Source organism: Odocoileus virginianus, chromosome 3, assembly GCF_023699985.2.
Source record: "Odocoileus virginianus isolate 20LAN1187 ecotype Illinois chromosome 3, Ovbor_1.2, whole genome shotgun sequence".
Taxonomy (NCBI): Eukaryota; Metazoa; Chordata; class Mammalia; order Artiodactyla; family Cervidae; genus Odocoileus; species Odocoileus virginianus.
In genome coordinates, this window is record NC_069676.1 from 20,082,549 (window position 1) to 20,204,915 (window position 122,367).

The 122,367-nt window shown below is 46.2% G+C and overlaps 2 protein-coding genes and 1 non-coding gene across 8 annotated transcripts; 2 read left to right on the forward strand and 1 right to left on the reverse strand.

Moving 5' to 3' along the window:
• Positions 1 to 3,095: 3,095 nt before the first annotated feature.
• Positions 3,096 to 4,878, reverse strand: LOC110146217 (interleukin-3). Its single transcript, XM_020906941.2, has 5 exons — positions 4,723 to 4,878; positions 4,589 to 4,624; positions 3,489 to 3,581; positions 3,326 to 3,361; positions 3,096 to 3,209 (listed from the first exon to the last, which is right to left on the reverse strand). The coding sequence occupies exons 1-5, from the start codon at positions 4,876 to 4,878 to the stop codon at positions 3,096 to 3,098; spliced, it is 435 nt and encodes a 144-aa protein (XP_020762600.1).
• Positions 4,879 to 55,470: 50,592 nt separating this feature from the next.
• Positions 55,471 to 55,577, forward strand: LOC139034599 (U6 spliceosomal RNA). The gene has a single exon (XR_011487122.1). It is a non-coding gene; the product is annotated as a U6 spliceosomal RNA (small nuclear RNA).
• A 1,717-nt stretch (positions 55,578 to 57,294) lies between these two features.
• ACSL6 (acyl-CoA synthetase long chain family member 6) lies at positions 57,295 to 121,562 on the forward strand. 6 transcript variants are annotated; one of them, XM_020906947.2, is made up of 22 exons: positions 57,296 to 57,684; positions 60,242 to 60,326; positions 75,306 to 75,526; positions 78,307 to 78,421; positions 79,097 to 79,161; positions 79,435 to 79,536; positions 80,054 to 80,153; positions 80,749 to 80,927; positions 81,881 to 81,913; positions 83,162 to 83,213; positions 92,920 to 92,993; positions 94,540 to 94,617; positions 98,799 to 98,933; positions 99,519 to 99,653; positions 100,720 to 100,815; positions 101,952 to 102,024; positions 105,334 to 105,422; positions 106,126 to 106,242; positions 109,163 to 109,306; positions 110,344 to 110,445; positions 111,358 to 111,429; positions 119,265 to 121,562. In XM_020906947.2, exons 3-22 carry the CDS (start codon positions 75,332 to 75,334, stop codon positions 119,400 to 119,402), a joined length of 2,094 nt encoding a protein of 697 aa, XP_020762606.1. In that variant the 5' UTR covers positions 57,296 to 57,684; positions 60,242 to 60,326; positions 75,306 to 75,331; the 3' UTR covers positions 119,403 to 121,562. The 6 variants fall into 6 exon arrangements, with proteins under 6 accessions (XP_020762605.1, XP_020762603.1, XP_020762606.1 ...); XM_020906946.2 differs by lacking the exon at positions 60,242 to 60,326 and having other exon boundaries at positions 57,295 to 57,684; positions 94,561 to 94,617; XM_020906944.2 differs by lacking the exons at positions 60,242 to 60,326; positions 94,540 to 94,617 and adding an exon at positions 94,675 to 94,752 and having other exon boundaries at positions 57,295 to 57,684.
• Positions 121,563 to 122,367: the final 805 nt, after the last annotated feature.

Below are 122,367 nucleotides of genomic sequence, written 5' to 3' on the forward strand. Positions count from 1 at the left end.
GCAACAACTGTTGTACTTTCTGTCCAGAGCTCTTCTCCCTGGTTGCTGTGTGGCTGGCAGTTTCTTGTCATTCATATGTCACCTCCTTGGAAAGACCTTCCAAGGCCGTTCAATCTAAAGCACGCTCCCTGAACGCCTTCCATCCGTCTAGTCACTGCCATATCCCCCGCGTCCAGTAGAGGGCCAGACTCTTAGGTATTCAGCACCCAAAGCTTTTATGGGACTTATGAGGAGTCAGAAAGGATGACATTGCTCCTTAGCATAGCGACAGGAGGAAGTTTGCTCTGCCTCGCCTCCCCTGAACCCTCAGGCTGGAGAAAGTACACTGGGCAGGATGCAGGGGAGCCCAAGAGGGAGGCACTCAGAGCTAAAGGGTCAGTGGGACCCCAAGGGTCAGGTGGCAGACTGAAGCCACATTCAGTGATGTCCCAGCCTCTGTCATGCACATCAGTCTGTTCCACCCCAGGGCCACAGTGGCAGTCCTCCCAGTGGGTCCCTGCCCACCCATCTCTTTCAGGGCTCTGTCCTTGAGTAGTGTGAATAACCCAGAGGTATGCAACATTTCAGCTAGTTTTTTGTTCTTCCATGTATTCATTTTTTCTTTTTCAATAAGATTCCAAATCCCCTAAACACAGGCACTTTATAGTAAGTTTTTTAAAAAGAATTATTGCACGCATTTACACATCCTTTGTAAGATACAGGAGACTGTTTCTGACTTTTAAAAAATACATATTTGTTTCTTTTTAATTGATGGTTGCTTTACAATATTGGTTTGATTTCTGTCATACATCAACATGAATGAATTATAGGTGTACATCTGTCCCCCCTCACTCTTGAATGTCCCTCCCACCCCCACCCATTCCTACCCATTTAGGTTATTACAGAGCCCAGTTTGAGTTCCTTGAGTCATGCAGCAAATTCCCATTGGTTGTCTGTTTACATGTGTTAGTGCATATGCTTCCATACTGCTCTCTTCATTCACTTCACCCTCTCCCTCTTCTCCCCCACCCTTGTCGTGAGTCTGTTCTCTATCTCTTCGACTCCATTGCTGCTCTGTGAACAGGTTTATTAGTGCCATCCTTCTAGATTCCCTATATATGCATTAGTATACAATATTTGTTTTTCTTTTTCTGACTCCCTGCACTCTGCATAATAGGCTGTAAGTTCATCCACTTTATTAGAACTGACTGAAATGCAGTCCTTTTTATGGCTGAGTAATATTCCATTGCATTTATGTATCATAGCTTCTTTATCCATTCATCTGTTGATGGATGTCTAGGTTGTTTCCATGTCCTGCTGCTGCTGCTAAGTCACTTCAGTCGTGTCCAACTCTGTGTGACCCCATAGACATCAGCCCACCAGGCTCCCCTGTCTCTGGGATTCTCCAGGCAAGAACACTGGAGTGGGTTGCCATTTCCTTCTCCAATGAGTTAAAGTGAAAAGTGAAAGAAGTCGCTTAGTCATGTCTGACTCTTAGTGACCCCATGGACTTCAGCCTACCAGGCTCCTCCATCCACAGGATTTTCCAGGCAAGAGTACTGGAGTGGGGTGCCATTGGCTTCTCCGTTCCATGTCCAAGCTATCTTAAATAGCCAAAGCAGTCTTGAGAAAGAAAAATGGAGCTGGAAGAATCAACTTACCTGATTTCAAACTATACTACAAAGCTACAGTCATCAGGATAGTATGGTATTGGCTCAGTGACTTGTTTTTATTACGTTATTCCTGGTCTTCTTTAATAAGAAAGATTTCAGTCTGCTCTATTAGTAATTCAAAAGCTAGATTGCATCTTCTCTTTTACTACCTTCACTCATCCTTTTGAAGCATCCTAACGCACTGGAGAAGGAAATGGCAACCCACTCCAGTGTTCTTGCCTAGAGAGTCCCAGGGACGAGGAAGCCTGGTGGGCTGCCATCTATGGGGTCGCACAGAGTCGGGCATGGCTGAAGTGAGTTAGCGGCAGCAGCAGCAGCAGTGCTTCACTAGGCATTAGAAAATATACTGGAAAAGGACTCTTTAAATACTCAGAGTGTTACTTGTTACTTCAAGTAAACAGCTTTTTATAATGAACTTGGGCATGTTGAATCAGGATCAGGGCATGCGAGGCTGCAGTAACAGTGTGGGTAAAAGTTTAGAGGTGTAAAAAAAAGTGTGTGGTTCACCTAGGAAGCCACAGCACTTCTGTTACCTGGAGTATTGAGAAGATAGGTAGCTGTGAGAATAGGAAAATAGAAGCGCTAGATGGAATCAGGCCTACGTCTCTGTATGGGTCTTTCCTGGTGACTCAGTGGTCAAGAATCTGTCTGTCAATGCAGGAGATGCAGGTTTGATCCTTGGGTTAGGAAGAGTCCCTGGAGAAGGAAATGGCAATCCACTCTAATATTTTTTCCTGGGAAATCCCATGGACAGAGGAGCCTGGTGGGCTATGGTCCATGGGATCACAAAAGAGTTGGACACGACTTAGTGACTAAACAACAACAGCAAATCTGGACAAGGTCCAGAAGACCCTCCAGGACTGGAAAATTAAGTATAAACCAACCTGATCACATTTGCCTTTTCTAAAATTCAATCTGGCTCCCCAATGGACTACAGATTGCCAGGGTGTGGGTACAAGGGCCCATTTGGTGCAAGGAGGCATGTTAAATCATCGGGCGAGAGAGTTACTAAGACCTGAGTCAAACAGACACTAGCAACAAAGCATTTGTTCAGAGAGTGTAGTTTATTTTCACAGATGTGTACCTCAGTTTCAAACCTGAGGTACAAATGAACATATTCCCAATTCCCCATCTTAAGTCTTGTCCAGAAGGAGCAGAACATGGCTCCTCTGCTAAAATAAATACCCTTCACATTTGCACAAGGTAATAAATAAATACATACATAAATAAATAAGTCTCAATAGATTAAAAATGAGAACATAATTGCAAAAGGACAAATGGGGGCCACACATTTCAGGAATTAAATAATGATTCATCTGACTCCACAGGAGAAAATTCTTCCAGGCCTGGACCATGTGAAAAACATCGAAGAAATTTAGGACAGTCTGTTGTCGCTGATGCTCTGAGGCTTCAGAGAGGGAACTGGGCTTCAGACTTCAGATGTTAGGGAAACCACAGGTTCTTGGACTTCAGATAGTTTCTAATGATAGCCAAATATTCTTCCAATTTCATCCGAAAATCCCCCAATTTGTTTTTCTCAATAAAAATTGGATTTTCCTGTGTAGAAACAAAGAAGGAGGCATCAGATGAAGCCAGGTTGGAAGGTGGATGACAGGCTGGGGTCAGGATGTGGCTCAGGGCATCACCTCAGGGGCGTTTTTGGGGCAGCTTACCGTGGATGTGGCTGTGGGCAGCACTGGCTGGAATTCCTGTGGGGAGAGACCAAAGCAAACAATCAGAGACTCTCCTCGATGATAAGCAAGACCCGCTACTCTCCTACCAGAGGAAGGGCAGGGTCAAGGTAGGGGTCCCCAAGCCCTTGACAGCTTCACATACCTTAAGATTTTTCATGATTTTTGAATCATTTCCAAAAGTATCTGTGGCAAATGTCATGAATACTTTCAGGTTTTTCTGCAGAAGGCTCTCTTTCTAAGGGGACAAAGAACACATGTAAGGGGGGAAAAGTTGGAGAGTGTCCTCATGGGTGGGCTGAAGTCACCCTCACAGTTTTCCAATCCTGCTTTTGGGGACATCCCCGGACAGCTCCTTCCTAGTCCCCTTCTTGCCCCAGGTAGGTCCCTGAACTGCTCCAAAGGTCACCAGCCAAGAGGTGGATGCACACCCCAGACAAGCTTTACATCACCCACGAACCAAGCCTGTGGCTCTTGTGAGCTGCATGAAGGGCTTGGGTGGATCTTTTTGCACTTGGGGGAAAAAAATACTTCCCCAAACAGACTCTAAAAAGGCAAAAGTCTGCCTAAGGGAAATACTTGCAGCTAAAAGGCCATGACTGAATTAACGGCTCCTTGAAATCAGGAAGACAATCACAGAGACCCCAGCCTGGAAAGGGGTGCAGCATGGGAACTATTAGTGCCTAAGAGAGGGGAAATGCAAATGGCCAATGAACTCAGGATAGATTCTACCTCTTGTTTGACCCAAGAGTTGCCATGAAAGCAAAGGTGAAATAACCACGTTAGGAAAAATAGCTAAAAGTGATGATGACGAGTGCTGGTTGGCATTGGAAAACATGACTCATTTATTTAAGGAAAAGGAAGGTGGCAAGCATGATCCTGTGGGAAATTTTAGTCTGCCAGCCCAGAAACTGCCCCACTGAAAACTGAGCTTAAGGCCTCCAGTATTGTTCATCTAGAGCTGCCTTTTCATTTTGTAATTTAAAAAAAAATCATTTTCATTATTACAGCCATAACTGGGGGAATGTCCCGAGCACCCATTAAGCACCAGACACTGGTCTGGGAACTTGATGCACAGGGCGCATTTAATTTTCACAACACCACCACTGAGATAGGTGCTGTTAACCCTACTTACAGATGAAAACACAGAGGCTAACCAAGGTGGCGTGACATGCCTGAGGTCACCAGGCAGGAAGTAGATGGGAACCCACCCAAGGGCACCCATGTGTGGGGTTGAACTCTTACCGTCAGGAAATTCTTCTCATCTGAGCTCAAGGAGTCCTGTTGAGGCAGAGAGAGAGCGAGCTCCTGAGTCCTATTCGCCCAAGGCACCTGCCAGCCCTTTCCTGCCCCTTGCCAACCTTATCCCCGCTACTCACTGTTGGAGTCGTAGTTATTTTCTCTAGGTCATTCATAATTTCCTTCATCAAGACAGAATATCGAGACCTCGATGTCGTGACAGGCAACCCCTTTGCCTGAGGGGCATGGAGTGCGAGCAGGAGCAGGAGCAGATGCAAGATGGAGAGACTGCTCATGTTTGGGCTGGCAGGATGGACTCTGTCTTGTCCAGGTCCTTCGTGGCGTTCTGAAGTGTCCAAGACAGCCTCCGACTTTTATACAGCGTGCCCATGCCCCGGGGAAGCGAGGGGAGGGCGGGCTTCGGAAGAATCTTTATCTGACATGGAACCTCCATAGCAAACCACAGACTTATTCATCACTTTCTAGTACTCAAGAACAGTGAAACTTGAAAAAAAAAACTTACTCAAAGGGTATCACCTTATCTTGCCAAGGAGGCTGAGACAGGCAGGTCACTGGGCAGGGTAGGGATAGGTGAGAGATCCTCTCTTGACAGGTGAGGGGTTCCCTGGCTCTGAGCTCCTGCCCCGTGGGATGCGGTCTTGCCATGCCCTCAACAGCCCTGACCTTCTGCTGCCCACCCCACCTGGACTGCCTCGTTCTGAATGGGTGGCCAGGTGAAGGCCCAGTGGAGCAGGCAGGAATTTATCTGGAAGCCAGTGAATAAAGGAGAGAGTTGTGTTGCAGGGGTCTGGATCCCAGTCTGTTCTGAAGGTGATTTGGCTGATGCATGTTGGCGGGAAGGGTTTGCTGAACAGGGCAGACCCTGGCGGGGGTTGGTCCTCAAAGGACCAGAGAAGCAGCACCCAGATAGGAAGAAGGCAGACTCGGAGGGTGGGGGGCCCAGAGGGCAGGCCCTGGAAGAAGAGGTGACCCCCTGCCCCATGGGCATGTCAGGACCTAACATAGGCTCAGGGCAGGGGCTTTTGGTAAAGGGGTGTCACAGGGACATGGGAAAGAGTTCTTTGAGATCACTGGACCTGCGGTGGGAGGAAGAAGAGAGTCAGGATGGAAAAGCCAGGGGCTGGGGTGCAGTGTGATGTGATCAGTGTCAGTGTGGGGAGATGAAGGATAGGAGGTTATGCTGAGGCAGGGGAATTTGGGTGTGTCAGGCTTCTAAGCAGGAGCAGATCTGCTGAAGACAAGGACCAGGATGTGGCTGCAGCAGAGGCAGGTGAAGAGCCTGTGATGTAAGGCCGTCATGACAACATGCCTGTGGCCGTAGGCCCCTGGCTCAGCTCTCGGATCTGGGCCCAGAGCATCCTCAAAAAGCAACTGGAGAGTCTAAAAGGCATGAGTGAAATTAGACAACAGAAAGACATAAGGAGGCTGAGGACTGGATATGCATCAAGAACAATTCATTCAACAAACCTATATGAAGCACTTGCTATGTGCAGGCATTGTGAATAAAGCACACATGGTCCCTCTCCTTAAGAGATGCACAATCTTTTGGGTAGAGATAGATGTAAAGCCTTCCTATTCAGCTTGGACCTCAAAACTGCAGCTTCAGCATTGGCTGGGGGCTTGTGTGAAGTGCAGACCCTCAAGTTTCACCCCAGACTTTCTGATTCAGAATTGCCTTTTGACCAGGTCCTCAGGTAATTCACATGACATTTAGTAAGTTCTGATTTAATTACCAGGTTATGGAAGCAGCCTAAATGTCCCTCAGCAGATGAAGGGATAAAGAAAATGTGATATATGTGTGTAATGATATATATATATATACATATATATATACACATACACATATATAAGTTTCCCTGGTGGCTCAGTGGTAAAGAATCTACTGCAGTGCAGGAGCCACAGTAGATGCAAGTTTGATCCTTGGGTTGGGAAGATCCCCTGGAGGAGAATATGGCAACCCACTCCACTAATCTTGCCTAGAGAATCTCATGGACAAAGGAACCTGGTGGGCTACAATCCATAGGGTCACAAAGAGTTGGATGTGACTGAAGTGACTTAGCACGTATGTGTGTGTGCGTGTGTGTGTGTCGGTGATGCCATCCAACCATCTCATCCTCTGTCGTCCCCTTCTCCCCCTGCCCCTAATCCCTCCCAGCATCAGGGTCTTTTCCAATGAGTCAACTCTTCGCATGAGGTGGCCAAAGTATTGGTGATTCAGCTTCAGCATCAGTCCTTCCAATGAACACCCAGGACTGATCTCCTTTAGGATGGACTGGTTGGATCTCCTTGCAGTCCAAGAGACTCTCAAGAGTCTTCTCCAGCACTGCAGTTCAAAAGCATCAATTCTTCAGCACTCAGCTTTCTTCACAGTCCAACTCTCACATCCATACATGACCACTGGAAAAACCATAACCTTGACTAGACAGGCCTTTGTTGGCAAAGTAATGTCTCTTATTTTTAATATGCTATCTAGGTTGGTCATAACTCTCCTTCCAAGGAGTAAGGGTCGTTTAGTTTCATGGCTGCAATCACCATCTGCAGTTATTTTGGAGCCCCCCAAAATAAAGTCTGACACTGTTTCCTCTGTTTCCCCATCTATTTCCCATGAGGTGATGGGACCAGATGCCATGATCTTAGTTTTCTGAATGTTGAGCTTTAAGCCAACTTTTTCACTCTCCTCTATTATTCAGCCATAAAAAAGAATGACATTTTGCCATTTGAAACAACATGAATGGACTTGGAGGGCATTATGTTAAATGAAATAAGTCAGACAGAGAAAGAGAAATACTGTATAATATTACTAATGTGGAATCTAAAAAATAGAACAAACTAGTGAATATAACAGAAAAAGAAGCAGATTCACAAATACAGAAAACATACTAGTGGCTACTGGCAAAGAGAGAAAAGCGGGGAGGGGCAATATAGAAGTAGGGGATTAAGAGGTACAAGCTATTAGGTATAAAATAAGCTACAAGGGTATATTTCATAACAGATATATTTGGATAGGCAATATTTTATAATAACTATAAATGAGTATAACAAAATTAGTGAATTACTGTACATCTGTAATATTTAATATTGTACATTAACTATATTTCAACTTAAAAATGGGGAAGAAAAATAAGAATTTTTTTAAAAGTTCTGATTTAAAATATTCAGCTCAAGCAGAGGTAGGGGTTTGTGTCCAGAGACCCAGGACTTCTTAAATACTCAACTGTGGTTTGGTGCTACATTCTCTGTAAGAGTTTTGGGACCTGTGCATACACACACACAAAAATGTGATTTCTTATAGAGAAAAACTTTCCTTTTTATGTAAATAGGCTTTCTGGGGGAAACTGAAAACTATGGAGGCTGAATATTCCCACAAGGCTTCTCTGAAAGTTCTGGCTTCAGATTGTATTCTAAGCAAAGAAAAATTTTGCGTAGAAAATTTTACAGTTGTTACTGTTATTGTAAATCTTGACCATTGTAGTTTGCCTCTTGTATTAAAAACAGTTATCAAATCTATCAAAGGAGGAGTAGGTTTAGGCTTCATGCTAGGAGCATTGGAAGCATTGTGGGGGGTTTTCAGCCAGGGACAGGTGTGTGTGGTCCCTAGAAGGTTCGAGTCCCAGGAATCCCAGACTAGCTACTGTGGGGAGAATGGTTGGGAAGAATCAGGACAGCAGGTTGGCTGGTGAGGAGTCTGGGGCATTCTCTGAAACGCAGATAGTGGGAAGGCTGGAGTGAGTTGATTCTGGTGGGGAGCAAAAGAACCAGATGCAGTTAGAGACTCTTTTTTTTCAGTTAGAGACTTTTAACAGCTCGCTTTTACTGAGCAGCACTTACTAAAATGCTGGGCACTAAGTTCTTTTTTAATGGTTAATTCATTTCATCCTCACAGTGAACCCCAAGGCAGGGACTTTGATTACCCCATTTTACAGAAAAGGAAACTGAGTCGCAGAGAGGTGGAGTTCCTGCAGCTAAGAAGCAACATCACCAGGACTGAATGCAAGCAAGTCTGTCTGACCCCAGAGGCTGAGGGGTCACAACAGCACTGAAAAGTGGCAAATTAGGAGGTAAGGCCAGGTGGGTGGTGGGGGGAGTAGTAGGGTAAGGATAAGATGTGGCCCCTGGGATTATCGTCCTGGGTAAAGGACAAGGAGGCCACTGGAGCCTCGGGGTGTGGGAGGGTCAGTTTTAGTGTATAGTGGGGGCAGAAGCCAGTGGAAGTGGGCTGAGGAATGAGGGAGGGTGAGACAGAGAGATAGATGGCTCTTCAAAGATTTATTCTGAAGAGAAGGAGAGAGAGAGAGAGAGAGAGACAGAGGCAGTTAGAAGGGTCAAGCAGTCAGAGGGGGATCTTTTCAGGCAGGGAAACTTGAATATCTTTCTGCTAGAGATGAGCTGGAAATGGGTGAGAGAGCTGGACAGCGGGTCATGCAGGGGGTGCCTGAAGGGGATGGTCATGGGGAGGAATCACAACGTCAGGTATCACACCGACCTGAGCAGAGAGCTCAGGGAAGGGCTGCCTGGGTGGGCCCCGTCCAGCTGGGAAGTTGCGGTGGGTTTGGTGGCAAGAGAGGACAACAGCTTCTATATTCCCTAGGAAATAGGAAGCGAAGTCAGCCCTTGAGGGTTTGGGGAGGTGGGGTTAGAGGCATGGAAGGTGGCATGATCAGGGAATGTGAGCTGACTGCTAGGGATGCCCTTGAGGGGCTGGCATCCAGGGGTCAGAGGGTGAGGAGATTAGGAGAATCCAGGGCTTCACTAAGCCAGAGTGTAGAAAGGCAGGCTCCTGAGGCAGGGCAATGGGAGGAGGCCATGAAGGGAAGGGAGGGGAGTAAGGATGGCCCATTGTGTGTGTGAGGAACAGAGTCACATTCCTCTAAGCAAATGTGATTGTGGGGGAGGGGGGCAACAGGAGGGGTGCCCCTGTGGAGGACAGACAAGTTGGTGCTCTCCACAGAGCTCCTACAGCCTCTCAGGGGAACCAGGCAGAGCCCGGGCCTCCTCCAGGAGTCTCCTTTGACGTTTGCCTTGACTCTAAAGAAACTGCTTCAGGTGAAATCACAGGAACCCCCCGCCCTTCCCCTGCAGGCCACAGTCCTGCCCAACCCCTTGGGAGAGGCCCGGCCACCCCCTGTTAGAAAGTGATTCCATGCCAGGTGTTTGCATCAGCCCAGCCAAGGGAAAACCTCCTTGTAGGCTGGCTGATTGCAATCATGAAGGGAAATGAGCTGATGGCTCCGAGCCCTGGGTGAGGCACGGGAAGGCCCTGGTAGGGCTGGGGCAGGATGGGGTCTGTAGGAGAGAGACCCTGTGAGTCTCAGTATGGGTCCTTGGGCCTTGTCCTGTGGATCCCTGCCAGCCTGGCTGGGTCCTGCCTATGGCCTAGATACATTCAGAGTGGGGTGCAGTATCTAAGGTCATGGCCCCTGGGACCCATGCATCCAGAGGTTCACTCCTGCTCCTTCCTGTCCCTTGCCCCCACAGGCCTGCTGGACTTTTCTGGGTGCCCCCCCACTGTCAGGGGCCCAAGCCTGAGTCGTCATGACAGGCCCTTCTGCCACCCTCTCCATGGCATCTTGTGTCAGATTTAGTCTCTCTGTGACCTCAGTTGTGCTTCTGCTGGTGGCCCTGACCGCTCCATCTGGTTTTATCAATACAAAAGGCAGCTCAGGGCTCCTGGCTGGCCATGCGGTACCATTAGGTTTCACATGCCCACCTGAGCAAAGAGCATAGGAAAGAGACACCTGGGTGAGCCCAGATGGTGAGGCCCAGTTTTCCTGTCCCACCCAGCTCTGTACTCCTTCCCTGGGGCCTGTACAGCCTCAGCCTGTGCACCCTCAGCTTTTTATTCCAGTCTGCAGGGACATGGCCTTCTTGGGGGCACTTCTGTACCAAGTGGACATCCTCCCCAAGCCCAGTCCAATAGAGAAGATAGGTGGGGAAGCACAGTTTAGGACGATAAGCCTGATGGGATGGGGAGTGGGGTGGCAAAAGGGAGCCCAGAAATGGGGCAGCCTCTCCTTGCTGGACTGTGGGGCAGCTAAGATCTCAAGGATGGTCTGGAGCCAGGCAAGTCATAGAGGAAGCGTTCCCAAGTAGAACTGTCTGTTGGCCTCAAGCCTACTGGGCGCTGCTTCAATATCTGGGGAACTGGGGGTGGCCATATCATTCTTGTTATTCCTAAATGTATAAGCATTCGGTGCCCCTCTCTCTTGTTTCTCACCTGGAACACAAAGATTTGGGACATGCATGCATTCCTGTTGTGCTCATTATATTTATCTCAGACAAAACCAGGAGCAGAGGAGGGACAGGCGTATAAGGCCCTCAGCCCCACAGTCCTCCTTCTCAAAAAAGCTGCCCCCAAACTGTGAGGTGACAGTGTTGGGACTTAAATGATAATATCAATGTTTCAGGCTCTTAAAAGATACAGTTGACCTTGAACAACATGGATTTGAACTGAGAGGTTCCACTTATGCATAGATTTTTTTTTCAATAAATATATATCGGAGATTGGCAACAGTTTGAAAAAAACAGACAAGATGCGGAGCCTAGAAATATTGAAAAAATTAAGAAAAAGTTCTATCATGAATGCTTAAAATATATGTGGATACTAGTCTGTCCTTATGTAGGTGTAAAGTGAGTGAAATATTTAACACAAAATAATGTGTTAGTTTTCTTACTGTTTCATATCTTTGCTTTCAAAGGATTACATTATGGTACAATATGCCTCTTTTTCTTATACTTGGAGAAATTTCACATCAGCCTATCATCACAGTTAGGTGGTTTTTTTTTTAATGTAACAGTATTTCCAGTACTGTATTATGAATATGACTGCAATACTATATGCCATAAGAGTTGTGTAATGGTTCATTCATTGGTGGATAGGCTAAGCTACCATGAAGTAATCCTGTTTATTACACTGGGCTACAGTAAAGCAATCATTTTGCTCCTTTTTCATTATCAATGCCTGAATTATTATACCTGTAAAAAAATATGAATTTCTTTTCCACATTATCTTCTCATTTTTGATGTCTGCTGTTAGTAATACACACATTACCGATAGTGTTTGGTATTGTATAAGATAGCATTGTTGTAGGTACTGACAGACAATTCATCTTAGAAACAGACTTCATACACTTATGGAACCAATAAATACAGTGCATGCACACTGAGTCACTTCAATCATGTCCCAACTCTTTGCAATCCCATGGACTGTCTCCTGCCATACTGGAGTGAGTTGCCATGGCCTCCTCCAGGGGATCTACCCCATCCAGGGATCAAACTCAACATCTCTTACATCCCCTCCATGGGCAGACCGGTTCTTTACCCCTAGCGCCAACTGGGAAGCCCCAGTAAATACATTAGTATACTGTAAATGTATTTTATTTTCCTTGTGATTTTCTTCTCAAGTGGCACAGTGGTAATGAATCTGGCTGCCAATGCAGGAGACTCAGGTTTTGATCCCTGGCTCAGGAAGATTACCCTGGAATAGAAAATGGCAACCCACTCCAGTATTCTTGCCTGGAAAATTGCATGGACAGAGGAGCCTGGAGGGCCACAGTCCATGGGGTTGCAAAGAGTTGGGACCAACTGAACATGCACGCACATGATTTTTTTAATGACTTTTTATTCTAGGTTATTTCATTTTAAGAATACAGTATATAATACTTGGGCTTCTCAGGTGGCTCAGTAGTAAAGAATCCACCTGCCAATGCAAGAAACTCAGGAGGTGCAGTTTTGATCCTTGGGTCGGGAAGATCCCCTGGAGAAAGGAAATGGCAATCCACTCCAGTATTCTTTCCTGGGAAATCCCATGGACAGAGGAGCTCGGAGGGCTACGGTCCATGGGGTTGCAAAAGAATCGGACATGACTGAACATGAACAGATGATGTTCCCAAGCAAAATCTTGTCTTTCTGTCAAGCAGAAAGCAGGAGATCAGTGAGGGTGATTGGCAGAGAGGCAGAGCTGTCGGAGGACAAAAGGACCACATCCCAGCTGGGCAGAGACACAGACAAGCCTGGGGGAACTCAGAGCCAGGCTGCCCTCTCACCTGCAACCACTCTCTCTGGGGGGACAGTAGCTCTTATCTTCCTTGGTAAGGTTAAAGTGAAACCCTTTGAGGAAATTCCCTGGTGGTCCAGTGGTTAGGACTCTATGCTTTCACTACCAAGGGCACAGGTTTTGGTTGCTGGTAAGGAGACAAAGACCCTACAAACCTTGTGGCCAAAAAGAGAAGAAAGAAAAAAATATCCCTTTGAGAATAATTTTTCAAGTTTTACTGATCTTGAGTTCCAGAAACTTATGAATAGATTGATTTGTTTGTTATGGAGGTTTCTATATCAGAAAAGGATATCAGCCCATCTGGGGCTTTTTCACACACCCCACCATCACCCCATTTCCCAATCTCTCCCTCCTGCCACTCCACAGGGCCGATAAGAGAGGCCAGGCTATTTCAGATTTCCACAGGATCAGGGAAGACCCCAGTTGCTCCCAGCAGCTCAGAGATGTGGCAGTTCCTCTGCCTCCAGCTTCTTCATTTTCCTTCCCTTCAGCTTCCCAAACCCCTGGCCCTTAGAGACCCCTGAAACCAACCTCAGGCCTGATTCTCCTGGTGTGTCCCTTCTGGAATCCAGAATAATCTTACTAACACCTCTTTGAGAAGCTGGGGCCACGCTGGGCATGGGGGAGGGACGGCCCAGCTCAACCTCAGGCTAGTGGTGCTCATGGGTTCTCTCTTTTCCCCTGCAGGAATCCAAACACTTTATCAGTGGCACGTGTTGAAGGTGAGTGCTGAATCTGAGGGCCCACTGTCTCCCTGCTGGTGTTACTGCCATCATGTTGCTGGTCCTTGCTCTGGGCTTGGGTGCATTGGGGTCAGACACACCTGCATGGTTTCATCTTTACTGGCATGTTAATAGATCTCAGTTCAGTTCAGTTCATTTGCTTAGTTGTGTCCGACTGTTTGCAACCTTATGGACTGCAGCATGCCAAGCTTCCCTGTCCATCACCAACTCCCACTCAAACTCATGTCCATCAAGTTGATGATGCCATCCAACCATCTCATCCTCTGTCGTCCCCTTCTCCTCACTGAAGTCTTAACTTTACCTTGTGTCTTAATGGCAGATATGTCCATCAGTCTATTCTTTGCCTCGTGTGGAGTTGTGTAGTGGATGTTTTTCCCCAAGTGTGGGAGTTCTAAAATTTTGTTTTAGCAAAGCTGGCTTTCTTTCCTTTGGGTTCTTCTCTGGCAGCTGGTTAGAAAAGAGTTCTCCATTCACCCAAGCCCCCTCCCCAGCCCACCTGGAGCCAGAGGATGGGATGAGCCCTGCCTTGACTGGGCTTTGCCAGAACAAGTTCTGACCACCTCAAGTGTATGCCCTTAGGGCAGCTGGGTTCTTCCTGGGGTTGGGGTCAGGATAGAGCTGGTAAGGCGGTGGGCTGTGGGAGATGGTACAGGGCTCTTCTGGGGACCTTGCCAGAAAGGAGAGGGGACGAGTGACAGACAAGACCACAGGAAGGACACCCCTCCCTGGCCCTGCCACACACACTCTTGGTCCCTGCAGAGAAAAGCCCATCGGAAGTCTAACCTGGCTGCCTTTTGGAACACCAGAGAGAATTCTGTTGGTATATTTAATGTGTTTCTAACTATCAATAAAAATCTGAAGAAGCTTGAGATATGTAAGGCTGGGGAGGGTCCCTCCAGCTCTGGGGTCTCCACGTCTCCAGCAGAGCCCATTCCAGATCAGAATGAGTAAACTTGTCTTTCTTTTTTCCAAGTCAGAAGCAGCATTGCTGCCCCTGTTTCCCAGTTCCTGCCCCTTCTTGGCAACCAACCCCCCCTGGGCTGCTACCTGATACCCACTTAGTCACAGAGGCCCCACTGCCTTCCCAGCTTCCCCCAAAGGCTGATTGCCTACTCTTGTCTCTGGTCCACAGGAACTCCTGTAAGCCTTGACGGTCCCCATAGCCACATCCCAAGTAAGCTGCCAACTGGGCTGGGGTGCCCACTGCCCAGACTTAGCACAGCACCTGCCTTACCTTCTGCCTTCCCCACACCTGACCCAAATGTCTGATTTCTTCAAAGGGAGTAGAGCGTATCCTAGCAAGAGACTGTGTAACAGGTTTTTGAGGAAGTTGAGTATCTTCCTGAAAACTCAGGATGATGCCCTTGAGTCCTTACTGAGCTTCCCACAAACCCTCACAACCTTGTGTAGAGTCCTTGAGTCCAGGCCTTGGCCCTCCCAGGGCACAAACTGGGCTCAAGTCCTGGGTCTTAGTCCTCCTTATGTTCCAGTTACTGCTCTGCTCCATCATGGATCTTGGCTGTTGAACATCTGGATTCTGAGCCAGGCTGTTCACGTTTGGTCTCAGGGTTACCAACAATTGTGTCATAGGTTTATGTAGCAATTTATTTTTTTTAACCTACCCTATTATGGAGTTATCTATCTTAATAACAGTGGCCTCTAAGGGACTTCTGAATGGGGCTCACAGGGAGTGTGACATCATTTTTATTTGTGTTTCAGATTTCAAGGGGTTCCTTCTCTGGGAAAAACAATCACTTTGTAAAGAGTCACTCTGTGCCCTGTGTTGCATTTTTAGAGGTTTCTCCACCTGACTAAGGTCTGGGTCATGATTCCCACACTCTGTGCTCAATTTCTGTAATGCTGTGGGCTTGATTCCTCTTGAGGTTTTGGCTTCTAGTGTTTCCCTTGTATTTTCCTGTCCTATACCCTGATTGGGCTCACCTAGATCCTGCTTCTGGCTTGGTCACCCCCATGGACCTCACCCCCTGCTCATTGCTCTCTCCCCACCACCTGCATCTGCTTTTTCATACCTCTCATCATTCCCATTGGCACCCACATCCTGACCCAGGCCTGGCTGCCTGAGTCCCCACCACAGCTCCCAGGCCAACCTCCCAGCCTATTTCCCACCGCTGTCAGAGAGGCCTTTCTGGACACCTTTCCACTCATATCGCCCCTTCTTTGTCCCTCCAGTGGTCAGTCTACTTGGCCCAGGCTCCAGGAGGAACATAGCCTAGTTTCCCTCCTAAGGGAATCCTCCCCTGAGGATCCACAGTGCTCCTTCCAGGCCAGGAAACAAGTGATCCTTGTCAGCTTGGGATCCTAGTCCCCTGAAATCCCCTCACCCCTGTTTAAATAGACCTTTAGTTCTCTCTCACACTTCCTTCCCTCCTCTATCTCCTGGGAGCCATACTCAGGGCAGGGGGGTCTACCGCATAAGAAAAGCATAGCCCACAATACACAATATGAAACATGCTCATTTTTATATTCTAAAACCCTCCCATCAGATTCAGTATAAATATCTTTAATGGCCATACACTTAGCAACTATAGTGTTGCCTCCTCCTACCTAACTGGTTGTTGATTAGATGCCATTTGCTTATTCTGAGGGCTTGCCAAGTGGCTCGTTGGTAAAGAATCTGCCTGCCAATGCAGAAGATGTGGGTTTGATCCCTGGATCAGGAAGATCCTCTGGAGAAGGGAATGGCTACCCACTCCAGTATTCCTGCCTTGGAAATCTCATGGACAGAGGAACCTGGTGGGCTATAGTCCATGGGTTTGAAAAATAATCAGACATGACTTAGGGACTAAACACCACACCACAGGCTTGTTCTTAACTACCCCCTCAAGATTAAATGACAATTTAACAGGGTAGGATTTTACTGTATTGCCCTGGAAAAGAGAACCAGCACCCAACCCTGTGTTTCTCTGAGCCAAGAAAACTGTTGGAACAGAGGGTTTAGAACCTTCTGTGCTACCACAGTTTGGTGAAGCAAGAATGTATAGTTTCTTCTGGCCTGAGTGGGCATTTGGAAGTTCAAAGGGCTGCAACCGTAAGTGAAGAAGGCTGCCTGCCAGGCAAGGGGACCCATGAGGAAAGGATCACAGGATGACCACAGTGATGGAGCTGGGGACTCAGTCTTGGTCAGGCAAAAGGCTTTCACTTGATGGGGAGCTGTGAAGTAGGGAGTTCCTCCCTGTCCTGTAGGGAATCCTGAAGGATGCATATGTGTGCCCCACAGGGACCCCCACCCACCACAGAGAGCCTCACAGCCAGATAAGCCCAGGCTGAAAAGCAACATCAGACAAGAGGATGGCAGGAGTACTTGTCATGCAGGAGCCGTGAGTCTCATTCATCCTCCTCATCCAATACACCCAGCCCTGGGCAGGGGAAGAAATGCAGTCAAATTGTCTCTAAGTTGCACTAATTCTCTTTTATATTCCAAGTGGCTCAAAAGTTGAGAGTCTCCCCAAGAAGTTGACCAGTCAGGAGAGGACTGGTCAGGTAGGAAGGGACACACTTGAAGGCAGTGATTAGAAAAAACAAAAGTGATGTTCCTTGTGTGCCCTGCGTCATGGAAGTCTTTCCATAGCCCTTGCAGTTCCCGAGCATCCTAAGCCCAGCTGCTGTGGTCTCTGCTGAGGTCCCTCCCATGCCTGTCACTCGATGCTGGTAATTTTCACACATTTGCTTCCTAATTCAAACACCCTGGCTAACTAACTCCTTCTGTAGGAGATCAATGAGCTATGGATAAAATTCCACTCCTGCAGAAGTGGGGGGCAGTTCCCCAAGACTGAGAGAGGAAGGTGTGGATACATTTTCACCACACATTTTCTGTCTCTGACTCACACACGTCTTCTTCAAGGACACCTCTTTGGGAGCTTAAGCTCTTCAGATCCTGCACAGTTACCCTCTCTGAGCTGTGCCTGCCTCCCGGGTCCTACACCTCCTCCTCCCCTCCTTGCACAGGACCCAACATTTGGTTTCTAACATAACTCATCTTATAATGTATCTACCGGAGTGTAGACTGAAACATTTGCTTGACTCTTGTGTCTTCTACATGTACTAGAATTTCACAGATTTGTGAAAGACTTTTCAATGCTGATAAACTTTTTCAGGCTTAACTTCTGAGTCACATTCCTGTCTTTCCAACAAATGTGCCTAGTACTCAATGAGCCTGGGGTGAGTTTAGAAGGCCTGTAACTAGGAATGCCACACTTTATTTATGCCCAGATAAACATGCCAATAGGGCCATGATGTCAGGGACCAAAGATGGGAAGTGGATTTGGAGCCTGTGGGTCTCTCAGGACTTGGTAGTTGTGATTGTACTGGCCTCTCTGATGGTTGTTTTCTCTCCTTCCTTTCTTTGGCTGTACCACATAGCATGTTGCATCTTAGTTCCCTAATCAGGAATTGAACCTGGACCCCTGGTAGTGAATGCAGGGGGTCATAACCACTGGACTGCCAGGGAATTCTCTAATGGTTGTTTTCTTAACTGAAATTACATTAGTTCCTTGCTTTGAAACGCCTCATCTTTATTAATACACCAGTGTTCGTAGCAGCTATCTTAGTCTGTATGGGCTGCTTTAACTAAATACCATAGACAGGGTACCTAAAAAATAACAGAAATTTATTTCTCACAGTTTTGGAGGCTGAAAAGTCCAAGATTAAGATGCTAGCAGATTTGGTGTCTGATGAAGGGCTGTTTCTTGGTTTATAGATAGTTGTCCTTTCACTATAACACATGGAGTAAGAAGCAAGGGAGCTCTCTTCAGTCTCTTTTATAAGGGCACAAATCCCATTCATTTAGTCTCTGTCCTCATGACTTAATCATCTTCAGAGTCCCCACCTCTGGATACCATGGGGATGAGATTTCAGCATATGAATTCTGGAAGAACAAAAACATTCAATCTACGGTAGCAACAATATTCACAATAGCCAAAAGATGGAAACAACCCAAGGGTTCATCAGTAGATGAATGGACAAACAATAATATGGTAAATACATACAATGGAATGTTATTCAGCCTTCAAAAGGGAGGGAATTGTGACACATGCTACAGCGCAGATGAAACTTGAAGACATTGTGCTAAGTGAAATAAGCCAGACCCAAAAGAACAAGTATTGTAGTCTGTTTATATACTCGAGGTACTTCAAGCAATCAGATTCCCAGAGACAGAATGTAGAATGGAGGTTGCCAGGGGCTGGGAGGATGGGGAATGAGGAATTATCCTTTATTAGGTGCAGAGTTTCTGTTTGGGAAGATGGAAAAGGAGAAGGATGGTGGTGATGGTTTCACAACAATATGAATGCACTTATTGCCACTGAACTGTACACTTAAAAATTATTTAAATGGTAAATTTTACGTTATATATATATTTTATTATGAAAAAAAAAAATCTAGACTGGATGCTTTCTTAACTGACCTGGGACTCTTCTTGAGGTTTATTTACTCAGTGTAGCGACAGGGCCCTTAGAGTATCAGTCACTGCATTCTCTCCACCCCGATCCCTGGCCCTCCTTCAGCTGGGGGTCCTTGGCCCCTCACTGCCTGGTGAATGCCTCCTCATCCTGAGACCCAGGTCATGGTCACCTCTGTGTGGCCCTCCCAGCCTCCTCACCCACCCGGAGAGCAATGCCTTCCCTCCTGTGTGGCTTGGTTACGCCTACCTTTCTCTCTGTTAATGAGAACATGTGTCCCAGGCACAGAAGTTTCCGTGGTGAACCACGTCGGCTTCCTCCCATGCTAAAGTCCTGGATGGGAGTTTGGGGACTAGCCTGGGAGTCCCAGGAGAATAAACATTCTGGGCCCAGACCCCAGGCAGTCAGGTGCAAGCAGTTAGAAGCACCATGTGAAGACGGCTCTAATGGCTGGAAACCTACTGCTCATGGCAGGCTCTGGCCATGATGTTTGGGAATGTCAGCTAAGTAGATTTAGATCTGCCATGGAGTTCGCTCAGGGTAAGAGGGAAAGAGGCTGGTGGAAAAGACAATGAATGGTTTTACCATCTTGCTAAACTCTCTCCATTCTGTAAGTTTTTCTCATTCTCTTTGGTTTTCCAGACTTGAAAATTTTTTACTGATCTAGTAGAAATAAATAATACCTCATTGTGATTTAATCGGCCTTGTGTGCTGGTTACTAATGAGGTTAAGAACTTTGTATATGTTTATCATCCATTTGGATTTCCTCTAATGTGAAGCACCCATCCAACATTTTGCTCTGGGATTGTCTGCAACTTTCTTATTTGTAGGATTTCTTTAAACACTCTGTAGATTGTGTACATTGCATATATCATCTCCCACACCGTTTCTTATCTTGTCAATCCATGGTATCTTTTGAAGGACAAAAGTTCTTCATTTTAATGTAGTCAAATCTTACCTAGTGCTTTTTATATCTTATTTAGTAATTTCTTACTTTCCTACCTCAAGGCCATAGGTTTTCTCATATATAATACTATATAAAAACTTTGTAGTTTTGCTTTTCACACTGATGTGTTTCATTAACCTGGGATGGTATCAGGTAGGGCTCTGGTTTGTTTCCATATTGGTACTCATTTGTGCGTGCATGCGCAGTTGTGTCAGATGTGTCCAACTCTTTGTGACCCTATGGGCTGTATCCCACCAGGCTCCTCTGTCCATGGGATTCTCCAGGCAAGAATACTGGAGTGGGTTGCCATGCCCTCCTCCAGGGGATATTCCCAACCCAAAGGTCAAACCTGTGTCTCCTGTGGCTTCTACATATAGGCAGATTCTTTACTGCTTGAGCCACCGGGGAAGTCCTGATACTCATTTGTACCATACCGTTTTGAGAAGTCTGTCCTGTCTCTATTGAATTGCATTAATATCTAGCTCATATTTCAAGGGTTCATTTACATGTGGGTGTGGATCTCTCTCTGGGTTGTCTATTCTGTTCCATTGGTCTGTTTGTCTCTTTTTGAACCAATATCACACCATCTTAAATTTTGTAATTCATCTTTATGATAATAAATGAAATATCTGGTAGAGCAAATTCTCCCACCTTGTCCTTTTTCCACAAGAGTGTCTTGGCTATTCTTTATCCACATCAGTTTTAAATCAGCTTGTCAATTTCTGCCCTCACCCCACCCCACCCCACCTCCCAAAATGTTGGGAGTTTGAGATTGCGTTTTTTCCTGTAAATCATTTTAAGCATAATGATATCCTTTTAAGAGATAACGCATGAATTTAGTATGTCCTTTTTAATTTCTGTAATGTCTCTCAATAAAGTTTAAAATTTTCTCAGTAGAGAACTTTTACATCTTTTGTTAGATTTATTCTTAGGAAGTTGGTGTTTTGGTGTAATATTAATAATGATACCTCCTTTCAAATTCATATTAATATATTTCTGGTGTAGAGACACATAATTTTTATAGATTGATTTTGTATCCAATGAATTTATAAACTCTCTTATAAATATTTAAATTTTACCTATAGATCTTTCTAAACTTTATACATATACAAGTAAATCATCTGTGAACAATGACATTTCGCTTCTACTTTTCTTATTTTCATATCTTTTTTTTCTCTTTCCTTACTATACAGGCTAGGACGTACTATACAGTATAAACAGAAGTAGTGCTATCATGCATCCTTGTCTTGTTACAGATCTCAAAGAGAAAGATTCAATCATTTTACCGTTAAGTATGATGTTTCCTCTAAGTATATTGCCCATATCCCTTACCAGATTAAGGAAGTTTTCTTCCATTACTAGGTTTGCTGAGAGTTTTTGTTAAGCATGAATGGATATTGATTGTATCAGAAAATTTTCCACCTATATTGAGATGATCATGTGTTTTTTTTCTTTAATCTGTTAATGCGATGAATCAAATTAATTTATTTTCGAGTTAACATAATCTGTATTCCAGATAAACCCAACATGGTTATCATATATTATTATCATTTTTATGTATTGTTAGTTTGTGTGTCCTAGTTTTCATTAGGATTTTTGCATTTGTGTTTATGAGTGAGATTGAGAGGAACACTATATCCTGATTTGCTTGGTACAAGCCCAGTTAATGCTTGTCATCCTGATATCATTATTAATAACATTTTCTTTCACTCTCAAATGTCCCCTTGCTTGGATGATAAAGAATATCATCATTCTAGTAAGACGGCCTTCTCAAAGAGAAAGACTCAATCATCTGTCCGGTTTTGGTATCTTAGCAGTGTTTCTTCATTTTACATTTTCTGGAAGAGATTGTATAAGATTGGAACTATGTCTTCCTTGAATATTTTGGAAGAAATCACTATTTGAACCCATTTGGGGTCAGAGTTTCCTTACTGAATCCATCATTTTGTAGATTATAAGATTATTCATGTTTTCTATTTCTCCTTGAGTCAATTTTGAGGTTATAATTTTACCTTAATTTGTTGTTTTCTTCGCTTCAGTCATGTCCAACTCTGTGCGACCTCATAGATGGCAACCCACCAGGCTCCCCCATCCCTGGGATTCTCCAGGCAAGAACACTGGAGTGGGTTGCCATTTCCTTCTCCAATGCATGAAAGTGGAAAGTGAAAAGTGTAAGTGAAGTCGCTCAGTCGTGTCCGACTCTTAGTGACCCCATGGACTGCAGCCTACCAGGCTTCTACATCCGTGGGATTTTCCAAGCAAGAGTGCTGGAGTGGGGTGCCATTGCTTTCTCCGTTTGTTTGCATATGACTTTCCAAATTGTGCTACTGTCTTTTGAATGTCTGCGGTGTCAGTAGTGATGGTCCTCATGTTGGTTCTTAATTCTTCTCTCTACTTTTTATTATTTCACTAGAGGTTTGTTAATTGTTTAAAATTTTTCAAAAAGCCAGTTTTTGAGCTTTGTTGATCCTTCCTAGCATATGCTCTGTTTATATTTCATTACTGTTTGCTCTCTGTCTATGGCCATACCACCCTGAACGAGCCTGATCTCTTCCATCTATTCTTTATTATTTCCTTTCATTCACTTTCTTTGGATTTATTTTGCTGTTCTTCCTCAGATTTCTTGACATGGATGCCTAACCTTTTATTTTACACTCTTTACTTTTTTCTCATATATGTACTTAAGGCTCTGAACCAAATAATTTTTCCATAAAAGGCCAGATAGTAAATATATTTGACAGATTTTTCCCAAAATGACTCAATTCTGACATAATAGTGTGAACTCAGAAACAGGCAATAAATAAACAAATGGAAGAACTTGCGTTCCTGTAAGTTTTTTTTTTTTTTAACAAAATAATACTGGGCTGGATTTTGGATTTTGGTTGGGTTTTGCCGAGCTCTGCTCTAAAATTTGTTCTATGTACTGCTTTACTAACATCTAACGAATTTTGGTTAAATTGTATTTTGAATTTTGTTATTCAGTTCAAATGTTATCTAATTTCCATTTTGAATTCTTCTTTGACATGTGGGCTATTTTTGAAGTGTATTCCTTAATATCCATGTGTTTGGGAATTTCTAGTTTTCTTTTTTTCCTACTAATTTCTTCTTAATTTTTAAAAATTAATTTCCTTTTTTTTTTTTTTAAACTGAGCTGGGTCTTAGTTGTAGCACATGGGCTTTTAGTTGCAGCATGTAAGATGGAGGTCCCTGACCAAGGATCTTACCCAACCCCCTGCCTTCGAAGTTTGGAGTCTTAACCACTGGACCACCAGGGAAGTCCCTCCTTGATTGTTTTTTGGTAGGATAATATGTTCCTTATCAGTGCTGCTCAATAGAAAGACAATGGAAAGCCACATATATAATTAAAAATTTTCCACATTTAAAAAAGTAAAAAGAAGCAGGTGGAAATTAGTCTTAATAATGTGTTTCATCTAACCTCATATATCCAAAGTAGTATCATTTCAACATGGAATCCATATAAAAATAATTCATATTGTATTTTAGATTCTTTTCCTTTTCTTGTCCTGTCTTCAAAATACAATGTATATTTTACACATACAGCACATCATAATTAGGACTAACCACATTTCAAGTCCTCAACATGTGCCCAGTGGTTACGATATTGGATGGTGTAGCTCCATATTATGTCACTGTTGGAAATCTGTTAAGACTTACTTTGTCCTCTGTCCTTAGTCACTCTGTTGTGTCCAACTCTTTGCGACTTCGTGGACTGTAGCCCGCCAGGATCCTCTGTCTGTGGGAATCTCCAGGTAAGAATACTGGAGTGGGTTGCCATTTCCTCCTCCAGGGGATCTTCCCAACCCAGGGATGGCACCCAGGTCTCTCGCATTGCAGGAGGATTCTTTACAATCTGAGCCACCAAGGAAGCCCAAGAATACTGGAGTGGGAAGCCTATCCCTTCTCCAGGGGATCTTCCTGATCCAGGAATCAAACTGGGGTCTTCTGCATTACAGGTGAATCCTTTACCAACTGAGCTACCAGGTAAGGTAAGACTTACTTTATGGCTTAGTATATAGTCAATTTTTATAAATATTCCATATATACATGAAAAGATTCTGTTTTCTTTAGCTACTGAATAAAGCATTTTTATACAAAATGCATTTATCAAAATTTGGGACATTTTCTCACTATGTTGTTCAAATCTTTATATCCTTACTTAATTTTGGATATATTATTCTGTCAATCACAGATTGGTATGTAAAAATTCTTCACCATGATTGTGAATTTGTCTAATTATCCTTATAGTTCTGTCAGTTACCTTTATATATTTTGAAATTATACGTATATTTAGATCGTACTTTCTTGAACTGTTCATTGTTATAAAGTCACATTGAATTTTAAAATCCTCTCGTTTCTAAAAAGATATTTGTCTTAAAGTCAATTTTGTCTTACTTCACTTTCTTTGCCATTGCTTGTGTGTTATATCCTTCTGTAGTCTTTTGCTTTCAACTTCTTTTACACTTTAGATATGTCTCTTTTTTTGCTTTTTTTTTTTTTTTTTTGGCTGCACCAAGCAGCATGAAGGATCCTAGTTGCCTGACCAGGGATCAAACCTGTGCACCCTGCAGTGGGAACTCAAGAGTCTCAACCACTGGACAGCCAGGGAAGTCCCACCCCTTTTGCTTTTTAATCTAGTCAGACAGTCTATCTTTTACTGGAATGTTTAGCTGCTTTTAATTCGAATCTAATATTGCTGTCATATTCTGGATAAATTTTATCATTTTACATAGTGACTTTCATTTGTCCTGCCTTATTTATTTATTTTTGTTCTTTTGGGTTAGTTCTTTTTAAAAAAAAAAAATCAAGTTTTCTCCTCTACTAGTTTGGAAGGCCTCTAGCCATACCAAAGAGAAGTACCCTTATACACTGAGATCCCTTAAATCCCTCTGGCCAAACTTGAGGAGGGGACAGGACTTTGGCTCCATCTACCCCAAACGCTCCTTCCCACCAGCCCAGGAGACCTTTATCAAGTTGGGCAAGAGACCTGGCCCTAAATCTTCTTGCATTCGTTCCCTGTGTCCTGAATACCTTAAGAGTCTGAGCTTTTGAAAGTCTAGAGCTTTTTCTATGTTTCTGAGGTAACAGCTGTCCTTGAAAGTCCTATGCACTTCATATTCCAGCTGCTGGAATTGGGGAAGCCTTGTGGGGCAGCAGAATTTACTGGGAAAACACAACTAGCTTAGTATTTCCAAATGTTCTCCTTTTATGTAATTGTCATCCGGTCTTCTTTCTTTGGTTTCTTGGGAAATAAAGGAAGTTAATAAGGAAATCCAGGAGCCCAGGGACCTCAAATGACAAAGGAGGGGAGTGAGGTCTGGGTGGCCGTTTTGTTCCCCCCACCCAGCCTCATTTCTCCCTTTTTTTCTGTGCCAGTGTGTGCTGTGAGCCCACTACCCAAGAAAGCTACCCTTAAAGAGGGCACTGCTGGAGGCTTTGCTTCAGCTGAAGCATGTGGGCATTCAAGTCTAGAGATTTCACTCTCCTGCTCCTCAAAATGCTTCAGGGTTTCTCTGTTACTGGTGCTCAAGGCCATGGTTCTTTATTCCTCCACTCTCATCTCCCACCATTCCCTCAGCCCCTGCAGCTCATGCTCCTATCTCTCCTATCCAGGCCTTTCTTCTCTTGTTCTTGCACTCTACAATGAAATGCTGGTGTCTTCCCCTCCCCACACCCCCACCTTCCCGCATCTCCCTCCTCCTGCTCGCTCAGGCTTTAGCTCAGATACTTCTTCCTCCAGGAAACCTCGACAGCTGGGTCAGATACCTGTTCCGGGCTCAGAAAGCCCCTGTGCTTTTCCTCAGTGGACTGAAGACTTTATTCTGCCCTTTTCCCCCACTCCATACAGCTTGTGGGATCTTAGTTCGTCAACCAGGGATCGAACCTTCACCTTCAGTAGTGAAAGCGTGGTGTCCTAACCACTGGACCACTCTTTTAATGGTCATTTGCCCACCTTTATCACTACACTGTTAGGATTGTGTCTTCTTTGCTCATATAATCTCAACTCCATGTCTAGGTGACAACAGTCCCATCATAAATTCTTGTTGATTGATTGAGTGGTTGAATGTCTTCTTTCCTTTCTCTCTGTTCTTTTCTCTCTCTCTCTCCTTCCTTTCTTCCTTCATGACTTGTTCATTCGTATCTTTTGCCCATTTTTTCACTGGCAGGTCAAGTGTTTTCCTTGTAAGAGCTTTCCATATATTAAGGTTAGCAGCACTTTGTAGGTGATATTTGTGCAAAACATTTTATACAGCATGTTAATTACTTATTAATGTAATTCATGGTGATTGATATTTCATACATAGAAGTTTTAAATTTGTATGCCAGAATGTATACTAGCCTTTCTGGGTTACTTTTTATTAGGCAGTGGGGGACATTAGGAAGCCTTCTGGAGTACTGGAAATATCCTAGATGCTTATCTGAGTATTGCTTACAGAAGTGTATACATATATAAAAAAATCATTGAATTGCACACATAATACCTGTACATATTGTTATATATAAGGTATAACTCAAAAAGAAGTTTAAAAATCGGTTTCCCTTTTTACTCGTGAGTTTTGTTCACTGATTTTTTAAAAGCAGTTTTATTTAGATACTACTGACATACATTTTTAAAAAATAATTTTAAAAATTGATAATTTTTGGCTGCACTGACCCTTCATTGCCTTGCGTGGGCTTCATCTAGTTGCAGTAAGTGGGGGCGTCTCCCTGGTTGTGGTGCACAGGCTTCTCATGAGCTGGCTTCTCTTATTGCAGAGCACTGGCTACAGGGAGTGTGGGCTTCAGCAGTCGCATCTCTTGGGCTCTAGAGTGTAGGCTCAGTGGCTGTGGCACAGGAATTTGATTGCCCCAAGGCATGTGGAATCTTCCTGCATTGGCAGGCAGACATGGATTCCATGTCTTTACCTGACTACTGGGGAAGTCCCTAAACTGCACATTTTAAAATTGTACAATTTGATAAATTTTAGCGTATGTATTCAAGTGTAAGGGCTTGATAGTTGGCTCAGTGGTATAGAATCTGCCTGCCAATGTAAGCGAAGTGGGTTTGACCCCTGGGTGGGGAAGATCCCCTGGAAGAGGAAATGGCAACCCACTCCAGTATTCTTGCCTGGAAAAATCCCATGGACAGAGGAGCCCAGAGGGCTACAGTCCACAGGGTCACAAAGAGCTGGACACGACTGAGCGACTGAGCGCAGCACACAACACATTCAAGTGTAAAACCGTAACCGTAATCAAAATTGTGAACATATGCATCACCCCAAGAAGTTTCCTCCTACTCCTTTATAATCTTTTCCTCCTACCCATTCACCACTATTTACATTTTCTAGAATTCTGTGTAAATGGATGCAAATAGTATTTAGTCTTCTTTGTCTGGCTTCTTTTAGTCAGCATAAGTATTTTGAGATTTATCTGTGCTGGTGTATGTATCAATAGTGCCATCCTTTTTTTAATGATTTTTTTAATTGAAGTATAGTTAATTTATAAGATTGTTTTAAAGTACACAGCAAAGTGATTGTGTATATGTATACACACACACACACACACATATATATATATGTTTTGTTATGTTCAGTCACTCAGTTGTGTCTGCCTCTTTGTGACCCCATGGACTATAGTACACTAGGCTTCCCTCTCTCCAGGCTATTCTTCTGGAGTTTGCTCAAACTCATGTCCATTGAATCAGTGATGCCATCCAACCATCTCATCCTCTGTCACCCTCTTCTCCTCCTGCCTTCAATCTTTCCCAGCATCAGGGTTTTTTTCCAGCGAGTTTCAGCTCTTCACATCATGTGGCCAAAGTATTGGAGCTTCAGCTTCAGCATCAGCCCTTCCAATGCACATTCAGGATTGATTTCTTTTAGGATTGACTGATTTGATCTCCTTGCTGTCCTAGAACTCTCAAAAGTCTTCTCTAACACCGCAGTTTGACAGCATCAGTTCTTTAGCGTTCAGACTTCTTTATGGTCCAACTCTCACATCTGTATATGACTACTGGAAAAACCATAGTTTTGACTAGATGGACCTTTGTCAGCAAAGTGATGTCTCTGCTTTTTAATATGCTATCTAGGTTTGTCATAGCTTTTCTTCCAAGGGGCAAGTGTCTTTTAATTTCATGGCTGCAGTCACTGTCTGCAGTGATTTTGGAGCCCAAGAAAATAGTCTGTCACTGTTTACATTTTCCCCCCATCTATTTGCCATGAAGTAATGGGACTGGATGCCATGATCTTAGTTTTCTGAATGTTGAGTTTTAAGCCAACTTTTTCTCTATTTCACCTTTAAGAGGCCCTTTTGTTCCTCTTCTCTTATATATGCTCTTTTTCAGATTCTTTTCCATTATAGATTATTACAAAATATTGAATATAGTTTCCTGTGCTGTAGAGCAGGTCTTTGCTGTTTACTTATTTTATATATAGTAGTGTGTGTATCTTAATCTCAAACTTCTAATTTATCTCTGCCCCTCTACCCCGCTCTCTCCTTTGGTAACCATGTTTGTTTTCTATATCTGTCAGTCTATTTCTGTTTTGTAAATAAGTTCATTTGTATCATTTTTTAAGATTCTACATGTAAGTCATATCATACAATTATGACTTAATTCCCTCAGTATGATGGTCTCTAGGTCCATCCATGTTGCTACGAATGTATAGTACCTTCCTTTATATTGCTGAGTAGTGCTTCATTGTATGGCTTGTCAATAATTTGTTTAACCATTTATCTAGTGATGAAAAATGTGGGTTGTTTCCAGTTTGGGGGCTACTACACATAAAACTGCTACAATTCAAGTGCAAGTCTGTATGTGGACATATACTTTGATTTCTCTTGGATAAATTCTTTCACTGATTTTTATTCTTAGAAAATCCTCTCCCACCAAATGAGAGGATATATGTTTTATTTTCTACTTGGGTTTTTTTTTACATTTCATTTTAATCAGCTGGAGTTAATTTTGTTGGGTAGTGAGAGGTAGGGATTTCAACAGACTTTTCCCCCTAAAATAGCCATTTTCTCTATCACCATTTAATGAAGAATTGGTTCCTTCCTCTTTGATTTATAATATGTAGTTCCCCTCCCTGCTGTTGTTCCAGGAATTGGGACAATTGTAGGAAATTCCCTTCCCACACACATCCAGTCCCCTGTAATATCCCTCAATTAATTCTGAGTATCCCCATGGCATATCCTGTGGTCACACAACTCACACTGATAAAGTTCACACACTTGCTCAGATACTGGAGTCACTCACACCCAAGTTCAACTCTCCACTGATTGGCAGGAGATTTGGGCATCTGTCCCATTTGTGAAGGGATCAGATATTGCCAGAGTGGGCAGACAAGAGTGACTCATGCTGAAGATGGCAAAGCCAACTCATGAGACCACCCTTTTAGCCATAACCACTTCCTTTCTGCTTGATTTTGCAGGATGAGGCTGGCAAGAATCTTGGTTAGAGATGATGAGTCTTGCATGCCAGACTGAAAGTCCTGCTCTGCGCACCATCCTTCACTGGGTACTGAGGATATAGAGATTCCTTATCTTTAAGCCCTGCACTCAAGAAGCTCACCAACAAGTAAACAGACAATTATGGTTCATTCACTCATTCCTTTTATATGTACTCTGTGTGTGTGTGTGTGTGTGTGTGTGTGCGTGCGCTCAGTCGTGTCTGACTCTTTGATACCCGTGAGTATAGCCTGCCAGGCTCCTCTGTCTGTGGAATTTTTCAGACAAGAATCCTAAAGTGGGTTGCTATTTCCTTCTCCAGGGGATCTTCCTGACCCAGGGATAGAACCTGTGTCTCTTGCATCTCGTGCATTGGCAGGCAGATTCTTTACCACTAATACCACCTAGGAAGGCTTAATATTCATTGACCACTAGCTAAATGCCAGATGCTCTTCTGAGGGCTTAGGATACACAAGTGAACAAAATAGCCAAAGATCCCTGCCCTTGTGCTGCTTGACAGGGAGAAAGACAATACAATGATGAGGTCCTAATAAAAAGTATACATATGACACATTAGAAGGTGATAAATGCTTTGGGAAAAGTAGATCAGATAAGGGATCTGGGAATGGTGAGGAGGGAGGGACAGTGAATTAAAATATGGTGGCCAAGGTGGACCCTTGAGGATCTTGGTGGCAGCCTCCTTGAGAACAGACTGTAGTGCCAGGACAGTGGGAGCAAAGAGAAGTGTCCCCATCCAGCTGGTGAGGGGTGATGGAGGGCTTCCAGTGCCTCTTGAAGGATATGATGGGAAGTCAGCTGATAGGAAAGAAGACATCAGGGAAGAGTGTTCTAGGCAGAGAAAGCAGCATGGGCAACCATGACAGAAAGAGTGGCTCTGTAGAGCACCACAGATGGCCCACTCCAGCTGGAGGGCCGGGGCAGGTGAGGGGGCAGTGTCCCCGCTGAAACCAGAGACAGCCTGAGTGAAGCTCACAGCCCAGGAATGTCAGACTGCAGGTGGGCCCTCATCACAGTAGTTGCATCTGTGCTCATTGCTTAGCGGATCAGTGATTTTTTTTTTCCAGAGCCAGGAACTGGAGTAGTGGGGAGCTCTGCCGGCCTGTATTGAGTGCAGGTCTGCCAGAGCTATCTGGTCCCCCAGAGCCAAAGCTTCCCCTCCCCAAGATCCCAAGCTAACTGTCACTAGTCATGCCCTGCTCATAGAGCACACACCTTGGGAAAGGTGGGGGTGGGGACAGTGTGCCTGTCCCTGGGTCTCTGTAGCTAATCTGGCAGGGTAGCCACTGAGACTGTAGCTGTGGCTTCTGATCTCAGAAGGAGGCAGGAAGCTGTGGCCAAGGCCCCAGTAACATTTGCTCCTCTAAAAGGAGAAGAACTGTGTGCCAGGAAATGTGTGCAGCAGCCCCTTCCTGGCCTGGGCCTGAGTGGCCTCAGTCTGGCCAGTTCCTGGATCTGACCTGAGGCCTTGTGATGGCAGCATTGCCCACTCACTTCCCTCCGCAACAGAATGCCCGCTTTTGGGGTGACAGTGGTCAGGGTGGCCAGTGACGCCAAAGCCTCTGGGCCCCAGCAGTAGTGGAATCTGTGACCACAGGCCTCAGGGTGACTGGAGACCTCCCCACACACACCCCGCCCCAAGGCCTCTCTGGGTTGGGGCTTCCCATGACTGTAGCCGCAGAGGTTTCTCAGGCCCCTTTTCTCTGACGCTTTTTCCATAGAACAGCTAGGAATGAATGTGAACCACTATCTGGAGCCCAGGTCTCTGAAAGCCTCACGGATTCTCCCCTGCTCCCCGTCATCTGCCTCCACACCCGCACTCTATCCAGAAGCCTAGTCGAGAACTCAGGTCTTCCGTTGCAGTGGGACTCAGCCATCTTCTGCTTCTATGATGGCCAGAAGCACTGCAGAGATTCACACTCTGTCCAAATGCAATGAATGTTAGGTCTTGGGATATAACAGTTAACAAGACTGGGCCTGCCATCAAGGAGCAACCAGGAGAGGGAGAGAGACAGACAATAAAGAAGTGAACACATGCACAAACAAGACAATTTCATACAGGCATAAGTGCTGTTAATAAAATAAGGCACTATGACAGGGTTTAACTGGGTGAGCACCATGAGACGGGGTCCTCAGATAAGGCCTCCTGAGGAGGGCAACATCTGAGTTCAGACCTGAGTGACAACTAGAAAAGCCACTCCAGGAAGAAGTGAGGGTATAGAAGAGCAGTGCCAAGGCCTTGCGTGGGAGGATGGGGAGACTGAGGAAGATGGAGCTAGTGCAGCTGGGAGGGGCAGTGGAAGGGGATGTGTCAGAAAGGTAGGCTGGGCTAGAGCACGAACAGCCTGTAGACCTGGTAAGGGCTGAATTCTATTCCAAATTGCAGGATTTCAAAGCAGGATAATGATGTTATCTAATTTAGGTTTCTCAAAGATTCATCAGGCTGCTGAGAGACAGTAGACAGTAGTGGGCCAGAAATAGGAGAGGGTGAACTCTCTATATATTTTGAAAACAGAACTGAAAGACCTGCTGACAGACAAAGGGTGTGAGAGTTTGAAAGGAGTCAGGGATGAGTTGGAAGATTTTGACTGAACCATTGAATGGATTGGGGTGCCATGAACAGAAATGGGCAGGACCACAAAAAAGTAGGTTGAAGAGTTGTGGGAACATGAGAGTTCTGTGTTTTCTTTCATATGTTCATGATGCTTCAATTAGCAAATAACAGAAAGTACAAGTAAAACTGGTCTAAACATCAGGTGGAATGTATTGACTCTGATTCCTGAGAAGTCCAGAATTCAGGCATGTTTTGATCCTTGAATCCTCAGTCTGGCTTTGTCCTCAATCTGGCTTCCTGCAGTGGAATAAAATGGCTATACACCCAGCAAAAGAAGGAGCCTATACTACCCAGGCATTAAACAGAGTTTCTGAACTTTTGTTCAATTTGGTTGGATCAATTTAGGACCCCAGTCGCTGTCGCAAGTGGGAATAGGGTTATACTAATTTTCCTCACCAATCAGAGACAGTCTTTGGAGCTGTGGGCAGGAATGTGTGCTTACAAAAGGTAGGGAGGTGGGTAGGGATGGAATGGATGCTGAGAAAGCACCCCTAAGGGCCACAGAACCATGGTTCATTGAGATGTCTCTTAGATGTGCAGTGGGAACTACCAAGGGGAAAGCTGGATGTAGGAGCCGAAGCTCATGAGAGAGGTCAGACTAGGAAATAAGCAGTTGTCATTGGTGTATAGATAGTACTTATGGAGCTTCCCTGGTGGCACAGTGAAAAAGAATCCACCTGCCAGGGCAGAATACCTGGGTTTGATCGCTGAGTCAGGAAGATCCCCTAAAGAAGAAAATGGCAACCCACTCCAGTATTCTTGCTTAGGAAATCTCATGGACAGAGTAGTATGGTGGGCTACAGTCCATGAGGTTGCAAAGAATCAGACATGACCTAGCAACTAAACAACAACATGATGATACTTTAGCATGAACCTAGAAGAGGATACCTGAGGAGTATAAATGGAAATCTGATAATTCATCCCTGGGGTATGCGAACATTCAGAGGAAGGACTGCTTCTGAAGAGAAGCCAGCAAAGGGAGAACAAAGTTGCAGCCAGAGAGGTAGAAGGAAAGCCTGGGGAATCGTAGTCATGGACTTAAGAGAGGGAAGTATACAGGAGAATGTTTTCCTTCAGCTGAGCTGAAAGCTGCTGAGCAAAAAAGCAACATGAGAACAAAGAACTGGATGCTGGATTTGATAACCTTGACAAGTGACTCATGGGAAGACAAACTGTAGGTGAGGAAGTAAAGTATAGATATAGATGACTTTCAAGACATTTTGCTGTCAGTGAGAAAGAAAAAAGGTGTGACATGTGGGAGGGTCATGGAATCAAGTCAAGCTTAGTCCATCGTGGTTGGGTCCAGTGCCCATGTGGTTCACAGCTGCAATCCAAGAGGAGCAGCCAGACCACAGGATGGTCATTTTCTTCTCTCTCTTGGGTTGAATGTGGACTTGGAGCAGCCCTGGGCTAGGAGCCCCTTTGCCCCTCAGATCACTTGGTGTCAGAGCATGCAGCCTACCATGTCGTGACCACCCACATATCCATCTCCTCTCAACACCCCAGGCTGGCACAAGGATAAAGGACTGAACCCCATTCACTGTGGCACCAGCACAGGAGGAAAGTCCTGGGTGTTGACAAGAAAGGCTGATAGGGAGTTGGAAGGGCTGGGGAGTGGAAGGGCTGGGCAGCAGTGCATATGGGGCTGGACAGGAACGTAAGTAAAGGGTGAGGGACAGGAAAGGTCCAGTGGCCACCATGGTGGCCAAGAACAGCATGAGTTCTGAAAAGTCATGAGACCCTGTTTGTGTGGGATGTATATGGTTAAGGGTGGTGAAAAGGGAGAGCTTGGATCACTGAAGAGATTGACCAGAAGGGGAAGGTAAGAACAGGATCCTAAAGGTCCAGGTCATACTGGAGTCTGTGCTAAGATGATGGTGGTACTTCCCTGGAAGAAGTCCTATAAGTAGTCCAAGCTGTCGCATGTGTCACGATCACAATTGAAGTATTGCTCTTCTGAGCGCTGTTGTCTTTTAGCTCATGCCATAAAGAGGAAATGTGTGCGCATGCATGCTCAGTCACTTCATTCATCTCCGACTCTTTGAGACCCCATGGACTGTGGCCCACCAGGCTCCTCCATCCAATAGGTTCTCCAGGCAAGAATACTGGCGTGGGTTGCTATGCCTTCCTCCTGGGGATCTTCCTGACCCAGGAATCAAACCTGCGTCTCCTGCATTGCAGGCAGATTCTTTACCCACTGAACCACCTGGGAAGCCCCATAAAGAGGAAATACCAAACTCTGATACAGAACTTCATTCAGTGAAAGAAGCCACATGGGAGATGGTCAGCCTGCAAAGACCATCACTCTAATTCCCAGGGGTAAGATATATCCATGACTGACTCTGGGACCTCAGGTCTCTTGGGAAGAGATATTTGGCTGGATTGATTGTCTTGAGGGTGAAAGGGGGATATCTATAACAGCTCAGCATGTGGGAAAGAATCTTGGCCACCCATTGCCTGGACACTAGAAGGAGTCTAAAAGTGACAACATTTGATAAATGAAAGTGAACAAGTGATCAGATAATGAGTGATCAATTCTGAAACCTAGTTTTCAAAAAGGCAGCACAGGTTCAAAGGAAAAAAGAAAAAAGCCAGGTTAGGAAAGGTTGAGTCAAATAGTGAGCAACCTCTGTCCTCAGTGGAGGCTAGGGCCTCAGCTATGCCTGGGGATGAGAGGACATCCCCTGACCTCATGGGAAAGACACTGTAATCAGGATCAATATGATTTTGTGGGGGAGGATATTAAGAGAAAGAACCTATAAGATGTTCCTTTGCCTGGACTTTTCTTTCCTCCCACTATCTGGATTCTACACCCACTTCTGCTCATGTGGCCCTTCCCCAGCATCTCCTCACTCCAGCCCCAGAGCAGCCAGCCCACCCCTACCCACCCTGTCTTCTCTTCACCACCTCCTCCTACACAGGTCCCATTCACCTTCTTTGAAAAAAGATGACATTCTTTGGTTTTCATTCTGGGCTACAAATATGATACACATTCATTAGAAGCAACTTGGAAAACTCAGAAAAGTACCAAAAGTAGTACAAAAACCACCTTCAGTGCCAAACTTGGAGGCAGTTACTTTCTCCTGACACATCATTTTGTATCTTTTTTGACACCCTTACAACCACATATTATTTTATTTATTTTTTTAGCTGGAACCATGCTTACAGTCCAGTTTATAAATTTTATGAAACAGATTTCATGAGAGTAGGAATGTTATCTATTTTGTTCACTGCTGTTCAGTAGCACGTGGTGGTCACTCAATAAATATTTGTTAGAAGAGTGGGTTTTATAATTTGTTTTCACTTAATGCAATAACTGTTTTCTGGCATTTTTTTGTGTATTCTCTTATGCTGGGTTTTTTTTTTTTTTGTATGCAGTATATTTTACTCACATGAAATAAAACACATTTTTTTTCGTATTTGCTGAAAAGCAAAACAATAATATTGCGTGAAATGTTATACACAGGGTAGGTTGTACATAGCAGTTTCAGAAACATCATTGCATCCACCAAAGAAACTATTCTAAAACTGATATTCACACATTTTTTATAATAATAATATGTTAGAAACATACAGTGTGGCATTTAGTATATACATTCCTTTGCTTGCAAGGGAAAAATCCTAATTGCTTCTGTATAACATGCTTTATTTTAAAGCCTAACCTTTAAGAACACTGTTGTGATATTACTAACAACTGCTTTTTATAAAATTAATTTGACATTTTTATATATCTACATCCTTTCAGTCATTTTAATGTTAACAATGCTAAACTTAAAAAATAGCAAGCTTATAGTAATGTTAAAATGTCTTTCCAGTCAAACATTTGTGTGTCCTTGCAACTGTTGAAAATACTTTTAGTGAAAGATGTCAGACGTTGAGAAAATTCCTTTGAAATCAAAGGATCTCTCTTTAATTCAGTGGTTTCCTTTTCTCCCTATATCTTCTCTCTCTCTCTCCCTTTCTTTCTTTAGTGCCCACGACCTTCTAGCATAATTCCCAGTCTCTCAAGGGCAGAGCTGCCCCGTCCATGGTTCTAGGATCCCCGGGCAGTGGGGCGCGGCTCACACGGGCCGGTCCACGGCGTTCTGGCAAGCACTCGGGTTGGATGCCGGGTTCTGCACGCTGGCGTAGCGGAAGCTGGAGTGCTGCTTTGCTTTCAGTCTCAGGCTGGCCAGGCTCGAGTTTCACGTGTCCCTATAAACGTACGGAGGAGTCGGCAGCGTGTATGGGCAGGCGGGCATTGGCACCGCGGAGTTCATATGCTGTTATTTTTAACAGCTGCATGGTATTTTATCCTATGTGTATACAATATTTTTTAATCTAACCCACTGTTAGTAGATATTGAAGTTGCCTTGAATTTTTTTATACTACAGGTAATACCTGGCTGAACATCTTTGAGTATTCATATATAGCTATTTCTACACATTACTTTCAGAAGATAGATTTCTAGAAGTGAAATTGCTGGATTGAATGTGCTTCTATATGTTTGTCTAATTGCTCTCCCACCCCAAAAGGCTAATTTGCATACATGTCCTTAACCCTTTTCAGTGGAATCTGTTATCATGTTTTAAACTTTGATAATTGATAGTAAAGATGTACCTTAATTTTTACTGAATTTTTTGATTACTTGTGAAATTGGCTAATTTTTATGTTTACAAGCTATATATATTTTTTTTCTTTTCCATATTACTTAGTTTTCTTCTTGCACCTTATTTTTTTCAGACTCTCTTCTTTTTCTAATTGATTCTAAGAGCTCCTCATATAATAAATATTTCTGAGTGGCAAAATTTTAAAATTTCATGTTGTATCTTTGTTTAGTCTTTGAGCTTTCTGATAATTGATCTATTTCTGTACCATAGACTTGATTTTTGTGTTACTCATTATATTATCTATTGTAGTACTTTAGTTTTTAGTATTATTCTACTTTCAAAAATGTCTCTTGGTCAGTATTGTGGATTAACATTCTTCAAATTAAATTTAAACCCATTTTGTTAAGTTTTAAAATGAGAGTGCATTAAATATAAATATAAACTTTGGAGAGAATTGGTGTCTTTGTAGTATTTAGTGTTGTAATCTAAGAATATCATTCATCTCTTAATTCATTGGAGCCTTCTTTTATGTTCTTCTATCCAGTTTTATAGTGCCCTTCATCTCAATCCTGAACATACCTCGTTTATTCCCATTTTCTTTGTTTGTTGTTGTTGCTTTAGTAAAGGAAATATTTTCCTGTAATGTTTGTTTTCATACTTCACAAATATTCAATCACCTTACAAACACTTCAGTGTAGTACAATAGTTTTTAGTTTCTTCTCTTGGAGTTTCTATCCTCTAGGTGCTCACTTCTGGTCTTTCCTCCTTCTTTCTTCCATTTATATACAGGTGGAGGCAGAACTAAGTTTGAATACCTCAAATCAGAGGACAGGTCATCACGGGCCCCTGTTCTCAGAGGAATATGGATGATCTTCTCCCAATGGGATCATTTGTGCTTACCTTGGAAAGACGAGTCTGATCTGGAGGCAAAGATGTCCAGAGTGAGACAGGAGGGACGCAGTTCACCCAGCCAAGGAACTTCAGAAACACGTCTCCTGGGAGGAGCAAGAACTAGGTAGAGCAGAAAGCGCCTGGGGGGAGTTGTAGGTAATACGGCCAGAGATGCAGTATAGAAACTGGCTGTGGGCGTTCGGAGCTACTGGAGGCCCTGAATTCCTCATCCGGCAGGAAGATCTGCCCTTGAGGAACATGGTAATGGGAATGGGCGAGCCCAGGGGAGAAGAAGGACTGAATGTGCATATGTCATGGGGCAGGATCTGTGGAAGAGCGCCAGAGGGAGCAGAGGTGCTTGAAAGGAGAGGACCTGTCTGCCAATCTCCTTCCGTCAACTGCCCATGTCTGCTCTCACACCTGAAGGCATCCTTCCTGAGCCTTTCAATGGGCATAAGTTTAGAGGTCCATCCTCCTGGCTCCTAAAAGGCTCATGCTGACTCAGGAACACACACACACACACACACACACACACACAAAATGTTGTCCCCAGCACAAATTGTGTCTACTCCACCTAAACAGGTCTTGTTGATATTTACAACGGCTGCTTTAAGATTTCTCTTTCATTCTGAAGTCCTACAACACCCGACTTAATTATTGAGTGTCTTCTGGATACCAAATGAAGAGCACATAGCAGCCTGTGTAGTGAGTGGAGGAGGTGGCAGGTGGCAGGCATCTCCTGTATGCAGAGGGCGGCCTTGTGGGTTTCAGTCTGATGCTCCCACAGGTGTCAGTGGCTGAATCACCTCCCTCACTCCTTACCCCACGTTCTCTGGAAATTCACTTTGTGAAACTGTCCTCTCTTCACTACACACTTGGGCGCAGCACGTCCATCCGGCATGTTTCAGATTCCATTACCTTTTTTTCTTTTGGGGGAGCTTTAATTCTACGGATTAAAAATATTTTTTTGACATTATTTTGAGTGAGGTTGGAGTCGTACAGCACATGTGTGCAGGATGCACTGGTATTTTAGGTGGATTCCCTGCTGTGTGTCATCGCTGAGACCTTGTGGTTCACCCGGTGTTTCTACAAATGCAGGGGATGTTCCCTTTCTTTCTCTCCAAGGTTTGCCCCCACGCAAACCACAGTGAAGCTTTTAATAGCTTTGGGGATGACAGCAAAGACTTGAGTTATATTTGATATCTTTTCCCATTAGAAAGTAGATTGGCTCCTGAATTCAAATCTCTTCTTCCGAAGAAATTAACTCTTGCTTTTTTCCTTTTTACCTAGAAAATCCTCCGTTTCTAATTTTAGGAGATTTTGCTGAGAAAAGATATTGAATTGTTGTGGACTCCTCTTTATTATGACAAAGGACACAGGCTTTGGAGTCAGATGGCTTTGGACAAATCTCAGGTTAGCTCTGAAATCCTGAGCAAGTTCCTTCAGCCCTCTCTGAACCTCAATATGCTCATCTGCAAAATTAGATATTTTAGTAAAAATGATCACAAACAATAGTAACGTACTCAAGCCAGATAAAGATTGACTAGAGGTCACTGGGAAGTACCTCACTTGCTCCAAATGCAGGAATGTAGCTGGGCCTCCAGGGTACCCCAGAATCAGTACAGCCACAGTTGGAAATGCAGGTCACAAGTTCAGAATCTTATCAAGGACTGGCTAAAAAAAAAAAACCTTTCCCTGGGGATTTTTTTGAGATGCAACACAGTTGGGCCTGAGGCCTCTTCTGGTCTGGTTTTTTACACTGACTTCCTTCACCCCTCACTGGCCCATGGAGAACTCAACAATGAATTTCTCTTTGCTTCTCATCTTTGTTTCTCATCTTTTTCTCTGGGAGTATTTGCTTCATTTTTCATGTTCTCTGCAGATGTGCACTCTCTGCAGAAAAGGACTAAAATTCCAATTCAAAATTCCCTTGGGTGAACTACATTGGGTTCAGCCATTGTACCGGTTATTGGTCATTTGGACCAATCATCGGTGACAAGGGTAGAGTCACCTGTGTGAACACGGCAGCTCTTATTGTAAAGCTATGGATGGATTGAAGATCATAGTGCAACTGTTGCAGAGATAATCCTGGCATCCTTATAGAGTTGCTACGGTAGAATATGAGCTCATCACATAGTTACCCCTGGGTGGTGCTCAACAAATCTTTAGGTACTGCCCTGATTGCTTGTTTGATATCAGCCTGGCACACTAGAGATATATGTTGTTTTATTTTAGTGGAAATTCAAGTTACATATTTAATCATCAGTTAAAATTTTGTTTAGGAGATTCTGTGCCTATATTTATATCTGATATTAGCCTATCAATTTTTCGTTGTTTAAAAATTTGATGTCACATCAACTTTTGGAATTCTATTTATATTTACTTCGTAAATTAAATGATAAAATTTTTTTATAGTTTCAAATACTTTATATGATATAGGCATTATTTATGTCTTCAAATGAAATAAAATTCTCCTTAGAGGGTGTACCTGTGCTCAGTCATGTCCAACTCTTTGCAACCCCATGAACTGAAGCTGCCAGGTTCCTCTGTCCATGGAGTTTCCCAGACAAGAATACTAGAGTGGGGTGCCATTTCTTTCTCCAGAGGATCTTCCTGACCCAGGGTTTGAACCTGAGTCTCCTGTGTCTCCTGCATTGGCAAGCAGGTGGATTCTTTATCACTGAGCCACCTGGGAAGTCCTCTTTAGGGAGTAATGGTTAACATATTAGACTGGGAGTCAGAATGTCCACATTTTGGTCTTTGTCTTAATTTTCTGTGTGACCTCAAGCAAGTCCCTGCTCCTTCCTGGGGTTCTATGGGATTAGGGAGGACAGGACAGCTGGCTCAGATGTGTTGAGCTGCCACTTAGCTGGTTCTTCTGGGGAGTCAGCCACTGGTCATTGGGGTTGGTGCATCTGGCAGTCCCCTTCTGTACCTTTCTGGTGCCTTCTAGCAGATTTCTAACCAGGAGTATTTTCCCTGCCTTTGAAGTGCTCTATGTTGTGCTCTTGTTTCTCTCCTGGCCCTGAGAGCGGCCTCTTAAAGTACTGTTTTTGTTGTTTGTGGGTCTGAGCCCACTGGGCAGTGTCTTTGACATTGATTTTTTGGTTCCCTGTAATAAGCTCTGAGACTGGGAAGCAGCCTGACTCCCTCCAGGGAATGTGCCGTCCTGGTCTAAAACTTCACTTCTCCTTAGACTTCCCAGCACCGGCCCCTCCCCAAGAGCTCTTCCATCCCTTCTAAAAAGGCCTGCCTCTGCCTGCCCCCCTATAGTCTCTAACATCTTCCTGGGCTAACATGAGCCTCTCTTAAGGTCCTCAGGGCCACCTCCAGTCCTGACCACGTGGACTTCTAATGACCACCAGAGAAGGGAAAGACTTGGGCACATGCAAGAAGACCACAAATCAGGATATGAGGAGTCTGGTAGCACTGACCCTCTACTCACACCTTGCAATTCATGCCATGTAGGAGGGGACATCATTCTCATTTCTGTCATGATCTTCCCATGACATGCTTCTCCCTCTCCAGCATTCCAACCCTTTCTGAGCCAAGAGAGAGCTCTGGAAATGCTCCTTATTAAAATAGATTTTTCCTTGTTACAGAAATGCCTATTCATTTTAGAAAAATTGGAAAATACAGGTAAATTCAAAGAAGAGAAAAAAAAAACTCTTATAATCCCACCAGTCAATGATAATCACTATTAACTTTTCTTCCATTTTTTTCCATGAATGTATATTGCCTAGAAAATCCCATTGACACAGGAGACTGGCAGGCTACAGTCCATGGGGTCGCAAGAGTTGGACATGACTTAATGACTAAACCACGATACATGCTTTTAAACATAGGTGGCTCAGATGGTAAAGAATCTCCCTGCAGTGCAGGAGACCCGGGTTCAACTCCTGGGTCAGAGAATCCCCTGGAAAAGGAAATGGCAACCCACTACAGTATTCCTGCCTGGAGAATTCCATGAACAGAGGAGCCTGACGGGCTACAGTCCATCAGGTTGCCAAGAGTCGGACACGACTAAGTGACTTCACACTACAACACATGAAAATCATCCTGAATATATTGTTTTGTAACCTACATTTTTTACCTGGCCACATGCCACGAACATCTCTCTGTGTCATTGCACAGTCTTCTGCATCATCATTTTTATGGGCCTCAGAGCATCCTACGGATGTACAAAAATGAATTCTGCTTTGGGACTGGACTTTGGGATAGTTTCCACCTTGGCGCTATTGTAAATAATACTGCGGTGACAATCCTCATGGACAAAAAAATCCTGATTTTTTTTTTCCCGTCCGTGTTAATTCCTAAGCGAACCTGCTGCTGGTAGTCAGAGTTTAAGAATTTTTTAAGGTTTGTGACACAGTTTGCCAAGCTTCCCATCAGGAAGGGTTTGCAGTATGTCAGACACTTAGGTGTCCACATTTTCTCCTGATCTTTACCCTGCTTTTATTGTTGAGTTCATCTGGCCTGGCAGTGGGCTAAGCTGCCTAGGTTGCCACCAGGAAAAAGGGGCTGGATTCTGGCTAGATGGGAAGAGTGATAGAAGGGAGGGACTTCCAGGTGAGTGAGGTGTGGATTATGGAAGCCTGGTCCTTCCTCCTCTTACAGGGATCAGCACCCCTATGACCTAGACTTTGGAAGAAGGAGACGGAAAGACAGTGGCATTAAGGCAGCTACTTCACATCTCACCTGAATGAGCAGCTAGGCAGAGAAGGGCAGCATTTCTTCTTTCTGGAATTGCCTGTCTTTGTCCTTTGCTTATTTGTCTTTTTACTCTTGATTTGAGTTACAGGTCAAACCCTTCTTCTGTTGCCAGTGTTACAGTTTTGCAAGTTTTCTATTTATCTTTTAGATTTTTTAATGGTGGTTTTTTTTTTAACATGGAGACATTTAGAATTTGCATGTAGTCAGATCTTCAAATCTACCAGTCTTTTCCTTTGTGGTTTCTGCCTTCTTTGTTGTGCTGAAAACGATTTTCCCTACCCCCAGATGGTATAAGCATTCAACCAAATTTTCTTTGAAATGATTCATTTGTTTCATTTCCAAAATCTTTCAGGTATGGCTTGTTTTCCATCAGTCCTGACCTTGTGTGAGCTGGAGACATATGCACAGGTGTCTCAGGGACCAGTAGCAGCGGCTTGATCAGCCCTGTGGATGCAGGACAAATTCCAAGAGCTTCATCTTTGTCTTTCTCTGGCTCCCAGGAGCCCTCTAGTTATCTAGTTGACCTTTATAAGAGAAAAGAATATAGCTGCCTTTGATTGACTCATCAGAGAATTTTCAATCAAAAGAAACCCAAATGAATGGGTTACTTGATTTCTGACAGTTTGGCACTGGCACTTCCATAGCACAAGTACATTTCATGTGGGCTGACTTTGTTTGTTCATTGCTGCATCCCCAGTACCTACACAATGCTTTGCAGTTAGTGGGGACTCAGAATAGTGCTTGTTAACCAAATTGGTAACTGAATGAATTCATGGACATCATGTATCCATTTTTTTTTTAATTTAAAGAGGTAATAAAATAAGGAAAGGACTTATGTGGTCAGGTTTTAAAAAGTAGCATATGACTGTATTTGGAAATAGGGCCTTTCGAGGGATAATTAAGGTAAAATGAGTTCATAAGGTGAGAGTCCTAATCCAATAGAGCTGGTGTCCTTACAGGAAGAGGACAAGACACCAGGAGGACACACGGGCAGAGTAAGGTCTTGTCAAAAATCAGGAAGAAGGAAGCCATCTGCAAGCTGAGAGGGGCCTCACCAGAAACCAACCTTACCAACACCTTAATCTTGGACTTCTAGCCTCCAGATACATGAGAAAATAAATTTCTATTGTTTAAGCCACCCAATATGTCATATTTTGTTATGGCAGTACTGGAAGACTAACACAATATGTTTAATCAATTACATCAACCATTTTTCCCATGCATAGAACAATTCAGTAAATATTTGCTAAATGAATGAAGGATAAATTTATTTGGTATCATAGGCTACCAGCCAGCTCATTGCTGGCTTTTGAATCAAAGGCTCATGAGGGTTCATCTCACTGGTATAGTCTAAGCCACTTACCTACCCCTTCCTGCAAGAGCAGCTGGATAAGAGAGTTTTCTGGGTTCTACCTTGGGAAGGAGGTACTTACAATGTGGGGAACTATCCAAAAATAGGAGAGTGTTCAAAAATATTGGAGAGCTCAAATAACAGAGGGTCCATCATTGTTGGAGAAGCATGGCCCAGATGTCCTAAGTGTAGGAAAACCTGGGTCCAGGGTGACTGAGTCCATCCTTGATTGGCTGTCAGGGTCACTAGAAGGCTGGACTTAGAATGGACATGAGGCCCCATAGAACAGAAAGTGGCCACTTGTGATGATGAAGAGGCATCAGAGTTATTTCTAGTTAGTTTTGATGCCCAGAAACCTCTAGATCCACCTCTTATACCAGTGAACACAGAGAGGGACAGAAACTTGCTCAGGGCTGCTCCGCATGACAGAATCAGAGCCAGGACTGGGAGTGGTGTCCTATGTCACACTCTTTATGCCTGGCAAGATTTAGAGCCCTACTCAAATATTTCCCTCTCCCCAGGATGTCTCCCCTGTGTGGAATGTGTGTCATCATGTTCACCACCCTGGACTGCTATTACTGCTGCTTCCTACTTGTCTCTCCTGCCCCTTCAGTGCCCAGCAGGGGGCAGGCACATTATTAGTATACAAGAGCTGAATGAATGAACAAATGAGAGTCTGGAGGCAAGAACTGCTATGTGACCTGAGGCAGACACTTTCATCGCTAGACTTCAGTTTCCTGCTCTGTTAAATGTGATAATGTTCTCTGCATTCTTTGGGTCAAGCCCTGTGCCAAGGCTGAAAATATGATTAGGATCCTGCCTACCTGCCCTCTCAGAGATGCTGATCTGAGAGGAGATGGCATAAACAGCACTGACCATTCCTGTGGCTGGCTGACCTTGCTAACAAAGAGAGAAATCCAAGGGTCCTCCAGCTCTGCCTAGGTATCTCTGGGCCCCCGGTTCACTCCTGTTGGGTTCCATAATTGCCGCACCCATGTAGAGTCACAACTTCCCAAGCTCACAAATGGTGCATAGATGGAAAACCGCAGAGTGGAAAGGAAGTCTCTGAAGCCCAGGACAGGAAAGAACAAGACCCCTCACCTAGTGACAGGAACAGACCCATAGAGGAGAAGGATCTGGTCTTGCTATCCCCATTCCTCAGGGAGGACCAAACCATGCTCAGTGAAAGAAAAAGGAAAACACAGTGAAGCTGTAATGTGTCACAGCTTCAGCACAGGTTTATGAATTAAAATATTCAAAAGTAGCAGAGGCATCTGTAAGAATAGTAACTGGATGTTACATCCTGAAGGAGGTCAGACTAAATGTATCCCATGACATCACTCTGGAGAGGAGGCCGCCCGACTTATGCAAAGACCTGAAACACTTCTGCAGTTGAGTGCTGCAGAGGAGGGCTGGGTGTCTGGCTTGAGGCTTGGCTTTTGGGCTCCTCACTCTGCAAAGAAATGCTTTGTTGGTTCCATTGCCTGCTCACCTCTGTAAGACTGCCTGGTCTGGGGAGATACCTTCTTTCTTCCTAGCATTCTACCTTCCCCTAAGTTTCCTCCTGAGTACCAGGAGGTCTTTAGTTAAACTACTGTCAGTGGGAGTAAAGTGAGGGTATTCTGACAGCCCTCTTGGAGACCCTCTTGGAGGATCCCTGCCGATCTGGGAACATGAACAATTCCACAGTCCCCGCCAGGCTGTGCCTGAGTTCCAGCAGGAGCATCTCTCCCTGGAGTCCCAAGTTTACAATAGGGAAGAAGGTAGAAGTGCCTATTGTAAACACAGGAAGTGTCTCAGAGGTATATATCTTCACACCTATACACACAAGTTGTGTATAGACAGGCTGGGCACACACATGACATATATTGCTACTACAGGCCTGTGCCTGTACACAAATCCACACCCTAGCTGCCTAGCTGTGAGCACACATACACATAGGGTAGGTAGGCTCTGGTGAGTCTGAAGAGAGCTCTGGCCCTTCCACCGTCTGCTACCTGACCTCTGCCCTCTGATTTCCTCCCCCTTTCTGCCTGGGTCAGCTACTGCCTGGCTTGGGATGGCTGCATATAGACTAGCTTGGGCTGCCTGAGCGCTGTCCTCGGTGCTGGAGACCTGGTGGTACATGCATATTTTGAGAATAAGCAAGAGTGTTGCAGAAAGTAACCTTGAAATCCAGTGTGGGTGTTCACTGGAGCCTACCAAAATAACTACATTTATTCTCCCAGAAGAATGTGCAGCTGGGCTTCCTTTCAGTCCCAGACACTGAAACAGAAGGTGTTCAGTCGAAACCAAGTCCCACTAAAACTGAGTTCTCTTACTGAGTTTATGATTAATCTCACTATCCAAATCTTTATCCCATTTCTTGTCCTGTCTGAGCTCAATCTTGCACTAACTTGAATAGTCATCAACCAGAGTCAGATGATTATGATGTCAATAACGTCATTAGTGTACTAAAAATGCTATTATTAGATATCATCACTAGTATACAAACACAAGTTTTTTCTCCAAAGCAAGATGAGCTAACAGACCCTGAGTCATGGACTACCCGGACAGAGAATCAAAATCTAGAGTCATCCTGACTCTGAAAACTTGGATTAAGAAATGGATGGTGATTAATACTATCCACTTTGTTCTTCCCCTTTAAAAAAAAAAAACAACCCTAACTCAAAGACCAAGCTGGAGTAGATTTGAGGCTTATCTTCCACTCTTTTGCTTGGCATTCTGCAATACATGCTGTACTTTCCTTTACCACCGCCTGGCATCAGTAGGTTGGTTTTGTTGAGCATTAGGTGAGCAGCCCCAAGTTTGGTTAAGTTACAGTCTTCACAATCACAAAGGGACCACCACCCCATGTAGGCATCTTGTCCATGCCACACTGGCTGCTGGCCAGTGGTGGCTCTTAGATCCTGTATAGCAGCTACTTGAGTGCTTCTGTCTCATGGACAGCCCCACAGGCTTACTACTGACCAGACATTGTTGACCCATGGAGCTGTCAATTTTGTGATGAAAGATGCGAGGCACTGACTTGTTGAGATGTCTCTGGCAAGTAGCAGAGCTCATGTGTGACAGAAACAGGGTATTCTTCTCTTGTCTTTGGTTTCATCTTTGGCAGGACATTGATTGGGATTTTCCCTCTTGGGTTAGGAAACTGTGACCCTGAGAGACCACGCTGCATTGATTTGTTTGTTTTCTTGATATTTGACAACACCGGCTGTGAACAGCTAATAATAGATAATCGGGGCTCTTTTCTGTCTTGTAGTCCTCTAGGGTGTATTTTGCAGAATTGAGAAATTTTTAGTTGTGCACCTGTGAAAAGGAAAAAAATTGTATTTTATTGTAACACTTCTTGACTTCAGTACTCCTTAAAATCAGGAGAGCAATGATCCCTAATGGTTCTCTAAATGATAATGCCATCTACCAACCAGAACTGTAAAAAAGAAGGACACATGAGGAAATTCCTTATGGGTGAGTTTTTATGCTATTGGATTGAAGTGAGGCTTTGGAAAATGGTTTTTCTTTGAGGCTTTGGAGTTGGTTTGATTTTTATCTTATATACATGTGTGAGGGTATATTTTTGTTAAAGGAGGTGCACTATTTTATTTGGCAGACATGGGCAGCAAAAGTTCAGTTCCTAAAAATAGCCCTTTATGTTGCATCCTAAGAAATGGGCCCACCTTTATTTATGGTTCTGTGACTGAACCCAAATGTACATTGGTTAGCACCGCATGGTCATGATATTCTTTAGGCTCTGGAGAAAATATGAACAAAATAATGAGGTTCATTTGACAGTCTAAAGCTGATTTTGCTGGCTTGGTAAAACATCATTTTTCAGAACTTTTACCCTAAGGGAACAAGTCCTTCTAAAAAGAACTTGCTTTTCTCTCCCTGTGCCTTTGTGATGGGCTCTCAGGAACTCATCTTTGTCTTACCCAGACCATCTCCAATTCTTTGTCAACTGAAGAAAAAAAGGAAAAAGAGGTCTTAAAATTTATTCTGACTGTTATTTATAAACTAATGAGTTTTATATTGTAATATGCATTTCATAACTAAGTTTTAAAATGAAGCTATGAAATCTCTGGTTGTGTTTATCTATATGTCCATGTATGTGTTATAAATTTGGATGATCTTACCAAAATTAATTTCTAAATGAGCTCTGTTTAATTGGCTTTAAGGAAATATAAAAATAAAAGTAACCCAAATGAATTTCCAGTTCACATGAACTGGGAAATATTCCATATTAAATTGGTAATTGGTATTAAAGTTAGTTTATTGGTTTAATTAATACAGACATATCTTTAGAGGCACCAACATTAAGTATAATAGTTTTATTGTACCTAGGTTTACTAGATGTCAAATAAGATCTTGCTATATCTGTTGCAAAATTTGTCAGGAAATAGATGATAACTTGGTATGATGAAATTTTTAAAATATTTTTTAAAATTTATTTTTTGGCCAAGCCACGTGGCATGTGGGATCTTAGTTTCCTGACAAGGGGTAGAATCCATGGCGCCTGCATCCCTGCACTGGATTCATAGAGTCTTAACACTGGACCACCAGGGAAGTCCATGATGAAATTTTTAGAAGTAAATTAAATGTAAATGAGATAAAAGCCTTTAGGTAAACCCTTTGGGAATTATCATGTTTTAGGAAGGGCTTCCCCAGTGGCTCAGAGGGTAAAACATCTGCCTACAATGCGGGAGACCCAGGTTCGATCCCTAGCTCGGGAAGATCCTCTGGAAAAGGAAATGGCAACCCACTCCAGTACTCTGGCCTGGAAAATCTTGCCTGAGTCGGACACGACTGAGTGACTTCACTTTCACTCACTTTTAGTTAGGATTGTCTACTTAAAAATAGTCTCTCCAGTTTGGGTAACATGAAACTTTAAAGTTTTGCTAAATTAAGTGTTGAAAGTTTTTAAAATATCTAGGTCATTCCTAAATAAAATAAGATACTGGAACATTAATTGTTGAACATAGGCTTCCTTTTACAGAGACATTAAAAGGATCAGAAAAACATCTACTGCTGCTTTATTGGCCATGCCAAAGCCTTTGACTGTGTGGATCACAATAAACTGTGCAAGATTCTTAAAGAGATGGGAATACCAGGCCACCTGACCTGACTCCTGAGAAATCTGTATGCAGGTCAAGAAGTAACAGTTAGAACTGGACATGGAACAACAGACTGGTTCCAAATTGGGAAAGGAGTACATCAAGGCTGTATGTTGTCACCCTGCTTATTTAGCTTATATGCAGAATACATCATGAGAAACGCTGGGCTGGATGAAGCACAAGCTGAAATCAAGATTGCCGGGAGAAATAACAATAACCTCAGATACGCAGATGACACCACCTTTATGGCAGAAAGCAAAGATGAACTAAAGAGCTTGCTGAGCCTCTTGATGAAAGTGAAAGAGGAGAGTGAAAAAGCTGTCTTAAAACTCAACAGTCAGAAAACTAAGATCATGGCATCTGGTCCCATCACTTCATGGCAAATAGATGGGGAAATAGTGGAAACAGTGAGAGACTTTATTTTGCGGGGGGTTGGGGGGGACTCCAAAATCACTACAGATGGTGACTGCAGCCATGAAATTAAAAAACACTTGCTCCTTGAAAGAAAAGCTATGACCAACCTAGACAGCGTATTAAAAAGCAGAGACGTTACTTTGCCAACAAAGGTCCATCTAGTCAAAGCTATGGTGTTTCCAGTAGTCACGTATGGATATGAGAGTTGGACTATAAAGAAAACTGAGCACCGAAGAATTGATGCTTTTGAACTGTGGTGTTGGAGGACTACAGTTGTGGTGTTGAGAGTCCTTTGGACTGCAAGGAGATCCAACCAGTCCATCCTAAAGGAAATCAGTCCTGCATATTCATTGGAAGGACTGATGCTAAAGCTGAAACTCCAATAGTTTGGCACCTGATGTGAAGAACTAACTCATTGGAAAAGACCTTGATGCTACAAAAGACTGAAGGTGGGAGAAGGGGACGACAGAGGATGAGATGGTTGGAAGGCATCACCGACTCAATGGACATGAGTTTGAGTAAGCTCCGGGAGTTGGTGAAGGACAGGGAAGCTTGGCGTGCTGTAGTTCATGGGGTCACAAAGAGTTGGACATGGCTGAGTGACTGAACTGAACTGAAAGGTATTTAGAACTATTAATAAATAGGTTCTGTGTCACACCAAGGCATTTTTGGTAAATAATACACAAATATTTTTAGAAATTACAAATAATATTTATATGTTGGCCAACCTACAGAATGCTAATGAGAGACAGGTGACAATTGCTGGCTTACTTCTTTGTTTTCACTAGAAATTAAGGTTTTTAAGAGTTGAGAATTCCCATTAATATATGTAATTAAAACTAAAAATTAATAAGAAAAACATCTTTGTATGCAAGGTAAAAGAAGGTATGGAAACGCATTTTGTTAAGGGAAGATAATTATGTCTGAAAGCTGTTTATTTCTAAATAGGAAAGAAAATAAGGGACTAATATATATAGCTATAGAAAGTTGTAGAAGGTTTGTGAGGGAAAAAACATCTTTAGAAAAGAATTCTATGTGTGGTAGGACTAAGATTAGCATGAATTTAATTAAGTAAATCAACTTTAATATTAAAGATAAGATAGTAAAAATCCTGAATTTAGTTTCTCTCTCATTTAAGAGAGCAAAGGAGATTTTTGGTTTTTGCTTTTGTTTTTTATTTTATTTTTTACTTATTTATTTTTGGCTGTCCTGGATCTTCACTGCTTGGCTTGGGTTTTTCTCTAGCTGCAGTAAACAGGATTACTCTCTAGTTGTGATGCAAGGTCTACTCTCTGAGGTGGCTTCTCTTGTTGCAGAGCACAGGCTCTAAAGCGCATGGGCTTCAGTAGTTCTGGTTACCAGGTTTTAGAGTAGAGTCTCAATAATTGTGGCACATGGGCTTAGTTGCCCCTGGGCATGTGGGTTCTTCCTGGGCCAGGGATTGAACCCATGACTGCTGCAACGGCTAGGGGATTCTTTATCACTGAGCCACCATGAAAGTCCCCATAGATTTTTCTTTTGTTTTGTTTTTAAATATTGAGCTGCTTTGGATAACAGATTGTAAGTTTCTTTACAAGCTTTTAGGAAATTTGTTGTAAATTTTTATATTTGCTTTTGATAACTTTTATCATCAGTTTGGTCAAGTAGATAAGTACTATTTCACAGTGACCTATGACCCTATTTGATCAAGTATTTTGAAACTTTTTGGTATTCTTGACAAACTTCCGAGAGATCAAATTCTAATGAAAATGATTTGACCTCTAGCTAACCTTGAGTTTTCCAAAGGGCCCCTGAAACATCTCAGTTCATTTCAGTCGCTCAGTCATGTCCAACTCTTTGCAACCCCATGGACTGCAGCATGCCAGGCTTCCCTGTCCTTCGCCATCTCCCGGAGCTTACTCAAACTCATGTCCATCGAGTTGGTGATGCCATTCAACCATCTCGTCCTCTGTCGTCCCCTTCTCCTCCTGCCTTCAATCTTTCCCAGCATCAGGGTCTTTTCCAATGAGTCAGTTCTTTGCATAAGGTGGCCAAAAGATTGGAGTTTCAGCATCAGCATCAGTCCTTCCAATGAATATTCAGGACTGATTTCCCTTAGGATTGACTGGTTTGATATCCTTGCTGTCCAATGGACTTTCAAGAGTCTTCTCCAACACCACACTTCAAAAACATCAGTTCTTCGGTGCTCAGCTTTCTTTTGGTCCAACTCTCACATCCATACGTGACTACTGGAAAAACTATAGCTTTGACTAGACGGACCTTTGTAAGCAAAGTGATGTCTCTGCTTTTTAATATGTTGTCTAGGTTTGTCATAGCTTTTCTTCCAAGGAGCAAGCGTCTTTTCATTTCATGGCTGCAGTCACCATCTGCAGTGAATTTGGAGCCCCCAAAAATAAAATCTCTCACTGTTTCCCCATCTATTTGCCATGAAGTGATGAGACCAGATGCCATGATCTTAGTTTTTTGAATGTTGAGTTTTAAGCCAGCTTTTTCACTTGCCTCTTTCACTTTCATCAAGAAGCTCTTCAGTTCCTCTTTGCTTTCTACCATAAGGCTAGTGTCATCTGCATATCTGAGACTATTTATATTTCTCCCTGCAATCTTAATTCAAGCTTGCACTTCATCCAGTCCAGAATTTCACATGTACTCTGCGTATAAGTTAAATAAGCAAGATGACAATATATAGCCTTGACATACTCCTTTCCCAATTTGCAACCAGTCCATTATTCTGTGTCCGGGTCTAACTGTTGCTTATTGACCTGCATACAGATTTCTCAGGAGGCAAGTAAGATGGTCTGGTTTTCCCATCTCTTGAAGAATTTTTCAGTTTGTTGTGATCCACACAGTCAAAGGCTCTAGCGGAGTCAATGAAGCAGAAGTATATGTTTTTCTGGAACTCTCTTGCTTTTTCTATGATCCAACGGATGTTGGCAATTTGATCTCTGGTTCTTCAGACAAGCAACTCAGAGAGAGATGTTAAACTAAGTAGGATTATGTGGTAGTTAAATTACTTGGGAAGCATTGTCAAAGAGTGATAAACCACCTCAGGTTATACTGTATGGGTAAATATTATTAATATATATATTTTTAAATTATATGGAATTCTTAAAAAAATCTGATATTTTCTGATAGAATGTTATCAGTCATAATTCTAATTATTATCTTCCAGTGCTATCTGTCATAGCACTAACCAAGTTTCTCTGTCAGTTGCATTATAGTAAGTAAGATCTTTAATGCCTTTTGAAGTTTTTGTCATTTATAGACAGTTATTGTTGTACTCTGATGCTTTTGCAAAAATGCTTCATCTTCAAGAAGATTCATAGAAAATACAGTTTTCTGATAACTTTCAGATTATGCCAATGAACTGGGTAAGAAATTAAAGAATCCCAATGGCTGTATAAAACTGTTAACAAAAAGGATTTGTCACATAGCACTGAGTGAGCTGCTGAATATAATATTTTTATGGTCTTCATCTGAAATATTACAGACTTTTAATCTATGTTATTTAGATACAAGGAAAGCTTTCCCCTTAAGCTAATTATGACTTCAAGCAGCTTGATAAATTATACCTTTATAAGCAGAACTGAAACATTTATCTTTTCTCTCTCCCTGGTCCCTCTAGAAATCATAAACTCTTAGGTTTTCAGCAACCTTATCAGGTGAATAAGGAGGATCACCTCCTGACAGGTGCAGGAATTGCAAGGTATTTGGTGGGAGAGGGGGACTTGAGAAGAGAAGAATTCACTCAAAACTATAGATATCATAAGCAGAATCTGTGACAAGCCCTTGGCATGACTTTCCTGGCTTTGAGAATCCTTTTAAAAAGTTCAATCCAAGATTCCTTATGAAAAGTTCCAGGACAGCCAATTTAAAACAGTCTATATGATCAATTGTTGTTGTCTTGGTTGCTAAACCATGTTCAGCTCTTTTGCAACCCCACGGACTGTAGCTGGCCAGGCTCCTCTGTCCATGGGATTTCACAGGCAAGAGTACTGGAGTGGGTTGTCATTTCCTTCTCCAGGGAATCTTCCCAACTCAGGGATCAAAGCCATGTCTCCTGCATTGGAAAGCAGACTCTTTACAACTGTGCTACTAGGTAAGCATATGGTCAATTATCCTTATATAAATAATCAGGCCAAGTGTATTAAAACTAGATGCATTTTGCAAACAAATTAGTTTTCATTTGGCTACATTTGGTAGACATGAGGGTAATTTTAGAGAGAAAAAGATTATGTTTCAATGGATATTAAATTCTGGTTCTGTTGAGGTCTGTGAAAGTGAAAAGTGAAAGTGTTAGTTGTTCAGTAGTGTCTGACTCCTTGCAACCCCACAGACTGTAAGCCCGCCAGGCTCCTCTGTCCATGGAATTATCCAGGTAAGAATACTGGAGTGAGTTGCTGTTTCCTTCTCCAGGGGATCTTCCCCTGGGTCAAACCTGGGTCTCCCACACTGTAGGCAGACTCTTTACTGGCTGAGTCACCAGTTGAGGTCTGTATTTACTGCCTAAGACTCATTTCCCAGATAATTCTTTGTTCTTATGTTACATTATTATAAATTTTATTGAATTATTAAAAGAACACTCTAAATTTGTTTCTGAACCTTATCACAGCAGTCTGTCTTTGGGTGAAGAGAAAATGCCCCATGACCTGCAACCAGGAAATTATGCCTACTGGAAAAGGCATCAGTCAAAGGACTGTCTCCAAGCTAGATGAAAAGATCCTTATTAGGGACTCCTAACTAGCTCATGCACAGCAAAACTGAAGGGAATTGACTCTTGAATTAATATTTCCCATTTAAGAAGAGTTTCTTCACTGGACAATTCTATGGGAAGGACTACTAACTGCAAATGACACCCACATCCAGACAAGAAGACGATGAAAACAGTGGTAGTCTGCTGACCCAAGAATCTAGACCAGATCTGTAAGACCCATCCTGCTAATTCAGTTGAACTGTTAACCAAATGTTTGACTACTGTCAAAATTGAAAGTTATTGTTTTACTTCTAACCATACTGTTGTCCCCGATGTTCAGGATAGAAGGAAAATTCTCTAGTGAAATTATCAGAGTATAACTACTCATGACATGTATCACTGCTTGCTGTAAGTCTACCGCTAAAAATACATGTATAATGATGGTGTGGCAACTTAGTATAATGGATAAAATGCATATCCTATAAAATGTTTCCCCATAATCAGACCTCTGAACTTGTTCACTGTGTTGGATTAGTTTTCCTCCAATGTAGAAAACTAGGAAGATCCCTCTCTCTAAGTAGATAGATAGATAGATAAGCAGATATAGATATCTATGTAGATGTGTATGTAAACAAGAAGGTCTAGCATTAAGGGACATGATGGATTCAGGGAGGCAGTAATCATCCTGGCATCTATTAGGGACCACTAATAGGGTCAACTATTTTGATCTGTTGAAAGATTTGCAAACAGAAGGGTAAATGACCAAAAATTTGCTCACATATTGAGGTCTGGGGATGTCACTCTGGCTTACACATCATTTAAATTAATTGGGATAGTATATTCTGTGGCTTATTGAACATACATTGTACACCTGCTTTAACCATTAAGGAAAAAATACATTTAGAAGTGAAAATAGAGTAACTGTGGTTCAAGAATTCAAAACAGAGCTGGGTGGTCATTTGTGGACCTGGTTTCAGATTGGTTCCTATATTATTGAGAATTTGAATTTTCTGAACTAACCATATCAGACTCAAGGACACCATCAGCTGTTCTCAAAACAGTATCTCCTAGCAGCTGCCAACTCAACCTTATGAAATCTTCCTCTTACTTTAGGAATATTAGTGACAGATGAAACAACTCAAGCCATAGCCTCCCAGCAGAAGGCATTAGATTCTTTAGCCAGATTAATACTAGACAAATTGCTTTAGATTAGATTTTAGCAGAAAAAGGAAACATAAGTGTAGTAGCTAATAGAATCTGTTATGTATATGTTAATACCACATCAGAAGTTAAGGCCTACTTAGATAAAATTAGGAAATTCATTACCTGGTGACAAGTCTCCCCAGTAGCACCAGGTTCAGGCTGGTTTTCAGGCTTATTCTGAATTCCTCAGTGAGTGAGATCTGTTTACCAAGGTGCATTTAAGTTTGGGTTATCACTCCTCTTCCTGCTTCTAACTGGGTACCTGATTATAAAACGTACTGTAAGCTGTTGCCCCAAAGGTGCAAGACCTGGATCTCAGAAATATTTCCTACTTGGTATGTGATGTTTCCATTTCCAGTTGAGTCAGGACTATGTCCCCATATCAGCAGGAAATAACCAGAATGGTCATCACTCTCTTCCCTCAAAGATTTGGCAGAAAGTTAAAACAGGAGTGAGGATTGAAGCTGTGTCTCCCTAAAATCAAATTTTCTTACCGAGTTTATGATTAATCTCTCTATCCAAAACTTTGTCTCCTTTCTTGTCCCCTCTGACACCAATGCCGTGCTAACTAAACAGTAATCAACCAGAGTCAGATGACTAAAATTGCTGTTGTTGATATCATTAATATACTAAAAGCTATTAGAGAGATCATCATTAATATACAAACTCAGTGCTCACTTCGGCAGCACATATACTAAAATTGGAATGATACAGAGAAGATTAGCATGGCCCCTGCGCAAGGATGACATGCAAATTTGTGAAGCGTTCCATATTTTTCTGTAAAAAAAAAAAAAGAAAAAACAAAAAACTCAGGTTGTTTCTCCTGAGCAAGATGAGCTAACAGACTGCAAGCCATGGACCACCTGGCCAGAGTATCATAAACCAGGGACATCCTAACTCTTGAAACTGAATCACACACCTGGTTTCAGGACTTAATGAAGCTCAAGTTCTTGATATCTCATCACATAAAGAATTCAGTGAGTCACAAAAGTGATAGGTAAGAAATGGATTTATTTAGAGAGAAGAACACGCCACAGAAAGAAGGTGGGCCATTTCAGGCAGGAAGGCCTTGAAATATGGCCTGGTTAGTTTTTATGGGCTGGGTAATTTAATAGGCAGGATTATTCCAGTTATTTGGGGGAAGGGGTGGAGGTTTCCAGGAATTGGGCCACCGGCTTCTTTTGGGTCTTTGATGGTGAGTCTTGGAACTGTCCTGGCACCTATGGGTGTGTCACTTAGCTGCTGATTTGTTACGACCAGTGTATACTGAGGATTAAGGTCTGGTGGAAATTGACTGGTCTACCATCTTGGACCCATTTGGTTCTAATAGTTTATGTTATCCTCCTGCATGCGTGCTAATTCGCTTCAGTCATGTCTGACTCTTTGAGACCCTATGGATGGTAGTCCACCAGGCCCCTCTGTCCATGGGATTCTTCAGGCAAGAATACTGGAGTGGGTTGCCATGCCCTTCTCAGGGGATCTTCCCAACCCCAGGATTGAACCCATGTCTCTTAGTCTCCTGCATTGACAGGTGGGTTCTTTACCACTAGCACCACCTGGGAAGCCCCATGTTGTCCTCAGGAAATGCCATTCTTTCAAAGGCTGTGCCCTGGCCCCTTCTCTTCTGTTTCCAAACTGCGATGAAGAAATGTCACAGAAATGTCACAAGAAGATCAATTTCAGCCTGTTTGTTCATATCCCTTAAGAAAAAAACCCTAACTCAGAGACGAACTTGAAGTAGATCTGGGGCTTATCTTCCATTCCCTTGCTTGGAACACTGTGATAAACACTGTATTTTCCCTCACCAAAACCTGGTGTCAGTAGATTAGGTTTGTGGTGCCTCAGGCTGGGTGAGTTCGGATTGGTAACACAACTGATCAGCTAGCAGTGGAGCCATCCCCGTCTTTGGGTGCCTGTGTGGCCATTCTTTGTAGCTGTGAAGGGCCTCTTGAGAGGCCTCATGTGCCACATATGATTGTGTGTGAAGACCAGGATTACCCGTGTTTTGGTGAAACACCTGTGATTCCATGTGGCTTTCTGTGACCTCATGTGACCCCGTGTGGCAGCCTGTGACCACATGGAGCCTCCTGTGACCTTGGGTGGCCTCAGATTCAATCTTCCCAGAAGGAGAGATGTGCGATCTGGGGCTCTCAGCGAATATGGGTACTATCCCTCCTTACAGCCACTTTTCCAGATCCTACTTAGACCCTCATCGCGTTTCTCTTCTTTCCTTAAGAGGGCTTGACACCCAGAGGCTCCCAGTGTCTGCAAACTGAGGTCCCAGGGGGCGTTAGCGTCAGCGGGAATCGGCGCAGCAGCACGTGCCCCTACCAGGACAGGCGACCACAACCTCTCTGCCACCCAGAGTCTGCCCTGCCTTAAAAGCCAGGATCGCGCGGGTAGGGGTAAGAGTCGCGCATTGGCGAGGTGCGTGGCGTCACCACCCCGCGCGCGTCGCCAGCGCGCCCCTCTCCTGCCCGTTTCCCCAGAACGCCGAGTCCTGACGTTGGGCTGGGGTGGGGAGGGCCGGTCGGCTCTGCAGCCTGGCCCCTCCCGCGCCCGGGGCCTCGGAGGTTCCGACGCGGGGGCGAGCGCGCGGGGAGCCCGGACCCGGCCCGCGGCGGACCTGGCTGCGAGCGCCAGTGCAGAGCGCGCTCCCGGCCCTCCCCCTCCCGCCCAGACGCCGCAGCCGCACGGGAAGGCGGGGCGCTGCGGAGCCGAGGGGCGGGGGCTGAAAATACCCGGCGGCGGCGGCGGCGGCGCGGCTACTGCTGGGGCTGCGGGGCTGCGGGCCGGGGAGGCCGTGCGGGGCCAGGCTGGGTCCCGCTGACCGACATGCTGACCTTCTTCCTCGTGTCGGGGGGCTCCCTCTGGCTGTTCTCGGGTGAGTCCCCCTATCCCCGTCCTCGTCCGTAACCCCCATCCCCAGCACACTGTGGGATCTTGGTCCTGGGTTGGCTGAGCCCCCAGTCCCGGCTTCTGAGCCATCCTTTCAGGACCCCGCTGGATCGCCCAGGTTTCCCCCTTCCAAATTCTGGCGGGCTCCTGGCCGCGTTTGGGAAGCTGCTGTGTCAATAAAAATGAGGGACCTTGCTCACTGCGACCCCACAACCACCTCGTTTTTGCGACCCCACAACTTCCCTCCAGTTCTCGTGGCCTCCCCCCACCCCCACCCCCAATATGGCGAGGACCATCCGCTGAGCAGACTAGGCCTGAGCCCAGTCGTCCCCCAAGACCAAGTCCAGGGACAGACAGTTTATCCTTGTTCATCTCCTGGGTCCAGAAATAGAGGGTGTTGGGCCCTGAGGTCCCACAGCAGGTCAAGGACATGACCCAGAATGACCTGGGGCATCCCAATCCTGGTTGAGAGGGTCTCCTCACGACCCCTCCCTGCCCACCTTTGACCCTCTATAAAGCAGGGTTCACCTGGCTCCTCAGCTATGCCCAGGGCTTGTGTCCCCACTGTGCCAGCCCCCAGCCACTCCCCCTCACAGGAGTCAGCTTCTTAGCTCTGCATCCTCTCAAGAAACTTTGAGGACCCCCTAAGTCCCTGCCCAACACCCTTCCTCCCCCACACAGAACCTGGGCTCTCACCCAGGATCCATTCATCCACCAGTTTTCCTGCCTGCATCAGTCAATGCCCTCTGAGCTTTGATTTCCTCTAGGTTATGATACCACTAACGGGTCTCCACCTACCCCCTTGTACAAATTCAGCCTGATGATGTATGTGCAGTGCTTGAACCTTAAACTGTCTTTAAACTGACCCAGCCCAGAGCAAATGCTTTATGAAATGTTAGTTTTATTGTTATTTCACATTCAAACAGCAGTATCAGAGGAAGTAGTAAGGTTCTTTCTGAGCAGAAGGGGAGGAAGTCGACCCTTTTGAAATTTTTAACTGAAACTTTGCCTGTTATTTAATATTCACGGCAAATCCTAGGAGGTCAGTGGTGCTGGTTTTTTTGTTTTTTTTTTTTTAACTGAGGTTCAGAATTGAGGTTAATTGACTTGCCAATGTCACACGGATAATATCTGAAAGATTAGGGTTTGATCTGAAGTTTTAATTGATCCATCATTGCTAAGTGCTTTGTGGCATCAGGCCTGAACTCGAGGGTTGGTGGGCGTCCCCTTCCATCATTGCCCTGTGTCAGGCCACAGGGGCAGCTCCCCTGAGCTGGGGAGAGAGTGAGGCCTCCCTAATCCCCTCAGCTCCCTAAGCTCCTTCTGTCTGCCGGGTCTGAGGACAAGCTGGACAGGGCCCTCTGGGTCTGATGTATGCATCCAGCAGACAGGGTTGGAGCTAGAGCTAGGGTTAGGAACAGAGGGCCAGAGGTATCAAAATAACGATGATGATAGTAACAGCCCCTACTTACTGCACGGATGATGCTCTCAGAGCCCTTTCCCTATGCGAGGACCCCGTCGCCCTACCCTTAGGGGACCCCATCACCACCACCACCACCAACAACAACCACCCCCTGGCCATAGGTCCAAGGGTAGCTCTTTGGAGCCTTGGTCTTCTGTGGCTACAGGGAGGTGCCTGAGAACTGCAGGAGTCATCAGCAGCCTCAGAAAAAAAATCCTTTCGGTGCAAGATGCTCATCTGAAAGTGGGATTCAGCCAACCCTAACTCAGACTGGCCTTCAGTCCTGCTTTGGTGCAGAATGTTTCGCAAAGCGATCAGGTGCCGCCTAGAGTGGGGAAACGGCCTCACTGAAGGGCTTTTGAGGGGCCTTGGAATGGTCAAGTAGGGAGGCTCTTGGTACAGGGGAGCAGCTGCTTCCCTAGAGGCCAGATTTCTCAATGCATACAGGAAATTTCTCAAAAGATGCCGCAGTTGGTGTAAGGGTGAAACACTGAGGCTGCTGTGTGGTGCCTACTCCAGCCACATGTCATGGCATTCCCAGATCATGTCTACCTTCCTTGGGACTCTGCCTGGACCCAGCCTTTCTTTGAGGGCAGGGAGGACACCTGGGCTAACACTGACAACACGTTCTGATCCCATGACAGCTGCCAGAATCCTCTGGCTCAGCTGGGGCTAGGAGAGGGCCCCCTGAAGTGATAGTACTCTTTGTAGAGTTATGTGCCATTTACCACCTAGTCTGGCCCTACAGAGACACGGGAGAGCCACCTGGAGGAGATACTGCCTGTCTGGGGGAAGCAACCATGTGCTCTGAGCCTTGGGAGAGCAACGGCTATACTGAGGCCAACCCAGATCCCACCTGTGTGTTGAGTAATAAACAAGGAAACAAAATAGGACCCGGTGTGGTGAGTCAGATGCCCTGGCCTAGGAAAACATGGTCTCAGCGCTGTGAGCACTCAGAGGACTTTGAGAACAATGGATTGGCACTTCTGCCTGCCAAATGGCACCCTTGTACACAATAGAAAGAGGCTCCCCTCTTGGTGGATGAACTTCTAGGCTGACGCAACCCTGTGTCCTTCTACAGGATCCAGTCTGCACAACCATATACCCGATCATCGGTGACGTCTGAGTGGGCTTCTGCAGCATACAGGGGTGTTTGTCAGAGGCAGGTAGGCCAAACCCCAGGTAGAGAAAGTCAGGTCAGCAAAGATGTGCAGGAAGAACTGTGGTGGGAGATGGGTCTTTTAGGGTCTTTTGCCTGAGTATTGTGGGTTGTCAGTGGGGATGGAGTCTGGATGGGAGGGGATTCTAGAGAAGACGGTTTTATTTCTGGGGCAGAGAAGCCCTTGATTTACCTGCAGTGGCCAGGCTGAGCCAGCAGGAGGAGAGTGGAGGCTGGGAGAGCAGTGGGAGGCTGTTGAGATATTATGGATGAGAATAAGTCTGGCCAAAGATGGTCCAGTTGAGGCTAGGTTCCAGGAAGAGGAATGGTGGCAGAGACTGGTGTGGCAGCAATCTGGCAGTAGGTGTCCAGGGCAGGTGCAGATTTGCACAGCCTAGCTCAGTTCAGCCCAATCAGATTCTTCCTCCATCTCTGCTCCCATTAGGGTAGAGGACTGGTGTGAGGTCTGGGGCCATCCCAGGGGGCCCAGGAAGGCAGCCAGGAATTGGACAGACAGTGGACTCCGGGCAGGACATCTGAGGGCACACCTCACAAAAGAAGGCCTGGATTTGCATATGGCACACCTCTGTGTGGGAGAATTCTGACCTTACTGCCCTCTCTCGCTCCCCAGCCCATGGTGGGGCAAGGGGGTACTCCCCATGAGCGCACGCTAGCACCAGGGGGCAGTAGAACCCTGCCGCTCTGCTCCCTGGCTGGTTTTCTGTCCCTTGAGATTATAAGGGCTCTTGGGTTAACCTTCAGAAGGTCGAACCTGGCTCAGCTACAGCCCCAGATGGGATCCAGGGCTGTCCCCTACACACAGCATTCAGGATAAGTGAGCATGAGGCTCTGACTTTTTACAAAAAGAGGCTGAAGTTGCAGGCATTTGTATAACAGAGGCTGCAGTGTGTAATTAGCCAGTGCCTGGCACGTAGTAGGCACTCAAAACATTCATTGAATGAAGTACTGTTGGGGAGGAGTGGTGTTTTCATCGCAGAAGTGTTGCAAACGTGCTGACTTGACTGCTGTTTTCTTGAGCGTATGTCGTGTGTCCAGCACCATATTCTACAGTCTGCAAGCTATCATTTAATTTCACCCATGACACTGTGGTGCTGTTAGCCCCTTTAACAGATGCAGCATCAAGACACAAGGAGGTTCAGTGGTGAAGCCACCCCTGAGAGCTGTGAGTCAGACCACATTCTCAGACTCCAGGCCACAGAAGGACCTGGAGGATTGGAAAGAACACAAGCCCTTCCAGCAGGCTGGTCGGTGATGGGGAGTGTTTAAGAAGACAGGTGTAAAGAGCAAAGAGCAGGGGCTGGCACATAGGAAAGGGCTAACTAAATGTTAGCTATAGTTATAACACCTTGAGCTAAGCCTTCCTCAAAGGAGATGCAGGACTCTGACATGCCAAAAGGGAGTAGGGAAAGAACAGACATTCCAGGCAGAAGGACCCATGAGAGAAAAGACTGAGAAGACAGTTGAATGAAAGCTTGGCACAATCTCTGCTCAGCCAATGAGGTCTCCGGGGCTGGGCTCTGCAGGCCTGGGAGGCCAGGCCAAAGAGTCTTTATTCTGTGTGGTAACCGTATCAAGGGCATATGGCCAAAAGTGAGCATGTAATGGCCAAGGTGAATGGTCCCTGCACTCTTCAAGCCACAGGCATCTCCCGGGGGCACAGGTTCCACTAAACTGTAGTCTTTGGCCTCTTCTACTGTGATCTCCTGAAGGCAGAGCCAGGGTGTCTCCTGCCTGTGCCCCAAGCCAGGGCCAGTACACAGTGTGTGTGTCAGTGTTGATTGCATAAGTGAATGATGAGAAAAATTCCCCGAGAATAATTTATCTTAATAATGATGTGCTTTATAATCTTTTGTCTCACCACAAGTCCACTGACTTACCGCAGACCTTGAATGTGCTCCTATTGGGTGCCAGGCTCTCTGCCTAGCTGGGGGATGTCGTCAACACGGGGAAAGTCCTAGGGGGAAGCAGGTATGAACCCCTTGCAGCCAGAGCCATAGCAGCCTTCATTGGAGAGCTCAGAACAGAAGGAGGTGCTCCAGAAGTGCGTTCACGAATGAGTGAATAACCCCTTGTACCTGCAGGGTGACGGGCTTTGTGGAAGGTAGTCTTCTCTGAGGACGAGATTTCATCATTTCCTTAGAGCTCCATGTTTCCGGTCTCCCAGTAGGCTGGGAACTCACTCTGGCCAAGCAGAGCCGGAAGGAGGCCCCAGCCCTGCTCCTCAGCTCACTGGAGGATCTCGTCTGATGGCCCCATGCCCTGTGTTGGCCTGGTCAGAGCCCCCACCAACCACTCATTGAGCCTTAGGAGGGCAGCACTGTGACTGAGGTACTGTTTTGGGCCTTTGGGGTTGCCCTTCAGGTTAGGCCCAGAGGTGGTTCCACATAATTACTCAGTTGCTCTGGGATCCTGTGGTTGGTGTGGCCATTGTCTGACCTAGCTACTTGGTGTGGTTTCCTGATTCATGTGAGGCTTGGGGTCTGTGACGAGCAGAAGTAGGAAGATGGGAGACGGACTGGGACAGATGTGAGCCAAGCCAAGCTGTCTATTCAGAAGTTCAATCTGTAATCTAAGAGCCTGAAAGATTTTAGATCCCAAGAAGTCCCGTCTGTGCCTGTTCACCAGCTCTTCCTGGAGATACTGTCCTCTCCTGACAGCTACTCCAGGGAGTAGGGGTGCTTGGGGGTGGCCATGGAGAGTTGGGGGTGGCTGGCTTCTGATTTGTCATCTGCTCATTCAGGCCTGCATTCCAAGGTAACTGCCACCTGGGGCTTTAGAGCAAGAAGCCAGGCCAGGATGGTGCCAATGAGGTAACAGTTGGCATCTGTTACCAGATCCTGGGGTAAGCAAACCTGGGCTGGTATCTCTCAGGGCTGGGAATAGCTCTAGTGACTATAGCTGTTGGAGGAATGGAGAGAGAGGACAGGCTGGCCCGGGCTGAATGGGCAGCTCTGGGATAGTGCCCACCAATCAACACCAGGAACCCTGACCCACTCTCTGTGTACCACCACAGTCCGGCCCACCAGCACAGAAGGTGGCTACCGGATTAGCCCTTGGTAGCCCTGTTTTTCCCACTAGTGTGTTTTCATTGTTTGAGTTGATTTTTGTTTTCTCTAGATTGTTATCGTGGCCAAGAGTCCCCAGAGGGGTTCCTCCTGACCACTAACCCTCCCCCCAGCCTTGGCTACAAACCATTCTGGGGACTGACTGCGGGGTCCTGCCACATAGACAGGAGGGCTGTGGGGCAGGGGGAGGGGGCAGTAAGGTCAGCCAGAGGTTGGACAGCATGGCCTGCTGGAGCCACACAGCAGGGACAGTCAGAGATGGAGATAGAACGGTAGTCAGAGCTGGGGCAGAGAACGCAGCAAGATGGAATGTGGGCCAGCCAGTGAGACTGGAGAGTAAGGTTGGCCTGAGGGTAGATGGTGAGGTCCTAGAGGTCAGTAAGAGGAAAGCAGGTGTCCATGTGGAGAAGGGGGCCTCCGGGAGAACCTATCCAGGCCTGCCATGACCCCTTGACTGTGGAAGGGGTGGTGCTTCTGGCCATTCTTCTGCATGAAGCCACCTTTACCCCAGGATGCTGGAGAACGTACCTTCCAGCAGGTGTGTTGGGTGTGCTCCTCTGGGGGACACCACCGACTCACCTGTACTCAGCCCCCACTCAGCCTGCAGGCTGCCTCCTCCTCAGCCTGGCTCTGCCTGGAGTGGTGCGGAGAAAGGGAAGGCGGCTTTCCCTTGGCCCAGTGGGCTGTTGGGAGGTTTGGGGATGTGTGTCCCTGATCCCCTTGCCACAGGTCAGACGGCAGGGAAGGCTGTGACCTGCGAAGCCCCCTTTTCCATCTTGATTGAAGTTTCGTTTCTCTTCCTCCCCTACTTCCTGCTTCTCCCCGGTGGTGCAGCCCCATGAACTCTCTCAGGGTTTCTTGGGCATGCTGTGTGATCCCAGCACAGCATGGATGGTCATCAGAGATGGGCGTTTTCTCTGGGCTAAGAGGCAGACAAGGCCTGTTTCCCTTGGGTTGCAGGATACCTGTGGAACATCCACAAACCCTCCTCTTGGTTCAGAATCAGCTCCGAGGTAGTTTTGTCCTAGATTTTCTCTCAGGCTAAATGATCATATGTGTGTTTGAGATCTTGCTGTGTCATTGTCACCTGTTGATGGGAGTCTGTGTAGCATCCATGCTGCATAACCTGTCCACACAGGTTAGCCTCTCCTGTGGGTCCCGTCTCTAGGTGGATGCCTAGGGTGTGCACTGTTTGGTACCTGGTTTCTTCACTCAGTGTCATCCACTGCAGAGGAAATCTGCAACCACACATTGCAAACAATGTGGAAGCTGAAGGCAGTACTGTGAGTTTTTCAAGTTAAATGACTATCCTTTATTCTGAGATGATGTTCTTCCATCTGTCTTGTAATAAAATATGTTGGGAATCTGGTTGGGGTTTTGTTATTGATACATTCCTTTAAAAATATGTAGATAGATACAGATATTTGTGCCATGGTTAATGGACAGCTCCTGGTGACCCTAGGGTGTCAAACAAGCAGCTCTGAAAGTCTGAACGAGGCTGAAGTCTGACCTTGTTGTGGAGCTCTGTGGGAGATGGAGTGCCAGCTCTGGAGTGTGATTGTCATGTTGGGCTCTGGGTTACGACCCCACCCACAGCCCACGGTGCTTGTGGCAGCAGGCAGGGGTACCCGAGACCCCCGTTCCTAAATGTCTTCTCTGTGCACTGCAAGAGCTCTTGTTTACTGTCACATATTTCTTTCCATTTCTTTCTCCACATTTCGCATCAACTCCAAATACCAAAAAGTTGCTTCCTGAGGCCCAGTCATGACTATTTCTGAGAAGGATGTAACAGCCAGAGCCTCAGAATGGGCCGATCCTGTTTCTTGGCCCCACCTTCCCCGACCTGACGCAGTGATTTTCTAAGCAGCCACAGGGGCCTTCAGCTGCCTCTGGAGAGCTGGGGGATTCAGTGAGAATCCAGGTGATGACTCCTCAGTGGGTCAGTGTGAACAACGTCTGTCAGCCTCCCTGGGCCAGCCGGGACCTGGTTTAGCTTTGGTCTGAAAGAGATTTTTGTTTTCTGGTGAGAACAGCCCCAGTCTGGCCAAGTGCCGGGGCAGCGGTAGGAATACAAACCCTTTCATGTGACAGACCCGAGTATAGAGGTGCAGGCCTGCCAGCAGCAGGCCCTCCCCTGCCGCGGCTCCTCCGGAGGCAGTGATTTGCATAGTCCCCCATTCATCCTGGCCTTGAAAAGGAGGCCTGAGTTCTCAGTCCTCCCTGACTAGCTGTGGGCTGGGCTGCCTTAACTCTGTGGACGCCACCAGCTCTCCCCAGCCAACAACAGGTTTTGGTGACTAGAGGGCAGTGGAAGGCAGAAGCCTCTGCATGGCCCTGAGTCACTCTGGAGGGGACGATTCAGGAGGTGGCAGGGTCCCACTGACCAGCACAGACTTTCTGCTGAACTGAGCGAGATTCAGATTTGTTTGCCCTTGTGCCGTTCTCAAGAGGAACTTGGTCAAAGAATGAGGAAGCCAGAAGATTAAGCTGTTTATCAGAGTCCCAGAAAACTTTAACCAAAAGCAGAACTCCCTTTTCTCTGCTCGTTGTCATTCCTGTGAAATAAACCGTGACCCCGGAAAGGGTGGGTATAGGCGCCTTGTTGGCTCCTGGCCGCGGTGGTGGTCCCTCTGGCTAGGATCTGGAGGCATGGCTTGCCTGGGACACTCTGGCATCCTCAAACCCCGCGGTGCCAGGTCAGGCGAGCTGGTGGGCGCCATCAGCCTGTGGCCGATGTACAAAGCACGGGGTGATGTTTAGTGCAGATCATAGTCTTTTTCTCTCAGTAGCCACGTGCCGTCTTCTCAGCCTCAATGCCTCCTTCCCAGGAGTCCCCGCACATTACAGGCCTCTTTCTGGGACTCTGTTGCCTTCTCAGAACTCTCCTTCCCACCTTGCTCCTGATCTCTTGTTCCCTGTCCCTGACTGAGGATGTGTTTTAGGTTCTGTCTTGCGACTCTCACCCCAAGCAGGATGTCTCCAAGCTGCTCCTGCGTAAGAAGTAGGCAAGCGAGTCCATTGCTCTTTTGCTCGCCTCACTTCAGTGACCCCAACCACCTCTTAACAGGACCCTCAACCCACCTACGAGGAACTTCCCCATAGCTGGAGGGAGTCACATCCTGTCCCACCTGTAACCCTGGCCACCGGCGGTTGAGCTCTGAGAGCAGGACAGCATGGCCCTGCCAGGAGCAGCCCACGTTCTCTTTCTGAGCTTGAACTGGTAGGGTTTGCCGTGTGTCCTCTCTTGGGGCCAGTGAGGAAATGGATCACTGCTCCCAAGGCCAGGGCTCTGGTAGCCCTAACCTGGACGGGCGGGGCAGGGCGGGGAAAGGATCATGTTGCAGCCACAGAACTTGGCTCCCTGCATGGTGGGGCCTGGCCAGGGTGTATCCTCTGCCTGTGTAGCGCTCATGTCCCTTGCCACTTGCCCTGTCTGCCGCCCCCGGAACTGGTGTGGAAGGAAGGACAGTGAGGCCCAAGGCTCACGCACCCTGTCAGTCCTAGTCATCGTCCCCTGGAAATACTGCTAAAGGGAACATTGCCATTGTCTTAACTTCTGCTGCTCCTTCTCATTCTGAGAATTTTTGTCCAGTCTGATTCCTGGTAAGGACAACTTTTATCTCAGAGCTCGTAAAAGACACTGTGTTTCTCTTTGCTCCTCTGCGCTCAAGGCTATTTGTATTTTTAAGTGTCTGATTAAGTATTGTTTGAGCCTGGCTTCCCGGTGTGGCTGTCAGGAATGCGGGCCCATGTTCCCTGACCAGGGCTTAGGGTGAGTGAGATTCCTGAGAGGTACTGGGCTGAGGATGGAGAGCAGAAAGTGACACGGGCCACCTCCGAGTGAACTGCTGAAGGGAAGCCTGTCCAAGGCGGGTTCAGGCTATTGAGACAGGGGCCTTGCGCAGCGGTCGGGCACAGCCAGCCTTTAATTAGGCCTTTCTACGTCAGGAGTCTGAGTTAAACCTTCAGAACTACACTCAGCCTCCTCAGGGAGGTGAGGCAGGTGAGCTACTCTGTAACCCAGCAACCCTGAACCCTGGGCATGTCTCTCGTGGGGGAACGTGCAGTGGGCCTCACCTAGCAATTCCCAGCTCGGGGAGGCCCTCTGCCCTGCGTCTGCCCCAATCCTCTGTGGTCCTGTCAGTCTAATTAAAACCCAGGAGGAAGGCGGCCCCTCTCTCAGCACAGAGCTCGAATGCCTGTGTGGACGGGGAGGGTGCTGGGCTGAGGGAGAGTTGTGTCTTCCTCTCAACAGACCAGGCCACGCAGGTGGGATGGTGAGGTTTGTGCTTCTCTTGACCTGGTGCCTGGGCCACATGCTTTCTGGGGCAACATTGCTGGGCTGGGACTCCCCGCCCCTGGCACCCTGTGTGGTTTTCTGTTAGCCAGGACCTGGGTTACATCCACTGAATTTTCTACCCCAGAAGCTACCCTGAGAAGCATTGAAGGAGGCTTTCACCTTAAAGATATCTCTGAAAATGTGCCTAGATAAGTAAGAGTCCCGCCTGGAAAGAAGAGAAAAGGGCTTTGGGCTGCTGAGGGTGGGTCCTCAGGCATTTGTGCATTTTCGAGCTCCCTCCAGGTGGGGTTGCCAGAGGCTGGGGCCTGGGAGCCCAAACAGTCTTGTGCCAGGTTCCAGGTAAGGGCTGCTGAGGCCGGAAGCTCTCCACACAGCCCGCCCCCAACGGTGGGGCTAGCAGGGGAAGCCGAATCAGCTCCAGGGAAGGTGTTGCAAGGCCCGCAGGCTCTAGAGTTTCCAGGCAGGCTGAGCGCGGAGCTCTCAAGAGGGAGTTCAGAGTGCTGTGCTGCGACCTGAGGAGGTGGACGGTCCTGGGAAGGCCCTGTTCTGGAAGATTCGGAAGAGTGTGAGTGGGGCTTGAGGGTGGTGCGGTGGGTCCTCTGGGCCAGACCTGCCTTTTACTCTCCGGCAGTGGCCCCTGTGTGCCTGCTCTGTGCCCTGTCACATCCTGTCTTGGGAAGGAAGAGTGAAAAAAGGCTGTAGCTGATCCCTACCCCCACTCCTTCCCCAGTGAAGAAAACTTGCAGGATTGAGGCCCTGCACATCCTGGGACCTCACTGTCCCAGGCTGCCTGCCAGAGGTGTTGAGGGAGTTTCGGGGCTCAGCTTTCGTTTCAGCGGGCCAAGGTGTGGATTTTGGCTCCAGGGTGGCCACCCCCCCCACTCCTCCGCCCCACCTCCCCCACCAGCAAAGTGGGAAAGCATCTCAGGGCAGGCCTTGAGAAGGGGCTGGTGTGCTGTTGTGCTGGGGGAAGCTCAACCATTATCTTTTACCTGCCAGTACTGGTATTTGGTCTGGAGTGTCCCCACTGCCCAGAACGTCTCTAAGCAAACGTTTTTTTGGGACTGTGCCTAATCTCTTTCCTCTCCCCGAAGTAGACTGGGTGTGACCTGGTGGGGGTAGAGGCAGCCCCTGGAAGGAGCTGGAGGAGATTCCTGGGCGATGGTGCAGGCTTCCCTCTGCAAGCGTCCCCTCCCACACTTCCACTGTTTCCCACCACCCCCGCCACTCATGCTTCCTGCAGGTCCCCAGCCCACGGCTGAGGGCCTGGCCACAGATAGATGTGTAAGACTTTGCCCTTAAGCAACCCTTCTGACAAACCACTCTCTAGAACTGAAGACAGGGTGGAGGTGGGGAGAAGCAGAGGGGTATAATCTGAGGCTCTTTGCAACCTGGCAGAGTAGGGGTTAAGGCTGGGTTGCTCGCCTCTGAGCTGATCTGAGCCAGTGCAGATTGGAGGTGGGGAGCAGCGGGGGCCTTGAGGGGCCATCAGCTCCCCATAGCACTGTTCTGCGCCCCGTCCCCTAGCAGACCCACTGCCACAGCTGCCGGGGAGCCTCTGCCACCACTCCTAGAGCTCCCACCATCAGCTGGCTTCTCAGAGCAGGCATTGTTGCCATCAGCTGTCCCCAGGAGGACAGACTTGGGGCAGGGCCTTCACCACTTTTGGGTTTTGATCAAGATGTGGTAAGTGCTCCCCAAGCCCCACATACCCTTTGTAAAGGGAGACTGGTACTGGTGGGACCAGCTCACTGCCTCCCCAGTGCCAGGAGCCTGCTGGAAAGGTAGGGTGTGAAGGCATGTCATTCTGCAGGTTGTCTTCGAGCCCTTTTAGCTGGCAGAGACAGAGTAATTGCTTGAGCTAACTTCTGTCTATTGAATATTTTCCTTTCAGTGCACCTGGTGCTATATTCTCTGTCCACAAGATTTTTTGAGATGAGGCACAGGGGCTAAGTGACTTGTCTGAGGTCATACAGCTATCAGTATGAGTCAGGACTTGGACCCAGTCAGTCCAGCACCAGAAGTCTCCTATGGGCCTTTTCGCTGGCTTGTTTGCAGGAGCTCTGGACTCTGGGAGTTTAATTCTATTTAAGAGCCCTTCACTGGGAGTTAAGGAGGTGCTTTAATGATCTGCTGGCTTGCCTTGTGCACCCCCATTTCTGAAGCCCTCAGAGGTTTACACAAACCCATTGCATGGACCCCCTCCCCCCACCTGCCTCCAGGCAGATACAGAGGGAAGCCAATGTGTTTCTAAGGGGAAGGAAGAATCTGAGGATCATGGAGGGTCTCAGTACCAGGGTGCTGACTTCGAAGTTTTGTCCTCAGGTAGGAGCCAGGTAAAGTTTTTGAGCAGTGGTCACTATTTGGTCATGGTTGTGTATCAGGAACATAACTCTGGTGTCAGTGTAAACACTGCACAGAGTAGGGTGGCCTGTGGGGAGACTGGTGTGGGAGTCTGTACTGCACTTGGTGATGGCTGGACCAGACCAGGCCAGGGGAGGGGAGGGGGGGGTAGCAGGGTGGAAAGGAGTGGTCAGATTTGGGAGATGTTTAGGAAGTAGTCTGGACAGAGCCATCTTGCCAGATCATGGAAGTCTAGAGTGCTGGGGTGGGGTTAGGAAGCTGGACCAGCAGAGGGCTCTTGGAGTGGAGCCACGGGTATTAGGGCCATCTGCACTGGAAATGGGCCCCGGGGCTCTGCCTCTACCATCTTGAAGTCAGAGTGCTTCCGACCAGGGTCCCCTTCCTCCTGCTCTTTCTCTTTCCTGGGTTTTAACAGCTGTGTCTGTCACTCCGCACCAGCCATGGGGGTGAGGAGGGGCCTGGTGCCACCACTTGGTATTCTGACCTGGAGAAGGAGGCATAGGATATGCTGAAGGAGAGGAGGCTCGCTGATGCTGAGGGCTGGGAACCCTTGCCAGGTGAATATTTACAAACACAGCTGCTCTCTTGGCAACACCAACACCACGGCTGATTCCCTGTGCTGCTGTCCCCCTCCCCCACGCCCCCTACCCACGCCCAATGCTGCTGCAACCACGGGAGCCTCCAGGGGGCAGGGAATGAGGCACCAACGGCTCAGACCCCAGGGACCACCAAGCCCTACACCAGCTTGACAGAGAAGGAGCAGAAGTCAGAAGAGGCCAAGGCCATGTTAAGTAATGAGATGAGACCAGACTCCCAGGCCCCGCCTCAAGCCAAAAGCCGGGTGACACAGGCTGGCTCTGAGGCCCGTGTCCTTAGAGGACCTGAATTTGCAGCTCTCCCCTCCTGTGGGTCCCCATCTGAAGCATTCTCAGGGCATGTGAAAGCACCCCCGACTGTCTGAGGTCGGTGAGCCTGCAGGAATGACACCCTCTGGTCGCTGCCCAGCCAGGAAGGGCACAGGCCCAGCCTTAGCACTGTAGGACCTGCAGTCACTTGAGTTGCCTCCTTAGGGTGGGCCCCTGAGTAGGAGCTTGGGGAGAAGTGGGTGGCCAAGCCCTTTTCCCACCACCCTCCAATGTCCCAGGCAAGTGGGCCTCCTCGAAGGGAACCCAGCCGTGGGAAAATGGCAAGTTCATAATGTGAGGCCAAGAGGGAGCCCACCTGTAGTGTGTGCGTGGTGCAGTGCAAGTGACTGGTCTGCTTGGCTTGTCCCCTGCTTACAGGCTCTGGTAGTCATGTGCTGCCCCCTACTGACCCTCCGACCTGGGCTTGGACTCTGCTGACCAGGCCTGAAGCTGGTTTTCTGTGGGCTTGCATGCTGAGTCACTTCAGTTGTGTCCGACTGTTTGTGACTCTATGGACTTCAACCTATCAGGCTCCTCTGTCCATGGGATTCTCCAGGCAAGAATACTGGAGTGGGTTGCCATGCCCTCCTCCAGGGGATCTTCCCAACCCAGGGATTGAAGCCACATCTCTTACATCTGCCTGCATTGGCAGGGGGGTTCTTTACTGCCAGTGCCTCCTGGGAAGTCCTTTCTGTGGGTTTAGCACTGTCACAAAGGAGAGCGTGAGTTGTGGATGTGGATGGTACAGTGTAGGCAAGAGTTGGGCTGGCAGTGCAACACAAGGCAGTGGTTGGAGAGGCTGGAGTCATCTGGGGCTCAGGTCCTGGCTCCCCTGCTCACTTACTGCGCCTGTGAACGGCAGGTAACTTCTTCGGTGGAGTCTCTGTCTCCACCTCATAAAGAGTCGAGGACCGAGCGGTACGGTGTGGAGGCATGGATTCCTGGGTGTACCAACATTTCAGGGAGTTTACACAGGTTCTATTCTTCCCTCTCCTGGGGTCTGTGGTGCTTTGGTGATGACTGAAAGCTCCCCACATCCGGGAAACCAGCCTCAGACTTGTGGCCCTGAACCTAGTACAAGAGTTCATGGGCTCCAGACTTCATTTCCTGGGTATAATATTTAGTTTGCTAAGTGCTCCATGGTCTCCCTCAGCTCCAGCCTTTGCATATTTGCTTTCCTTTGCTTGGGACACCTTTCCTCTTTATCCTTCAGTCTCGGCATCAGTGCTACTTCCTGTAGGAAGTCTGCTCTTACTCTCTGGACCTGAGTTGGGCATCTTTTCTGGTGCCCTATGTCTGATCACAGCCCAAACTGCCCTCACAGCACTGCCCATTACTTTTTGGATCTCCCTGATGAGACTGTGGGCAGGCCCACATCTGGCTTGGCCCTGTGCCCAGCACTGAACTAGATCAGAGTGGGGCCATATGAGGGTCTGCTAGATGAGTGAGTGGTGGGTAGATGGGTAAGTGGATGGATGGCTTAGTCATTCTTTTCTGTGCTCTGTGACAGCCCCAGCATTACAACCAGTGCCCACATTTGGCTGCAGCCTGGGGCCTGCAAGGAACTGCCAAGGGCCAGGGACTGGTGGTGGTAAGGCATGTGTGTGTATGTTAGTTGCTTAGTCATGTCTGACTCTCTGCAACCCCATAGACCGTAGCCCACCAGGCCCCTCCGTCCATGGTATTCTCCAGGCAAGAACACTGGAGGTAGTAAGGCATACTTCCAGGGTTTTCTCTGAAACTTTTGGGACTGCATAGTTGAACCTCAGGGCTGGGCAGGACTTCTTGAGCGTTGGCTTCCCAGCCTATGGAGTCAGTTGAGTCTGCTGTAGGAAACATCATTCAGCTCTCAGAACTCACCCAAGGAGCTAGTGGACATATCTAGATTTTCCACTATGTAGTGAGTCATTTTTTATCTGACAGGCCTGGTTGTAACTTAGTCTCTTATTTGCAGCTTAAGGAAGTAAATCTCCCAAGAAAAACAACTGGCCTCCTGCCCAGGGTCCTCCCCAGAGCAATTTTCCTTAGTGGATTTACCTTGTTCCATAGCCTGTCCTCTGGTTTGCTGATGCAGAACCTTAATTTCACCAGTTTGCCAGCAGTCATTTGTTCCTGTGGAGTGGCCCCCAAAACTGATCCAACTCAAGCAGGCTGCTGGTAAAACTGGATTTCTGGCTCAGGGACTCAGTGAGGATGCTATGGCTAGGTGGAGGATCGCTTCTCTCACCCAGACCCTGTGGGTGGTTGATGAGTGTAACCTGGGCTCACATAGCCTGCCATGCTGTCCGTAGAGCATAAACCCCTGTGGGCCCGCGTACCTGGTTTTGGACACCTGAGTCCAGTGTATGTCGGCCTGGGCTAAACAGCCTCCTTGTTCTGACAAGCATACTGCTAGCCATCTCTTTAGTCCCATCATGCCTCTAGCTACACCACACCCAGGATGAGGAGCTTTACATGCCTCAGTGATACTGTCCCCATTTTAAAGATGGGGAAGGAGAGATCCAGAGAAGTGAGGTGTGCTCAACCTAGCATAGCTCACAAGCGAAGGAGAAGGGACTTGAACTCTGGAGCTTTGCCCACTTCCTCTGCAGTGACTTTGCACAGCATTGACCTCATCTTTGGTATGGTGATGTTACAGTTCAGCACAGATGCCATTTATTGGAGTTTCAGCAGCTCTCTCCTCTCCTCAGGGTCAAGCATTTGCTATTTGGCTCATATCCTGTGGCTGCAGAGTAGCTGTTGCTGGCCTTTCTCACTCTTTCCCAAGAAGGGAAACAACAGTCATGCACCCCAGAGACGGGGGTGAAGGGCCAGTGCATGGCAGCCCGGAGCCCATGCAGCCCTCACTGGGCCAGCAGACCCTTAGGTGACACACAGCACTCCTAGCTTTGGGCCCTCTAGGTGGGCAGTGACACCAGGAAGGCCCCTGTGGGGGTAGAGCGTCCAGCACCTGGCCCACCCTCGCTGCCTTCCTCAGGCCTGGGCGGAGTGCAGACCCCTGAGCCCAGCTAGCCGTGTGCGTGTCTTGCCAGCACTACTTCACTTAGCAGCTAACAGGAGGACCTGGTAGCACTTGGGGGCTTCCCTTTTTGAGCCAAATTAAGCCACCAGCGCTTGTCACAGAAAAGCCTCCACTGGCCACCCTAGGGCATCTTCCATGTGCCCTTAGTAGGCCCACAGTGTCCACTTGGACTGCATGCTTTATCCCATCCGGGCACCCTGACCACCACATGCATTGTCATGAGGGATGCTTGTGGTCCGTAGGAGGGACCCAGCAAATTGCTGAACCCCTTCTCTCTGAGCCTTCATTCCTTTTCCTTCCCAGCAGCTTAACTCTCGCTCCCCTCTGTCGCCTCCTTTTTCCTCTGAACATTAGCCAATGGGATCCCAGGGAGCACAGCTCAGGGCCGTTGTTAATGGTGGGCCACCTCTTCCTCCCGCCGTTGGGTTCTTGGTCTGTGGTGGTGCGGAGCCGCAGTGCATAGTGGTCAGCAGTCCGGGGTTGGAGAGCCGTGTCCGCATCTCAGCCTGGCTGCTCTTGGGAGTGCCGCCGTTCCTCAGAAAGTTGGCCCCAGTATCACCTCTGCCCCTGGCAGGCCTTTGGCTATAACTTCTCTTCAAGGAGAGCCCCCCAGTGGGCCAGAATGTGGGCCTGAGGGGACTCCTCTGTTTGTCATGCACTGAACCCTCGCCTTCCGGTTCGCTACCCTCGCCTTCCGGTTCACTACCCTCACATCTGTCTGGGCTGGTCTGTGGGCTCTGCCCCTTCACCTTCTCTGTGTCCCTCAGGGTGAGAGCCGGGTGCTGGCAGCTTTGAGGTGGCGTGAAAGGCGTCTGCATCCCTTCACCCCCACTCATCCTGGGCACGGTGCCAGGCACATCTGCTGCCCCTCCATGCAGTCCACACCGCGGGAGCAAGGATAAGCAAGATGCTGTGACCACACACAAGAGGCAGTATACCCAGGCTCTGGGGCTCCGGAGGCATTAACTCCAGAGCTGTCGGAGCACGCTCTAGCCCTGGGAGATACAGAAGCACATGTCAGGCGTGGCCCAGGGCCCCAGCATATGTTTCTCAGGAGAACTGGGCCGGATGTCCGACTGTCTGGTATGGCTGCTAAGGGCTCTCTGGCCTATCACCGGGAAGGGTCCTTCCTGGCCTCCAACTCCTAGTATATGCTGTGCTGCTCCAGGAGACTGTACATCTCACCTCGCTTAGGGCCCAGCCAGGATCAGTGTGTGGCTTCTGGCTCAAGTGGGAGGAGAGGCCCCAGACCACCCCTCCCTTGCCTCCTGCCAGGCCTCCTCCCTCACCTGCCTCTCGTTCCCCGCAGAGTTCTTCCTCTCGCTTCTGGAGAAGATGCAGACTCAGGAGATCCTGAGGATGCTGCGGCTGCCCGAGCTGGGCGACTTGGGCCAGTTTTTCCGCAGCCTCTCGGCCACCACCCTCGTGAGTATGGGTGCGCTGGCTGCCATCCTCGCCTACTGGTTCACTCACCGACCGAAGGCCTTACAGCCACCGTGCAATCTCCTGATGCAGTCAGAGGAGGTGGAGGTGAGCAGTGTGTGAGCAGCTGGGCTGTGGGAAGAAGTGGGCAGGGGACAGGCGTCTTGAAGGTAGAACTCAAACTTGTGGCTTATTTGACTTCCGATGGCCCAGAGAATCTTGGTTTCTTTCCTGGGCAGCCAGCCAGGAAGCTCTGAAGTGGCCCTGGACAGGCTCTCCTACCAGATACTCCTTCTGCCTCTCCCAGTAGCTGAAACCCGGCCAGAGACTGACCTTGGCCCTTGCCCTGGCCCTCTGGTTTGCCTGCTTCTTGGGGAGGGGGCCTTGGCTTATGGTTGCCTCAGTAGGAGCCCTACGAATGTTCTTAAGGGGGTGCTGGGTAAATTTCCTCCCAGATTCTCCGTGTGCCCAATCCTGGTCTGGAGCTGGGACCCAGAGGGGCCCGACTGCAGGGCCCTGCCCTTCCAGAGCCCACAACTCACAGGCAGAGCCACTGAGGGAAGAAGGGACAGCGGCCCAGCCTGGACAAGGGGTTCCAGGCTCAGTCTAGAAGGACCTGTAAGATTTGTTTCTTAAGTTTATGGAATTTATTTTGCCTTTTTAAAAAACTTTGAAAGTAAAAGTGTTAGTCACTCAGTCGTATTTGACTCATTGCGACTCCGTGGACTGTAGCCCGCCAGGCTCCTCTGTCCATGGGATTCTCCAGGCAAGAACACTGGAGTGGGTTGCCAGGCCCTCCTCCAGAGGATCTTCTTTTAGTTATTTTGAATAGTTAGTGTATTCACACAGTTCAAAAGCAACCAAAGGACATAGACTGATAAGCTTCCACGTTTTCCCCCTTGCCTCCCAGTTCTCTTCCCCTGAGAATTGTGTTAGCTGTTGTCCACAAGCAAACGTGTAGACATCTGCCCATGTTTTAAAATGATAACACACCACATACACCATGCAGCACCTTGCTTTTGCTCTTGACGGTATATCTTGTAGGTACTGATCATAAGCATGACAGAGTTTTGCCTGGTGGGAGAGGGCACAGGCTGAGATGGGAGTGGGATCTTTAGAGCATTTTTCCAGAAAATGCTCTGGAAATGTGTGCAGAGGTGCAGGTGTGTGACAGCGACCTGGTGGCTTTGGGAAGTGGCGATTCATGTGGTGTGGCTGGGAGGTGGAGAAGGGCTGTGGGTATATAACTTTGTTGCCTGTGGTGACCAGCAGCTCTGGATTCACAGGCCAGCCATACCTCTTCCTAGCCTTATGGTCCTTGGCAGTTGTTTTTTTTTTTTTTTTTTAATAAACTCTCTGAGTCTCAGTTTCCTCGTGTGTCAAGTGGGCAATAAAAAGAGAACCTGCCTCCTAAAACTATGGTAAGGATTTGGTGAGATGATGCAGAGGAAGCACTAAGATGAATTAACTCACCAGGAAAGGCCAGCAAGGACAAAGCCCCATGAACTGGAGAGGGACTCAGAGTGGACAGCCTGGATCTGTTTGGGGTTTTAAGTAGCAGGAGAGACAGGGCCATTTTTGCTGTGACTTTGCAGGGACCATGTGTGGGGAGGCACCTGGGGCTTCTGGGCTAGAGGTGACAGTGATCTGTATGCAGTCAGGTTGAGGGCCAGAGAGTGAGTCCCTTGTGGGCCTGGCGGGGAGGACAGGACATGGGCACAGCTAAGGCCTGTCTTCCTGGGAGGGTGGTGCCCTCCCTTGCCTCACCGTCCGGGAGTGCAGGAATCTGGAGCGACTGTAGTGAAGGAGGCGAGGAGAGAGTGGTAGGAGGTGAGATGAAAGAGGTAAGAGAGATCCAGATCATAGAGGTAGCATTTACTCTGTGTGCTGCATGGTAGGAGACGATTCAGATCATGACTTACTGGCTTAAAATCCTTCCCAGCTCCCCATTGCCCTCCACCTAAAGCTCAAGCTCCTTGCCTTGATCTGCTGCCTCTCTGGACCCCTCCATTTACCACTTGGAGCGTCATGAGTTGCCTCCAGCCCCAGGTGCCCTCCTGCCCCAAGTATTTGCACTCGTTGCCACTGGTGAGACTGCCAGTCCTTGTTCCTCATTCTGCCCAGTAAACCCCTTCGTATCCTTTAAAACCCAGCTCAGCAGCCACGCTCTGACACACCAGCCCACGCGAGCCCTTTCTGTCCCTGGCACACAGTCTCTTGCTTGGGAGCCTGAGGAGAGGGGTGGCATGAGGAAGGGGAAGAGGCAGGAGAAGCCCAGCTCTTTTCCTAGCCCCAGCACACGTGGCGTTTGCTACCTTCCCACTCGATTCACCGAAGGTCCGGGCTGGTCCCTTCACAGCCTTCTAGGCTTCTTTTCCTGGGAAAGTACCTTCAGCGGGTTCTCAAATTAATCACACTGTTATGTGAGTGATGGATGGCAGCCATGATTCTTAACCTTCATGCATAGCAGCAACACCTTGGTGGGTTGATCCTGATGCTTGACTGCAGCCAGCACCCACCACTGTTGCATGAGTGAACCATGGGTGTGTCTGCACAGTAACTAAAGATCATGGGCAGTTGGTGTATGCTGACCCGCTGTGTGTGCATGTGTAGGAGACCGCTATACTGGACCCATGGGCGTGAGCCGCCTGTTTGAGTGTGGATGTGTACAGGTCCAGTGTGCACAAGCCACGTGCCCATGAACGTGTGTAGAGGTTGTCTGTGTCCAGCCCAGGTGTGTGTAGGCCATGTGTGTGAGTGTGCTGAGAGTGTGTCCCAGTTCCAGCCACGTGGCCCAGGTGTGCATCCACACTCTGCAGGGCCCGGTGCCCTTTCCTGACGCCCCCGCCTGCCTCAGCCAGGCTCTCTGTTCTGTGCTTGGCTTGTAGGACAGTGGTGGGGCCCGTCGGTCCGTAATAGGGGACAGCCCGCAGCTGCTCAGCCACTACTATGATGACGCCAGGACCATGTACGAGGTGTTCCGCCGTGGGCTTAGGATCTCAGGTGAGAGGGGCCATGGGGGTATGGAAGGGTCCCGGCAGGGGTTGAAAAGGTGCAAGGGTGGGAGTGAGTAGGCATATTTCCAGGGGTATGGCGGGTGAGTCATGCCCAGGGTCAGAGGAGAGAAGCCATTTTAGCCTTCCTGCCACTCGGTCACACAAGTAACTGCTAATGCGGCCAGCAGCTGACCTCAGCTTTTGTCCAGTCCTGGAACCGCTGACCTTAAGCTATCTCTTAGCACATACTCCCTATCTCCCATTGGCAGCCCCTGGTAAGCCTTGAACTACCAGGCTACTGGCTGGCATGGTTCCGATCCCAACTTCCAGGATGTCTGGGTGAAGGGAGTTGTCACAGAGAGGCAAAGCGCCACCTCTGCCCAGTGGCTCCCGGGTCTCTCTGACCTCCTGGGGCTGCATCACACAAGTCATGAGGGGACTAACTGGCACTGTGTCATCTCCCATTCCTGGGCCTCCCTGATCTCCCTGGGGAGATGCCATGCCTGTGTACTTTAGGCCTTCTTGCACTTCAGGAGGTTTAGACAGGCAGGTGGGGAACAGTTCACTTGGCCCATGGACGCCTCCCGGGGCGGGAGGTTCATCCAGGTGTCTGCTGAGCGGGTGCAGCTGGCATTGCCACCCTGCGCTCCTCCCTGCACAAGGTCTGCTTATCTCTCTGCAGGGAATGGACCCTGTCTTGGCTTCAGGAATCCTAAGCAGCCTTATCAGTGGCTGTCCTACCAGGAGGTGAGTAACAGAAGACAGCCCCCACCCTGTCTACCCACACAGACCTGGCGCTTGGAGCGAGGTGGGAGGGTGGGTTGGGGCTGGAGGGTCTCGGTTTCTTTTTCCTTGCCTGGCCTGTCTGTCAAACTCCTGACAGCAGCCTTGCAAGACTTCCAACACACCTGGGTAGGGAGTTGGGGAGCTCCCTCAGACTGTAGAAATCTCACCTGCACCTCTCCCTTCCCTGCTGAAGAACCCTTGCTTTCCCATCACCGCTCTGTTGTCTGTGTGCAGGTGGCTGACAGGGCTGAATTTCTAGGGTCTGGACTTCTCCAGCACAATTGTAAACCATGTACTGATCAGTTTATCGGCGTTTTTGCACAAAATCGACCAGAGGTGAGCATCAGCCTTAACTGGTTTTAGAGGCATCAGTGGAATACAGGATTGGGTACCATAGAACAGCCCAGCTCCCACTGTCTGAAGGGTCTGGGACAAGAGGAAAAATGGAGATCCTTCATCCATGCCATCTTTCACTCCCTTGGCCATTGCCCCTAATCAAGGGTGGACATTTCAGCCAAGCTCCATGCGCACCCCACCCAGCTGCACAAACAGTGACTCCCTGAGCCATGGGAGAGGAAGGACCTGGGGAAGAAGCCCATACAAACCCCGGAGGTGGGCCTGGGGTAATTTGGAGTCCTGTGATTCCCTGGAGCAAGCGTGGACTAGAAGGCTGTGGGTGAGCAGGCACAGCCCATTAGCTACATGGGTCCCTCGCTTGTGCACAGGGCCAGAACAGAGCACTCTTGTCACAGGGCCCCAGGCAAGCACCCTGGTTGCCTGGGCCTAAGGGCAGTGCAGCCCTGCAGCTATCTGCTCTGTGCTCCCCCGCCCCCCACCCTGATTCTCTCCACAGTGGATCATCGCAGAGCTTGCCTGTTACACATACTCTATGGTGGTGGTCCCTCTATATGACACCCTGGGCCCTGGGGCAGTCCGCTACATCATCAACACAGGTGAGCCCAGCTGCCCCCTCCTGTCCCTGGTGGCCAGCCCCACTTCCCCTTCCCAGCCTTCAGCTTATGCTGATTGTCTGACACTAGTAAACACTTTGCTCCATTCTCAGAGAACACTGGGGGCTTCCATTTTGGCCCTTGAATTGGCTTACTGAGTCCCCAGTTGGACTTTACCTAAAGGCTCCTTCCACACGGTAGGGCTGCCAAGAAGGAGCTTCCGCACCAGCCCCCCACATAGGCTGCCAACCATCTGAGTTCACTTTAGCTTAGGGCAGGTGTTGGGGGTGTGATCAGTATCTTAGACCAGGTGGCTGAACATGGAGAAAAAGGAATGTTTGGAATCTACCCCAGGGAATCTCTTGAGGGCAGATTCCAAGCATTCCTAAGAGATTTCCTGGTTTTCTGCCCTTGGCTGCATCCGGGCTCTGGGCAGTTTTCCTCTGGACACCTGTCCTATGTGACCTGTCATATGTGTTCATTTACACACAAGCTTGTCTTGTGGCAAACACAGTCCATGCTTCTACGACCTGGCCTGTGCTGCCCGCGGTCACAGCCTCTGCCCACACAGCCTGACTCTCCCTGACAACCCCTACAGCTGACATCAGCACCGTGATCGTGGATAAACCTCAGAAAGCTGTGGTTCTCCTGGAGCACGTGGAGAGGAAGGAGACGCCAGGGCTCAAGCTGATCATCCTCATGGAGCCATTCGAGGAGGCCCTGAAAGACAGAGGGCAGGAGTGCGGGGTGGTCATTAAGTCCATGCAGGATGTGGAGGTGAGGTTTTGCTTCTGGGCTGTTTCCTGGGCCACAGCTGGTTGGCCCCTGAGCTAGAGCTGCTAGTTATCTGCCCATCTTACGACCCTGGGATGGATGTCTGAGGCCATCAGGGTATTTCATGTGCCAGGGTTCAAACGGGAGGCTTCACAGGGGCTGGTGGTGGGTAGTAGAGTTGGTCCCCACAGGCATCCTCTTTGATACGGGCTCAGCTGGTTGGCACAGCTAATGACCCAGGCACCAGTAGGTGATGGTAGTGCCAGCTTGCCCCAGAGCTACTCCCACAGCCTCTGGAGTCTCCTCATTTCTGAGGAGAAATAGTGCTCACGGCTAGCCTGTCTGAGTCGGAGGACTGTAGTAAACTGGAGTCCTGAAGAGGTTCTTGTAGATGTCTCCCAGGCCACCAGCAGCCAGCAGAGCTGGTTTCCTTTGCATGGCCTCCCCAGAGACATTGGGCTGGTGGCAGCCTGTGACCTGCCGGAGTGACACAGGGCATCCTCCAGGGCCTCGGGCCTTACTCAGTAGCAGCTGACAGCCACTGTGTCCTAGGCCTGTGGGCCTTCCAGTTCTCTGCCTGTTTCCCTGTGTGCTCTTGAATGCCTGTGCCCTGCCATGGTTCTAGGGGCCACACCTAAGCTGGCAGCCCCAATCTGCCCCTCCAGCCCTGACCACTTAGCACGAGGCCCAGGCCACCTAGCCACTCCATCTTGATGTACCATGGGCCCCTCAGGCCATCTCCCCATTGCGCATGTATACAGTGCTTTAGCCTCTTCCTAGGCTGCAGACCCCTATCTGTGATGTGAGGTGGCCAGTGCCTGGGCGTGTATCTTTGTATTCCGTAGATTGGGAATCTTGGACTCTGGGTTTGGTGCAGGGTCGAGACATACTGTGTTTATTTATCTTTTTTTGATTAGAACTTTTGAGTATTTAAAACCAATGTTTTCCTCTTTCAGGACTGTGGCCAGCAGAATCACTGCGATCCTGTGGTAAGCTCATTTTCCCGCAGGTCTTGATTGAGTAAAATGGTGCCCAGGGCACATCCTTACAGACCTTCCTCAGCACGTACAAGGCTTGGTAGAGAGGCCAGAGTAGCACCCCTGTGTTAATAAGCAACTGAGGAAATGTCCCCTTGGGTGCTGAGGACTTCTGTGAGTGAGGGTCCAGAGAGGGACCTGGAACAGGGGTCAGATGTTCCGGAGGGACGAAAAAGGGCAGCCAATCCCTTGGGTCTCCAGTAACTTTTTCTTTGGGAGACCTGATGTTTTCCCTTTCAATGTAGTGAACTCTCCGGAGGATCACTACCCTCTGGGAGGGGCCACTTGCGGACTTTGAGCTTTCTAACCAGGCCTCTTACCTCCAGCCCCCTCTGCAGCTCAGCTCTTCCCACTCACTTCACCACCCTGCAAGCCTTCTCATGCACAGACAGCAGCAGGTTACATCCCTCTTCCCAGGGCCCTTACCTTCCCAGTAGCCCCTGATGTGTTCCTACCTCCACACACTGTGCCACCCTCCACCCCCACCCCCAGCCTTAGAGAACTCCTTTCTGACCCAGCAGCATACCCTGTCTCTCGCACCTCTGTCTGTGCCCAGGCTGGTTTCCTCTCCCAGAATGCCCACTCTCACATCTCTGGAGAGATGTAGCTTGTCCTTCAGTCTCAACTCCTGTCACCTCTTCTGGGAGTGGTCATGGTGGGCTCCTCCTGGTGACCCTAGGACTACATGCACAGGGCAAGGGCCAGATGCAGAGCAATCTTACTGACACAGCGGGCAGCTCAGTTCTGGGCTCCATGTTCTGTTCCCAAGCCTAAACCCAGACATTTGGGGGAAAAGTGGGAAGAAAGGAGGAAATGGGTCACCTTGCCTAGAAAGGTGAGATCTTTGACGAAGGCCTGTGTGTGGCCACTGCAGCGCAATCCCATTAGAATTCAACTCGGGCACAAGTGGGGGAGGTGGCAGGAGCAAGTGTGAGGTGGGTGAGACAGATCTGTGTCCTTGCCTGGTTAGGTGTCCTTGGCTTTTCCTCCTCTTTCCTGGGGACTTGCCTGCTCACCTTTCCTGCATCTGGCCCTTGCCCATGCAGGGCCACACACGTGTGCCAGCACGTGCCTGCACCTCACACCGTGCACACACACATGAGGTGGGGCAGGGCGTGCACAGAGGGGCTGGCCGGGGAAGGGGTCCAGGCTGGCCACCCCGGCTGGGTCTCTGACACACTCCTCTTCTCACCTCTGTAGCCCCCGAAACCCAGTGACCTCTCCATTGTGTGTTTCACGAGCGGCACGACAGGTAAGTGAGCTTCTAGCTCACCAGCCAAGGCCATCTCCTTCCCTGGCACCCGGGACAGGGTGACTGAGGGCTCTCTGGCACCCTCTGCCGGGCGGGCTGAGCCTGGCTCCAGACGCTGGCTCCTCCCTGCTGCTCCCAGCGGCCGACACAAGGCAGCGCGGGGCGGCTGGACAGTGTGGACTAGGAGGACTGGGTGGGGGCTACAAACTTCCCAGAGTGGGGACCAGAGGCGGTCTAGGCAGCGGGGTCATGCATGACTGAGGCAGGGCTCTCACCCCTCTGCTTCCTGCCGCTGCTTGGCCTTTGTGTCACAACTGGGGGAGGAGTGTGGAGTTTGGTGTTGGAGAGTGTGGTTTTGAGCCCCATCTCTACCACTTGCTGGCGGGGCACCTCTCTGCTACCACTGTCCCCAATTTCTCACCTGGGTGGTCAAAAGTGCCAAATAGGAGGTGGGAAAGATGTGTTAGAGGGCAGTGCAGATGATCTGTGGCTGGTGTGTTGACAGCAAAGGTGTCAGGAAGAGGAAATAACACACTGCATGCCTGGTGCTGGCAGAGGAGTATGTGCATCAGTGTTGGCGGGAACAGCCAAGGAAGGCTTCCTGGTGGAGGCAGGACACGCTTGAGGACCAGTTCCACAGGCATGGCATTTTGCAGTCTTCAGTGGCCTGTCCACCCTATCACTGTGCCCCTGAGACTTCAGCACAGTCTGCAAGGCAGGCGGGGTGGGGGCTGTCCAAGGGATACCAGCAGCCAGTGGATACAAAAGGCTTGTGCCCTCTTCTCCCTCCACCCCTGCCCAGTGCTTTTCTCACTGCTGCCTCTCTGCCTCACCTGATAACTCGGGAATGGGCAGGAAGTTTCTAGCCTCTTCCCCAGACCTAGGGCTGGCCCACTTTGTTGATATTTCTTGATGAGCAGTCAACTAGGGCTCCCCACGCCTTCTCCAGATGCAACCTCTAGGCATTTGGCAGATCCTTGACCAGTCCCATAGGCAGGACTATCCTTGTTGGTGGAGCATGATAAGTATGACTTTATTGAATCAAAATGGGTTTTGCCATTAACTCAGGTGGATTTGGGGATTTACCCCATGGCTCAGCGGTAAAGTATCCACCTGCAATGCAGGAGACCCGGCTTCAATCCCTGGGTTGGGAAGATCCTCTGGAGGAGGGCACGGCAACCCACTCCAGTATTCTTTACTGGAGAATCCCCTGGACAGAGGAGCCTGGTGGGCTACAGTCCATAGGGTCGCAAAGAGTCAGATGTGACTGAAATGACATAGCACACACGCACGCAAGTGGGTGTGAGAATTTCCACCTTACTGCTAAACTCTGTCAGAAGAGAAATAACAGCCTCTGCTCCCCAGGAACTGACATCCAGAGCCAACCCAGAATTTTAAAATATGCCCTTCAGATTTATGTTGCTTTTTATTGAAGAGTTTCACAGTGTGAAATTTTGATAACCTGTCCCTCCACACCGGATTTGGGAGCAGGTCACTACTCTGGCCTTTAACTTTGGATCCTTGCTGTTCAAGAGTGTCCTTGGACTTCGAAGCACAGAATCACTTAGTCACAACTATGTGACTAAGTCACTTAGTCACAAAAATGAGTCACTTAGTCACAACTGCTGCCCCCTTGTCTCTGGAAAAGAAGAGAGACATGTTTCATGATGCAGAAACATGCTGTTGCCTAGCTGTGGAGGACAGGCCTGGTGTCCAGGGCTTTTACAGACCATGGAATCGCAACTGGAAGCTGAGCCATCCTGCCCAAGCTCTACATGGAGGAAACAGAGTACATGGAGCCTAGAAAACAGGTCTTGATTTGGTGTCCAAAGCTCCCACTCCAGAGTTGCGGTGGGTGCCAAGGGTGGAGCTGGGGGAGGGAGCAGGCCCCTTACCTGGTGTCCCCCGACCTGGTCGCACACTTGGACTTCTGTGGCATCAGCCTGAGCCTGTCCTGGGTCTCTGACAGCTGTCCTCCTGTCCAGCACACCACAGCTGAGGAGACAGCTTCCCTTCCATGATAAGCATCCTGGCCTTGGCTTTGTCAAGAACCATGTTGTTCTTTCAGTGAGGAAAGATGGAAAATACTGCCTGAACCTGACATTTGAAATCATGATTCTGGTGGAATCATTCTGGGAAGATTTTTCTCTTGGTGTGTGATGGAAACATCTATGGAGATTCCCAGAATAAGCCAGTGCTTTGGAGCCACTAGTCAGGCCAAGAAGGCCCTGGAGGAGATTAAAGCTTGAGGTTTGTCTGCACTCAGGGAGGGCTAATGGGTGGGCATGTGGTTGGTTGTTCATTTCAGAATAAGTATTAGCTGGATGAAATCGAACTGCTTTTCCCAAATGAAAGATACTCTTTTATACTCTGGGGGTATAACGTAGCCTAATCTGGGGACTTGGGCCCCATGAATGATAGTGCAGATGTTTCCTTATGGGTTCATGTACACTGTCTTCCCAGAGAAGAAAATACAGTGATCTTTTAAAACATGTCCTTGTTAGTCTGTGGGGTTTTAGCAGTCCTTTTCTGATGTATATGGATTCATTCATTCAGCTCAGTTACCACTTTACATCAGACCTAGTGTTAGAGGCCAAGGACACAGGGATGGAGAAGACACGGCCCTGCCCTCATGAGCTCACGGCTCATGTCCTGAGGCTGTTCTCTGCCTTGAGGGCCTGCATCCCAGGGTGCGTGGAATGCTAGGCCACCCAGAGGTCAGCACAGCAGGATGGAAACAACTCCAGGTCTAAGCAGAGTCTTGAAGGACTGGTGGCTGGAGGAGAAGAGGGGAATGGACATTCTCAGCAGAGGAAACAGCATGTGCAGAGAGGACCAGCAGCAAGAAAGAAAATGTTTCTGTGAGGAAGAGTCGACTGAGAAAAAGAGGGGTCTGGTTGCAGGGGCGGGGACCCCCGACAGGAGAGGAGTGATGGGGGTCACAGTTCCAAATCAAAGCTGTGCAGAAGCAGCCCGAGAGGCCAGAGGAGGATAGAAGCTGTCAGCATTGCCGGGTGGCTGAGCTGTGCCCATGCGATGCTGCCGCAAGAATACGGTGCTCGTGTGGTGGGGGCAGCGCTGGGCGCAGAAGCTGACGGTGATGGACTGAGGAGTGGGTGGGAGAGGAGGATGTCAGTTCAGCAAGTGTGGACAATTCTTTCAAGAGCTGTGGCTGTGCCACCAAAAGGCATGCTCCATAATGTTCCCAGCAATGCAACTTGAGACCTTGAAATCTGGAAACAATTTAAAATGCCTGTCAGCAACAGAATGGTGTATCTACACATAGGAAGTCATAACTCAAGTTAAAGAAAAGAAAAAGACACAAAATAGTGTATGATTTCTTTTATATTAAATGACAAAGCACGGTAAAGTATTCTTTGGTTTCAGAAGTCAAGGATTGTGGTTGCCTTCTGGGATTCTGCTGCTGTGGAAAGCTGGTGATGTTCTGTTTCTTGATCTGGGTACTAGTTGGCTGGATAACTTGTACCCAGATAACTAGTACCTGGATAATTTTTTTCACTTTGAAAAAGATCTACTGAACTATGTATGTATTTGGGCACTTTACCATATGTATGTTATACTGGAACAGAGAGTTTATTTAAAAAAAAAAAAAAAGATCAGCTGTGAAGGGATGACAGAGAACAGAGTGGCAGCTGGTGGAAGCCGTGGGCTTGAGGGAAGGTAGAGTTTTTGTTGTTTTCCCGGAAATACCTGAAAGTGTTTTGAATAGTTGGGAGAGAGCCAGCGGAGACAAAAGGGAGGTCAGCTCCGTGGAGCAAGCCCCCAAAGCTCTGCTTTGGGTCAGGGGAGAGAGCCGGCTTCTAAGTCCTGTAGAGGGATACCTACCTGGGGGGACGAAAGGAGAAAGAAAGGCTTCTGGGAGGCCCTCCTCCGTGGAGGAGTCAGGGTCCTGCCTGAGGGTGAGATGTGTCGTGAGTGGACCAGAGTCTAAGGTGGCGCCGTGTGAGTTTCTGTGAGGAACACACCTCTCTTGGGCTGGAGACCGTGAGCCTCTGGGGTCACACCGTGGGGGGAGTGGAAGCTGTGGGCAGCTGGATTGACCTGGTGGGGTTACCTGAGTGGGGCCCTCCAGGGGACACCTGGGGACGGAAGGACTTGGCGGGAGAGTGGCTGGAGTGAGGGACCCTGGAGTCCAGCTTGGGAGGGAGGGGAGGCTGGGGAGCACTGTGTGTCTGGAGTCACAGGAAAGGGTCTCAGCATGCCAGGTTAGCTCTCAGTGGTGGCAGCCGGGCTGGGAGGCTGAGGAGGTGGAGGCCTCTATTCCAGCTGAGGATGCCCAGGGAAGCCTGTCATTTAGCCTGGTGTATTACGTGCCCATCGGCCCTACAGCTGTGCCTGCTCAGGGGTGGGCTCTCTGGGCAAAGACTCACCTTGACTTATGCTTTTTGCACCATCCCATTCACAATTTGTGTGACCACAGGCCCAAGATTACCTCATGGCACTTGTGCTTTAGGGGAGTCTCTTAAGCTCTGTTAAGCCTCAGTTTCCTTGTGTAGGAAATGAATACATCTGATACCTTTAGCATAGACTTGTTCCAAGAAATAACTGAGCTACCATTTATGAAATGCCTAGCACAATGCCCACATTGGTGCTCAGTAATTGGCCTGCTGTTAACAGTTATTATTTGTATTCCTGCTAGTCCTCGAGTCTGATGTTTTAAAAAAATCGGTGGCTATGGGCTTGATGAAAGTAAGACTCAATTCTTAAAAAGATTTGGAAACCTTTAGCAGGGAGATGAACACTCTTATCTGCATTTTACAACTTCTAAAGCACTTCTGTCACTGGTATCTTTCGTAACCCACCTTTGTGAGAAAGCAGAAAAAAAAGAGCCAGAGGACCTCCCAGTCCTTCTCCCATCCATTCCTAGAGGAGAGACCGTGAGCTCAGCTTCACCCCACAGCTGCCCCATCTCAGGACCAACATCCATCCAGGGCAGATCTTCACCCAGTGAAATGCCCTTCTGCTCACCAGCCATGAGTGGCCCACCCAGGAGCACTGGCTAAAGCCAAAATGCTGTTTGCAGAATCTGAAACTCAGAGAGTTTTCTTCCTTCAGCAGCTAGAGAGAAAATGAAGTGCAAGGATGGTGAGTTTATAAGTAGAAGGTGGGAAATGGGCCACAGGTCTCATTCTGCCAAGATGTGAGGGCCTGGGTAGCCCCCGTTGTCACTGATGTTGCACCAGGAAAGGAGAGAACCAGAGGGCGTGATTTTGCAACTTTGATTGCACATAGGTCTAGCTGGGAATGCTTAGCCTGTTCCTCCATGTGAGCAAGTTGGAAACATTTCCATATCACGTTTAAAACAAACGCTACCGGGGGTGTGTCCTTGTCCTGAATCAGAGAAGCAAGCAGAGCCTTTTCAAAGGCTCACCTCTCACCTCCCAACTCAGACCTTGGAGTCTTCTCCCAGGATTTGTTGTCAGTGTTCACCTCTCCTTTATCCTCTGGGGCCACATCTAGAAAGGACTTGAGGAAATAATTGGAGCATTTCTTGGAATATTTAAAAGTTCTGCAACTCACTGGAAGTTTGTAAAATTTCATTTGTATCTACAAGAAAACAATTGTTTCTTAAAGCTGTAAGCTTTTATTATCATGTTGAAGAGGAAAAGGGCATGTCCAACTAAGCAGAATTGAATAACTGCTACCATTGTGTGTATTCTGGCCTGCAGTGAATGGAGGCTTTAGATGTTTTTCATCAATGAAGACAAATTTCTCTTGAAATTCTCAAACTCTCCACTGAGGTTATATTAGATGTGAGCAAGTTACCCAGTCTAGGAGGTCTAAAGCTGTGTAGCATAGTACCATGTTTTGTGACAATTCTGATTTCATACTTGGTATTTTGGGGGTGTTCCTTAGAAAAAATCCAGAATTTGGGAATCCACAGGTGAAAACTTCTAGATGATATTCTCAGAATAGTTTGTGGGTTCAGGGACTCTTCTGGGACCTGTATATAGGAGACAATTCAGGGAAATTTCTCAATAAGGGCCTGGGTTTGAGGAAAGATGCTGGGATGAAAGAAAGAGAAGCAGTAAAACAAAGTGCATGGATCTTATTTTCAAAAGGAGGGTATTTTAACAGCTACCTATTAGAAGCTATTTTTTTTTCAATCCTGTAACTTTCTATGTCCCCAAAATCACCTCTGTGATTTGCAAGATGGATGTAGGTGCCCGATCACATGTTAAAACACACCACATCTTGGTCAGACAGAGGTGATGCCATTATTGACAAACTGGTCACCAATAGGGTGAGCCTCACAGAGTCTAATTATGAGAGCAACTTTATTTTTGTCTCTATCTGTTCTTTTACAATTGCTTGGTGGGGATAGCTCTTTGTCTGCCCCTGGATAAAACTTAGGCATCCATGCCTTTTCTGGTCCCTCTCAGGTCAGTCCCTTGGGCATTGTAAGTCACAAACTCAATCTTAGTTCAGAATTACAAGTGTCGGTCCAAAATATGAATGTGTCTGTTGGGGTCCTTTAATGGACCTCCCAGGTCCCCTCTTTGGAGTTTCTTGGAATAGGTTTTCCTTCAGTATCAAATTTAAATTTACTGTCTTTGGCCCAGTGCATTCCTCTGTGGCAGCAAGGGCAAATTTTTGGAGGCTTTTTATTAGCCTTCTTAGGGCAGTCCTTTTTAAACGGTTTTTATCTCCACATGTAAAGCATCCTTCATTTCTCTTTTTAAAGGTTGTAGCATTGTTTCAGCTAGTATTTGCATCTTTTAAGTTTTTGATCCTAGATTGTGACAAGCCTTTATATAATCAATAATAATCCTAGTCTGACAAATTGCAGCTATAGCTCTTTGACATTTCTGATATGCATTCTCATAAGCAAGTAATTTCTCTAGCTTTTTTTTGGTTTCTTCTCCGATTACAGTATGGGAAATAGCAGCTTCTAGTCTAGCTTAAAAATTAATGTAACTTTTCATTAGGTTCCAACAAAGAGACTTTTGGAGTTGCGACTGTTGGCAGAGGAGAAGCATTTGGAGCAGCCAGGGCAGGGCTAGCAAGAAAATTTTGAGATATTTTGTAATGTTTTAATTGAGCCTTTTGTAAAGTTTAATCATTTAATTTATATGTTTATAATAAGTGTTTTGTCTGTTGCTGAATATTGAAGGGCTAGAATATACCTTTAAATGGCAGAATTACAGCCTTAATAAGAGCGCATAGGGGCTAGAGATCAATTGGAATAGTTTTTCCTTGTTTGGCTGCTCATTTAACATTTTCTTTGACCCGGACCCATATTTATAAGTCAAAACTGCATTTATGAGGAAACTAAGGATTATGTTCAACTACTGTTTGAAGGCAAGCCTCTATTCATTGGCGTGAAACCAGAAGTCCCTGAAAAGTCCCTGAAATGTAAAGAAGTGGTGAGAAAAATAATGGGGCTGGCCAGCCTTTTAACCCAAGCCTTAGTATTTACAGACCTCAATATGTCCATGAGTCACTCCACCCGATATAGCACGTATACCAGTGTCCCTGTTCTTTGGCCACATTTACTGGGGTCCTTTAATGGACCGGAACCTTGATGGTACGGAGTTGGCGATCAGAAAGTAAAAGAGAGAGAGAGAGAGAAAAAGATCCGGGGACCTAAGGTCTAATGGAACAAAGGTGCTTTAATGATTTTTCTATGAGTATATACCGGCTGCAGTACGAGAAACTTCTTTCGGGAATGACAGAATTCAGCAAACCAAACAAACTGCAACGGTTCCCAAGGAAACAAGGAGTAATGTTAGTCACAAGGTCAGGAGACAATCCATATCTCAAGAAAGGGGAAGGGGACTAAGCAGTTTTGTCTTAAAGAGAATGTTTACTAAAGGAGACCCAAGCCTGCCTCACACAACGACCTCAGTCCCTGGGAGCAGCGTGCTGTTCCGCTTGAAGAGGGACAAAGGACTCATGAGAGACAGCACGTAGGAATCCTCCCGTCAAACGTTCCCTGACAGTGTCCACTTCATTGAGACTTCCCTACCCAGGCCAGGGCTGGCTGCAGGCTGGGTGGGGAACGTATGAGATCACGCCTTCCTCTCTGGTGGTCCTCCCCCTCCTCCACTGGCTGATGAAGGTTTCTGCCCTCTCCCACCAGAGGGAAGTAGGGAGGGAGAATGACTTTGGACAGATGTTTACAATTGCGTCTGTTGTCTCATGGACACTTTTAGGAGGTCTGTGAAGCAGGCAGTGCCCTCCTTTGGTTGTCTGCTCCCGCTTCACATCCGCTTCTGTCTCTGGTGTATACTTTGCCGCTCCCTCTGATCTGAGGGTGGGTACTGGCCTTCAGGTAAGAGTCCTTTTTAAGACACCATTCCCATCTCCACCTGATGTTCCTTCTGTAGACTCTGTGTTCAGTTTCTGGGATTTATTATTTGATTTTCAGCCACAGCCTTCTTCACCTTTCTTATTGGGAACCCCGAGCTGTAGGGAATATGATTGTGCTTTTCAAATAGTCTCCTTAGGGCCTGAGTTAGCTTGGGTTTCAGATTGGAGTTGGGAGAGAGGACCCGTCATTCCTTCCCTTTTGATGAGCTGTAGGACTCAACAGCTCTCCGAAGAGATCCTCACAAATTCTCCCTCATTCATTTATATTCTCTCTCTCTCTTATTGAAGTGAAATTCGCATAACATAAAATTAACCTTTTTAAAGTGAACAGTTCAGTGGCATTTACTGCAATACTCTCTTAACCTCAACTCAGCCCTTTTACTACCTCTTTTCTGGGTGAGGGTTGCAAAGTTAACATTTTGGCTTATTTGGTATTTTGGGGGTAAATTCTGCATGTGGTCTGACCCATCACTTTTGGAGTTTAACAGATCATGTATCTCCTGCCTCAGTGGAAACTTGTAATTTAATATTTTTTGTACCTGGCTAGGTCCTCAGAACTTAGACAAAGCCCCATTTTACAGGTTAGGAAACTGAGAAGGGGAAAACAACCTGCTAGTGTTATGCTGGCAGTGAGAGGCAAGGCCAGGATTCGAGCCTGGTCAGGTCTGTCCAGGAGCACCAGCAGTGTGTGTCCACCCTGACAGGACGTGGTAACCAATGGCCTCCCTCCACAGCCTGCTGTGTCTTCTGTCCCCACCTGGCCTCTGGGCCGTCCTAGCAGCCCCGGGCTTCCTCAGGTGCAGCAGTGGAAGGTCGTGTCAAGACAGCCCAAGAACATCCATGTCCCGGCTCTGCCAGTGAGAAGGTGGGAGGGCTCTCCCAGCAGTCCGGGCCTCCAGCCTGGCCTGGACTGGGGCCTTTCCAGGTGTCAGTTACAGCGAGGAAGTCCTCTGCCAGCACAGTTGGCAGCTGGAGACTGGGACAGCACTGGCCTAGAGAGCAGCATGGATTACTGGGGATATGCCTAAGGAGACTGGGGGCCAAGAGCCTGTGCTCCCTGAGGAAGGCAGAAGGGAAGGCACAGGCCAGCCCGTCAGGCCTCGAGGCACCCCACCTCGAGGGGTGCAGCTGCATCACCTGCCTCCTGTGGGATCAAGCAGCTGGGAGCCTCAAGGTGGGTGAGCTTCAGGTGTCTGCAAAATGATGGTCCTTCACAGCATTCATCTGCGTGGGACTCTGATGGTGGCTGTGGACGAAGGCCAGAGGTTTGCATGGACAGCACTGGGTGTCTGGGGCTGACGACTCGGGCGCTCTTCTCGAGGAGTGGCCGATGAGCTTCCAACTAATTTTCCTTCTTGCTCTCTCCTTTCAGGGAACCCAAAAGGTGCGATGCTCACCCATGGGAACGTGGTGGCTGATTTCTCAGGCTTTCTGAAAGTGACAGAGGTGAATAAAGTAGATTTTCTAATGCAGGTTTACTCTCAAGGTCACTCTCAAGCCCTCAGAGGCTTTTTTTGTGCTTTCTTTTTTTTTCCCCTGATATAATCTAGGCTGCCTTTCCCAGGCAGGAGTTTCTGTTTTCATTAGAGCAATCCCACTTTCACAGATACTTTGAACCACAAACACTGAAATGATCCATACCTGGTAAATATTCAGTTGATTTCTGATAGTGCTGAGATCCCAGAAAGAAAAAACATGGAAAACTGTTTTCCATTTTTAACTTCAAAAATTGAGATACTTGTGGTTTAATGTATGCCTTTATCTAAAAAGTCATCCTTGGTAACTTCTTTTTCCAAGTAAGTCAGGGTTTAATTCAATCATTTTGTGTTTAAGGACTACTAGAGTCTGAGAAACAACGGCAACTGCTAATTTATAAGGCTGTACTAAAAAAGGTAAATCTAAAATCAAAAAAGCTTGATATCTTGGCCTGACAAAAGCATGTTAGCATTTTTAACCAGCTAAGAAGGAAGGACCTTTTACCACAAGTGGTGAGTATCTGAATGTCCTACAGTTTAAGGAGGAAGGGACATAACCTTTTCATATAAATTAAGCTTTTTCTCCACTGTAGAGAAAACCACCATCCATATTTATGCCAGATGGCATTATGGAGCATATGCCCAAATAGTAGGAAAGTTCCTACATCTTGGTGGGAAACTGAGAGATTGTTGGTAGCTGAGCCCAGGCCAGGAGCCACGAGCAAGTTTCCCAGGGCTTGTCCAGACTTGTCTGGAAGCCAGCTCAGGAGACTGAGGACCCCTGAAAAGGGGCAGAAAGCAGGGAAGTCAGCCCAGGAGAACTTGACCAGGGCAGCTCCTGTCCCTGAGGTCAGACCTGGCCCAGAGAGGGGGCTCCCGCTCTGGCACCCGCTGAGAGGCCCTGTTCTCAGGTGTGGCTTGTGAGGCCTGGCTCCACCCGCCGCACCTCTGCCCCCGGCCCTCGTAGGCACAGACCTAGGGTTCTCTGGGCCCCTTTCTCCAAGAAGGACTGGAAAGTGCCGCCGGGCTGAGACCCTCTGAAGCCCTACCCCGGTGGCCCAGGGATGCGGGTGAAGTGGGGCCAGAGGCAGACCCTGCAGCGGTGGGGAGGGGGAGGTGCGCTGAGGTGACAGGACGACTGTGTGTGAGCTGCAGGCCCTCCCGGAGGAGACTTCCCTGCGCCGCTGACTCTGCTGGTTTATGTGTGCCGCAATTGGCTCTTTGCTTCTGCAGATAACCTAGACCCACTGGCGCTTCGACCTAACACTCCGCTTCCTACGCTGCCCTTTCTCTCCCTTCTCTTTCTGCTCCTCTGTCTTCCTCTCTCTCCTCCCCCTTTTCACTTTTTCTCTCTCTGTCATCTCTCCTCTGTCTCTTCTCCCCACCTCCCCCTCCCAGCCCTCCCCCTCTTCCTTTTTGCCCCTCCAGGTCATTTTCTCTTTATTGTTTTATGACTCTCTCGTTGTCTTCCTGTCAGTGTTTCTTTCCTTTCTGTCTCCCATGCCCGGCACCTGCAGAAAGTGATCTTTCCGAGACAGGACGATGTGCTCATCTCCTTCCTGCCTCTGGCTCACATGTTTGAGAGAGTCATCCAGGTAAGACGCCCGCCTGACTGACCGGGCCTTGCCTGGGCTCCTTCTGTTTTCTTACAGAGTCAGTGGGCTCCCACTTGTGCGGATGTACACATTTCCTATTTGCCTTTAGCACACATGTTTGAGCGAATGGTACAGGTAAGGCCCTGGCTTCAGGGAGGCACAGTCTGTGCCCTGAAACTGCAACCCTGGCAGGGTGGCGCTTTGGCACTGGCAGTGTGAAATAGAGCTAAACTGGCCTGTCTTTGAAAGGTGCCACAAGGGGTCAGAGGACCATGGCCCCTCGACCTGTCTCTCTTGGGACCTGCCTGCCCCACCTGGGGACACATCTTGGCTGACAGAGGTCCCAGCTGATGGCCTCTGCTCAGAGAGCATTGCTTCTCTGCAGAAGTGCTTTATTGTTCAACCTCTGTGCAGTGTGGCCCCGTTTATGGCCAACACACCTATATTTTGTAACTTCCATCACTCACAAACTCCTAAAAGAGAAAACAAGACAGTAAAGTTGGAGAATCAAGCTCTCACAGCCGCTCAGGCTATTGATGGCACTGCCATTGTGACTGGGCACTAGGACAGACCTCCTGGGGACAGAGAATGGAGGAATCCACATGAGGTTGTAGGGACAGAGAAACATCTGTGCCTGTCACTTAAGGAACCAGCCTTTGCATACATTATCTCCCAGTCAGTCAGTCAGTTCAGTTGCTCAGTCATGTCCAACTTTTTGCGACCCCCATGGACTGCAGCACGCAAGGCTTCCCTGTCCATCACAAACTCTCGGAGCTTGCTCAGACTTATGTCCATTGAGTCAGTGATGCTATCCAACCATCGCATCCTCTTGTTGTCCCCTTCTCTTCCTGCCTTCAATCTTTCCCAGTGTCAGGGTCTTTTCTAATGAGTCAGCATCAGGTGGCCAAAGTATTGAAGTCTCAGCTTCAGCATCAGTCATTCCAATGAATATTCAGAAGGACTGATTTCCTTGAGTTTGACTGGTTTGATCTCCATGCAGTCCCAGGGACTCTCAAGAGTCTTCTCCAACACCACAGTACAAAGGCATCAATTCTTGGGCGCTCAGCTTTCTTTATAGTTCAACTCTTATGTCCATACAGGACTACTGGAAACACCATGGCTTTGACTAGATGGACCTTTGTCGGCAAAGTAATGTCTCTGCTTTTTAATATGCTGTCTGGGTTAGTCATAACTTTTCTTCAAAGGAGCAAGCGTCTTTTAATTTCAAGGCTGCAGTCACCATCTGCAGTGATTTTGGAGCCCCCCAAAATAGTCTCTCACTGTTTCCATTGTTTCCCCATCTATTTGCCATAAAGTAATGGGACCAGCTGCCATGATCTTAGTTTTCTGAATGTTGAGTTTTAAGCCAGCTTTGTCACTCTCCTTTCACTTTGCTCAAGAAGCTCTTCAGTTCTTCTTCACTTTCTGCCATAAGGGTGGTGTCATCTGCGTATCTGAGGTTATTGATATTTCTCCTGGCAATCTTTTTTTTTTTTTAAGGCTTTTTTTTTTTAATTTCAGCCAAGGAATAATGCATGCTACAGATTAATCTTTACTTTCCCCACTTGGTTTTTCAAAGAATACCACCGTTTCAAACCCCAATGAACATGGCACTTGTTTTGTTTCTTCCCCTTCTAATTTATTCCAGATTTTCAAGTGTTTTCTTCAGTAACGATGCTTTCTCCTGCAGCTCAGGTCTGCTGTCTGTCTCCATGGTTCCTAAAGACTCAATCAGGACCACTCTGCACTCAGGTGTCAAACTTTCCCTCTGTTTCGAGTCTTCAAGTTTTTTAAGCAGCAATTCTATCACAGATAAAGCTTCTGTTCTCACAGATGAGTAGGTCTTATTTTCTAAAGAATATGTGATTGATTTACAAGTTTCAAGGAGAATTTCTCCTGGCAATCTTGATTCCAGCTTGTGCTCCATCCAGCCTGGCATTTCACATGATGTACTCTGCATATAAGTTAAATAAGCAGGGTGACAGTATACAGCCTTGACGTACTCATTTCCCAATATGGAACCAGTCTGTTGTTCCATGTCCAATTCTAACTTCTGCTTCTTGACCTGCATACAGATTTCTCAGGAGGCAGGTCAGGTAGTCTTGTATTCCCATCTCTTTAATAATTTTCCACAGTTTGTTGTGATATACACAGTCAAAGGCTTTGGCATAATCAATAAAGTAGACCTAGTTTTTCTGGTATTCTCTTGCTTTTTCTATGATCCAACAGATGTTGGCAGTTTGATCTCTTGTTCCTCTGCCTTTTCTAAATCCAGCTTGAACATCTGGAAGTTCACGGTTCATGTACTGTTGAAGCCTGGCTTGGAAAATTTTGAGCATTACTGTGCTAGCCTGTGAGATGAGTACAATTATGTGGTAGTCTGAACATTCTTTGGCGTTGCCTTTCTTTGGGATTGGAATGAAAACTGACCTTTTCCAGTCCTGTGGCCACTGCTGAGTTTTCCAAATTTGCTGGCATATTGAATGCAACACTTTAATAGCATCATCTTTTAGGATTTGAAATAGCTTAACTGGAATTTCATCACCTCCACAAGTTTTGTTCATAGTGATGCTTCCTAAGGCCCACTTGACTTTGCATTCCAGGATGTCTGGCTGTAGGTGAGTGACCACACAATCGTGGTTATCTGGGTCATGAAGATCTTTTTTGTATAGTTCTTCTGTGTATTCTTGCCACCTCTTCTTAATATCTTCTGCTTCTATTAGGTCCATACCATTTCTGTCCTTTATTGTGCCCATCTTTGCGTGAAATGTTCCCTTGGTATCTCTAATTTTCTTGAAGAGATCTCTAGTCTTTCCCATTCTATTGTTTTCCTCTATTTCTTTGCATTGATCTCTGAGGAAGTCTTTCTTATTCTCCTTGCTATTCTTTGGAAATCTGCATTCAAATGGATATAACTTTCCTTTTCTCCTTTGCTTTTCGCTTCTCTTCTTTTCTCAGCTATTTGTAAGGCCTCTGCATTTTGCCTTTTTGTATTTCTTTTTCTTGGGGATGGTCTTGATCACTGCCTCCTGTACAATGTTCTGAACCTCCATCTATAGTTCTTCAGGCACTCTGTCTATCAGATCTAATCCCTTGAATCTATTTGTCACTTCTACTGTATAATTGTAAGGGATTTGATTTAAGTCTTACCTGAATGGTCTAGTGCTTTTCCCTATTTTCTTCAATTTAAGTCTGAATTTTGCAATGAGGAGTTCATGATCTGAGCCACAGTCAGCACCCGGTCTTGTTTTTGCTGACTATATAGAGCTTCTCCATCTTTGACTGCAAGGAATATAATCTGTCTGATTTCGATATTGACCATCTGGTGATGTCCATGTGTAGAGTTGTCTCTTGTGTTGTTGGAAGAGGGTGTTTGCTGTGACCAGTGCGTTCTTTTGGCGAAACTCTGTTAGCCTTTGCCCTGCTTCTGGGCGCAGCAGAAGCGTTATCTCCTACACTTCTCCCATTTGGCCTCGGGGGAGATCTGGTCTACTAGGCAGGGTCTTCTCGCTTTTCAGACCTGGATTCCATTGCCAGCGATTATAACTTGTGACTCTGGGCAAATGCCTTTACCTCTGAGGCCTTTGCATTCCTCATCTGTAAAACCGATAAGAATTCTGTCTCCCTTACATAATTGCTAGGAGTATGAAAGAAAGGAGCCCTTGGCATATTCCTAGCCCCAGTAGCAACCAGCCAGGCTCCACCGTGGCCTCCCTTAGCCAACAACATCAGCAGCATCTCCAGCACTCCGCACACCCTCCCAGAGCTGCCGAGGTGTCCCTGGGGAAGTGCGCAGGCACCCTGAGGCCTGGAGCAGACATACCGATGAGGTCGTACAGCTCAGGGACGGAGTCCCCATGGAGGCCCCTGCCCAGGCTTGGGAGTGAGCACGAAGGGGCAGCCACCAGTGAGTCTGGCTGCTCTGGCATTCCCCAAAGGCTCAGGATTCCACCCTCCCCTGCTTCGCTTCATGTCTGAGTGGGACTTAGTGGGGAGGTGGGGAGCCGTGGAGGGGGATATGTCACCTCAGATGGCTTTCTTCAGTGTCCTGTGGCTGCAGCCAGAGCTGGCTTGGGGGGGTCACAGGTGCCTCCGTATGGGGCAGAGCTTTGGACAGCTCTGGACTGCTCCCAGGAGTGACCACCCTGAGGGCCTCCTTCCTTTCTGTCCTCCCCCTCCAGTCCGTCGTCTACTGCCACGGAGGGCGCGTTGGCTTCTTCCAGGGAGACATCCGCCTCCTCTCAGATGACATGAAGGCCCTGTGCCCCACCATCTTCCCAGTGGTGCCCCGCCTGCTGAACCGCATGTATGACAAGGTGAGCCTCGCGGGGAGCCTTTGCTTGTTCGGACAGAGGCTGGAGCCCCCAGGCAGACTTTCTACACCTCCAGCCCCAGGTCCTGAAAGTCGCCTCCTCTCATATATCCTGACTCTCACTTCTGCTTCTCCTGTTTTCTTCCTGCTCTCCAAAACCCTGGTTGGGAGATTTTGAGGGGAAGGAAGCTTCTTTCTCAGCTGTGTGCCTGGGCCTTGGTAGTGTTAACCTTTAGCTGGATGTCACACATTTAATGAAGCTCCTGCTTCCCTGGTGCCTCAGTTGGTAAAATGTCTGCCTGCAATGCGGGAGATGTGCGTTCAATCCCTGGGTTGTGAAGATCCCCTGGAGAAGGGAATGGCAACCCACTCCAGTATTCTTGCCTGGAGAATTCCATGGATTGAGGAGCCTGGTGGGCTACAGTCCACAGGGTCACAAAGAGTCGGACATGACTGAGTGATTAATACTTTCACTTGCAGGGGCAAAATTAGTGTGGCTTCTTTGCTGACCAGTCTGAGCTTTCTTCCTGGAAGTATGTCTTGAGGTGGGGTATGTGCTCCTTACAGCTGTTCCCAACTCTTTCCTCAGATCTTCAGCCAGGCAGACACTCCATTAAAGCGCTGGCTCCTGGAGTTTGCAGCAAAGCGTAAGCAGGCCGAGGTCCGGAGTGGAATCATCAGGAACGATAGTATCTGGGATGAACTCTTCTTTAATAAGGTTCAGGTGAGAAAATGAGCAAGTGATGATGGAGTGGCACCCAGGTATCCAGTGGATGACCTTATAGAAGAACTGGAGAAGTTCCATCCCAGTGGCATGGCATGTAATCTTATGAAACAGTAACTTATTTGCCAATGAAATCAAAGCTTAAGCTACCATTGAAATTTTAAAGGACTCATTTTTGTTCTTTGGAGATGTGTTATATTTGCCTGCCGCAACCAGCAAGAACTCTTGGACTCCTGGAAAGTGAGTTCCTTGGCCTCTGTAGGCAGTAGGACAGCTTTGCCCGTGGGTGGTCGGGTTCACCAGGGATCTCCTGGGACCTGAGGATTTTCTCGCCCCCTCACTGTAACCTCAAGAATCTTCCTTTCCCTCCCTGTTTCCCATCCCTTCAACTTCTCCCAAACCAAGCCGTATATGAACTACTCATTCCTGTATCCCCACTAAAGTTGTAAAGCTCTGCATCACACAAAGAATTTGTAGTTAATTAGAGGAGTGAACATTACTCATTTTTCCTTACTACTCTATTTTTAGCTATGAAAATGAATATTTAAAATCTCTTGGCTCAACTTACAGAAACAAAGTGCTTAAAAAATTCATTGTTCTCTGCTGGGGCATAGGTGAATAGCTCATGGCATTGATTTAGAAATGAAAAAAAAAAAAAAAAGGCCATGCCATTAAGGTGCAAGTGGGAAGAAATTGTCCTAAGTAATTGTTTTGGATCCTTGCACACAATGAGAGAGTGAGGGAACGGCTGTGTATTTTAAGAAAGGGAGAACCAAAATTACAGAATGCCACACAGATTAATGGCTCATGTCTCAAAATACATAAAAGAGCTAGCCAGCCGTACTGTGGCTTGGGTTGCAAAGCAATTTGGATCGATGCATTTGGAAGGAGAAGTCCCCTCCTCACCTCAGCTCTTGGGTTGTACAACCTCAGGCTGCCTCTGATCCCAACTTCAGGGTCCAGGTTAGGGTGCAACTGTGGTGTGTTTTTGTTAAGTGAGACCCAGGTGAGCTGCACGTCGCCTGCAGCAGCACAGACTCTGGCATGTTCTTCTCTCTCCCCACAGGCCAGTCTTGGTGGGTGCGTGAGGATGATTGTTACTGGAGCAGCCCCCGCATCACCCACGGTCCTGGGATTCCTCCGGGCAGCTCTGGGCTGCCAGGTACTGCCTTTATGTGGCCTTCCCTGGGGGCAGTGGGGTGTACATTAGGACAGGGCAGGGAGCCCACTGTTCCCTCTTCTGTATAGAGAAATAACCCTAGGGGCAAGATTTTTGTGGAGTAAAAGCTGCCTTCTTTGAAGATGTAAAAAGCCTAAGGGTCACCGAAAGCCAAGATAACCTTGTGCGATCCCATAGAAGGCAGCCCTGGTGGGCTCCCCCGTCCCTGGGATTCTCCAGGCAAGAACACTGGACTGGGTTGGCATTTCCTTCTCCAATGTATGAAAGTGAAAAGTGAAAGTGAAGTCGCTCAGTCATGTCCAACTCTTAGCAACCCCATGGACTGCAGCCTACCAGGCTCCTCCGTCCATGGGATTTTCCAGGCAAGAGTACTGGAGTGGGTTGCCATTGCCTTCTCCGGACTCATGCAGACTATATAGTAACATAGTTGTGGTTGGTGGGTTTTCAGTAAAGTAGGCACATATATTTCATAAATGTGCACGCTTAAAATTTTATGCTTTGGAAGTTGTGGGCTTCTTGAGATTTACCTGGCAGTCCTGTGTTTAGGACTCAGTGATTTCACTGCTGGGATCCTGGTTTCGATCCCTGGTCAGGGAACTAAGATCCTGCAATCCTCCCCACCCCACACACACAAAAAAAAAAGGAAGGAAAAAAGAAGCTTTGGGCTTCTTACACTGACCCTCCTGTTATTCAGCAACATGAGCTGGCCTCTCCTAAAGGCTGCTCTCCTACATGGTCTAGTCATGCCAGCACATAGGGCTCTGAAGGGAAATAGCTTACAGAGACAAAAGAAAACCTCTAATGGATTTTAAAATGTTTGTCTTTACTATGTATTATTCAAACTGAAAATAAAGTCAGTGGTTGAAAAAAGAAATCTTTATCCCAAACCACATAACCTTATCTACTAAGTGTCTCTGGTAAAAATAGCATTTCTTCCAAGCAGAGTAGGCATGCCTGTTATCTGTGTCCAGTTTCTGCTGGAGTTACCTAGTTTCAGGGCACCATCCCCAGCCAGGAGCAGCCAGATGCTCAGTGGGAGGTTAGCTGACTGAAAAGGGCAGCCAGTTACCTGCAGGAGGGTGCACATCTCCAGTGCAGTTTTTGTGTTTTGCTTGAAGGTTTATGAAGGTTACGGCCAAACTGAGTGCACGGCGGGATGTACCTTCACCACACCTGGGGACTGGACCTCAGGTAGGATGGGCTGGAGATGTGGGAATGAGTTAGAACAGCAAGCTCGAAAACTTCCTCTTGGGGAGGATACTTACAAGGGCACTTAGGAAATAGAAGAAAAACATCCATGGTGGTTTTGTCTGTGTTATGGCATTATGGAGCTGGTTTTTTTGTTACATATTTTTGTACTCCCTTTTTTTTGTATTTTCCTATTTCTTTCATAGATAATTAGAAGTCACGTTTTAAAAGAAAAGTAACATCACAAAATACAGCTCCAGATAGAAAAATACCTATAATATTAATATATTGGATTTTATAGTTTCTAAATATCACAGTCTAGCCTATAGTCATGTTAGAATGAAGGAAGCAGGCTGCAAATTGGATATGACCTAAGAGGGAGGGACAAGTTTATAGCAGCCAATGTGCTGTTTCTTGAAGGGCCATTTCAGAGGCTCTTTGGAACTATAGTCTCCTGTGACTGCAACATCTAAAAGGCAGTGGCAACCTCAGAGAGGAGCAACTACTGCCCACACCCTCATTCTGAGGAGACTTATTTTTCGGGACAAGGAGGAGGCAGTAGGTATTGGCCTACATGTATTGGCCATCACCAAATTTAGACCAAATGCTAGAAGAATCTGAAAAACATTCGTCAAAAGACTCCTTCCAGATACCAGCTTCCTCTGTGAGCCTGGGGCTACCCTTCATGCTTAAGTTTGCTCAACTATAACTAGAAAACTTGGAATGATGTGCATAGGAAAGAAACATGCTTAGTAACGCAACTATTTTCTGAGCACCTTGAGGTAGTCAGCAGAAACATGATAGGTGAATTCTAAATTGAAATCATATTTGGCCAAGTGAGGTATAGAAGCATTTTTTTTTCTTCTGAGTTTTATCTCCTTAAACTTCTGCTGAATAAAGTATATCTTATATGCAAAGTTTTTGGTTTCCCTACCACTGGCACATTTACTACAAGGACTGTATTCTGAGATCGTGACTCATTAACTTTTTTCTTGTAATGCCATATTATATATTGATTGCTTACCTATGTACCCTTCCTTTTGGACACTTTCTTCCCTCTTATGATCTCTGCTGCATTATCACATGTGAAGGTTTGGAGGTTTTACCTTTTTTAGGCATCCTTACCATAAAAACATATGAAAGTTTATCAAGTATGAGAGGATAGCTGTCTTTGTACAATACTGTAAAAGATTTGACAATCTCTCATTTAAAAGAGAAAGTGTCAGAGCCTCCTTTTGTTTTCATGGCTCACTTTATTTCAGGACCTTGGCCAGCACCTGCATAAAAATCCTCCCCTTTGCCAGTAATCCATGTAACAACCACAGTTATTAGAACATAGCTTAGATGTAGTTTTGTGGTTGGAATATATAAGACCAAAAAAATGTAAAGTCTTATTTGGGGTGGTGGGGGAGAGAGAATTGTAGAAGATTTTTATGCACATTAATCAATAGTCTAGTGACTGGGAGAAAAGCAATAATGACTATTTTATGATCCTGAAACTGAAAGAACAAAGCGAGTGGAGGTGATGGGATTCCAGTTGAGCTATTCCAAATCTTAAAGATGATGCTGTAAAAGTGTGAAAGTGCTGCATTCAATATGCCAGCAAATTTGGAAAACTCAGCAGTGGCCATAGGACTGGAAAATCCAAAATCATTCCAATCCCAAAGAAAGGCAATGCCAAAGAATGTTTAAACTATCGCACAATTGCACTCATCTCACTGGCTAGCAAAGTAATGCTCAAAATTTTCCAAGCCAGGCTTCAGCAGTATGTGAACTGTGAACTTTCCAGATGTTCAAGCTGGATTTAGAAAAGACAGAGAAACAAGAGATCAAATTGCCAACATTTGCTGGATCATCAAAAAAGCAAGAGAGTTTCAGAAAAACATCTACTTCTGCTTGATTGACTATGCCAAAGCCTTTGGCTGTGTAGATCACAACAAACTGTGGAAAATTCTTAAAGAGATGGGAATACCAGACTACCTGACCTGCCTCCTGAGAAATCCGTATGCAGGTCAAGAAGCAACAGAACTGGACATGGAACAACAGACTGGTTCCAAATTGGGTAAGGAGTACGTCAAGGCTGTATATTGTCACCTTGCTTGTTTAACTTATATGTAGAGTACATCATGTGAAATGCCAGGCTGGTCAAGCTGGAATCAAAATTGCCAGGAGAAATATCAATAATCTCAGATATGCAGATGACACCACCCTATGGCAGAAAGTGAAGAACTAAAGAGCCTCTTGCTGAAAGTGAGAGAGGAGAGTGAAAAGGTTGGCTTCAAACTCAACATTCAGAAAACTAAGATCATGGTATCCCATCCCATCACTTCGTGGCAAATAGATGGGGCAGCAATGGAAATGGTGAGAGACTATTTTTTTGGACTCCAGAATCACTGCAGATGGTGCCTGCCACCATGAAATTAAAAGATTCTTGCTCCTTGGAAGAAAAGTTATGACCAACCTAGACAGCATATTAAAAAGCAGAGACATTACTTTTCCAACAAAGGTCTGTCTAGTCAAAGCTATGGTTTTTCAAGTAGTCATATATGGATGTGAGAGTTGGACTATAAAGAAAGCTGAGCACCAAAGAATTGATGGTTTTGAACTGTGGTATTGGAGAAGACTCATGAGAGTCCCTTGGACTGCAGGGATATCAAACCAGTCAATCTTCAAGAAAATCAGTCCTGAATATTCATTGGAAGGATTGATGCTGAAGCTGAAACTCCAATACTTTGGCTACCTGATGCGAAGAACTGACCCATTGGAAAAGACCCTGACGCTGGGAAAGATTGAAGGCGGGAGAAGGGGATGACAGAGGATGAGATGTTTGGATGGCATCACCGACTCCATGGACATGAGTTTGAGTAAGCTCCAGGAGTTGGTGATGGACAGGGAGGCCTGGTGGGCTGCAGTCCAGGGGTCGCAAAGAGTCGGATGTGGTTAAGCGACTGTACTGAACTGGACTGAAACGAAACCAAAAAATACGATCTAATAATGGCGAAATGTCTTAATATAAAAGATCCTGACTATGTGGTTACTGTGGGTGTGAGCCTCCCTGCAGGTCTGGGCCCTGCAAGTCTGTCCAGCTGGACGGATGTAGAACAAAGGCCCTGCAGGGGTTGGTTGGCCTCACCTTGCTCCAAAATGTTATCATCAGTGCTTGCTTGTGACAAATGCCTGTCTAAAGGTGTATTGCTTTCCATCCACAGTTCCCCACTTTGACCACTTGAGGGGTTTTACATGGCATGGAGCATCTTCAGTGCTGAAATTGAAATGAACACTGACAAATGCCCCTTTGTTCTGGTGTTCTAGGACACGTAGGGGCACCTCTGCCCTGCAATCATATCAAGCTCGTCGATGTCGAGGAGCTGAACTACTGGACCAGCAAAGGAGAAGGAGAGGTAAACTTGAGTGTTTAGCCATTCATGTCAGTGGATGCTTCATTATGTAGGAAGTAAAAGGGGAAAAAAAAAGGAATTATTTTCCTTTCACTCTATGTGTAAAGTCATTTCATATTCCTGATTAATTTAAGCCCAACTAAATTGAGCATTTCCTCTCCTGTTTACGAAGTAACCAACCCCCAAGGATGGGACTGGGCTTATCTAAAATAAGATTTGGGATTGCTAAACTTTTTGTAAAAATCCATTTTTTTTTCTTAACTGGCATGGCTTGCTGCTATGTATCTGTTGAAACAGAAACATGACCATTTGGAGATAGGCCAGATGGGGTAGATAGAGCTTGCCCACAATTGCTGATCCCATGGGAGTGGATGGGAATGTGAGTGCCTGGTCATGAAGTGGGGCGTCAGGCATCTCTGGCAGAATCAGCCAGCCTTCTGTCTCCAGGGAGATGCCATCCAGTGCTACAGAGCTGCGTTCCTGAGGAAGAGGGGATGGCAGAGGCCGGTCTCGGGTGGCCAGAGCAGAGAGGTCACTGCTTGAGAGAATGCTGGTGGCCATTCCTGTCTTCTCTTTCCACCACTGTGGTTTCCACAGTGGATTTCCTGAGGGATAGTGTACATTTTTCTACACATGCCTCATGACAGCCTCCTATCAGGGTTCCTTATGCTGCGTCCTGAGAGAAACCAGGTGTTTGTCCCTACAGATATGTGTGAGAGGACCAAATGTGTTCAAAGGTTACTTGAAAGACCCAGAGAGGACAAAGGAAGCCCTGGATGAGGACGGCTGGCTTCACACTGGAGACATCGGGAAGTGGCTGCCGGTGTGTACGTTGGAACCACGGACCTCCACACATTTTGGTGGTGGGAGTGTGTGTCATCTGGTTCACTTCCAAGGCAGGAGTCTTCACGTCCACCCCGACAATCGGTCATTCCAGAAAACCCCCGGGAATTGGGAGGTTCTTCCTTACCTTGCCCCCAAAGCTTCCTTCTCCATCCTCCTGATGAAGGTGACAGGGATCTTTGGGGAGCATAGAACTGGAGTTTGAGGCCCACTGCCTACCCTTAAGTGGCTTCCTAGAAGAAGTCTGACAGTGCTCTGGAATCTGATGGATAAAGTATTATACATGGAACAAGGGGTTCATAGCTTTAGGAGATCTGAGAAAGGCAGGGCCTGGGACTCTGGCCTCCAGCTGAGAGGTGACACTGAGCGATGTGAAAAGCTTGGAGCTGAGCAGGAGGATTCTAGGGTTCTTTTGTCTCTGCTAGCAGCTACTCCGGTGACCTTGAACAAAGCTTTATCCCTCCCTGTGGCTTTGTATTAACTCACTTGTAGAATAAGAAAGTAAGTTACATGGCATTCTTTAGCTGTGGCCCCCAACTTTTAGTTAAAACCAGTTATGGTGATTCATTCTATTATTTGTAAAATGAGGGTAATAACATTGCTTACCTCTGTGGTCATGTTGTAAGGAAGAAATGAGATTACAATGTACCTGTAAAGCCCTTAACACACTACCTGGCACATAGGATATGCTTAGGTGAAAGCTATGACCACAGAAAGGCTCCATCCCTGAAACTAAGAGCCCCCCACCTGCTCCAGCCCACCCCAGGAAACCATTCCTGTGTCTCTGGGAAACTGCTAAGGCTTTGGGTGGATGTTCTGAGATGTCGAGTTTATCAGGCAGGTTAGTGATGCTGAGCCCTCCAGGGGCTGGTGAGCTGATTTGCCGCTGCTTGGAACTGTGCACTTCACTGGGAGATACCCTCACTCCTGCAGCAGACATGCATGTGTCCCCAGCACGTACCCAGGACCAAGGACTCTGCTCAGGGAAGAGACACATCTTTAGACGCTACCCAACCCAGTGTGATGGGCATGAGATGACGGCCATGCTCACCTGGGGGAGAAGCAGAGAACAGGCGTCCACTGGCTCTCAGTCTCAGGATTTAAGTTCTGTTCCAAGAGAGCGAAGAGCAAGAAGGACAGTCAGGGCAGGAGTAGCAGCTGCGCTAAGTTGAGGAAGACTAGGGTGTGAGGCAAGCACTTCTAGCCGAGAGCCCACAGTGGAGGAGAGGGGCTGGAGAAGCAAGCAGGGCCCTGGACACTGGCAGAGGGCAGATCGTCCCTGATGGGGACAGCGAAGCCCAGGCTTCAGCCCTTGCTTGTATAGGCCCCTTTCAAGGCTCTGTACTTCATTTTATATTATTAGGGGGGAATCCTCAAAATTGGGGAGAAACTTGAAGTCCCACAAAACTGCATCTGCCACTGATGCCCTATAACTCAGATGAAACCCCCACCCACCTTGCAGGGTGTTGTGAGAAGCAAGTAAATTGCTTCATGCTTGAACTCACAGCCCAACGCAGTAGTCAGGCAGTCTGTGGGAGTCAATTTTTAAAATTATTATTATTTTGGAATAGTATTAGATAGGGAAAAATTATAAGTTTCTGATCTGGAAAGACCTGATGTAAGTCCTGGTTCTCTCACCTCCCACCTGCTTGGCTTTGGAGGAGTTGACTGACCTCTCTAATCCTCACCTTCATCATTTATGAAATGGAGGTGATGACACCCAACTCATGGGGTGCCACGAGGCCCAAAGAAGCCAGTGTAGTCAAAGTGCTTGATGTCTAGGCTGGATTTTGAGCAAAACAAGGCCTGCCTGTTTTTCTCTTCTGGTGAGATGACTGTGGTTCTGGTAAGTGAACAGATAGAGCAGGGCCAGAGTGTGTGCACACGTTAGATAAGGAAGTGGTTTTGATGGGAGGAAGAGTCGACTGTGAGAAGGATTTATGCATGAGGATGGAAGAGCCTGACTGCTGGAAGTCCCAGGAGAGCGCAGTGGCAAGGCCATCTCTAGGTCTGGGGCTTGGGGAATGGGACAGGCTTGAGGAGGAGGAGGAGGGCCATCCTTTAGGGCACACTGCATTGTGCAGGGCAGACAGCCTGGCTTTTTTTTTTTTCCTTAAGTCTTCTGAGGAGAGTGAGGTTCTGAGGCTGGAACTCAGTGAAGAGCTCTGGCAGGAAGCTCAGACAGATGCAGGAGTGGCCATGGAGGAGATAAATGGTAGTCACCTCAAGGGACATTGTCAGTAGAAATGAGGACATGGCAGCATTCAAGGGTTGAGCCAAAGGAGAGAGACCACCCTTTTTATCTCAGAAATTCAAAGAGACGTAAGGGAGTCAGGGAAGTGGGTGGGGATCCTGGAAGCCAGGGGCTCAGCACTCACTGCCCAGGGGTGGCCTGCCTGCCGCAGACATCTCGGAGAGAGAGGGTCCCTCCTGCCATCTGGGCGCCTCCTCCAGAGTTGTGCTGTGTGCCGACGGATGGAGCATCCACCCCTTGGGAGTGGTGGCCTAAGCATGGTTCACGGGGGTGAATCTGAAGATTCAGATGGCAAAGGGGACAGCTGGAGCCCCAGTGGGAAGGCGGGGAGCCTTCTGATGCGGAAGACACCTGTTGCCGGGCACCTGGCTGGCAGGTGGGAGGGGGAATGGGGCACATGCTGAGGGGAAGGGACAGTGGGCACTCAGGGCCCAGCAGAGCTTGAGAGCCGTCCACTTGTGTACACACCGTCCCTCTCTGGCCGCGTGATGACTTCATGAGGGCAGAGGTGTCGGGTGCACGAACAGATCCAGTGGGGCGTGCAGGGTGGGACAGGGCGGGGGTTGAGGGGCTATGGCATGAATAAGTGAGGGGCTCAAGCTTGGGAATGCCATCTTTTTATGAAGCTGCTTGTCTAACTCCACAGGCTGGTACTCTTAAAATTATTGATCGGAAGAAGCATATATTTAAACTTGCTCAGGGAGAATATGTTGCGCCTGAGATGATTGAGAACATCTACATCCGGAGCGAGCCTGTTGCCCAAGTCTATGTCCACGGGGACAGCTTAAAGGTGAGTCCCCAGGCTTCAGCCCTCCCACACGTGCCAGGTCTGATGAGAATTTGGGGAATGATTTCCTAAGTATCTGGTATTTGATTTAAAGTGATGACCATTCATTTCCAATCAGACACTGCTATTATCTGGCATATAAGATCAGGAGAGAAAGGGAGAAATCTTAATTGCTTATAGTTTGATAAATTTGCAATTAGGTAAAGAAGTTGCTTGAAGTAGTAGTAATGCACATTCCCACTACTTTTAACTTATGCTTCATCTACTTCCAAGAGAAATTTTGAGACCTGAAGTCAGAAAGATCATTGTGAATATATTCTGTGCTATCATTGCACGCTCAGTTGCTTAGTTGTGTCTGACTCTACAACCCTATGGACTGTAACTCTCCAAAGCTCCTCTGTCCATGGGACTTCCCAGGCAAAAATATTGGAGTGGGTTGCCATTTCCTCCTCCAGGGAATCTTCCCGACCCAGGGATCGAACCTGAGTTTCTTGCATCTCCTGCGTTGGCAGGCAGATTCTTTGATACTGTGTCATCTGGGAAGCCCCTGTGATATCATTAGATTTATGTAGTTAAACACTATTATTTTTTTTAAGAAAATACTTTAAAAATTAAAATTGTGTTCTTGATGAATGAGGACCATATTAATGAATCAATTTCAAAATGGTCTGGAAATCCTTAGAAATGTATGTCTTTTGGATCGTATAGTTGGGTGATTAGTATCCTAAAGATGGTCTTGTTTAAATTTGTCATTAGAATCAAAGGTACATACAGGACTAACCTTACTGATTTTTAATCTCCTTTAAGCTTATTTTTTTTATTAATCAATCTTTTACAAAGTTAAGGAAATATATCTGAAATATTCAAGAATATTTCGGTCAAGAATGTGTGATATGTTAGTGGAAGTGTTTCATAAGCATATACATATTTTTAGGAAAGAGTGGAGTCTGAGAATACCAAGCTAAGTTTTAATGCTGGACCACAAATAACCACTTTAAAAACTTTTGTCATAACTGTGTTTTCCTCTGGTGGGATCACAGGCCTTTTTGGTGGGCATTGTCGTGCCCGACCCAGAAGTCATGCCCTCTTGGGCCCGGAAGAGAGGAATTGAAGGGACATATGCAGAGCTCTGCACAAATAAGGTCTGTACCTGGGGGCTGTTTCCTCAAAGCCTGCTGGACCTTCTATGATACTGCTTAATGAGAGGACACAAAAACAGTAGCCCAAGTGAAATTTGACCCAGTAGAGAAATTTGCAACTATATTTTATAAGTGGTTGGAGTCCTAAACCAGAGGTTTGTCTTTTGTTATTGTTATAGAAAAACCTTAATTCCTCTTAGAATACTTGATAAATGTTTGAACTTTCCAGCCAGGAGACATCACAGAAAGCTTGCTTAGCTGTTTTGCACCTTGCAGGAGAGTCCAGGGAGTGAGGGGGCTTGCCCAAAGCCACACAGCTGGTTAACAGCAGTGTCAGATGTGAGCAGAGGCCTTCTGATGGCCCTGTTCTCTCCTGATGAGAGGTAGATTTTGTGTCTACTGGGCTTAGAGAGATGGTCATGGAATTGCAAAAGGAGCACAGTTCTCCCTGCCGAGAGCATTAGCTGTTCACACCTTCCAGAAACCTCCTGGCACGTGCACAGTTCTATGGAAAAGGATCTCTGTGCCCTGACTCAGCATCAGCCCTTCAGTTACGTGGTCTGTTTCTTAGCAGTGTGAACTCTAGAGCTCCCACCAGGCCCTGGGCTCCTCTGGGGGTGACAAGGCACCTGGGACTCAGCAGGCTGACCAAGGGCCAATTTTTTAAAAAGCTGAGTAGTCCCTTAGTCTGCTCTCGGGCACTCCTTAGGCCTTGCCAGCACTTTACTCACCAGATGAGGGGTGGTGATTGGCTTGCTGCCAGCGAGAGTCAGCCGTAGCTGGGGGTTCAAACGGTGGGGGACGGGTTGGTGTGGTTACTAGTTGTACTTTGCTCAAAACTCATTGATTCTTCTATCTCCATTTTGAAATGTGATTTATTTTGCCTTGTAATTTTACCTATATGGTTTGATTCAGGAGCTGAAAAAAGCCATTTTGGAAGATATGGTGAGGTTAGGAAAAGAAGGTGGACTCCACTCTTTTGAACAGGTAACTGTTACCTTTTCCATACCTGTTAACGTCCTTTATGTAGGGATGAAAATTAAAGTCTCCGACGGTGACCCTAATCTAGATTCCCCATCCTCCACACTGTGGTCTGCAGGCAGTCTATGTACTAGCAGACCTCTGAAGACCTGCTCCAAGCTGACTTTGCAACAACCTGCAATCTAGCTAAAAGAGGTCATATGCTAAGTGAGACTGCCCTCATTGTCCTCAGAATAACAAATGTTCATAAAGCTGAAATATTTTCCTAGCTGTCACTGGTAGAGCATGTCTACATGGTGTGTCTCCGAGCTGCGTGCGATACTCAAGAGCAGCAGAGCCCTGTCTCATTTTTATTTTTATGGGGACTGTCTTCTTGGCTTGCAGCCAGCGCTCTTACTTGCTGGGACATGGAAAAGATTGCACTTCTGGGGCCAGGGATCTGTCAGCCCAGCGTGCCCTTTACAAAGAGGAGGAAACAAAGAGTGTGCTGGGAGTGGACACAGCAAACCTCTTAAGACTTTTTGACATTTCAAGGTTGGGCCTCTTTTTTGTAACTGAATTCATGAGCATACTTGGTCCTTCTTACACATACCATTTATAATCCTCTGTAGTCAAAAATTCAAAAATACAGTTCTTTAAACAGAAAAATATTAATGTGGATTTTTAAAAATCCCCCAGTATGCATTTAATATAATTGCTTTTCATAAAATGTTTCTCCAAGAACAGAGCCTGTAAGGTTTATGAGAATTTTAAAATTTTATATGTTCATTTTGATGTTAACCTAAAAGCATTTTTAAACCAGTTTTAAATATATTGCTAAAATTCTTACAGCAATTATTTGGCAATTAGAAAACAGTTCCACAGATTAAGACTTTAATTTCTTAAGTTTCAAACTGAGGAAATCTAAGTAAACACAGTTTCAGGGTTTGAGAAAAATGTTTTTCTTTTGAAATAGATCTTTACATTAATCTAGGTTGAGAAACACTGCTTTGCCTGCATCTGTCAGCATGTTTTCAGACAGATAAGACCTAGATAAATATATCCTTATTTTAAAAAACTATAAAATCTAAGGCATTCAGGGAAGTCACATATATCTTTCTGAATGCAAAGTCAGTTCTGGCATGATAATTATTTAAATTTTTAAATCTGCTAGAACTGACTTCATTGCTTCTCCATTAAGGGAAGCTATGTGACTACAGACAGGATCCTCTATGTAGAGCAGGGGCCACAGAGTGGTTGGAGATTTGGTGGTCTGGGCCTCTCTGTTACCTGAATGGCTGGCAGTAAGGGCGATGGGGGTGCGCTGGTGATCCTACAGATATCCTTGTGATTCCCAAGGCTTGCACGCCCCCTGCTGGATGTGGGCTGTGTGACCTGCCTCAGGGTACATGGAGACTTCTAAGAGATTCTCCTTCCTGGAAAGGACTACCACTCTTAAAAGATTATGTTTAAAGAAACTTTTGGTTAAATTTCCAGTGTTAACCATTGCTCCAATTTGAGCTTTTACTGAGAGGGGGCCCATTCTTGACTTTCCATATGCCTGAAGCAGAGTTTCTGCTCTATTACTCTGCCCTCGCCATGGTAACCTCACATACAGAGAAGTCATGTGGGTCCCAAAGGCCCGAGTTTCTTTGCCAGGGCTGTTATCTCTTCATTTCCTCTGTTCTCACTCTCCTCTTTGTTGGTCTGTGGCATCCTCCCCACCGCAGCCAGTGCGTACCCTCAGCTGACCACAGGCGAGCAAAAACCAGGCTTCATAACTAAGAAGGGTGTGCTCCTCACTGTATTCTAAAGCTTGACATAAATTATTCCAGTTAAGCCATAATCTATTGTCAGCTAGTCCTTTTCCTTTCCTCATAAAGGAATGATCAATTAAGGCTTTTGCTAATTTTTTAACAGCACCCTCCCCTGCTGCCCCCACCCCAAATACATGCCCAAGGCTTAAATCATTGAACAGATACATTAGGAGTTGAGACTTACTGGGCAGGATTGATCTGAATTAAACTTTGAATTAGATGAAAATTTAATGTAATTTAATTTTCAGAAACAGACAATTCCTAGAACTAGGCCAACCATCATTAATTTAGGGAGATCTTTGGAAGACATTTCTTAATGAGTAGATAGGAAGCATTTAAAATAACTGTATCAATAATTAAAACATATAGGTTCTTGGGAAGTATTTGAGCATACTTAACCATGACTTAACCATTTTCTTGACATTTATATGGCTTATTAGTTTGTATAGGCATATAAATACAAAGTGAACTTTGAAACTTAATAGATTTTTCAAATTCTGACTGCAGAGCCCTTGCTAAATATCTTTTACTGTATTTTCTGTCATTGAAATGAATACTTACCTAATCAGTTTGCCTTTAAATCAGAAATTAATTGAGCATTTCCCTAATTAATTAAATTTTTAAAAATTTCTCCTGTCCTAAATTATTTATTTTGTATTTGTTATCTACAGGCAGTATTGTGTGTTAAAATGTTTCACTGAATAATTCCATTGAATGATTTTTCAGGATTATGAAAATTTCTATACTTTAGTGAGTTGGCATAAATTGACACTTGTGAAACATTATATTCCAATATAAAATTTAAATGTTACAGTGTCTTTAAATTAAAAAAAAAAACTATGAAATCACTGGTAAGAGTATAGTTTCAGAAAAGGAGCTAACATCAAGTATCTCCTTCCTTCTTTCCACAACAAAAACTTTGCTTATTGCAAACTGGAAAACACGTTTTATGTTGTGTTAGGCATAATGGGAGAATAAAGACTCATCCCTTTTTCCCAGCCACAGTTCAACAATTTGGTTTTATTAGAAAATATGTAATTATTTATAGAAAACAAAAATTGGTAAGTTTTGAGAAATTTTTTTTTTTTTCTGGGGGAAAAAAGAAAACTAGGTTGGCGACCCACAGTTAAAGTCAGTGTTAGCTAAAGAACTATTTTGACTCATTTTTTCCCAATTACTGATTAGATTTTAGTTACTGGAGCAATTTGTACAGGTATTTTCATGGAAGGATTTAAATAGACCCAGGGCCGTAGGTGAGGCTGGAGCAGGGCCTGGCAGCAGTGCCACTTTGATCTGTTTGTTAAGTGGCTGAAAGGCGAGCTGAGCACCATATTGCTTGGCTTCCTGCAAAAACAAAGACTGTATTCGTTTCCTCTCCCCAGGAAGAGACTATGTTGTAGAGAGCCACAATGAACTGCAGATGCCCCAGTCAGCACTTTAGGCTTGCTGCAGGTAGCTGGTTTGACAGATACTCAGAATCTACCAGCTGATGCAGTTCTTTCGTCCTAAGATCATAATCTTTCTTTTACATTCTACTTACCATCTTAATAGCATAATAGCATTGGTAGCTCTCCCTGTGAGAGTCATCTTCCCCGTACTGTACCGTCTGAGGCTTCTGCTTATCACTGCTGGATTTTCAAAGGTGTTCACCCAAGTCCCTGTAGTGAATGTAGACTCTTGTCTCAGTTACACATGTTCTCCACATGTATCTGCTGTTAGGAGCGCAGATAAGCTGAAATCCAGGCTGCAAGGACACTGTAGAAATTTATATTTTGGCATTGGCATCTCCTTGTAAAATTATATTATTATTTTCATTTACAGCAGAAGGTGGATACATTGTTTACACTTGTCAGAAGTCTTCCCGTGCTGCCGCTTCTATCAGAAGGAGCTAAGGATGTTAGCTCTGTCAGTTTTTTAGTTTTTCATTTCATGACAGTAAACATGAGTTGCAAAGTTAAAGCACTGTATCTTGGGTTAAGTTTTATTTGGATTTTGTTCATATTTTCTTCATGCTAATAGTCTTGTTATCAAATCGTGATTTCCAAACTTAAGCAGCCGAACTTAGATGACCTGTACCAGACATAAGAGCAGAGCTGCTCTAGTAGATCTAGGGCTTGAGCCAGAGCCTATCTCCAACCCCCTCAGTTACCCCTGCCCCACTCCACCTTCATGCACCTCTGCCTTTCCCCCACTTCATCCCACCCCTGCCTGTCAACACCTCACCTTCATGCCCACGTCCACCTCCACACACCCATCCGCAGTGGCCACTGCAGAAGCCCTGGTTCTCGATGTACTGTGCTCCAAAACATCTCCCTTGGGACCTGTTTCCAGTGACTTTTGGATCCCCTAGGATGATTTGTGTTTGATAAAAGCAGATTAGGAAAAAAGTATATTCCAGAGGGTACAAAACCTGGCAGCCCTGTTCCTTACCAACCCCAGCAACCAACTTACTTACGTGCTTCTTTGAACATCAAGATCACTGGGGGAATTTTCAAACAAAACACTTACTACAAGGACTTTTACAAATTAGATAATGCCTCTTTTTTGGGCAGGAGCCTCAGATTTCCACCTATTCATATTGGATATCCAAGTAGAAATCCTTCAGATGTGTGAAGTAAAGTTGAGGCTGCTACATGTAGTGCTAGCTTTAGTTTTAGTGTAGTCCTGTCCTCCCCTTCTCACCACACATGGTCCCCTTAAAATGCTATTCTTTCTCCAGCAAAAGTGAATTCCTTCATTTGAACAAATTTCTAAGAGACAAAGGGGAATCTCATTTGTTAATGTTGTGCTCATTTAAAAATCACATTTTTTAAATTATAAGCATGCATTTAAAAAATGCCAGAATTTGTTAGAATTTTTCTTGAAAGCTTTTTAAAAAGTAGAAAGTGTAGCTGTTTTAGGGGTCTTCTTTGAATATTGAGTCTTTGATCTGAAAAATCAATGAATGCAATGGAGAATTTTCTGAGCAAAGAATTCTTTGTCATATCACAATATCCACCTGCCAGAACACGAGACCATTGGCATCAGAGATTTTGAAAACAATCCTTGACATGTTGAATTTTTTGTGACTACTTGCATGCATTGATTTTTTTCCAAAGTTTTTTCTGGTTGTTAAATATGCATAACATAAAGTTTACCATCTTAACCATTTTTAAATGTGTAGTTCAGTGGCATTAGTACATTCATAATGTACAACCATATCACCATCCATCTCTATAACTCTTTTCATCTTGTAGAATGAAACTCTGTACCCATTGAACAAAAAATTTCCTTCCTTACCCCCAGTCTCTGGAAACCACTATTTTACTTTCTGTCTCTATATGACTTTGACTACTCTAAGTATATTATCTTTTTGTGTCTGGCTTATTTCACTTAGCTTAATGCCCTCAAAGTTCATCTGTATTGTAGCATGTGTCAGAATTTCCTTCCTTTATAAGGTAAAATTTCACCATATATCTCTGCCACATTTTGCTTATCCATTCATCTGTCAGTGGACATTTGGGTTGCTTCTCCATTCTAGCTGTTGTGAATAATGCGATCCTGCTTTCAATTCTTTTGGATACACACACCACACACACACACTCCCCAAAGTGGAATTGCTGGGTCATATGGTAATTCTGTTTTTAATTTTTGGAGGAACTGCCATACTGTTTTCCATCGTGGCTGCACTATTTTATATTCCTACCAACAGTGCTTAAGGATTCTGTTTCTCTACATCCTCACCAACACTTGTTATTTTCTCTTTTGGATAATAGCCATCCTAATGGGTGTGAGAGTATTTTGTTTTGTTTTTTAAATAAGTCATTTCCTGATTGTATCCATGGATTTTAAGTAACAGTTCTCCTATGACAGTAGCATGTAACACAGGGACCTTGCACTCTTGTTCTCCTGGCTTCTGTAACCCACACCCCCATTACTGGAGCCATAGAGCAGCCTCTCCCTTCCCCTTGCTATTTTCATCTGGCCAAAGCCTACTTATCCTTCAGAGTTTAACTCAAGCATCCCTTTCCAGTGAATCCTGACCCAGGTGGGGTTAGGGGCTATGTCAGAAATGCGTTCAGCTCTAAAAGAATACCCTCAGTATGTTACATACACAGGGTGTATTTTTGTGGTTTTCTCACATAAGAAGTCCAAGACAGGATGTCCAAGGCAGGTACAGGTCTTCAAAGCCCTGGGCACTCTGTCTGTCTTCCCGCTCTCCATTCTGGGTATGTTGGCATATCACCTTATGGTCACAAAGTGGCTGCCACAGCTTTGGACATTGTCCATATTCAAGGAAGGAATAAGGGGGAGTGAGTAGAAATAGGTATATCTGAAACTTTCATGAGGAAAGCAAAAACTTTCCCTTCTCAGTAGCCAAAAATGGATCTCATGATTACCCGCTTAGTCTCAAGGGAGGCTTGGAAATAGGGAATAGGATTGTCATAGTTTACATATAGACCATTTTGGCCCCAAACAAAACCTGGTTTTATTAGCATGGAAGGTGGGGAACGATACTAGCAAAGCAGCGGACAACTGCTTGTCCCTATAGTAGTAACATTCACATGGCAGCATCTCTCATTAGATTGTAAGCCCATGTGGGCAGAGACTGTGTCTTGTTCTTTGCATCCCTGGTGCCTTATACCATACCTGACACATAGCAGTTGCTCAATAAATGATCAGTTCAGCGAAACAGCAAGTGAAAGTATATGTGTATTTAGCACATTTAATTTTTTAAGGCTTTATATAGTGATTCCTTTGCTATTTAATAATATGGATCTGTTATCTCAACAAAATAACTAAAGGTAGACCCAGTTGTCAGTCAGGATACAATTTTTTGGAGACTGTCATTCCAGGATTCAGCTCAAGCCCAGATGATAAAAGTCCTTGTTGAATTGACAGTGACTCTTTCAGTTGGAATCCCGCAAGAGAGGAGCCTGCCCAGGCCTTCCCAGAATAGTTGCTCTTTCTCTCTGGCTCCCCATTCAGCATTGCAGAGAGACTGTGTATGAGGAGGCTTGGGATCTGCCTCATGGAAATAAGCACCATGAACACTACACCTGATCTCTCCATTCCTCCTTCCAATAATGCAATAAAATTTTCTGGCAGAACTTTTTTTTTAACGTTTACTCATGTCCCACCTAGATTTTATATTCCTCCTGTGAATGGCATCTCTTCCATGCAGCCCTCCAAGCCGGAAGCCTGGGAGTCCTCAAAACTGCCTCTTCCTTATTTCATCTCATTTCTCTCTGAATCTCTCTCAGAACCGCTTACTTGACTGTCTCTGTCACTGCTCTAAACTTAGGCCCTTACCTTCTTTCATATGGACTGGTCAGATCCTTCTGATTGGTTTCCCTGCTTCTAGTCTTAACATTTTAAAAAGCCATGTTCACGTTTCTCTTGGAGAGAACTTTATAAAATGTGTATTCAGCTGTGTTATTGCCCTGTATAAAAATCTTCAGTGCCTTCCTACTATCTTCCTCTAAAACTGCCCCATCTACCAATTCGGCTTCATCTGCCACCTCCTTGGCCTCCTATTTCATGCAACTACAAAAAGAAACCACTTGGATGTCCTTCTTCATACTCTGCTATTTCTCACTCCTGTAGCTGTGTTCATGTGGTTGCCTCTGCCTGGAATGCCCTTCACCCACCTCTCCTCCTTAACTGGTTAACTCCTGCTTGTTCTTTAACACTCCCCTAATTTGGGAAGGCTCCCTGGAGTTAGGTGCCCTTCCTCCTGTGTGTACCATTCTCTCCAGTAATTGCCCAGTGTGCACTCCCCAAGGGCAGGGGCGCTCGTGATTCCTCTTTGTCCTCAGTGCCTGGTACGGAGTAAGGAACTCATTCATTTCTGTTGACTGGCTAAATGGAGGAGTAAGAAGGGGATGAGGTGGCTTTCAGATCTATCAAATAAGCTGGCATGCTGTTACAATAACTCTGACTTTTTAAATAGGCCTGTTTTTATATCAGTATTTCTATTCCCATATGCCTGTCTACTTCTACCATATATGCTATGAATGCTGTGTTATACTCCTGATAAAGATGTATTCTGCATTTGGTTTTTAGGTTAAAGCCATACACATCCATTCTGATATGTTCTCAGTTCAAAATGGCTTGCTGACACCGACCCTAAAGGCTAAGAGACCTGAGCTGAGAGAGTACTTCAAAAAACAAATAGAAGAGCTTTACTCAACCTCCATGTGAAGTTCAAGGAAAAGTTCTTCTCCGTATAATGGACAATGTAGCAATATTATAGTTGTTCTTGAAAGTAACAAGTCAGAATGATGCAGCGGAAAATGAAAAGCACTTGACCTTATGACTGAGCCTTTTCCTGTCTCTAGAGGTCTTTAACAATATTTCTCTCTCATCACTGAGTACACTTTATTTTTATTACAATGATATTGTAGCAAGCTGCTAAAAATATCACAAGTGGCATTGTAAAAAAATTGACTTTTCTTAAGAACTGTGTACCACTAAAAGTAATATATTCTCAATGTTCACAGAACTTCTATTAAATATAAAGGAAAAACATAACTGATACATTGTACTTAATTATTTTTGAAATAGTAAACAGGTATGGCAAATATTGAGGCAAGGTGGACTGCCTTATTTGATAACTGATGGTCAGAATCACAATTAAATCAGACTTAAATGAAAACTAATACAGAATCTTGCTGAAACAGACATGATACATAACTTCTACATAACTTCATAGCTACATAACTTCAGATTCTTTAAACATAATAATCCTTATTGGTGTGAAAATGTTTTCTGTCCAATTTTTACTTTTATTTATGATGAATGCAAATTCAAACATTCTTAAAACAAATGTTATATTTACATAACATTTTACAAAGACTTTTCAATCCATTTCCTTATTTATTAAGCTTATTAAAATATTAGGAGCTACCCAGAAGTAATGTAATATACAACTATTTTAAGGATAGTATGTGTATATTCATGGATGTCTTACCACGTGTATTATGAAAGTTATCTGTTGACTCTACATTGGATGGAGCTTTAGGGAAGACTTGGGATAAGAAACCCAGAATTATTTCTCACGGTGGGCATCAATTAATATACCAAATTTCCTTGCTGGGTTCTTCCAGTCTTCCATTTTCAACATGTCTATGCCAGGCCTGGGAAACATATGTGGCAATAATTCTGAACAGTTTCTCTTTCTTCCAATAAGACTGTCAAGGCAGGATGTAGGAAGGAGGGGATGTCATCTCCAAATAAAATAATTTTTCAACAACATATGTTTGAAGAACCTCTTCAAAATACCCCTAGAAAACTACCTAAGTCCATCATAGATAACTGTCTCCTTGGGGAATAATTTCACGCACAGAATCTCTAAACACTTCTAAGTACCCATGAAAACCTCCTCTCTTGTATTATGTGCTTAAATACTTCTTGTACCTGGGTGCCAACAGTGTCATATAATTAAAGCCCAGCATGAACAGCAATTAAGTCCTAAGCTACAGACTGCATCTGAAGAAGAAACTGTCCCTAGGAAAGTGTTTTTAAAGTGTTTTAATCTGTAGAGCCAGGATCTGAAAATAGACGGGGGCAGTGGTCACAGTCCAGAAGCTCCTTTCACCAGGAGCAGATCCATACTGTCAATAAGGCTGTGGGTTAGAAACTGCATAATCACACAGGCTTACTAGATGAATCTGCACCAGAGGTGATACATTTCAGTCTTTGCAATAGTGGACCAGCCCCAGTTTTATTTGATGTATTTATCCAGTCTTCTACATATTCCTTTACTGGATTCTCTCTGCAGTCCCACTGCTTGCACTTAAGATTTGACTTATGGTAAATAACCCAGTTCTATGCACATTAACTTTTAAAGGCATTTCTAAACAAACAAATACTAAAAATGTGCAAGGCCACATCTATATAACATTTATTTTTTATATTTAATATATATGTGACTAATTAAAAGAAAATCACCTCCTGAATTGGATATTCATACTATCTTAAAGGCGAGTAGCTTCACATCTTGAAGAAAATGAAGCTGTTTCCCTTTGTCCTTCCACTCAACTAAATTTCACATTTGTCTTTGTTTACAAAGGATTTTAGACTGTAATTTTAAGCAAATAATTTCCATTTTATTTTGATTCCATTTTTACCTAATAATAGAGATAACTGATTATGGGTAACTTAAGATTTCTTTTCCTCACTTTAAAGATCTTAAGTTTCTATTTAGCCTTCCTAATCCTCATGAAAATCGTCACACTTGGGCATATAAACAGGTGAGAAAAGTGCTGAGAAAAGTAAACAGCCGGCCTTAAATATATTGCATGTACATTTATTTTTTTCTCTGTTTACTGAATTTTTTAATAAAATAGAAATGAAACAGTATGTGTTAATGAAAGAAAATCCTTCTTGCCTCAGATTTCCCAACTTTATTTTGAGGGGAAAAAGTTTGTATTTCTCTTTAACCAATATAGAAAAAGGTTCTATACTTAAGATATTTACATTCATAGTGTACATCAGATCCAATTTAAATCCAAAGGTGTAACAGCAATCAATTACTTAAGCATAAACATGTTCTTAAATGTTTGGCCTTTTTTCTGTTTCTCATTCAAGTTTGTTGGTAATTCTCACATTTTACAAACTGATATTGTTGTTTATAAAGATATAAAGTAGAATATATACCATTTTCTTTCCTTTTGCCATAAAAGTCATCTTTGTATTGTATTGTGATTTTCCTCCAGGTGAGAGAGGAAACTGACCAGGTGTGGTATGCAGGCCTAGCCTCACATATTAGGAACTCTCAAGAACTCAGGAATCTAAGGAATAAATACCCAGTCTCCCTCACATGAGCAGGTCAACTTTTCATTCTAAATTTAGGTAAAACTGCAAGCATGAAAAAAATAGAATTTTTCATTGCAATTTTCATAGTCAGGTAATGTTTTAGCAACTTGAAGTCAGCACTTAATTTGATTGTATTACCCATCAAAGAGTCTCTAATCTTTTCTGTTTCTAGCAGTAAAGGAAATGAATTATTCTTTATTTTCCAAATGTATTAATATAAAGCACAAATGTGATGTAGTTACTTAGAATACAAAATACTATGAATGTAAAGAATGGAAAACTGTATTTTTGCATGAAAACAGACCACTTACAAACTTACTTTCTCAGGAAAAATGAAAAATTATATATA

What these genes read in the sequence shown, in the direction of transcription:
- LOC110146217 (XM_020906941.2), bottom strand. Translation starts at nt 4,878, where the DNA reads ATGAGCAGTCTCTCCATCTTGCATCTGCTCCTGCTCCTGCTCGCACTC. An exon ending in ATGAGAAGAATTTCCTGACG is followed by an intron (nt 3,582 to 4,588) that starts GTAAGAGTTCAA and finishes TTGTCCCCTTAG; the next exon opens with AAAGAGAGCCTTCTGCAGAA. An exon ending in AAATCATGAAAAATCTTAAG is followed by an intron (nt 3,362 to 3,488) that starts GTATGTGAAGCT and finishes CTCTCCCCACAG; the next exon opens with GAATTCCAGCCAGTGCTGCC.
- ACSL6 (XM_020906944.2), top strand. Translation starts at nt 57,636, where the DNA reads ATGCTGACCTTCTTCCTCGTGTCGGGGGGCTCCCTCTGGCTGTTCTCG. An exon ending in TGTTTGAGCGAATGGTACAG is followed by an intron (nt 94,753 to 98,798) that starts GTAAGGCCCTGG and finishes CTCCCCCTCCAG; the next exon opens with TCCGTCGTCTACTGCCACGG. An exon ending in TCCACGGGGACAGCTTAAAG is followed by an intron (nt 109,307 to 110,343) that starts GTGAGTCCCCAG and finishes GTGGGATCACAG; the next exon opens with GCCTTTTTGGTGGGCATTGT.